At 43.9% G+C, this 144179-nt stretch overlaps 7 protein-coding genes across 8 annotated transcripts in view; 2 read left to right on the forward strand and 5 right to left on the reverse strand.

Annotated features, from left to right (window-relative positions):
- Positions 1 to 8470, reverse strand: part of snx27a (sorting nexin 27a) — a 16137-nt gene extending 7667 nt beyond the window's left edge. Inside the window, exons 1-7 of the mRNA XM_061092780.1 lie at positions 8041 to 8470; positions 3597 to 3822; positions 3240 to 3432; positions 2752 to 2816; positions 1980 to 2084; positions 1623 to 1701; positions 1139 to 1302 (exon numbers count right to left, since the gene is read on the reverse strand). Coding sequence (XP_060948763.1) covers positions 1139 to 1302; positions 1623 to 1701; positions 1980 to 2084; positions 2752 to 2816; positions 3240 to 3432; positions 3597 to 3822; positions 8041 to 8357 — 1149 coding nt within the window. The 5' untranslated portion in view covers positions 8358 to 8470. The remainder of the gene's footprint in view (positions 1 to 1138; positions 1303 to 1622; positions 1702 to 1979; positions 2085 to 2751; positions 2817 to 3239; positions 3433 to 3596; positions 3823 to 8040) is intronic.
- Positions 8471 to 13048: 4578 nt separating this feature from the next.
- LOC133026199 (ictacalcin-like) lies at positions 13049 to 14825 on the reverse strand. The gene is made up of 3 exons (XM_061093067.1): positions 14768 to 14825; positions 13509 to 13654; positions 13049 to 13381 (listed from the first exon to the last, which is right to left on the reverse strand). The coding sequence occupies exons 2-3, from the start codon at positions 13644 to 13646 to the stop codon at positions 13235 to 13237; spliced, it is 285 nt and encodes a 94-aa protein (XP_060949050.1). The 5' UTR covers positions 13647 to 13654; positions 14768 to 14825; the 3' UTR covers positions 13049 to 13234.
- Positions 14826 to 19214: 4389 nt separating this feature from the next.
- Positions 19215 to 20750, reverse strand: s100a10a (S100 calcium binding protein A10a). Its single transcript, XM_061092843.1, has 3 exons — positions 20661 to 20750; positions 19562 to 19723; positions 19215 to 19464 (listed from the first exon to the last, which is right to left on the reverse strand). Exons 2-3 carry the CDS (start codon positions 19700 to 19702, stop codon positions 19303 to 19305), a joined length of 303 nt encoding a protein of 100 aa, XP_060948826.1. The 5' UTR covers positions 19703 to 19723; positions 20661 to 20750; the 3' UTR covers positions 19215 to 19302.
- Positions 20751 to 23234: 2484 nt separating this feature from the next.
- On the forward strand, positions 23235 to 36989 carry trim46b (tripartite motif containing 46b). Its single transcript, XM_061093171.1, has 12 exons — positions 23235 to 23306; positions 25998 to 26259; positions 26457 to 26646; positions 27165 to 27363; positions 28217 to 28363; positions 28618 to 28713; positions 29548 to 29801; positions 30687 to 30808; positions 31491 to 31829; positions 35619 to 35848; positions 35981 to 36048; positions 36542 to 36989. Exons 1-12 carry the CDS (start codon positions 23247 to 23249, stop codon positions 36987 to 36989), a joined length of 2415 nt encoding a protein of 804 aa, XP_060949154.1. The 5' UTR covers positions 23235 to 23246.
- Positions 36990 to 51767: 14778 nt separating this feature from the next.
- On the forward strand, positions 51768 to 53333 carry dpm3 (dolichyl-phosphate mannosyltransferase subunit 3, regulatory). Of its 2 annotated transcripts, none has more exons than XM_061092711.1 (2): positions 51768 to 51804; positions 52035 to 53333. In XM_061092711.1, exon 2 carries the CDS (start codon positions 52060 to 52062, stop codon positions 52336 to 52338), a length of 279 nt encoding a protein of 92 aa, XP_060948694.1. In that variant the 5' UTR covers positions 51768 to 51804; positions 52035 to 52059; the 3' UTR covers positions 52339 to 53333. The 2 variants fall into 2 exon arrangements, with proteins under 2 accessions (XP_060948694.1, XP_060948695.1); XM_061092712.1 differs by having other exon boundaries at positions 51790 to 51859.
- Positions 53334 to 61341: 8008 nt separating this feature from the next.
- Positions 61342 to 75366, reverse strand: efna1a (ephrin-A1a). Its single transcript, XM_061093122.1, has 5 exons — positions 75262 to 75366; positions 64293 to 64588; positions 63306 to 63371; positions 63101 to 63196; positions 61342 to 62972 (listed from the first exon to the last, which is right to left on the reverse strand). The coding sequence occupies exons 1-5, from the start codon at positions 75357 to 75359 to the stop codon at positions 62845 to 62847; spliced, it is 684 nt and encodes a 227-aa protein (XP_060949105.1). The 5' UTR covers positions 75360 to 75366; the 3' UTR covers positions 61342 to 62844.
- A 40223-nt stretch (positions 75367 to 115589) lies between these two features.
- Positions 115590 to 144179, reverse strand: part of efna3a (ephrin-A3a) — a 65229-nt gene continuing 36639 nt past the window's right edge. Inside the window, exons 2-5 of the mRNA XM_061093011.1 lie at positions 126691 to 126992; positions 125303 to 125368; positions 122713 to 122790; positions 115590 to 115708 (exon numbers count right to left, since the gene is read on the reverse strand). Coding sequence (XP_060948994.1) covers positions 115590 to 115708; positions 122713 to 122790; positions 125303 to 125368; positions 126691 to 126992 — 565 coding nt within the window. The remainder of the gene's footprint in view (positions 115709 to 122712; positions 122791 to 125302; positions 125369 to 126690; positions 126993 to 144179) is intronic.

A 144179-nucleotide genomic window follows, 5' to 3' on the forward strand; every position in this document is an offset into this window, starting at 1 on the left:
TCTGAAATACTAAAATCGGACTGATCATGGAAAGCATGAGCAGAAATCCTGGCGTCTTTGTTGCCTTGTGGACTGACAGTGAACTGGGCTCATTAGCCAATCACAATAAGCCCCCCACCCCCCAGTTTGGCATCAATTATTACAGGTGGTAAACCCAATGCTGGTTAACACCACAATGCAACATTTAGTGGCATAAGAACCAGATATTTCCCTTTTGAGCTGGTGGAGGCCGACTGAATACTGTTACAATCACCAGGCGGCAGAACCCAGGTATCCATTACAGGTTTAAATATTCTAGTTGTCTCGTTTATCAGGAATGTAAGAACTGAGCTGACTTTCCTCAGACAAATATTCCTACCACATTACGTCTGGACCTCACGTGACTAACAGGCTCCAGGTAGTGACCTTTATTGGTCAGCGGCCAGCCTGAAGGCTGCTGCCACAGCTACGGCTATTTTTAGTGCATTTGCATTAGAGGATTACTTTTTCCACTTCACACTTATGCTTCAAAAATTGTGGCAACTGGCTTCAACTGGCTTTTAGAATATTATGTTACTCTGGCTTCCTGAATAAATCCACAGGAGGTGGCCTTTCAAAGCAATGGGCTCTTTGTTTTACGTTCATTATGTAATTCGTGGGACTTTGAGATAGTGGCTTAATATTTTGTTTAGGATGTGACTTGTTAGAATGTCAGTGGGAGATAAGGGTAAACCTTTGTGTCCATTGCTGACATCATATCAGGAAATAGCCTGACAAAATGGACATTGTTATTATGGGTGCTCTAATTATCTTTTTAGTCTCACGATAATATGATTATATTATGTTTTGACTGTATAAAATAACAGATATACAAAGATTCTGGATGACTGAACCTATATGTGTTTACACTGATTAAAATGCAAGAGCCATAGTAAAAGCAGAAATCTGTCCACTAGCCAGAGAACTGAAGACTGAGGCCAGCTTAGATGGTCAAAAGAGACTAAACTTATTCAGTACATTTCCATGATAATGGCAGAAATTATACATTAACATTCAGAAAGAAGTATACAAACTCTTTGAGGAGACAGAAGGTGTAATTGGAAAATTGTGCCCAGCTCCCATCAGGTTATAGCAAATGAGATTCAATGATCCTTATCACCTGGTGAAAGCAGTAGTGCAGTGCCAGCGGATTGTCTCTTAGTAACTCCTCCTCCTGGAAGCTGAACAACCACTTGCGGAGCGCCAAGCACGTCCCCGGCACCGCCGACGTGTAGTTCTGCACGTAGAGCTTGTGGGGAAACTCGTTGGGCGCCAGCTTCCGTACTGTGACAAAAAAAAAGAAAACAGGTGAGGGATATTGATGTGGACAGTGTGGGGGTGGTCTGTTTAGTCATTAAAAAGATAATTCATAATAACCTGCATTAAAATTACCCTCACTGTCCAAAACTGCAGACATACCCTGAGGCCCATGAATCAAACCAGTGGGATGATGCAGGTCTTTATTTAGACCTGTAGCATCCCATCTTTATTCAGTGGTCATGTGATGAAGTCGGAGTAGAGTTTTAAATGAAGCGTGTAAAACATGCTCAGTGAATTTTTGCTGTGAAAACATCATAAACATGAAATACACACAAGGTTCTTACCAAAGGAATGGTTGATGACCTCAAAAAGGGCGAAGTAGCTTGCCATAATACTGTCCATTCCAACCTTCAACACTAACGCCTAAAGGAAGAGCAACACAGTCAGTTATATAAGAAAAACATTGTTTGGAAATTTGTATTCACACTCAAACTGCAAATGTTGTTTTCTTCCAGTGTAAACATATGTTTGCATCGATGGAATATCAAGTATTTGGAGTAGATTGGACTTTGTAATCCTCTGTGCCACAACAAAGGCTAAAAACTGAATGCAAAGTCCAGTTTACACTTTCAAACTATGGAGGCAATAACGTGTAAAAGAAAGGTTAACGACTGGTTCCAGCAGATGTCATGTGATCTCACCTGGTACACCTGGTCCGTGGTGCTGTTTTTGCGGACTCTGACGGAGATGGTGGTCTTGTCAGGGAGGGCTATCCGCAGCTCGACATCTGTCACTCCATTGTAGTTCTGCACAGAGGAGCAAAACACTATGAGAACAAAAGTCATGCTGCACTGACTCATGTATGGATTAACGGATTAACTAAAGGTGAGTTCTGTGTTGTATGAGAGTGCAATGAATGCAATGTGTGTTTGGGGATTAAAAACATAAACATAACAAAACCAGAAAGTCCTTTTGGTAAGAAGTCCTAATCCTTTTTAAGTTTTTCTGTCAGTGCAAAATAATTTTAGTAGAACTTTACTGGTTTTGCTACAGTAAATTCTCCAAACACTTGTAAGCCTATGTAGTTAACTGATATCCAGATTGGTTAGCAGGGCGGCCATACAAAGAATGAAACTAAACTGCCTTAAGTGTTGTTGAAAGTAGACGGGAGAAGGTTAAATAAAGACATTTAAAAAGTAATTTAAGTCCCTAAGAGTCTCTTGAATGGCCCCATTAGAGTTTCTAAACTGAGCTCGACCATGGGAAAGGCACATCAGATAATGTAAATAACAACAAGTGCTAGGGAAGTTACACATCTGGGAAAGTTTTTGGAAAAATTTGCCGTAAAAAAACCATCTCAGAAAGAGATAGATCCAAATCTTGTATCGCTGTTCATTCAGTCGCCACAGTCTTTAGACAGGAATTAATGGGAAACAGTGATATACGAACAGTGTAATAATCAGAGAAGCATACCTCGTCTGATTCAGAGAGAAACTCCTGCATGATGTCACTCTCCCCGATCACCCGCACAGAGCAAACTGGAGACACACAACACAGACAAGGATGAAGAGAAAGAGAGTGGGGGGGTGGGGTGTTCACAATAAATAAGATAAACAAAAAAGACGGCTCATTCTGCTTGTATCCTGTGATCAGGTTCACAATATTCCACATTTAAAGGGGAAAAAACTGACCACAACCAGAGCTCTGAATATTGTCTTTCCTCACAAAATAATTCCAGCACTATGCAATTCATCATTCTTTCTTTTGTTATTATTGATATTAAAGATTTCGGTGGAGGGTCTAAATACATTCTCGTACTTTAACATCAACCTTTGACAATGGACCTGTAATTCCTCTCGATTGACGTATGGATCAGTAACAGAAAAGCCTTTTGTCTTTGCTCGAACTGAAGATGAACACAAGCCTTTCTCTACACTGGTGACATTTCCATATCAGCCTACCTCGCTCGAGATATTCCTCCAGGCCTCTACGCCGAGCATCCAGCTGCTGTTCAGAAAGGGAGAAGGGCCATTTCCCTGGAATCTTTGGGAAGTTGAAGTTGGCATACTCTCTCTTCAGGTTCTGGTTCAGGATGGCGAACTCCCGGTAGCGCTTTGAGCACAGCTGCCTACCCGACATGTACACATTGTACACCTACAGCCATTGAAGCAAGAGTAGAAAGGCTTTAGAGGGAAACATATTTTATTCACTCTGCGATCATGTATTTTCATCATATATGGGACAGGTTTTAGGAGCAGACGCGAGGCTATTTCCAGAATGAAAGATGTTTAGGGTCACCGTGTCAAATGAGCACTCACCACAAACCTCTCGGAGTGCTGCTCCACATGTTTGTACGTGGGAACGGAAATGGGCACAGCCTGCTTGTCGCTGTAGTCGTAGTTTAGTTGGACTTCCTCTCCTCCTTCCAACCCATCGCCCTCCTGAGGTGGAACGGAGAGCACAGCCAGAACCAGCTCCTTCTCCCCTGCTCGGATCAGGTCCACGACCTGCTTGTGGGTGGCCCCTTCCACGCTCACCCCATTACTGGAAGAAATGTGAGAGTAAGAACAACAAAGTGAGATAATGAAGTGAGATAGGACTTTTTAAGAGCCTTTTTTACATGATCAATTATCAAAAGATTTGACCCCAGCAGAACTTGACCGGATTTTACGATCAAATATGAAATTATTATATTGAATGGTAGCGTATCTATTTACTAATACCACTTCTTAGAAGAATTCAAATGGGTAATAACATACACTGTCCTGATAGCTGTACCCTTTATTCCCCACATTAAAATCCAGAGAGTAGTCTGCTTTATGTAAGGTAACCTGAGGCCAACCTGTGGCACTAAAAACTGAGTCATTGGCCTGATGTCACTGAAGGAATGAAACTGATAGCAGAGACACTTCCATTTTATAACGGCTCTGCTAAAGAAATGGCATTTGGGGCAGATTGGTGAAGCCACAGTCGATAAGAAATTCACTTAATAAATAATACAGACTTCAGCATCTGTAATAGTCATACAAATGGCACTTGAATCCCTTATCTTCAGCACAACAATATAATAGATAAGTATTAATGGTGCAAATATGTGTCCTGTTTGTGTCTTTTTATGTTGTGGCGGTGGTTCATATTATGTCATTCATTGACAAACACAATGTGGGGAGCGCTGAGTAACCAGGTCAGCTCTAATGTCTCCCTCTCCTTTGGTGCCGTGAGACACCTCCCTCCTCGGCTTTACCGAGGCCAGATGGCACGGGCATCAGGTGTCTCTGTTAATCTTCAAATGAGAAACAGCGGGACGGAAACATGAAAGGAGGGAGTGAGCAAGAGCAGAAGCAGAGGTCTGTCAACTCTACATGCCATGTCTCCATCCCTGTGTAAAATGTGGAGGACAAGTCTGTCGTGAAAAACAAAAGTAAACACCCGGAGATGAGAAGAGCTGGTTGCGTTGTGAGAAAAGGGATTAAAGTGACTGAGAGCTAAATTTGAGGTGTGAGACCGGGAAGATAAAGGTGTTTCAGTCACGCGACTGTTATCCAATCATCCTTGTGTCAGACAAAACAGAAGCTGCAATACCGACCAGACAGGTGTCTCAGCAGCTGATCTGCAAGTAGAGATGTTCAGATACTGATATCTGAACATCTCTAACAGCAAGAAAGAGGGTTGGTAGCAGGTGAATTTGGCTAAGATAAGAATTAAGCAACATTACACTAAAGTAGGACTGAAACCATTTGGTTATCAGCTAGTTCTCTCCTTGATTTCTAAGTGAATATACTGTGAATACAAAAAATAAACAAAATCTCAACAGGAGATAAACAAGCTGCTCTTCACAGGAGATAAGTTGTGTTTTCAAGGTCATCGAGTTTCAAGGCATCACATTTGGCTCAAAGTTGAAATTGTGAAAATCAATGAGGAAAAATGATTAACTGAAAGGTAATCAGGTTCACTGATTAATGGCCGACTGACTGATAACGGATCACTCATGTGAAGCGTTACAGGACCTTGTGGCATTACTGCCTCCTCTATATACATAGGGAGAGCACAGACTTTGAATATCTATTATTAATTTTAAGTTGACATATATGTAACATTCTACACAAACTGCACTCAGGCAGATGTCAGAGTCTAGAAATACAACCTGTTAGCAGCTGAACACAGATGAAGTCAACCCTTTCATTTGGTCATAAAACTTTGAAGCAAAACGCTGACACCTGACATACTTCAGCAGATGATGTTTTGGCTTTTTTTGCGAAATAGCCCAGCTGGTTTATACATCACATGATAACAACCAGTCCCGTCACATGACCCAGAGAGCCATTCAGCAGTAAAGTCTAGAGAATGCATAGGGTTGGTAGATTCCGCAGCAACTTAAAGTACGGCCATTGTTCCTTGTTTTCAGTTTCTATTCTCCATTAGTGCTGGGTTTAACAAAGTTCATTGTAATAAATGGACCATGTTTACCCTGCACACACTGGCACTGAGCCAGAAATACATATGGTCCTATGAGAAAGATATGTAACATGTATATAGGAACGGAACATATGTACTACGAACATGTTACTCATTTGCATTATTGAGCCCTTATTGGTCGGGGGAATGGTCAGGCCATGGTTTAATGGTGTATTATTAGAAGTCTGAATATATAATATGAGCTGATGGAGGCTCTATTGGGAAGTCATTTATCTTTTATATAACAATAATGATAACAAAAGTGTATTTATATATCACTTAACAATCCTCAGGATCCAATGTGACGAGGAGGCCACACAACAGGGTAGTGTTCAAACTAAATGAATAGATGTAGTCACAAGAAAACCTGAACACGTAAAAGCAGTAATAAGAATATAATGTAATAAAATGAATGGTGAAAAGAAATCAATAAAAACATGGTATCACATGGAAGCAAGTCTATAAAAATGGGTTTTAGGAAGTGATTTAAAAATAAGTCTCTCACTCTGGGAGCCTTATCTAAATATACCTGTCTCCTTGCACTGTGAACCCTGTACAACACTCCGCTCCATATACACTTACTTCACATCATATGTGATATGTGTTAATATAAACCATATTGATATTATATATAATTTTATACAATAATATTGTCTTTTGCACGCTCTGTCTACATATTCTTACACTCATAGTATATTTTATTATCTATTGTATAGTCAAATACTTATATTTATACCTCTACTATATATCATATCATACTCTCTGTATATTCTTTGTATATATAAGTCTATATACACATATTTATACATGTGTACATGTTATTATTATTATTATTATATTTACTATTATTATTATATATACTGTTGCTGCTGCCATTATTACTATATACTGCTATTATATTGGTATAATTACTATCATATATAAATATATATTATGTTATATTATATACTATATATACTGTACTATTTTTATATACTGTGTAACAATAACATTACCATCATATCATCAGTACTATTACCATCATCTTGCCACTGCACCTTATCTACCTATTTATCTTGTGTTTCTGTTTTTATTCTTTCTACCTCAATATTTTTTATTTTATTCTATTGTATTGTATTTTATTGTATTCAAATATACCGGCTGCTATGACGACTTAATTTCCCTTCGAGGATGAATAAAGTAATCTATCTATCTATCTATCTCCTCAGGTAGTTCCATTCCAAGCCGAGGGGCCGGGGGAGGATCTGATCAGTAGAATCTTAAAAATCAATTCTAAACCGGACATGGAGCCAATGGATAGAAGCAAAGGATCTGGGTGATGTGATGTTTTCCTTTTTCAGACCAGGGAGAAGCCAAAAGCTGCTGATAAGCGACTATTACACATCTATTACACATCTATTAACGGCGAGAGGAAGTGGGGAACAAGTTATTTCCATCCTGAACTCTTCTGTGGGAGAATGAGACTTGTCCTACTGCTGTGATGTCTGTCCAGGATCCAGCCATGTGTGTCACATCCACCCAGGGACACTGATAACGACATGTAAACAATGAGAGACATCTAAAAACTGTCCCATGTAAACAACACGGCTGATCAAGAGATGTCTCCTCCAGACACAGACACACACAGACACACACACACACACACACACACACACACACAGACAGACACACACCCTCCATATGATGTGGAATGTGAGTAGTAGAATCACACTCTTCTTGCTCCAGGCTCACAACACACACACATCTGCTCCATTAGACAACACAATGTCAACAATGAGAGACATCTAAAAACTGACCCATGTAAACAACACGGCTGATAGAGAGATGTCTCCTCCAGACACAGACACACACCCTCCATATGATGTGGAATGTGAGTAGTAGCATCACACTCTTCTTGCTCCAGGCTCACAACACACACATCTGCTCCATTAGACAACACAATGTCAACAAGGCTGTCAGCTAGCTTGTCTCCCCCGGCTCCACAGGACGTTAGCTACCTGGCTCCTCGGCTAGCTGAAGCTAATCAACATGCACAGGCTGTGCTGGAACTTATGTAAGCTGGTTAGCCTCCTGGTGAAGTCACTAGCGTTAGCATCCGTGAAGCTACATCCACACACACACACACACACACAACACAAACCCGGGTAAATAACTAGTTGTGCTGCGTACACGACCCATTTCGTTGTCATCATAACACACACACAAGTGACGTCGCCGTGTAGCCCCGGGGACGGCTAGCGGTACCACACGCCTGCCGGAGCGGGCTCCAGCTAGCCGCAGCATGCTAGCTCTCCCGGGCGGACTTACACTTCCAGGATCCGGTCCCCCTTCGCTATCCCGGCTCGGTCCGCGGCTCCCCCGGGCAGGACGGCGCTGACATGCTGCAGAGGAGCGTACAGTTCCCCGTTGATGCTCCGGAGCTGCCCCCCTTCGCTGACTTGACCGCGGACGTTGAACCCGTAGCCGGACTCCGACTTGACGATCCTCACGGAGCGGGGACCGGAGGTGACCGTGGTGGTGGTGGTGGTGGTCTGGCCCGCGGTGCTAGAGGAGCCGGCGGCCGGACCGCTGCGGGATGCCGAGGGCTGAGCCGACCGGGTTTCATCGCCTTCTTCATCCGCCATCTTATCCACAGACCGTACCCCCTCCTCCGCCTCCTGCTGTCGGTGTCTTGTGCTGAATTCAAAACAACACTCGGGCTCTGTGCCTCCTCGGTGCCTCGGTCACGTCAGCTCCACAGACCCGCTCTGTTGTGGATGACCCGCCCCCAGAAAGCGTCACAAGACCCGGCCACTCAACGTGACCTCGCGGGGGCGGCACCGGAGCGCAGGTCTTTTCATTTTTTAAAAAACCTTATTGTCTCTGATGAGTATTTATTTACTATTTATCAACTGTATCATCATCAGATCTGATCATGTGACAGTGGAGGAACAGGTTCATGGATCTGAGTGGGTTGTTAATCACTTTATTGTGGTTCTTTTTTATTTTTAATACTCTTAAAAAAACATTAAAAAAACAAAACAGGCAACAAAACAAAAAAAAAAAAAAGTCCCATCCCAAACTAACAATGAGCACTGCAATATATATCCTTACACACACACACATATATATATATATATATATACACATACACATATGGGTGGATGACATGACGCATGATTTTTATGTAATTAAGTGTGAATGTTTATTTAGATGCATTTAACCACTTAAACAACAAATGGATGTGATGCATATCATGGTACTTTGTTTTAAACTTATGATTTTGTTTGAAATATCTGTTATGTTTTGATTATATTTTAAGCTGAATACGCAAAATGTCCTGCGGTGTGACCGTAACATAGCTGAAGCATTAAACTTACATATTAACAAAATAAACCAGAAATATCTGGAGCAGGTAATAACTGCCTTGGCATTATATTGTATATAATGACTTTATTAATATTAGGTTTTAATATGCACAAAACTAGTATATTAGTATTTACAGTAAAATATATTTCGTAACACAAATAATGTCCTGTGGCGTGACATGGAAAATCTGATTTTTGAAACGGCAGTTACATGGACAACTATAGGGGCCCTTAGTTTATTCCACTACCATGAAGCCCCCCAGATGTTGGAATGTACCTTGTATGTTGAAAGGTGACTGTGTATAAAATAAATAGAATGAAACAAAATAAAATGAAAAGGCTGTCAGGCCTCCACTTCCAGAAAAAGATTATGACTTATGGTTTCTGTAAGAAGGAATGCACCGGTTCCCAGATCCTCCAAAACTTGACTGATTTGTGGTTAAGGTCATGAGTCAACTTCTCAATAGGAAAAAGAGCAGAAATCGGTGATATCCACATGTCGACTGTAGGGACCTGGGGAGTTGACCACCTCAGCAAAATACATTTTTTAGCCAAAAATAAAAGAATTATCAAGAGAGAATTGGTGTCCGCATCAAAGAGATTGTCTAGGGCAGTGGTTCTTAACCTGGGTTCGATCGAACCCCAGGGGTTCGGTGAGTCACTCTCGGGGGTTCGGCAGGGGTCAAGACACACACAGTATAGCCAGGTTCACACTGGCAATATCTGGACGTTTTTGTCGGCCGTCAAAAAATTGGCTGAAGACAATTTGGCAACACACAATTTTTCTTCGCCGTGTCAGATTACAAATATTTTGTTGCTTAGATAAAAATTGGTTACACAAAAGAAATTCAGCCCACTCGTATTATTCGTGAAGTCCCCCTCCGCTTGGCCGTCATTGGCTGCAGCTGATCACGCCACATTGCTTAGCTTTGATATCTGTGCTGCAGGGAACTTGATGCGCTCAGTAGTCGACTTGTGGCTGTTGTGATTGTACGTCATTCAGCAGAGCCAGCTTCAACAGCAACTCTTCAGAACAACAACGCTCTCAACGTTTTGGTGACCCTTGAGATACTCACAGTGTTTGTTACAACTTATTTTTGCGTGCAATACTTTTCGAGGATGGTAGACATGAAATTTAAGAAAAGGAACAGACTTTGTTGTGAAAATGATATGAGAGTCGCACTTGCCACAGCAAAAATCACATTGATTTGCAATAAATATTATTTATTATATTAGTTATGTTTTTGTGTGAAATTCCTGTTTGTTGGTTTTGTTCTTTGAACACCGTGATTTTGTGTGCACTTGATGCATGGTTAATTTTGTGCACTAACAAAATATATACCTATGTTTTGAAGAAATAATATTTTATTTGTCCAATGACGAAGGGTTCGGTGAATGCACTGATGAAGCTTGCAGGGTTCAGTACCTCCAATAAGGTTAAGAACCACTGGTCTAGGGTATGACTGAGGAGACAGAAAGAAGAAGTCAGCAAAAATATTTTACACGTGACCTCCTGAATTACAGAGTGTACCCCCTTCCAGAAAGTCTGGATACGGTTATTCTGGTTCTTTAATCTGAAAGCAACTTGTCACAAACACAGCAAAACAGGAGAAACTAAACACATGAGAAATAAGTACAGAAGTTTATAGAAAAATATTATGAGGAACAACAACAACAATAAAAATGATAATAAGGAGATTTATTTTAAAATGTGTAGGGAAATTATATATAATGGGTTTCAAGGGTTTTCTAATCATCCATTAGTCTTCTAAGGCGATTAGCAAACACAATGTACCATTAGAACACTGGAGTGATAGGCTAGTTGCTGGAAATGGGCCTCTATACACCTATGTAGATATTTCATTAAAAAGATTTCCACCTAGAATAGTAATTTACCACATTAACAATGTAAATAGTATATTTCTGATTAATTTAATGTTATCTTTTAGGGTTGCAAAATTCCGGGAATATTAAAAGTTTGAAACTTTCCATGGGAATTAACGGGAATTAACGGGAATATACGGGAATAAACGGGAATTAACAGGAATTAACGGCATAAACTGGAAATGTGTTGCGTAATTTATACTAACTATGGTTACCTTGTCATATACCGACATAAATATAAACATTTTGTTTTGTCATAGGCTGATTTGAGCCCTAAGGAAACTTTGGGCACTTGAATATATGCTTCTGCATCGTTGTGTCATTCTTAACATAGGTCTTTGCACAGTATTTGCAAATGAACACAGCCTTTCCTTCTACATTGGATGAGGTGAAATGTCTCCACACATGAGGTAGTGCACGTGGCATTGTTCTGTAGAATAAGATGAGAAAAAAGTTTGTAAAAAAACACTAATGCAATGCCAGAGATATAAATAGTTAGCCAAACAATTGGAATAGTCTTCCCATGGAAAGTTTCTGGAACTTTACCGGAAACTTTCCGCCCCTTTGCAACCCTTCTTCATTGAAAAAAACTGTGCTTTTCTTTGAAAAATAAGGACATTTCTAAGTGACCCCAAACTTTAGAACGATAGTGTATATATATATATATATATATTTGTATTCCACAATGAATGGAAGTCAATGCAAAGTCCTAATAAGATGCAAACCTGTGTGTGTGTAAACCAAGCTGATTTTTTTCAAACCTATATGTCAATACCAGAAAACGCTGTTTCTCTCAAACACTCACTTTCATCAAAGAAATTATTCATCACTGAGACACTTTAACACTTAAACTCCACGTGGAAAATTGCAAAATCCCTTCCCTGGTGCTCATAGTATATTTTTGTCCTATTTTCCTATTTTTACATTTATACTTGCACAAATACACCACAGCAAATTCCTTGTATCTGTAAACCTGCTTGGCTATAAAAGCCGATTCTGATATTTCACATCTACAGGTTCTCAAAGGTTTCAGCCACTTGTAGCTTAAGTTTATTTTTTTGCTTCCCCCAGTCTCTCAACCTACTATTGTCACACTTGCTGATTTGCTGCCCCGTGACAACATTTAAAGCTGATGCCAACCACTGATATTATTGTGCCTTGCGTCATGTTATCTCATGGAATTATGCAACAGGGGTGGTGAGTGTTGATGTTGATTAAAGTTGGATATCTGTGAAATAACCTCCACTGTATTCACTAAAAATGAAACTTGTAGGTTAGTTGTTAAAATAATCTTGGTGGTAAAGCTTATCACTGCTGCAGAACACAATGTTCCCATGGTGGATACTTCCAGAGAAATGAAATGAAAGCTTATATATATATATCTATAATACTTTATTTGTAAGACAGGAAGAGTTTTATTTGTTTTAAAAGCTGCCTGTGCTTTGATAAATGTATCATATCCTAAGACATGAGCCGCTATGGCCGGGCAATAAATCCATATCAATGATATGATTAATGCAATATCATTTTCATCAGTAGCAATGTAACAAAGGTTGAACATTGATATCCTGCTTGTGCATGGTGGAAGCTCAGTGATCCACCTCTTACTTGTTAAATCAAGTGTTTGCCATTCCCTGCTCATAAAGAAGAGTTTAAAACCACAACCTTTCGTGCAAAAATCAGTGTTTGAACTTAATAATTTGACATTTATCGTGATAATTATCGATATCGACTGAAGATAACAGGGGACATTCAGGCTAAAAACATCGTGTAAATGACGCTGTTTCGAGTTTTTCATGGTGGGTAGATAATGAGTGAATTCACATTTTTGGGTGAACTATCCCTGTAAACTGACTCACCATTGCACCCATTTGTCTTTGTAAATCCCTCCTGTCGTCTCCTACGCTTGTGTTGTTCCTACACTGAAGTAAATCCAGTTGTAGTTAAAGAGTTAAAGACTTGGAGACAAAATGACTGAAAGTGTTTAGTTCAGACCTCATAAAACCTGCTCAGATTGTGGCGCTGACCTGTTTGTGCAACCGTCCAATATAAGCACACGCAGTAACAAAGTTCACAACTCAGAGTTTCAAAGAAGAAAAAGAAACGTTTATTTAATTTTGCATTAAGACATACTTTTGAATTATTTTTTTTCACGTAAGTACCTTCAAGCAGTATTAAATATTTATTCTTTTATCAGAACAGCTTGCTAGAGAAACTTTTTTCACAGAAAGGGACCTCTCTGTGTTGGCCTCCAGGTGGCGCTCGGGTCCTTACTTCTTCCTGGTCACGAAGAACTCGTGGCACATCTGCGTGAGGCTGCACACCAGCGCCACATACTCTGCGAAGTCAACTTTGTTGTCCTTGTTTGCATCCAGTTCCTTGAAGATGCGATCGATTGCGGCCTGGTCATTGGATTTCTGCGGGTGAGAATAAACGTCAGGAAACATGTTGCTTCTGGAAGACATTAGCTGTAGTGAAATTCTCAGTATCGCCCCCTACTGGTCATAAAACAGGATTATCGCTGGACTCTCAGAAATCACTCACCCCCAGCATTTCTTTGAGTTCATTCTCAAGCAGATCTTTCAGCTCGCCCCTGTTCAGGGAGAGGTCGTCCCCCTCTTTGCCAGAGTATCTATGAAAGGCGCTGATGAGTAGGAGCATGGCTTGCTGGACTTCAGACATGATGACACCTGTTTTGAAAGGAAAGAAATACGTTATATCTGCGTGTTGATTGCACTGTCAGCTCAGATTATTATTATGTGTCCTCAGATCGGACCAAACAGGAGAACCCTGATCTCATTCAAAGCTCCTGTTGCTCCATCTAGAGGATGATGTTCTCTTTCACCCATGCAAATTAAACTGGATCATGAGATATTGTGATCAAATTTGGGTTGCAAACAGAGAGCGCTCTTTATTTCCATAGCTGGAGGGAGCGTTGGCAGAGGGGAGAGGAATGCAGGAAATGAACAGAACGTTTTAGTTAAGATACTTTTTCCAAAGTCTGCTTCACTATTATGCCAGTTCTCCCTTCTCCTCCTGCTACAACATTAGTGGCTATATATCTATATGTATAAATGATATGGAATGCATGCTAATTTACTTTGTTGACATCATTGTTTTTGTCTCTGCCAGTGTTTTTCCCCTGACTTTTCCATGGGGCTGGCTAAAAATAAACCCTGAGTTTCCACCAGGGGCCGAACCACACTTATTTGCCGATGTCACTGGTCTCTATCACAGAATCTGTGGCGAGTGACACAGGACATTGTTATGGCAACAGTTGATTCTCTGCGGATTACTACGCTGAACTGGGTAAAGAAGCAGGTTAAGACTTGATTAAAGTCCCTGTGGTGATGTGGGACATCTGTTTCCGAAAAGTGTTTTGTTTTTTTCCACAGACTCCATGAACCCAAGAGAATCGGTTCTGGTTGCAGGTCTGACTCACACTGTGCTGCTTTGTCTCCAGGGAAGGGCTTGTGGCATTAGAGGGTTTTTAAACAGATGGAAAGTGTGGAGGGAGACAAACTGCACCCCTGCTCAGATGTTTGATTTGGTTGCAACTAACATTTGCAACTGAAATGCAACAAGGTTCTGAATGTGCCATGCAACAGTTAAAGAACATTTGAAGCCAAGTTACTGCCACTGAAGCCAAAACGAGCCGTGTCTGTTGCATCGTTCCAAAGTAATGACGAGGAGTCAAAGCTCAAAAGTGTTCACGGAGCTGGTAGTTAATAGATTTTAGACATTTCACACAAATACCCAACAAAACAACAATCAGAAGATCTTTGTTTGGATTTTCTACTCACCGAGGTTGAGGTTTACGGAGATTGGAGAGTGAGGATCAGTCTGAGAGCAGCTGGAGTGATGAGGAAATGGAGGCAGAGGAGGCTTTATACATCATCACACCCATCGTCCCTCCCTCAGTGCTCCACAAGGTTCCTCTCCTCCTCAACCACACCTCCGCCCCTGGTGTCCTGTGACACGTCTTCTCTGTTAGAAACAAATGTTGCTTGGAAATCATCAACAGATGATTGTTTATGTCAATCGTTAGGGAAACTGATATGAATCATTTTTACTTATGTTAACAACAGATATGCCTATCATGTGTGCATTCAGGAAGGAAATGCCTAAATAAAAAGTATATTGTAGTTTATCACAGTAACTTCATCAATGTTCTGATCTCAACATCATTTGAATCTCAAATTAGTGCGGTTAGCACAGCTGACCGTGGAATAAAGAGCAGCAGTGTGATGCAACATAAAGGCTGACTCTCTTCAAAGCACGTATTTGTCAATGCTTATTACAGCTAAAATAAAACTTCATACAACAGTCTGAAAACGTTTTTTATATTCTTTAGTGGAATGCATTTGAGGAATTTTATTTTTATTTTATTTAAATAGATCTTATATCGATTTTCTAAAGCTTTTTCATATATTTTACTTTATGTATGTTTTTATAGCATTGTTCTTTCTGCTGCCGTGTGGTAACGTACATATGACAATAAACTTGAAACTTGAGTTATAGATTTAATATTAACTTTTCGTTACTGGGAACATTACAGCTTGCTGCTGTTCATTCTTTATTCATTCTTTTTATCCTTGACCTTTGAAAACACATATTTCTGAAGATTCCAGGGAGGTCAGGAGACAAAAAACACAAAAAATGAAAGAACATTTTCCTACAAAGAACCTATTATTTTTATATTTACTTATCAACAAAGCGCTTGAATCATGACCTCACCTGCACATATTCGTTTTTCAGTTTGCAGTGTTGTCCTAAACATTATCTCTGTGCAGAAAAGCCGATATAAAAGGTTCTTCCTTATTTTAAGACTGCTTTATGAAATAAGCAGTTGTGCAAGTTAGTTTTAAATCAAATGCATTGTTTTTCACAGTTTTGTTTTACAAGACATTTCAATTATATGTTGTTCCAACTAATTCCTGGTGTTTTGTGTGTATAACGACCTTTTCTGCTATTTCTTTATTGGATTGTTTGTGATAAACAGGATTCTGGAATAAAAACCGTCAGGCCTGGTGACTCAGTGAGCCTGGGTTGTTGCGAACGTTAGTGGGTCCAGTCCTCCTTGCAATTTTGTGGTCGAGGCCGTGACTCACAGTTATGTCCGTGACGCGAGTGAATCATGCTGCAGAGACCTGCAAGAAGAGAGCACAAAAATCAACACTGGCAACTCTGTGTGTATGTTTACTTCTGTGTGTGTGTGTGTGTGTGTGTGTGTGTGTATGTGTGTGTGTGTGTGTGTGTGTGTGTGTGTGTGTGTGTGTGTGTGTGTGTGTGTGTGTGTGTGTGTGTGTGTGTGTTTGTGTGTGTGTGTGTGTGTGTTTGTGTGTGTGTGTGTGTGTGTGTGTGTGTGTGTGTGTGTGTGTGTGTGTGTGTGTGTGTGTGTGTGTATGTGTGTGTGTGTGTGTGTGTGTGTGTGTGTGTGTGTGTGTGTGTGTGTGTGTTTGTGTGTGTGTGTGTGTGTGTTTGTGTGTGTGTGTGTGTGTGTGTGTGTGTGTGTGTGTGTGTGTGTGTGTGTGTGTGTGTGTGTGTGTGTGTGTGTGTGTGTGTGTGTGTGTGTTTGTGTGTGTGTGTGTGTGTGTTTGTGTGTGCTCTTCTCTTTGCACAGGGTGCTGTTACTCTGGTCTCTAATTAACAACTTTAAATTAAAGTACTTAGTTCATAGATGGCCACCATTCATATTTTCTACGAACAGACTTTGTAGCGCCAACACAATCTGAGGTTTGTCTTTCCATTGCACGACTTTTTTTCACTGTGTGGAAATGAAACAGTCAAACTTCTTCCTTCCGTCTTCCTCCCCCATCTTCCTCAATAACATAGAGAAGGCGTCTCCATGGACACCACAGACCTTATTATTTCCTGCTGTGATTCACATGAGACTGTTTACAGTATACAGCTGCAGCGGATTTAACAACGGATCAAATAGCCAAGGCCAATAATTAGGCACACAATTACACAATCTAGTGGTGGAGCAGACACACAGCAGTCTGCCCTCCCAGAAGATAATTCCTCTGAAGATTTTGACAAAAAAAAAACAATTGTTAGAGTTCGAATTTAAATATATACTGTATATATATAATATTTGTTTAAACATTTAGATATACTGTTTACATCTACTTGCAATTCATGAAACTGCCCTGTCTGAGTTTGTGCAATTATAATAATAATAACAACAACAATAACAATAATAATTCCATTATCTATACCACTTATCCTATAGGAGGTGGGGCCATATTGATAATATACCGTCATTATAATAATAATCCTCAAGGTTTTTCATATCCTTTCAGCTGTGAATATACTGTTTCTGTTATCTCACATCCAAGCAACGGCAAAAGAGAAACAGATAAACAGACGATGACGCACTCCAACAATTTTTTAAGCTACACCATCACAAAAGTCAGATGACAGATCCCATGGAAACAGCCACAAGCTTCACATTCAGGACTGATGTGTTCAGAGCCTTGGTGCAGAATGTCCACTGAGAGGCGCTGTTCCGTCCGTCTGCATAAATCCAACCAAGGTGTGGTATGGGTTGGTGAATGTGTGCTTATCTTGGAATTTAAATCAGTACACGTCTCCGCTAGTAACGACTTGAGAAACGGATGCAGCATTAATCATGAGGTGACAGAGGTCTTCATCACAGTGTTAGTAAGTGTCCTCCTCACTAAGGGAGCAAGTTTCACCCCGTTCATTGTCGTCACAGCTCAACACCTGGTCTCTTGCTTCATGCTTCGAGAAGTAATTTCATCTGATCAAATAATGCTTGTGTTGTTTTAGGCAACACGATAAACACGCAGCATATATATATATCTACTGTGTGAATCATACTTCTGTGAATGCTGTGAATAGAGAAGCTGCACAAGAGGGATATTGAGAAAACACTCAGCAAAAGTAGGAATTCCCGGCTCTGTGCTCACGGGTCACATGGGCGTGGTGCTTGTGTAAAGTGGGGGCTGAATACAAACTGCACACATACACACAGACACACACACACACACACACACACACACACACACACACACACACACACACACACACACACACACACACACACACATATTGGTTTGAAAAGCTCTCCATTTTAGGACTTTGCATTGATCTCTATTCATTGTAGACAGCCTAACCCTAACCTTAACCTACCAACAGTTCACATCTCACCCCTGACCTCAACCAGGACCATGGAAATTACCTTTTGCCTCATTGGGACCAGGCTGCAGGTCTGCTGGTCCCCACAAGAATAGTGTTTATACCGGGAAAAGGTCTCAAAGAGGTAGTGAAAACAAGTACAGTGTGTTGTAGCCTAGCAACGTGTCTGTTTGCCCTGTTACCATGAACATTGGTCGGCCACAAACTCAGACTCTGCCCAAGGATGTGTGCAGAAGGCTCATGAGACTCATGGGACTTTGTATGCCCTGAGCTTTGCCTCACAGGCAGGCCTTCCACAGGCAGTGGGAAGTCTGCCTACTTGACTGGCAGGTGATCAACTGGAATCCAGCCCCTTCACATCTGGCATGGAGGCATTTGATTGGTGGAGCTCAGTGGGCGTCAGCCTGAGGAGAAGTGCTGCCTGCAAGACTTTATTTCAGAGCAAACAGAGTCAGGGTGCAGCTCAGGGAGAGTGGGGGCGTGAAGGGGGGGGCTTTCTCCTGTTCCTCTCTCTGGTGTTATACAACTTTCAACATGGAACACAATGAAAAGAATTTGGTGGAAAAAATAACAGAGTGGTGATCCTGACGCCCTGTGACTCAGACGCTCCACTTTCATTTGTCCTGCTCGAATGGTACAAACTAGAACGCAGCAAACTTTTACTAAGTTATCACCAAGACACCTAATCTCTCTGTTTATGTGTCTTATCACGTTACGACATCACCTTCACAGAGAGGTGTGGGCACATCGAGAGCATTCTGCAGATTCCTCCGAGCGGTGATAAGCGGGGGCTTTATCGAACAGAGAGGGAGAGGTCTGTCTGCCCGTTCATACAGTGGGAGTCATAAAGTACAGGTGGGAATTTCATCATCTCACACAGTGTTGTCTATACACTGTGTAAGTACATGATGATCTCTGTCATGAGATTCGCCCGGGTGGGAAATCAACACAAAACAAAGGGTTGGGAAGGAGCTATAACGCAGCTTAGTGTCCATTTTTATATATTTATTTAAACTGAGAAGAGACACGTGGCTTCATATTCAGAGATCAAAGACAAACACATCAACACACAGGAGACACACGAGGTTTGAAATTCTTCAGCACATTTAATGGACAAAACTATCTTTACAAAAACTGAGATGCTCTTTGTGGCTTCTTCTCCTCTCGCCCCCTTTTACTTCTTGGTCTTCTTGCACATGTGCGACTGGTAGCACTGCTCGCAGGCGATGGAAAGTCCGACAACCAGAGACACAAACTCCTCAAAGTCCACCTGGCCGTCGCCGTTGGTGTCAAGGTCCTTCATGATCTTGTCGACAGCAGCCGGGTCCTTCTGACTCTGGAGGGGGGGGGATTCAACAAGAAAACAGCAATGAAGGGATATGACGAGAAAGGAATGCGTTAGAATCTAGGACACCGCAGGTCGTCTCTCTCACCTTGAGGAAGTTGGACAGCTCGTTTTCCATCAACTCTCTGAGCTCTCGCCGGTTCAGTGTGGTGGTGTTCTTTTCCTTTGAGGCGTAACGGTGGAACACTTTGATGAGTGACTCCATCGCGGTTTCCAGTTCGGAAGGCATGGTTGCTGAAGGGTCTTTAGGCTGAAAAAACAAGTTGAAATAAAGTGTGAGTGATGATCAGGTGATGTCACACAGTGAACCTTCAGTGGCCAATCTTAAAACAAGACCTCAGGGAACTTTGGGACTGACGGCTGAATGAAAAGTAAATAGTTTGAGCTTAAACTTTCTCAAATGACTCTCAGAGAGGAAAGTGAATTAAGTAAAATTTAAACTTGTCTAAGTGTGGATTTGTTGACTCTTTGTTTTTTGCTCTGTCCTGTGGAGAAAAAAAGGAGTGCTTCATTGGTTTTGATGCATGAAGGAGAAGCACAATACTTTGCCCTCTCCCTTCCCACTGCATGAGTAATGCTCATCAGAGATAAGACCTGTTATTAAGTTGTTAGAAAAATGCTCGGATAACCACAGCGGTGCTGACACAAGATTAAAAAGAAAGAAAACACAAATCACTGTGTCTCGTTTCTGGAGAGTTTCAACGGTTAAAAAGAAGCAAGAGAATGGGAGCGAAGAATTTTAGAAAAATCGAATTCACCAACTCCCCAAAAATGTGAAGTTTGATGCAGAAAATGATTCAGTCCAACCATGCCCTTAGGGTAGATGGACTAACGGAACCACAAGGAGTGTGTTCACTAGAGACAAATAAAGTCAAACTGGAGATAAATTTAGTGTGTTAGCCTCATGCAAGAATCTTATACATATCTTATAATATTCTTAGATAGCATTAGTCCTGAACGTAATAAAAACAAGTCAGTCCGAGTTGAAATCTGGATAAAAAAAAAGCTAAGCAAAAATTCCACAGACAGGAAATATTTCCCTTTAGAAAACTTGTGACTGGTGGATACGAAAAAACTAGTGCAACACATTCCTTCCACAAACTAACTGTCCCTGCAGGCGTTTCATTGTTGTTAAAACCCTCTGAAAGCGTCGGAGCTCAGAGAGGAGCAGCAGAGTCGGATCTTACCGTGCAGAGCTGGGACGTGGTCTCTCAAGAGGAGGTGGGAAGGTACAGAAGTTTGGAAAAAGTCAAGCAATGAATTTATAGTGAGGCGACGCCCAGACTGCGGTGTGTGAGTGTGTGTGTGTGTGAGTCTGGGGTTGAGTCAGACTCAGATATGAACAGTCCGCTCTGACTGTAACAGTGTTGGGCGGTGACAACACAAACAGCAAAGTCCTCACTTAAGAACAGTGTAGATTTACTCACTTTTACTTACTGCAACTTCTATTACTTCTTATACAAAAAGATTACTTTGAGAAATGCTTTAGGCATATGTGTTTGTTTTGGGGTGTCTAAGTATATATACTTAGAATATATACCATATACACATATATTCTAATAAAAATGTGTGATTTATAAAATTAGGTAATTGAGTAAACTTGGGGTTTTAGCTAATGAATAATCAAAGAAGTGGATTTATCATTAGAGAAGAGTGGGGGAGTGAGTGGGAGACAATGTGGGAAAGTCAATCAACAGCTTTTTAACACACAATACGAGAGGACGTCACTAAACTGAAGCTATTGTCCCTCAAGTGAGTGATTAATGACACATGTGATCAAAGGATTCACACCAAAACAGAACACAATACATTTATTATGAATGTTGCAATGAGAGATGTTAATATTGGACAATTATCGATATGATTTTAATTTTTAGGGCCCGAGCACTGATCAATGGTCAGGTGAGGCCCTATTGAAATTGTAAGGATTATTATTATTCAGGCAAATGAATTGGCTTTTTGAGGGCTTTACCATGCTCAAATTCTTACCAAAATTTGCAGATGTTATAAAGTGGTGAAAATTTACGTATTCTGATGGAATTTTCATTAATTTTATGTTTTCTGAATCGATGGAGGCTGCTTCGGTGCTTTAGTTATATTATATATACTTTATTGACACTGTCCCTAATAAAAGAGATGGAAATAAACCAATTACATTCCAGAACATTCTCCCCCATTTCGACAATAATTTAGAAATCGTCCAAAGATGTTGAAATAAAAGGATATTCGTTTTGAGGACTTCGTGTACAATTTCTTCTTTGTTTTACTCATTCTGTTCAACTCTCTGGTGGAGCGTCATCTTGTGGTGAAAATATGACATTACAACCTGACTGTGAGTCAACCTTGAGAAAAGACAAGAGCATATTTGAATATAAAAGCTACAAGTGTTCTTCATCTGCTTTGTTTTTTAATGTCAAGAGCACGTGTAGTGATAGTGGGGCAGATTTCTATTGGATTTGATGTGTGTAAACTGAAGTACTATTATTTGTGTGTTGTAGCTGTAATATAACAATATGTATATACTTGTACACAGAACCGTCCCATAATTTTCTTGTTAGAGCATTAGATTGTGATGCTGGGTCTTATATGCAATTATCGATACGTTTCTAATGTAATTGATTGAATTGGATTGAGCCCTATGTGCACCGCCATGTGGAATTGACCGGTATTACACTTGCTGGTCTGCATGCATAATAAACACAACTGGCTACACACACAGATTATTATTATTACCAGAACACAACAAAAATTAACTTGTTAACTTGTTGTTGTTACAGAGTTTGGAGTTTTCCTCATGTATTGTACTTAAATATTTAGGTACATTTGAAGCTTCATACTTCTACTAGAACATTTACTTTTTCCATTTACTGAATCTCAGAGTCTGACTTTTTGATGCATATGATCAGTTTATATAATATGACGCATTGTCAAAGATCAAACAATCCAAAAGTACATCAAGTTGTTGGAATAGCTTCTACCTGTCACTATTATACAATACATCAATAAAATCACAATGTGCTGTCCAGAGTCTTGTGCTTCTTCTCAACCCAGAACAGATTTCTTTCCAAAACCAGGTTTCTGGCTTTGAAACCTGAATAGCTTCAGGTAAGATCAATCAAACCAACCGTACAGCCAGGGCTCAGGTTCACCAGATAGAAGCAAAAATGTGAGTTACTATTGTTCCACATCACCTGGAACATGTTAGTGGAGCTGTAGCCTCTCTTCTGCCTCCATGCAGCCTGTGAATCACTAGAATCTGATGTCGGTTTGTGTTACATTCTGCCTGGAGATCCACGTTTCCTCTCTGATGAAGGACTCAGATCGCTTCTCCCATCCGATGACATCAATCTATCACCCTGCTGTGTGTGTGTGTGTGTGTGTGTGTCTCTGTGTGTGTGTGTGTGTGTGTGTGTGTGTGTGCCACATCATTTGAAGGCATCCGGTGCGGGATGCTAAGGGTGGGGGGCGGGATGTCTGGGTGAGGAACACAGCTACAGGCATCTGTTCATATTCAGCGTGGACTCACACTGACATTCACATCACAAATATCCATCTGCGCCTTTTCTCTATATTTTTTATTCCCAGAACTTGATGGTTTTTTTTACCCCGTGTGCGTAAAAATGGGTAAAGATGGATAAACCGACCGATCCGTATTATCTAGCGGATCAAAGCTGCACATTTCTGGAGTTATTAATATGTTCCTCATGGCCTGTGGCCTAGATACGACTCGGTTTGTATCCAGGTGATGAAAACGGGGGAGCTGTTTTCTTAAAATGGCAGAGATGGATTTAAAAACAGTCGCGTCGACGATGGAAGCTTTGGTTCGCATCAGTGTGAGTAAAAACGTGTTTTCTCTGTTGTGGCTGTTCATATACTACACATTGAAAATAGACCTTTATGGTTATAATGGCTTCTTCCTGTATTTTTCCACGGAGATCGGCTTTAACGGTGTGTGGATGCAACGTCTCCGGGTTTTACGTTCCGGAAAAAAGGGCCTATATTCCGGCTATTTCTTTTAATTCTGCACCCGGAACAAAGACATGGTAAACACAAACGGAATAGGCTTTGATAAATACCGACTTATATTCTGGCTATCCCATATTCTTGGTGTAGAAAATGAATGGTGGTGTTTCCTGGTGTAATGGAGGTCCTGCACGGAGCGTCTCTTTCAGTCTGCGAGCGACAATCCTCTGCTCTCTGTGATATACGATATACGAGGGGGATTTGATGTCATATTATTAATAAATAAGTTAAAAAAGCAGACTTGAAATCACAGGTTTTTAGTTTTTTTTCCCTTCTTTGCTTCTGGATGCTCGTTTCCATGGAGACGGGATGCAGGAGACTTTAGCTGCTGGTGCTGATGCAGGAAGGGAGGAGACGTGTGTGTGTGTGTGTGTGTGTGTGTGGATTAGTGCGTTAAGCATCGGTCGTTATTAGGTGAAGTGATATGAATAATTGGCAGAGGTGGTGTGTGCTGGGGTCGACTACAGGTTTCCACTCAGGCACATGCACCATAGCAGCTTCTCTTCCTGCCGCTGCTTTCACCGGGAGGGAGGGAGGGAGGCAGGAGGAGGAGGGGGAGGCTAAAAACCCCTCCCCTCCCCTATTTTCTCATCCAAGAGGCAGCGCTCTCTCTCTTGATGCTGGGGAAACGTGCACGTAGTCTCCTCCGCTGCCATGGCGCCCAGATTCCAGGTGAAGGTAAGGATGCTCTGGTCCCTGCGATGCGGTTTTAGCAGGTCCTCCATCACCCGGGTTCCAGACTCATGACTCGGGCCTGCGGTGCTCGGTGGTGTTCACAGTTTAGCTGGAGGTGCAGATGTCGCCTGAATGTGCGACAGGAGGAGGAAGAAGACAGGCCGGAGTTGACATTGGAGAATGACACAGAGGGAGCAGCCTCATGCAGCCCCACTGGGAAACTGGATTAGTGAATTGGGGGCCTATGTAAACTGGGAAGACATTGCTTGTTTGTTCAATTACCTTGTGTGTGTCAGTCTCATCGTTCTGCTGCATTAGGTGTGAGTTCTTCTCCTTCTAAAATGGACCTGCAGCGATTTTGCTGTGCATGATCCCGTGCACATTATCCTGATTCTGCAGAGCCAGTGGTGGTTTGTGTTGCTGATGCTGCATCACATCACTTCACTTCACATCACACCAGTGACAGAATCTCCAAATCCCCTCTGCAGCACAGTCTGTCACTTTGTCTCATCCCCGGTTGCTGAAGTCAACTCATTGTGTCAGAGGTGCTGCAACAGTTTTGGTTTCACGTTGAGGTTGTGTGTCACAAAATAAACCAATATGTCAAACCAACAAAAAATCGATAAGAAATATAACTTACTCCTCATGCTGCACTGGGGAAATACTGGCTCAACACAACATCTGAATGCACACTCTGAGAAATTTGAGTGGTTTCCCCATGTTGTTTCTCTGTGACATACAGAAGTTGTAGTTGTGGAGTCACAGGCTTCTGCAACAGCCACTGTGTCCTCTCCTGTCAAACCCGTGTCCTTGAGCGGGACAGGGACACGCTAGCTGCTCTGGAGTTGCAGCCTGTGACTCGTCCCATCAGCTCTGACCCCTGTGGTTACATAAAAGGAAGGCGCTGGTTCAGCATTGAGGTAAAGAAGAAACTATAACTCACCATCATCAAACTGTGCTAACTGATTAATGTCCTGTTTCATGATAATACATTGAATCATCTTTACAATCAACCGAGCATGAACAGAGCTGAGGATGAGATCTCTGTTTGTGTGTCTTTCAGTTGGAGAGGAGGACTTATCGATTCAGATTTTGTAATGCTGCTCAAATCCCCGTGCTTGCACTCACATGGCACCTGCTTGTGCTCAGATCTGCTCTGCTTGTGCTCAAACTGAGCGCTTGCACTCAGACGTTTTGTATTTTCAGAGGAAATCTAAGCACAAGCAGAGTGTAACTGAGGTTTTCAGTGAGAACTTTACAGAATCCGAAACGTGAAGTCAATAAATCCTGGTCTCAAACTGAAAGACCAAGCTCTTAAAGAAAGATAGGATAAAAAAAACAACTATACTGATGTTGAAATGGGGTGATGGAAGGGATGGACTGTGTGCAGTGGTTGAATAATTAACGACTTTATCTATATTTAAGAAGTCTGATGCCTGCTGTCAACTTGTCCGACACACGTTTTCCCTTTGCCCAGTCCCTCTCTCTCAATTTATCTCTTTCTTTGACCCTGAATCTGTAGTTCAGCTGTAAGTAGGCTGGATAGGGATCTCTGTACTTTTCTTGTTCTGTTGAGCTCAAAAACCTTCGAGTTCTTGGCTTTCAGTGCCTGAATATTCTTTAATTAGAGGGATTCAGATTAAAATCACCAATTTCCCAGGGCATATTGCTAGATAAAAAAAAACTGGCATATTAAAAGGACTGATATCTGTGTGTGCACTTTGGTGTAGCCTAATTTAATTTAAGGGGACTCTTATGGAGGTATGCACTCAACCGACATTTGCATAGGAGGTAGTCTAACTTTGTCTCCTCTTTTCCTCCCACAGTCTAACATGAGGAGCCTGGAGCACGAGCTGCACTGCTCCGTGTGTAAGAGCATCGTCAAGCAGCCCGTGGTCCTGCCATGCCAGCACAGCGTCTGCCTCATGTGTGCCTCCGAGGTCCTGGTGGCAAGTGGCTACCCGCCTCCAGAGCTTCCCCCAGAGCCCAACTCCCCGGCCTCCACACCCAACACCCGCTCGCCCCGCCAGGCACGCCGGCCTGCGCCTAAAGCTGAGCAGCGACCCATCGACCGCGTGCTGCGATCAGGTGAGGTCACAGAGAAATCTGAACCTTGGGGTAGATAAAACATTCTAACCCATGCTATTAAAAAGAATTTGTTGGTGTGAAGGCATTGATTTTTAAGCTGCATTAAGTGTTTGTTGGTCAAACCAGGGAAAACATCATTTTCTGTCATTTCCTGTCTGCCTCTGCTCATAACTTGCTTTCCCTATTCTTGGATTAAGGTCCCCACCCGCCGTCGCCCTCCATGCCTCGGTCTCCGGGATACGGGACGCCTGGGGGGCGTCGCCGCAAGGAGGGCCCGGCCCTGGTGATGATGTTCCCCTGTGTCCCCTGCGGCCGGGACGTGGAGCTGGGAGAGAAGGGTCTCACCGACTGTCTGCGCAACCTCACTTTGGAGCGTATAGTTGAGAGGTGGGTAGCACACACAGACACACACACACATACACACACGCACACACACACACACACACACACACACACACACACACACACAGGGGTGTTGACAGTGCTGATGATGTTCGGGCCAAATGAAAAGACGACTTGGTCCAAACACCAGAAGGTGTGAGATCAGTCCTGAGCTGAGTTGTTCATTGATCCTGCAGAGCATGCACTGCAACCCACTGTAGCTAAACCCGCTGACTGTGCATTTCCCCTGTCTTGTAGCTTTGTGATCACTTTATCACCCATTCAATACTCTCGTCTCGTTCTTTCACACTGGACATTTTGCCCTCTCGTGTTATACATTTTCACAACATTACATTTGGCTTTTCCCAAATCTTTCCTCATGCAACATTTCAATTTTATGCTCTTTTGCAGTTTTTGTTTCCAAAAATGTGTTTAGCAGTCCTCTCCTGATGAAATAAGTCATGTAATCACAGCTGCATGGCTAAAGATTCAAAGAATATGTGTGTTGTTTCTTCCTCCACCAGGTACCGACACACAGTGAGCCTGGGCAGCGTGGCCGTGATGTGCCAGTTCTGTAAACCTCCTCAGGCTCTGGAGGCCACCAAGGGCTGCGCAGACTGCAGGTCCAATTTCTGCAACGAGTGCTTCAAGCTGTATCACCCATGGGGGACGCCGCGGGCCCAGCACGAGCACATCCAGCCCACACTCAACTTCAGACCAAAGGTTAGACAGGGAGGGACTCGCTGTTCATCCCCATGAATAATGGGATGAGAGACATTTTATTTTACAATACAAAAAGCAATCTGAAATGGCCTCTTTACAAAGGTTAGAACTAGGGCTGGGCAAGTTAACTCGTTTTAATCGAGTAAACTCAAGTGATGAGTGACGACAGAACCAAAGTAATTTGTAGACACTGCCAAGGTGAATTTTCTTATCACCGGAGTACTTCCAGTCTAAAATATCACCTAAATACAAAACACACAGTTGATATCAGCAAATCATTCAACGAAACAGCGAGTGGAGCGAGGCTTCGGCAGACTATGTTAGATGCAGGGAGGAGTACACATTTTTCATAACGAAGAGGATAACATTAATGCCCTGGCAGTGGCATTGAGCTTTAATTTTGTATTTGCTTTGATAACATTGTTAAGTTGAGATTTACACTGAATATTTTATTTAACTGCTACTGTATTAAATGCTGATGTTAAAAGTGTTTGCACAACAAATGTTATGGCACTTTCGTTCAAATGGCAGAACATTGAAAATAAAATTGCGCTATACACTACTTTTTAATTCATTATTGGATTTTGCGTATACAAATGCGATTAATCGTGATTAATCAGGGAAATCATGCGATTAATCGCGATTAAAACTTTTAATCGTTGCCCAGCCCTAGTTAGAACTAATAACTTTATTCATTATAAAATGTCCCTATACTTAGGTTTTTATAGATGTAGACGACTGTGTAGTTGATAAAGTGTCATTATCATTATCAATATTATTATTATTAGGCAATTTAACATCAGCAAAGCATGCAGCATTCGTGCACGTTTAACTCGTCTCTCCTCCTCCTCAGGTTCTGACTTGTCCGGAGCACGACCAGGAGAAGCTGCACTTCTACTGTCGGACGTGTCAGCGGCTGCTCTGTCCTCTCTGCAAACTGCGCCGCGTCCACACCGGACACAAAGTGCTCCCCGTGGTCCAGGCCTACCAAGCCCTGAAGGTACCACTCTCAACCCCACTCGGTTTCACTCAATATCCTGCAACAATAAACAAAACAAAACGCATGAATAAAAGTAAGTAGAGTTTGTGATCATATGAATGAACCATAGGAAAATCTTTGCAGGTTTCAGTGTATCAGAGACAAACAGCAGAGATCAGAGATTGTAGATCAGTGAAGCACATAGTTCAATGCAGAGTTTTTGTAATGATGTTTGTGACAATTAAGCTGTCTGCTGTGTACTTGTCGTTTTACAGGAGAAGATTACAAAAGAGATGAACTACATTCTGTCCAACCAGGACACAGTTCTGGCTCAGATTACCCAGCTGGAGAGCGGCATCACCCAGACCGAGGTGATTAATACTTATCGGGCTGACCAAATGTTGATGAATGTGGACGTGACACCAGTCATCAGACAAATCTACACAAATTACAGAGGTTCCTGTCTGTTGATTTACACCAGTCACCCTTTAGTGTCAAACAAACTTTCAGTAACTTGGACAGATCATCACAAAATAAAAAAGCCTTGATCTTCAGGTTTTCTTTTAACCCACATGGACTCTTAATTTGATGCCTTCCTGATTTGGTTCAGTAGTTTTTGAGTAATCCCTTTAACTGACAAACAAGCAAACTAGATTATTTGTCACAAACCTCCCCCAAGGCCCAGCAGCCCCCTTAGATTCAATCAAGCTACATCAAATTACACACTCACATAAATCATACCAATCACCATAGTTCCCAAAACAGGCCTGATGATTTTCATTAAGATCCATGAAATATTCCCTTTGGAAAATGGGTGAAAATGTCAAAAACAACATCCTAACTTGCTCATGTCTGGTTGACCCATCAGTCCACATTTGTGCCAAACTTTCATGACGCAGATTTTCAATCTTTCCACCAAGTTTCGTGGGAATCCATTCAGCTGGTTTCATGTCATCGTGACAAACATAAAACTAAACAGCCATCAAACAAACTAACGTGGAGCGGTGGAAACACAACCCTCCTCGGCAGAGATAATTCATTTCATCTGTTCCTGTTCACTTCAAACACTGAATGTTTCGCCGAATCTTCTCACAGATAAAAGCCTCGAATGAATCAACATCACTCAAAGTGCATCAGTTATTATCCGCTGGCTGTTACCGTCCTCAGACGCTTGAGCTCCGTCCGTCTGTGTCATCCATCACCAGGTAAACAGCGTGTCGGCCCGAGAGCAGCTGGCTCAGAGCATCAGGGATCTGACCGCCGCCCTGGCTGAGCGCCACGCTTCCCTCACCCAGGCTCTGGAGACGGCCCGGCAGAAACGAGGCGAGGCGCTGTCGGCTCAAGTGGCGGAGAGGCGGGGTCTGATGGAACACGCCGGGCTCATGGCGTTCACCCAGGAGCTCCTGAAGGAGTCGGACCAGCCCTGCTTTGTGCAGGCTGCTCGCCAGACTCATAACAGGTCCTCCATTTGTTTATCTTTGGCGTTGCTCTCTGTCTTGATTGATCAGTCCTTGGATCATTTATGTCTTGTTTTGTGAAAGTGTTCCTGATAACGGAAAGTGCAGAGATACAGGAAATGTAGGAAAGAGGAGGGAAACAGGGGATTTTCTGCTTAAGGTGTTAATGCAACTATTTGCTACATTTTTGTCTTGTAAAATGTTTTCCACCGTCTTTTATTAAATTAATAAATAAGTAGAATAAAATTTAGCAAAATCAAAAACAACATAATAACTCTTCATAATTGACTATTTTAGTTACATGTATTATTTAGTAATACCAATTGTAATAAACTTAACTCCTAAACCAAAGACCTAAACCAAAATTGAATTGATGAAAATATTGCCAGTGTATCCAAAGTTTTTTTGCTACAACTATTAAAAGCCATGAACACAGGATATTATTAAGTGTCAATCCAACTTATGTTGTCCTGTTCCCTTTAAAACTCATAGTACACCAAGTATTTATCCGCAGCGGAAAATAGGACAATTTACTTTTGTTTGTTGTTTTGTTTTTTCTGAACCCGACAGTTCACCCGGTTTAAAGGAAACACTTTGTACTTTTACACAAACAAAACCATATTTCTATAACCTGTCTTCAGGAGAAATGAAGGTGCTGGAAGTTAGAAAGAACTGAGAGAAATATTTATGTGTTGGGTTATTTTATGAAATTTGATAATGTTGAGATAAATACAGAATGACGCCAGCCTTATCTTGTAAAAAGAATCCTACTCCACTGCCTCCTTATCAATCTGTCTCCCTCCCACACAGCCTGATGGAAGCATCATGTGAACATCCTCCTTTATTCTTCTAACACTGCCCCCCCCCCCTGTTTCCCTCTGCACCAGGTTGAGCAAAGCTATTGAGAATCTCCAGCATTTCAGCCTGGCTGCTGATCCGTCATTCAGACACTTCCAGCTGGACGTCTCCAAAGAACTCAAACTGCTGACGGAGCTGAACTTCATCCAGGGTGAGGAGGGGAGTGGGCCGGGAAGGAGACAAGATATAAAAGAAGCGAGTGAAGAGGCAGAGACGGAGGGAGAGACGAGCTTTTAATGACGTCCTGATGTTTGTGTTTGAAATAGCATCAGCTCTGCTACGAACACCCCTGGCGTCTGCACTTTGCAGTTTTAGAGATTGCAAAACCGAGACCTTTGGAAAAGCTGCTGGGCTCGTTTTAGTTTGAAAACACCAGGAAGCGTTTTAATCTGAACGGGCGGAAACGGAAAAGTTTGGAAACGATGACGTAGACGCTCACAACCACACGCTGATTGGGTCTTTTAGATTAGATTAGTCACATTTGACCTACATTCTGCATTTTACAATGTTACTGTTAAATGTTACGAGCTATTATTTGAGCATTTCCTCTGTACGCCGGTACACACATGCCCATTGGTCACGTGATATGCATGTTCAGGCGCTTTATTATTGATGTTAAATCATGTGGAGCCACAGCAGTCACTCTGATAGAGATCATTTTAGTTTTTCAAATTAAAAAAAGTAGTAGTATGGGTGTAGCCTCACTCTGTGTAATAAAGCTGGAATGCCGTAAAATATAGTGAGAGAATGTGATAAAAATGAAGCTGGTTGTACAACTCTGACACTTTTATTTGAGCGTTTTTACTAACAGAGACTCAATGTGCTTATCACAGCGCCCGTGGCTCCAGTGATTGACACCCAGCGCACCTTGGCCTACGACCAGCTCTTTCTGTGCTGGCGGCTGCCCCAAGACTCGGCGCCGGCCTGGCACTTCTCCGTGGAGTACCGGCGCCGGGGCGTGGTGCCGGGGGGGGCGTCCCGAGGCGGGATCAGAGGAGGGCTGTCCGCCGCCCGCTGGGGCTGGCAGCGAATGGACGAAGTGAGCGGGACCAGCGCCGTGATCGACAGGCTGGAGATGGACAGCGTGTACGTGCTGCGCGTGAGAGGCTGCAACAAGGCGGGATACGGGGAGTACAGCGAGGAGGTTTACCTGCACACCCCCCCTGCTCCAGGTGAGCGTGAACATTGATCCTCTCTGTCAGCCTCTTTAACAAGTTGACAGAAAGAGTTTGACTTTGCCACAGGGGAGGCCGCACCCAACGCACAGACGGGTACAACAAGAGGTCACACTCTGCCCTAGTTTCTCAGTTCCCCTGGTAACAAGATGTGAAGAGCACTTTTAGACATGAAATATTGATGGGAAAAGAAAAAGCAAAATAATAAAGAGTAGAAGGATTCGTACATTATGAAGTCGAATAATTACAATTACAACTTAAAAAGTCATGAATGTTGGGTGTGTATAGAGTAGCTTCTTTGTCATTTACGTGCTAGAAATCTTCCACACATGGGACAGGTTTCAGAAGCAGCAACACATGAGGCCAACAAACAGCCTGGTTCACCTGAATCCTCTCATTCCTCAAGGGAAATGTAGTCTCTGTTTCAAAAGAACTACAAACAAAAGTTTGGTAAGTTTAAGTAACTAAAACAACATAATAACTCTTCATAATTGACTCTTTTATTTAGTAATACCAATTATAATAAACTTAACTCCTAAACCAAAGACCTTAACCAAAATTGAACTGATACAAATATTGACAGTGTCTTTGCTTAAACTATTAAAAGCCATGATCACAGGATATTATAAAGTGTCAATCCAACTCACATTATGTTGTCCTGCTCCCTTTAAAACTCACAAGTTTACCAAGTATTCATCTGCAGCGGAAAATCGCACAATTTCATTTAGTTTTTTCTGAATCCGACAGTTCACCAGGTTTAAGGGTATCACTTTGCACTTTTACACAAATAAAACAATATTTCTATAACCTGTCTTCAGGAGAAATGAAGGTGCTGGAAGTTGGAAAGAACTTGAAAGAATGAAGTCGAATAATTACAATTACAACTTAAAAAGTTATGAATATTGTGGGTATAGAGTAGCTTCTTTGTCATTTACGTGCTAGAAATCTTCCACACATGGGACAGGTTTCAGAAGCAGCAACACATGAGGCCAACAAAGAGCCTGGTTCACCTGAATCCTCTCATTCCTCAAGGGAAATGTAGTCTCTGTTTGAAAAGAACTACAAACAAAAGTTTGGTAAGTTAAAGTCCATAAGTAAAATGTCATGGATGATTACAGCTTGGGTCTGTTAAATAATAACTTTGTTTTCATTAATTTCATTGCACTTGTTTATTACCTCAATGGATTTATTTTTAAGTAGTTTTGTATTTCATTTTGTGAACTTTTTTGAAAGATGGACCTAAAAAGTTGGTATGAACTATGATTTCCCCTCAACGTCAGAAGATTCACTCTTCACCTGCATCTTCCAAAACAAATATGGAGGAATCTTCTGTTATTTCCGGTTGATGACGTGAAACCACTCAAATCAAAGTGTATGAGAGCTCCGGAAAAAAAAAAGAGAGAGAGATATCCACACAGCGGAGCTTCAGTCGCTGTCATCCAGGAGCCATTCATCTCCTCACACCTGCAATTATTTACCAGTCACAATAAGAAGCATTGTGAAGCTCTTAATAATTCATAATTCTCTTTCTTTTCTACCCATCCCCATCTTCTTTTTCAGTTGTTCCCCCACCTGTCCTCACATCTCCTCACTTTCTTACTCTCTGTTCCCTCATCTCTCTCTCACGCTTCACTTCCATCTCACAGCTTTGTTCTTGTCATCTTCTTCTTCGCTACATCCACGCTGCCAACCTACACGCCTCCTATGGAACGTAAGAAGTGCATTCATGTCCCTCAACCCCCCCCCATGATTCTCTGCTCCTCTCCTCTCTGTTTGTGGTCATCCCATCATGCATCCTCCGCCCACTCACCCCTCTCTCTCCCGATAACGAGATCTGTGCGATCACTGATGATGAGGTTTGCACGTTGTTAAGATCCTGGGTCTTAACAACGTGGATCGGATTGAGATCCAGGGATTTTTTAAATGTTGAAGTTGTTGAATTCCTCCCGTCTCTGTGTTCCGAGGCCATGTGTTTCCTTCCTGCTGTTGCGAATGTTCCCTCCTTAAACTCCACCTCTCTGTTGAAGGAGAGTGCTGTTTCTTTGCGTTACCTTCTCTGTTTTATTTCCCTGAGTCATCAGTGTATAGGTCAGTGTGCTTGTCTCTTGCAGTGCTGGTGGGAGGACGTGCATGCCTGCTCCCAGTTTCCTCTCTCCTCTCCCATTGGCTGTAAATAGAGATGGACGACGCGCCTCTGTTTCCTCTCGTTGTACAGAAATCAAGATAATATATCCCGGATACAGTTTTGAAATCTTTTGTTTTTTTGCTTTCTCGGGAAAGTAAAAGTCTTTATATCATCCATTTTTATGTAGAAGCTCGTTCGCTGTAAGAAGTGTCATTTGAGCATTTCGGATTTCTTCTGAAAAACACACACTTCGGTTTGGATTTTTTTTTTCACGTACCCATGAATTTAAACAGATATATTTCTTACCCATTACACCACTTTTCTGTGGGTTAGATAGATAGATAGATAGATAGAGTACTTTATTCATCCCCGAAGCGAAATTAAGTTGTCATAGCAGCCGGTATATTTGAATACAATTAAATACAATACAATAGAATAAAATAAAAAATATTGAGGTAGAAAGAATAAAAAAAAAAAAAAAAGAGGGTTACTCCTAGGGTTGCAAAATTCCGGGAATATTCAAAGTCGGAAACTTTCCATGGGAATTAACGGGAATATACCGGAATTAACAGGAATTAACGGGAATAAACAGGAATATACGGGAATAAACTGGAAATGTTATGGGTAATTTATACTAACTGTATTTACCTTGTCATATACAGACATATGAATATAAACATTTTGTTTTGTCATAGGCTGATTTGAGCCCTGAGGAAACTTTGGCCACTTGACTATACGCTTCTGCATCTTTGTGTCATTCTTAACATAGGTCTTTGCACAGTATTTGCAAATGTACACAGCCTTTCCTTCTACATTGGATGGGATGAAATGTCTCCACACATGAGAGAGTGCATGTGGCATTGTTCTGTAGAATAAGATGAGAAAAAAGTTTGTAAAAAAACACTAATGCAATGCCAGAGATATAAATAGTTAGCCAAACAATTGGAATCGTCTGTGAAAATATTTTACAATTGATGGATAAATGAATGGAAATAGGCTAGATGAACAGATGAACAATCCTCAATCAGCATGCTAATATCTTTTCCCCAGTAATATCATTGAAACTTACCTGACTAGTCCTGCACACTACAGCAGGCCTCAATAGCCCTGCTGTAGAGTGAAGGATGCTGGGAACTATCTGTGCATGTGATGGAAGAATGCACAGTTGAGGGTTGAAACTCAACCTGCAGCGTGTGCTGCTTTCCATACATCTTTAAAATAGAGTTTTGAATGATGTTTTTATTGGTCAGCGTTTAATTAGCGTTTTTTTTTTTTTTTTTCAAAATTCCCAAAATTCCCGAGCTAAACTTCCCATGGAAAGTTTCTGGAAAGTTTCCGGGAATTTACCGGAAGTTTTCCACCCCTTTGCAACCCTAGTTATTCCACCCGGTGCAGGACTCTACATCCTGGAGTGATCTAGGTGACGTAGCTTTACTTTTGAGGATCGGTCGTGTCGTCTCTCTCTTTATTTACAGTCGATGTTCTTTCCTCTCAATCGTTTATTATTCTCCTCCTTTCTCCTCGCTGCTTCCTGACTGTGAATCCGCAGCACTTTCCCTCCACTGCCTCCTGAACCTCCTTTCTGAATGCACCTGTGTCTTCTCTTTGACCTCACGTCTTCTTCCCTTCTCTCCTGTTTCTGTGGCGTCCCCCCATCACAGTGCTCAACTTCTATCTGGATTCCCGTTGGGGTCTCCATGCCGACCGGCTGGTGGTCAGTAAAGAGCAGCGGGGGGCTCGGAGCGTCCCCGGCCTCTCTCTGCTGCAGGCCGCTGACCAAGCCCTCACTTCCTGTCACCTGACCTCGGACCTTCTGGTCGGGGATGTGGCGATCACGCAGGGGCGTCACTACTGGGCGTGCTCAGTGGAGCCGGGCTCTTACTTAGTGAAGGTTAGTAAATTCTAGTTGAATATTTGACATGTTCATGAATGTTTTAGTGATCAGTTATGTGAAAATGTCCCAAAAAACGAATAAATTATGAATATCCAATTGATTGATTGATTGATTTTCTCTCATGAACAGGTGGGAGTTGGTTTGGAATCCAAACTGCAGGAGTGGTTTCACCTCCCTCAAGACATGGCCAGTCCACGGTGAGTAAACCGTAATATGAAATGCTGAATAATGAACACAAGGAAAGGAAAGAGCAGAATGTTATAGTCCAGTCAATCCCAGTGGAGGTGTCGTCTCTTTTCTGTATCATGTGGAAAGTGAAGTGAGGAGTAGCTTGGATGATTTGGAGACATTAAAATTATAATTTGGTGTAAAGTAAAATCACATTTGTGTTTTAGTGGGAGATAAAGGAACAAATAGGATTATAAATTGGTTTGAAACTGATCTTTAGTTTATTAGATTGTCACAATAACTAATAATCCAGCTAGAGACTGCAAAGAACACTGCTCCCATCAACCCAGGTCACATAGTAAAAACAAATGACCAAAAAAATCAAAATACAAAGATCACAATACTTGATAAATGTTTGAATCATCCATCTTCTGCTCGACAAGTGGTACAGTGGTCATGTGAAAGCCAACCTGACAGAGATGTTTGTATAAAGGAGACCAAGTCTTATCTGTTCCTCTGCAGCTACGACCCGGACAGTGGTCATGACAGCGGAGCCGAGGACGCCTTGGACTCCGCCCCCCCCTTCTGCTTCCTCACCATGGGGATGGGTAAGATCTACCTGCCCCAGCACAGCTACCACCACCACAACAACCACGGCAGCGGTAACCGAGACCCCATCACCAACGGCAACAGCCCCTCTTCACCCACGGGCCTCACCTACCCGCTGCCCCCCCGGCTGGGCGTGTGCCTTGACTTTGAGAAGGGCCGCGTCACCTTCTACGACGCCCACTCCCTGCGCCCCCTGTGGGAGGGGCACGTGGACTGCTCCGGCCCGGTGTGTCCAGCGTTCTGTTTCATTGGGGGAGGGGCCTTGCAGCTGCAGGAGCTGGTGGCCAATCGCAGCGCAGATCAGACGCCGGTCAGAAGGGTGACCATCCAACCCCGCGTGCCCACCTTAAACAACAATTGATGCCTGATCTGAGGTCATATATGGTTATTTGGAATGTAATTGGTAATTGTGAAGTATTTACTCAGCTAGAGCGGAAGGTTAGACATCTCAGCGATTTTCTTTGGTATTTAATTTTCTTTTTACGAGAAAATGTTTCTATAGCAACAAATATGCAATGTAATTAAGTTTCTTACATTTTTGTTATGAGCGGTTTTGCAAGAAGTTTTGCTTAATAGGTGTTGGGATATCCAGCACTTGATATGTAATTATATCTTTGATGCTTGCACTTAGCGGCTATGTTGCGTATGTTTATAAAGCTAATGTAGATACAGCACCTCACTATCAGTTTATCTTTACTATAAAAGCTTTTACTCTCTCACTTCATGTCCTTAATGCTTAAAGCTTCACATATGTTCGATTTATATATATATATGATTCAATTGTGAGTATAAAAAAGGTCCTGAATATTTTATTGCAGCCGTGACTTAACTTTCACAGTCGTGAAACCAAAGTGGTATTGTCTTCATGAGATGTAAATGTGGTAAATTAGAGGTAGAGAGGAACAATGAGGCAATACTGTAATTAGAAGCAATTATACCTCTGCTGCATATAATCACTAGTTTCCACAGTCCTGTTTGTGCATCGCTATTTTGTTTTTAAAATTAATGAGTGCCTGCGTGCGTGTGTGTATGTGTGTGTGTGTGTGTGTGTTTGTGTGTGTGGTTGGACTGATTCATTGTCTGACAGCAAAAAGTTATTCCTTTGATTTTCTTTAAACTTGCTTGATTCTCAGTTAATGAGCAGCGCTTCTTTTGGTCAGCAGAATAAATCCATGTAAACTTCACCTGCTGGCAGAATGTTTGCAAAAGAAAGAACAGATCAAGGAATTAAACACTGAATAAATACAAACTGTTTAAATTACAAAAAACACCTCCGGTTTCTTTTTGTTGTTTGTTGAAATTCAATCTGCTTCATCCAGTGTTTCACCTGTTCAAAAGAAAAGGAATCATTGCTGTGGTTTCACCACTAGGGGGCAGCAACACATCGCCACAGCATCTCCAACTTCATCTTAACTCACTGCAGTTATTGTGATGCTCAGGATATGTGTTCAGACAGATTCATAATTGAGTCAATTTTACATCAAACACATTAATTTGTTAGAGGAAATTGACAAACATAGAGTTTTTGCTTTTAAAGATTTGAGCTGTGAAACATTTCCTAATCTCCCAGAATTCTTGAATAAAACGGTTACAGATTAGATTTGATGGATTTCTTGCTTTGATGCTTTTTTTTTGTTGCTGTTTTTTGTTTCCAAAAGTATATTCCGCTTGTTTTTACATACGTTTTTTTCATGCACTTTTCTTTAACGTCCTTGAACATACTATGATAAGTACAGTCCTTGAATACACACATACATATGTTAGATAAGTAAGTTAGATATACATATATTATTTAAATGTATAATATGAATACATATATGTGTGTGAGCATGTAGCCTATAAATACATATATACACAGATGCATATTTAGTATTATATATGTATATATAGTCGACTATACATACTCTTTTCCTTTTGTCCTACATGCCCCGATGGTTTAATGAAGTGCCCAGAGCCCCATCTGTCAGTTAAATACAACGTAATAATAACAATCATAATAATAAAACACATGATACAAACTACACATATGAAAAATCATGTCTGGTTATGAGATTCGTGCTCAATGAAACACCTTGGATGAGGGAATGATGAATAGTAACGACCATCTGCTTGTGATCGAGATGCTCACACCTCACACGTGTACTTACTTAGCATTCCTTATGTAAATGTAATGTAAATCGCCCGAGTTTACCTTTTATGAGCTTCGATATGAGAAAATCCACATATGTGTTTAATTGGACCCACATTCGGGGGGAGACTGCAGAGGGATTTGGGTTTGCCTCGACCACAGAGGGAAAATAAAAAAAAAAAAATGCTGAAAAAAAGAGTAGAGAATCAAGAGAAGAGAAATGGAGCTCGCGGCCTTGACACAAGCCAAGGTTCTTTTTTTAACGTCCTAATACGCACAGATAAAAATACTGTGTCCAAAGGGAGGTTTAGCTCTGATCCTTCATGATATAGATGCAGTGGAATGTACAGTAAAGCATGGACACCGCTCTGCACAGCACTCCCCCCCCGCCCTTGTGCTCGCTGCACCTCTCTTCTTTAGTCCAAATCTGTAACAGATTGGGTTTAGTCTGACTGGAGGTATGCAGCCACAACACCACATGTAGGGGTCTGCATAATCCCTCCGCCGAGCATTAAGCGCACAGCATGGGCATTCTTTAAAGACCTGGCAGGAATTACCAATGCATAATCTCCGTGGTCATCATTTAGTAGAGTTCAGAGGGAGAGGGATCGGGGAAGGGAGTCGTCCGAGCCTCGTGAAGCATCTCAGAGATATATGCATTCAATCTGGGAGAAGCAGTGTGTGGGGCCATCTGCAGAACCCATAGGACAGAGTCGTTCAGGACTCAACTGTCTTAAACAACATGAAGCTAAACCACATGTTTAAAAAAAAGCTGATTTGTCTGTTAAACGGCCTTTATAGCCTGAAGGGGAATATGCTTTTATTATGGGGAACCTGCTTCATCATATTTTCCTGAACTGAAACTATCATCATGGATCTGTGAGCTGGAGGCCGGCAGTGGGAATTATAAAAGGCAAGGGGTGAAATTAACATAGTGTTTGTACTGTAAAATTCAACGTCCGACAGATGCTCCCTGCACTTATATCATATCTGTGGAGCTTTTATTTGATTGAAGACTCCGACACATTATTAATCTTCATGAGAACAATCCTCGAGATCACGCTCGCAAGAAATGACAAGTCTAATTTCCCTGTAATCCGCTGCTCCTCCATGTGTAACAGGTTATTTGCTGAAGGGATTGAATCACATCCACATCCTTCTTTTCTTTTCCGCTCAGTTTGCTCTGCTTTTAAATGTAATAACGTCACGTTGATATCATTCCTCCGGAAACCGCTGAAACATTTATGCGTCTCTCTCTCTCTCTCGTCCATCCATCCAACCCACGAGCAACATCAATAATATACAACTTCCTGCTTTTATCGCATTGATAATCTGAATCGAGGTAGATAGAAGGCGGAAAAAAAAAATCAATCAGCTAAATGTTGACTAAGAGGATTTGAGGGGCATCGCACGGCCATCTTCCCTCAGGATAATAAATGAGGGGTGACAGTAATGCTAGGCTGAGCCCATATGGCCGCATACGTACAGTAACCCGGTGCACTGCATTGTGGGAAAAGACACAGGGATAATTCAGTTTCACATTTACTCTCCAGTGGCAGGTCCTCTTCTCCTGCTCTTTGTTTCTCTCTGTTCAATGATGTAATGACTGCAGCGCATTGATCGGCCGGTTAATCAATCTGGATCTACAGTTCATAATCAGACAAGTGTCTTGTCACATAAAAAGATAATTTCAAATACCTGCGTTTGCTTTCTTGCCAAGATAAGAAGATTTCCCCCACTCTACTGTCTGTTCATTAAATAGACCACACATACAGCCTGCTGCTAGGTAGCTTAGCTTAGCATAAAGACTTGAAATAATAGGTAACAGCTAGCTTACCCGCACCTCTGAAGCTTATTCATTTACAAACTATATCTCATTGATCTAATCTGTGCAAAAACAACGCAGAAATGTAGAATTTTAACATACAACCAAGAGAAATCCACGATTTTATTTACTGGACGTTTCATTTCGGTCGCTTTTTAATTGTGTCTTATTCTATTTACGCACGGCTTTGTCCGTCTCTGCTTTAACTTCAAGGGTTACCGACGTATCAGGATTATTTCTTTGCAATTTGCTGCGTAACGTGAATAAAACTTTAAAGAATCCGTGAACATAATCAGCATCTTCAGTTGCCTCAGGTTGGTTTTCATTGGCAATGATGGTGAAGACAACAACTTCCATGATCCCCCAAAAACTTCCCAATGACATCGAACGAGGTCCTTTCTTGTCGTCTCGATTTAGAGACCCCAAGTGGCCAAAGTTACATATTGTGCGTTTCATTAAAAGTTGTGATTATTTCCCGGCGGTTTCACATTTACTGAACAGTCAAGGGAGTGGTTTGGCAAGAGAGCAAATAAGCACAACTTCCAAAATGTCACAATACCACTTTAAAGCAGGCATAATTAATCATTTCGAAAACATTAAGGTAATTACTATTGTAAATCATCACCTGAATCTGTTGCCACCCACCGCTTTTATGATCTAATAGTGAGTAATCGTTTTTTAGTGCATGATGCAGCAGGTGGCTGTAAGATATGAACACAACCTGCTTTGCACTTAATGGCTAGTTATTAAAATGGAGCCTTTAGCAGCCAGGTCTTTGTGTCAGGAGTTGGCAGAGAATGAAAGCAGATCCAAAACAGGCTGGATGTTGCTCTTACATTTGACGAGTAGCAGAAACTCGACTCCCAATGAATGGATGTTGTACCGAATGTGTAAATATGCAACTGCAAGTTAACATGTTCGCATATTAACTTAAAAGGTGACGACTGTTTGTGTTGAAAACTTGATTCCACTGCTCCTAAGAGGCTGGAAACTGTTCAGGTTTAACGACAGTGGAAAAAAACCAAGAGCGTGGACATCCCATCGTTTGTGGAATGATTTCATTCTGAACCCAAAGGAACGATTCGCTGGTTCAAAACTATAAAATCCTTCTTGGAGTCGACAGAAAATGTATTACATAGCTTTCGGTCCTGAGGTGTAGCTTTAAAGCTGGCGTAACTTCAGATATACTGTATGTTTTACACTCTGCCTGTAACTTAACAACTAGGATATTATTGTTTCCATAAAACCGAGGAGTGGAATAGCATTTCAGCGAAACTAATGATAGAAAGTTCTTTGTACGGAGCACGGTTGAGCAGGTGTGGGGCGGCTGCATGTGTGGTCAGAATCCAGGATTTGTGATCGAGCTTCACGTCGTGTGTGACACATCCAGTCAGTCAGTCAGTCAGTCAGGAAGGCGGCGTGGTTTTGAGTGGTTTTCCGGCCCTGGTCAGACATGCTGAGTCAATAACCCCTGCACAGTTAAAATTCCAGGTCTCGGAGAGTGAAAGGAAAGTCAAATCAGAATGTCAACAGGGGATCCGTAAACCACACGTTTCCTGGACACCTCTGTCGGGCCCAGCTGTGCATACATCATGATATGTGTGTACAGTTAGAGAAAGAAATAAAGGACAGAACGAGTGAAGGCAAGACGTAAATTAAGACGAGTATGGACCTGCAACAACAGATACCAGCAGATGTACACATGGACTGGGGGGTTGGTATATGATCTATGACGAGAGAGAAACAGTCCAAACCGCCCTGTGAAGTCTGACGTGGCCGTGGTCCGATCTGTTACCGTGTCAGTGCTTCCCGACGGCCCACCCTGGCCCCCTCGCCCGTCTCTCCTCACCTTCCAGATGCTCGCCCAGTGAAGGGGTGAAAGGTTGGCAGGTGCCTGGGGGGAGCAACCAGGAGCCCTGGGGGTCAGATTTCTGAGAGGTCAAGCAGTGGCAGCCCTCGTGGTGGGAGGAGCAAGGAGGGGGGGGCACAATATGGCTTGTTGTCCACTCGGAGACAGACAGGACCACAGAGCGGCGGTCTCACCTAATCAACTTCATTTAAAAGGCAATGACAGCCTGTGTGAGGGGTCCACAATCAGCTTTCAGGGTATTACACACTGCCCACAACAAATCCATAATCCTTGAGTCCTTGACCTTTTTGCATTTTCAACGTAAAGTTGCCGACGATCGCAAAAGCATCAACAAATCTACACTGGATCTGAATTCAATCCCAGGACTGATCTGCAATCACACAACAGAAAGGTTGCTACACTTTCAACTGACAATATGTGACATCCAGCACAATCAGTTTAACTCCGTAGCTTGTTAGTGGAATGAAATTAATTTGTAGATTGAAATCATATGGATGTGTGTCTAGTTGACTGAACCTGCAACATGAGCCTGAAGTGCAAAATGAGGCATGAACTTCAAATGGAAACTAAAGATCCCTGCTTTGTGTTTCTTGATTTATTGTTGTGTAATATTTTTCGCTGTAGACTTTTATGGTTTATTGGTCGTTTGTAATTTGTTGGATTTTTTTTCTTATCCGTCGATGTTTTATTATTTCACATAGTAGTTTATTCTAACATATATTATGTTATATTCTATACTATATATACTGTACTATTTTTATATACTGTCTAACAATAACATTACCATCATATCATCAGTACTATTACCATCATCTTGCCACTGCACCTTATCTACCTATTTATCTTGTGTTTCTGTTTTTATTCTTTCTACCTCAATATTTTTTTATTTTATTCTATTGTATTGTATTTTATTGTATTCAAATTAATTTAATTAATTAACTTAATTTCCCTTCGGGGATGAATAAAGTAATCTATCTATCTATCTATCTATCTATCTACTCTTTCTATCTATCTACTCTATCTATCTATCTATCTATCTATCTATCTATCTATCTATCTATCTATCTATCTATCTATCTATCTATCTATCTATCTATCTATCTATCTATCTATCTATCTATCTATCTATCTATCTATCTATCTATCTATCTATCTATCTATCTATCTATCTATCTATCCATCTATCTATCTATCTATCTATCTATCTATCTATCTATCTATCTATCTATCTATCTATCTATCTATCTATCTATCTATCTATCTATCTATCTATCTATCTATCTATCTATCTATCTATCTATCTATCTATCTATCTATCTATCTATCTATCTATCTATCTATCTATCTATCTATCTATCTATCTATCTATCTATCTATCTATCTATCTATCTATCTATCTATCTATCTTATAACTGTTTTTATTTGCAGTTGTGTTTTGTGGTTTGTCATGTTATCTCATGTAGTGTTGCATTTTCAAATTTGCCCATGTGGTTTTTAATTGTCGTTGTCTCCTCTTCTTTGCCGTCTGATTGTGTTTTGTACTTCAGGGCCACTGTACTTCATCCCTCGAATGCCAAGTCTAATCTGGTGGAACAACAAAGCACGCTGTCTATATAATGAGCGACCGAAGGCAACATCTTGTATGGACCCAGTGATGCATCCACTGGTTGACCTAATGAGTTTATACATCTGACTCCATGTTCAGTTTGGCGTGTTTGGATTCCTAATGCATGTTCTCCATAACTCCCTCATTGCATCGCTGGCATGAATCAATTCATGTTTGCAATGTGGACGCTGAAATCAATGTGTCGTTGTCGTAGCGACGCTGTTTACAGCTCCAGTGATCAGATTTAATTCACTCGTCCTGTAGCTACCTCTCTCTACGACCTGTGTGCCAGACATCTATCAAAGCAAAATGATGCACTGAGCAGATATGATTACGAGACAGAATGTCCCATCTTCCCCTCCCATTACCATCCATTATGTACACACAGGATGAGGTCAGTTTGTTCTAGTCTAGACGAGCAGCGCTACATCATCACACGGCTGCTGACCCACATTAATACGTTTATAATCGATACCTCCCCGGGTCCCGGGCGAGGACTCGCTTATCAGATGTTGTAGGAAATTGTGCAGTCCAATTTAAAATGGCCCCCGGGGGAAACTTTCATAACCGTGTGCCAATTAGTTCCACTGTCAATAACGCTAATGCTAGAGGACATTGTGTTCTGGGGTGAGAGGAGCGGAGAGGGACAGATGGAGGAGGGAGACATCATCAAGCTCGTACCATTGTTCATGGCTGTTACACTGACAAGAAGCATTTGATCAGACACACACACACACACACAGTCATATACATTATGGCTCCGTGGTTATGAGGTGGGGGGAGGGCTGTTACGGGGGCAGCATTACACAACCCATGAGGATAATAAGTAATGACGTCTTCTAAAGGTCAACAAACAAAGCACTAGTGGGACAAATGCAGGCCGTGTGATGAGATTCATTAGGACAGCATGGAGAGCATGGAGAGGGAGGAAGGTGGGGGTGAGGAGGGGTGAGGAGGGGTGAGGAGGAGGGGGGCGCATTCCTCTGCTGTTGCACCGCGGCCGTCACAGCAGCACACGAAACAGGTGTGTGTCTGTACTCCGGGGCGCGGAGAGCAAGACAAGTGCTACTCTCACATGGTTCAGACCGGTCACACTCGACCACACTCCGACCTCCGGACCCCCAGTGAGTGGTCCGAGGCTTCATTAAGCAGCACAGGGGTCCCGGCAACTATTATCGTGGCAATTTAACACAGACGCTCGCCGTCCCGAGTTGATCTTGACTCGAGGATATTCATGAGCCGCGCCCACGTCAACGTCAAAAGCTTCAGGAGCCCTGCCTGGATGCTAGGGACCCCCCGTGGAGAAGCATCCACAGACTCCTCCGCCCTGATGCATTCACCTCACCTGTCGGAGGAGCGTCTTACCAAACTTACAAAGTCATCTCGCAAGCACAACACAACTCAGAGACGTCCATGTGAGCACAGAGAGCATTTTAAAAAGGGGCCGGTGACTTTTAAACTTGGAGGTGCAGTTGATTAATGAAAATGTGTTCGTTATTCTGATAACGCAACTTGCTGGGCACAGAAGTGAAATCAAAGTTACAAAGATCGACGCTTGAGACCCGACTTTGACTTGACTTCCCTCTAATTCAACAATTTATACTCAAGGTGCTTCCTCCTGCCTGATCCGCCCAGACGCCACCCCTCACCTATTTGTTGGCTGTGTCATTGTGTACCTGAATAACGTGTGCACCTTGTTTGTTGTCTTTGTAGAGTGCCAGTTCTAATCAGTAACTTTTTATTACCTCGGCCAAGGAGGCTGATTTCACCTCTTCACCGTTTGTTTGCAGCATTACACTGAAACTACTGAATGGCTTTCCACAAAACCTGCTAGAAGAAGATGGGACCGGCTAAGAGGAAACCTGTTCAATTGTAATTTGGATCTGGGAAAAGGGGCGGATCCAGACATTTATTTTAACTTTCTTTAAAATTGTGAGACAGGTCGAATCCTGAATGAACTTAAGAGGACTGATGGACCTTGGTGGAGTTGTGCGCTCTACTGAGTTCCATTGTAGTTATAGATAGATAGATAGATAGATAGATAGATAGATAGATAGATAGATAGATAGATAGATAGATAGATAGATAGATAGATAGATAGATAGATAGATAGATAGATAGATAGATAGATAGATAGATAGATAGATAGATAGATAGATAGATAGATAGATAGATAGATAGATAGATAGATAGATAGATAGATAGATAGATAGATAGATAGATAGATAGATAGATAGATAGATAGATAGATAGATAGATAGATAGATAGATAGATAGATAGATAGATAGATAGATAGATAGATAGATAGATAGATAGATAGATAGATAGATAGATAGATAGATAGATAGATAGATAGATAGATAGATAGATAGATAGATAGATAGATAGATAGATAGATAGATAGATAGATAGATAGATAGATAGATAGATAGATAGATAGATAGATAGATAGATAGATAGATAGATAGATAGATAGATAGATAGATAGATAGATAGATAGATAGATAGATAGATTACTTTATTCATCCCCGAAGGGAAATTAAGTCGTCATAGCAGCCGGTATACTTGAATACATTAAAATACAATACAATAGAATAAAATAAAAAATATTGAGGTAGAAAGAATAAAAACAGAAACACAAGATAAATAGGTAGATAAGGTGCAGTGGCAAGATGATGGTAATAGTACTGATGATATGATGGTAACGTTATTGTTAGACAGTATATAAAAATAGTACAGTATATATAGTATATAATATAACATAATATATATTTATATATGATAGAATAAACTGCTTTGTGAAATAATAAAACATCGACGGATAAGAAAAAAAAACCAACAAATTACAAACGACCAATAAACCATAAAAGTCTACAGCGAAAAATATTACACAACAATAAATAAAGAAACACAAAGCAGGGATCTTTAGTTTCCATTTGAAGTTCATGCCTCATTTTGCACTTCAGGGTCATGTTGCAGGTTCAGTCAACTAGACACACATCCATATGATTTCAATCTACAAATTAATTTCATTCCACTAACAAGCTACGGAGTTAAGTGATTGTGCTGGATGTCACATATTGTCAGTTGAAAGTGGAGCAACCTTTCTATCATAATATATATTTATATATGATAGTAATTAAACCAATATAATAGCAGTATATAATGGCAGCAACAGTATATATAATAATAATAGTAAATATTTATTTGTGCCTTGTTGTGAGGCTGTTGTTTTATCGCTCAAACTGAGACTTCCACAGGATTCTTCAAATTTTCAGAAAACCCAGGAAATTCTTATAGGCTACATTTTCAAATTTCTTCTGAATTCCCTGAAAATAGTTTCTGAATAACTTCAAGGTGAGCTCAGGTTGAGAAAGCTTGAAGGATTTGAGCAGTCGTTTCATCACCTGAAACCACTCCTCCCAGTAAACTTCCACACTGGTGCTTTTCCAGAACCCGACTCTCCAAACAAAGCCTGAGCGTGAAAGATCTCGAGCTGCAGACTCGTTCCTCTCAGACGAGTATCAGATCTTTCTCTTCCACCAGCGATATCCTGGAAGCTGTGGGACACGGTGACGCACTTCTAGTCACCCTTTCCTTTTCCCAAACACACACTCTCACACACATCTAACGACAACATTACACACAGCTCTGTTCTCCGGCTCAGGAAACAGAGGGTTCCTGTTTTTGAGTCCGAGCTCTATTGTTATCTCGAACATCGTTTTTACAGTACACGCTCTCTCTCTCTCTCCCTCCTTATGTCTGGCTCTATCCCTCTCTCACCCTCTTATGTTGTTACACAATAATTATCTCGTATAGCTCTTTAGTAGCACACACTCTTATCTGCCCTTTTTCACTCGGCTAATATTGACAAAGCCGGAGAGATAAGAGTCAACGCAACTGTCCATTACCACTTTTCCCTTGTTTTATCTCTGCCTCTTATCGGTGCTCTCTGGCCGGAGTCACACACAGTCACTCCCATCGCTGCACTCGAGGATGAAGCATCTTCTCTGCCATCGCTCTCTGTCTCTGTCAATCCCTCTCACACACACACACACACACACACACACACACACACACACACACACACACACACACACGGCCTTCGTGAGTTTGTTCTGTGGGAACCGAGGTGCTGAAGGTGCTGAGGTGGGGGGGGAGAGGGATTGAAGAAAAGTCTGGATAAGCAACAGCTGGATTTAACACACCATTAAGGTCATTGGTTGTTCAGGCTGCACCTGCAAATCCCTCGATTTCACCACCACCGACCCCCCCCCTGCGTAAACCTCTCTCTGCTCCCCTCCCCTCCTCTCCTCTTTTCTCTGTTGCCATCTCTTCTTTCGTCCACATACTCAATCACCCCTTCGTTTTTTATATTCCTGGTCCTCTCAGCTTTCTCTCTCTCTCTCGCTCTCTCGCCCTCAACCATGAACCACAGATTAAATGGTGTCAACATTTGAAATTACGACTTAGAGATCATAGTGACCAAATATTATCATGGTTTACGGCAGAATTCTTAAAATGTGAAATGCTCAAAACGTACGTTAAATCATATATTAATTTGAAATAAAACATTATGTGAAAGGTGAATATTATGAACAAAATCTTTTATAGATTTGTATTTTCTTGTCCACCTCATCCTGACCTGTCTGCTGCTGTAACAATTGAATTTTCCTGCTGTGTGGATCAATACAGTTTTATCTTATCTTATCTTAATATAGAAACATTATTATTGAGGAAGGAAGGGAAAAAAACAAGCTCCTTTACTGGCAATGGGAAGGAAGTCATCACTTTTTAGTGGCCCTTTTTTTATGGTTCTTTATGAAAAATAACTGTTCCCACCTCTTCCCTTATTCCCTCATTTCTAGTCACAACCTGCCCTCCTCTTTCTTTCTCTTTTACTCTCTCTCTCAGTCTGGTGGGCTCCCTCTCATTCTCTCCATTCCAGTGACCCCACCCGCTCGCAGGCTGTTGTGTTGTGTCTGCCAGGCCTTCTCGGGCTGGAGCGCAGGTTTCCTGAGTACTGGAACGGAACAGGTGCTGGCAGGGAGACGCACTGAGAAAAGCCAGCTCCCCTGTTCCCACTGAGTGTTTCTCACACACACACACACACACTACTGCTCATACCGATACAACACAGGCAGAACACGGCACACATGCTGAGCTTGCGATGCAGCGTGTCACGTGTGAGCTCACCTGGATTCGGTTTGTTTTATGGAGACGGTGGAGCGGCCTGACCTTGACAGTCTGATATGTATCACATCACATCTGATTAAGTTCAGAGCTGCATAGAAATGTATTAAAACCAGTACAGGTGGTTTTTGTTGTGTAGAAGGTTTACATATTGAAATGAATCAGTTTGAATCTGGACTTGGACGGAACGTTATAACGTAATGTTATGAGGAGCACCTGGATTTCAAGTCAAAATGTAATGTAAAGACAGCCTGTTATGATTCAAATGGATTTTTTTATTTAGTGGAATAATAATAGAGCTCCATGATAGAGTTTAGCACTGTCGCTTCACAGCAAGACAGGTTTTCCACAACTGAAAATGATCCAAACTACAGCTGATGTTTCAGGGAGTGAAAATGAAACGATATGATTGTAGGGCATTGTCTCATCTCAACAACCTGAAGGCACTTGGTTTGAATCCCTGTTTGGCCGGGGCCTTTCTGTGTGGAGTTGGCATGTGCTCCATGTGTCTGCATGGATTGTCTCCAGGTATTCATGCTTCCTCCTAAAATCCAAACACACGCAGATTGGGGTTAGGTTAACTGGAGCAAATGTTTTATGAATATGGGCAATACAAATCAAATTTGATTGATTGAAAAGGCCTATTGTGATTTGTTTAAAATAAATGTACCAAATTCCTTCCTAAAATGATATTAACAGAAAATGACCTGAGCACAAATATATCCTGGTTTCTGCTCAACAAATACTGTCTTTCTATTATGACAGTAGATTGAACATATGTTTCTCTGAATGTTAAAATGCAACGTAGAAGATGGACGTAGTTAACAAAATAAAAGATATTATCATAGCTGCATCAACCTGTCCGCTGCCTAATTCACGGCCCTTTTCCAAAATTACAAAGCCATTCACATAATGAAATAACCTCACATGACGCTGCAAAGATAAGATCAATTTTGATTTCAGGATTTAAATATTTACATTTTCCGCAAACAGACATAAACCATTCCTACATGAAGAGAAAACACATGCTGCAACGCTCCTGCAGGCACAGAGATCATCACTCGAACTATTAACACTTGTGCAGACGAACATAAACATCGCAGCTCTAAGAATAACTCTCCATTTTCCCACGAAGAATGATGTTTATCTCTCCGTGGCTCCTAAAGATGTCCCTCCTCCCAGTTAAGTGAATGGTGTTTACGTCCCAGCCCTCATGATTTCACCCTGGAGAGGTCTGTGCCCTCTGCACCTGGACAGTTCACTGCCCCGAGTGCAAGGACATGCACCACAACTCCTAAAGAGACATAAAGATCGAGCAACTGTCGGCTCCCAGGGGCCCCTAATGAAACTGTTGCTGGATTCCTCGCTTTCGGAACCACATTAGTGTTTATAGATAGCTTTCAGCCGGCGTTAATGGCAAGGTAATTTTCAAAATGGTTTCTCTAAATTAAGAGGATGACACAGAGAAACAGTTAGAGGTCTAATGTGTGTTAAAGTCAAAGTGGGGGCCTCTTAAAGACTCGGTGGAAACAAATCGTTTTCTCTCGCTCAGCTGACAGGCTGCTGGTGTTGTTAATACATCAGACAACAGTGTAGTGCATTCATGAAAAACAGAGTCAGCAACAACATTGAGATTTATTGAGAAGTGAAACCGACGAAGTGGCGTCAATTCATCTTCCTCACTGTCTTCTCGCTCCTCTCTAGATAGATGTAACGATAGATAGATACTTTATTGATCCACAGGGAAATCTAGAGGCTAATTACCACAAAACAACAGGAAATATAAACTTTAATATGATTTTAATGGCGACCTGTCCAGGCTGCATCCCGCTTCTCATCCGGTTATACTGGGATTGGCTCCAGCGTCCCCCACCCCACAAGCCTGGATGCCAGACGAACTTATCACCGCCCACAACACTTGAGGTCGGGAAGTTCATATTCCTTATTCATTATTATATTCATATTCTGACTAGAATTATGAGTATGACTACGTCAGGCTACCACCCCACGCCACCACCCTCAAAATAAATAAGCGGTATATGTTTTGGAAATATGGATGGAATAAGGATTTAATAAACAATTATGACAAGGGTGTATTATAAATAATAAAATAACATGTTAGAAGACAAGCATTAATACATTCATAAAGCACAAGGGTTTTCATATGAAAATAATCAAAAGATGTTTTCCATTCTGAGGTCTATTAAGAATGTGAATTTGATTAACAAGTAAAACAAGGATATCCTGTAAATAATTTAGTAACATACGGAAAAATAATAATAATGACAATTAAAAGTAATAAATACATTCAGAAATGATGGTTTGCATATAAAAATTATAAAAATATGTAAAAAGGTATACAAATGAATGTTATGGTCTCATTAGTATGACATTTTAAATAGTTATCATTGTGAATAAAGGGTTAAACATAATGTACACTCACCAACAATGCAGTTTTTCTGCTGTGACATAACTGCGACTACATTTCCCATGAGGCGTCGCGGTTTCCTGCGTCATTGCCGTGCGCAGAGCTGAGGTGTCCTTAGACAGAAGGTAAACACGCCGGGTTCGGGGGGATTACAGCTTCTCAACCAGAGGATTGGACCAAGTAATCTATAAAACATCGATTGATTTCATAGAATATGTTTATTTAGTGATTCTGTGACGTTGCCATGCTGTTTATCCGCTCCCAGTGGTGTAGAAGCAGAGCTAACTCGGTGTTGCTACTGCGCTAAGCTAATGCTAAGCTAATGCTAGGCTAACCCACTGCCTCTCTCCTCCAGCTCGGTTCCCGGCGGGCCTCCCATCATGACGAAGCTCCAGCAGTGGCTGCTCGGCGTGTCGCTGGTGGTCGTGGCCTGGGCGGTGGTCTCCTTCGACCTTCTGGACCTGAACCTGCCCTACACGTACCGGGAGGTGGCCTGGCCGATGCCCCTGTACCTGCTGGTGTCGTTCGGCTGCTACTCGCTGGCCACCGTAGGCTACAGGCTGACCACGTTCAATGACTGCGAGGAGGCGGCGCAGGAGCTGCAGGAGCAGATCCGAGAGGCCCGGGAGGACCTGAGGAGCAAGGGCCTGAAGATGTGAGGCTGGAGGAGGAGAACCGTGGAGGAACTTTGTGATTGATCCACGACTGTTGCACTCAACCTGGTGTCTGCACTCCAGAGGCTGGAGTCTGTAGAGGGAAAGATGCTGGAGGGACTTCCTGTTTACCATTCATTCATGCAGCCATGTTTGTTTTCTTTCATGTGTTCACTGACAATTTAGACAACTAGTCGCCCAGCTGACTGTTTCTTGTTTTTACTCATAGATGACAACTAACTGTTTGAAAACTGAATATTTTTATCCATTCAAATTTGTGTCTGAAGTAAAACAATGACATTTTTTTACAACATCAAGTTCTCATGACCAAATAAGTCACTTTATTGGAGAAACCACACACATGAATAACTGTCATATGTTCAAAATACTGGTGTGTTTCATTATCACCCTTTACCAGATGTTCATCACTGGTAGAATCCACCTTTCAGACATGCACTGAACTCCAGACATGTTCCTGAAATGTCTGATTCACTGGCTCCGGACATTTTCCAGAACTTGTGTCTCAGTGAATTCATGTAAGAAAACAGCAGGAAAATGTCCAGAACATTTACAGCTAACGCAGACGAAAATGTCAAATCAGAAACTCAATGGGATTGGAGATCTTTTGGTGATAAGGGCCGACGCTGGTGTTGATGTGCGGTAAACTTTTGCTTATGTCATGTCCTACATCCTCCATTTTCTCTTCCCCTTGCCTGAATGCTTCTGTTGTTTGGATCACTTCTGACCTGGACAATCTCCTGCTGCGTTTCCTCATATTTAAAAGTTCAAAGTTCATGTCTGAAAACAGGATTTTTTACATTCTTTCGATCTGCGTCAGCACCGCACAGTGTCGGCCTTGTCGTGCCTGTCTGGAGAGATTGTTGCTTGTCAGAATACGTGGAGTAGATTGTTATCTGTAGCGTACATTCCATTGTCCGGTTTCAGACTGGTTCCCTGTGGCTATTGCTGCGATGTAATTAAAATGGAGTCTATTTTCTTCAGATTTTCTGCCTATGAGTGTTTGTGTGTCATTGTTGGTTCAGAAGGTGTATGAGTATGTGCACATATGATGTATATAACCCACATGGCCCGAGGGCTTCACATCAACCTAGAGACAGATCTCCTTCTGCAGCTAACGAGGTGGAGTACACGTTAAACAGCGCTTCCTTTGTTCCGATCAGAACATGCAAGTGAAATATGAAGAAATCCGATGCTGGCAAGTGCAGGTCTTTTGTGTGAGCCTTAAAAGGCTGCCTCTGCTCATTTCCACCGAGTCCCTGCTGTGCATAAACAAAGCATAGCCCGGCTCAAGGCGTCATTATAGGGTTTCAAAAGCTCCCATAACTTCAGAACAAGGAGTTGGCAGTTCTCTGTGCGAGCTCTGCCTGTTGTGCCTTTTGGCTGCAGCCCCATCGTGCCTCCCAACGTCACCCCCCGTGAATGTCTGCAAGCTGTTGCTGGAGCAGACTGGATGAAAGGCAACCTGTTATTTACCAGAAAATCTTCCGACTCTGGCAATTACACCAAAGGCTCCCCCTCTGCAGGCAGTTATGTTCGTACCCGTAGCCACATGTGAAAGAGTTGATCACTTTCTCTTTGTCATCATTCTCCCCCCGAAGTTTAACTTTGAAGACGTCCATCTGTTGCCTTGTCTTTCTGCAGACGATCAGACAGAAGGATATGTCGGAGCAGCCCAGACGTTTTACAGCCCATTTACATTACATGTGAACAGGCTTTTTCCCTTTAATCCCTTATTCCAAACATAAAGCACATAAGCATTATCCCAGACATAGCTGCGAGCATTTACATTATAGAAAATGAGATGACGTTTTAATCTCACGCATAGACAGAAAAGCAAATCACCGTAAATACTAAAGCTTTTTGGTCTTTGCATTTCATTACCCCGGCCAAGGAGGTCATGTTTTCACTCCTGTCCATTTGTTTGTATATTTTTTATGTAGGATTGAGTAAAACTGCAGAACAGGTTCCCACGGAACTTGGTGGAGGATGTGGTTTGACTCAGAGAAGAACCCATAAAATGTTGGTGCGGCTGTGGATCAGATGGTGGAGCCGGGGTTTTTATTCATTTTCTTCAACATAAGGTGTTTCTCAACATTTTTCTTGATTCTTTCAAGATTCGAAATCGGGGAAAATGCTGGATCTGCACCAAAATACATTGGGTTCTCCCCTGATCTATACCACATCATTCCACCACAGTAATCAACCCTGTAGTTATTGTGTAACACTGCTAAATATGATACAAACAAACACTGATAGAACCAAATTTCCTTGTCAATAGCAACAATGATTCACAAGAGAGGAATCACCTGATAGAGTCGCTGCAGTAACTTGAAACACTGAGGAAAATCCATAATAACGACTGGAGAGTAACTTTGTATCTCTGGCTGCTCTCTTGGCTCGGAGGTGAGAGTTCTGCTCCTCCGATGAGAACGCTGCAGAGAGCTGGCTTTGCATCTCAATGGACGTCTTGAAGATTCAGTGTCGGCGACTTTGGGAGCTGTTATTAGGGTGCATCCATTTAGCAGTGCAGCACTAACGGGCCCTGATTCGCTGCTCGGTCCTTTCAGCTGCCGGCTGATTATCCTCTGTTGTTGGTTTGAAGATACTTCAACAGTCCAGGTCCCTTTATCTCTGTTCTTCTTTATTGGGGAATTAATCAGTGAGAACTTACAGGCAGTTGGATGCTTCATTTTCTTTCAAAACAAACTAAAAGGACGTTTCGTTCTCTGCTAAATTGCTTCGCTGTGCTTCACGTGCTTGGTGAGACCATTTCTACCAGGACAATAATAAGATAGATCAAAAGTTTTGCAAGGGAGAAAATGAAAACACTCATAGTGAGTCCAAATTACGACATAAGTCCGCATTCAGATTCACTAAATCACAATAATGAGACATTTACTTAGTCGCAATCCACCAGGAATGTAGGTTTATGCTTTCATATCTGCTGTTCGCCAACTCAGCGTCTTGCCAGAAGACATCATGTTCCTCTGTGGCAAAAGTTGAGTCAGGTTCAATTTTGTTCCTGTCGACCTGTCGTTTTTCTGTGTGTGTGTGTGATTGTGTATGTGTGTGTGTGTGTGTGTGTTTGTTGGCACGATTGCTGCTCTGTCAGACTGAATTAGGGAGCTGTATTTTTTTTAATTATGGCCCAAAGTTGGTCTGAATGTTGCTGTAATGCGATTTTTGGCTTACAGTCAGTGTTTTTTTTTATTCTACAATAAAACACAATGGCACTGTACTTTATTTCACTGTACCTAATATATTTCAGCCTTTTACTGGTGATTGTGAGCTTTTATACATAACTTCATTATATCATTGAATGTAGAATGTCAATTTGCCTTGACCTGAAACTAGAAGTGACATAGTCGAAAGAAATATTACTATACACAGTAACTAAATAAAGCTCAACCTCTTAAACATGTTTATTTTGAGTCACTAAATCCAGTCCATCATTATCCAGTTACACAGAAATGCGTTGAGAAATGCACAGAAATGTCAAAAAAGTGCAGAATCCCACGATTGTCAAGGAAAGTGAAAAAAAGAAGAAGTCTGGAACCACACCCTGATCCGGATCTGCACCAACATGTCATGGGTTCTTCTCTGACCCAAACCACAACCTAACTTCTGCGTAATCCTGCTAAATAACAGGCAAATTAACTAAAAGGAAACTTAACCTCGTTGGTGAAAAATAACACAAAAGCAGAGTTGAGTTTCAGTGTTTTTTTTATATTAAAATAAGAAAATTATTTATTGATTCTTGTATCACAAAGTGATATGTTCTGCACAGATGTCAGTGTGATCTGAAATCTCTTGGCGATGGAACACGTCTTTATGGTGATTTCAAAACACTCTTCAGTTTTCTTCTTTGTGAGTGGTTCTCAGGGGGTGACAGCCACTTCCCGGCTTCTCAAAATTGCTCTTCTCTCGACACTGAGGGAGGCTGAGCAAGAACGATAAACGTGCACAGAATGTTCTTCACCTTCTTGTCCCAAAGTGTCACGGTGAGAAGCGTCACTTAAATTGGGGAAAGAGCCGGGGAAACAGGAGGAAATGGAATGGGTGTTGAGCGGACATCGGGGTTGTGCCCGCAGCATGGCCCCACTCAGACCTTGAGACACTATAAAAAACATTTCTAGAGACACTAAAGTGACACTGCTGGGAGCAAATCCATCCAGACAGGCTGAGAACCAAGACTGCAAAATGATAGGTTATCATTTCTGTGCACAGAAAATACTTCTCTTTTCTCCCACCCACACGTTTCACAGCAAAACCTCAAACCCGTCCAGAGCCGGGCAGAAGGAGAGAGAGATGGGGAGCTGGTAATCGAGGCCCAGGGCAGAAGGACATGGAGGTCAGATGCATCTGATACAGAGAGAGAGGGAGAGGGTGAACCACGCTGGCAGGTTGAAAGAGCGACGTGAGCTGGAAACAGACAGATGCAGAGAGAGAGAGGGAAAGGAAAAGAAAAACAGTGGAAGTGAGAGTGAAGGAAAAGGTTTGAGTGACTAAGTGACACCAACAGGAAACCAGAAGCATGAGCTGGAACAAGTCAGATGAGCCAGGCAGCAGCCAAGAGTGTATGACAGGACTTCTTCAGGAAGAGAAGACCACACCCTGACCGCCGGCGATGGCAGCCGACCAGAATGTGTGGGGATTGAACCCTGCGACTCTCCCTGTATTACCGAGGTGTTTCCTACCCACCCCCCCCCCCCCCCCTCACTGGCCCTCACTTACAGCTTTTAAAGGCAGAAGAGGGAATAGAGGAGCTTCGGAACAGGCTGGAACAAGTTTTAATCCCAGCATGCAGTGCATCATCACTGCATAAAACAACGATGTGAAGAGTCACTCAGGGGTCAGCCGATTGTTCTTTCCTGGCTCATAAACAGCTGCTGTGATACTTACAGGACACCGGGTTCCCATTCCGAGGCGGCGACGAGGCTTATAAACGCCACAAATAGCAACACTAACATTAGGTAACCTCCCCGAGGCCCAGTGAGGCAGCTCCACTCCCGGCTCCTCTGAGGAGGAACATACGCTCGCAGGCAGACAGGGACCGGTCGTCACGCGTCCCGCTGATAGCGATGGCGCGACCCCGGAGTGGAGATGCGGAGACGGACCAGCTGCCCACGCCAAACCCGCTCTGGATCACGGATCCTTCTCGCTGCGTCTCGTGGCCTCCTCCCAGTTTGTGGTGTCTGTTAAAAACGTGTTCTTTTATCCTTTAAGAGAAGTAGAGCCGAACTCGGTTTGCTCAAATCAAGTATTTATTTAGAAAGCAATGAACAGGTCACGGCAAAACAATGGGCTTCCAGTACATTAGTTGTATCAGAGCGCGCTGAACATCCGGTATCTGTCTATTTTATAGCAGCAGGTCTTCGTTCCTCCTCTTCGGAAGTGCGCAGGCGTAATCCATCCTCCTGGCTTTTGGTATACGGAAGTAGAACAGGGAGACACTCCCAATGACGCTATAGTTGCTAGGCAACCTTTTTACTTCAAGAAAGTCCTTGAACCACAGATGCAATGTGGGGCAAAATTGTTGTCCAGCGAAGCAAAGAATATTATGTTTCAGCTATATCAAAACAAACCTGACTGTGTAAACATTCGGATCCTCGAAACCAAACAATGTCACAAAATGAAATCAACAAAGTCTCTCTGTCCGACCTCGAGAACTTTATCAGACAGCTCCTGGAACTCTATGTGAGTTTAATGAATCTGAGGGAATAAGCCTTTAATATCAGAAGTTAGAAATGAGTGAAGAAGTGAAAGATTCATTATTGGTACAGTTATTAAAATAATTTGTATGAAGCATAATATCTAGCTAAAACTACTTCTATCTATATTTGGTAAGAGTACAATCAGACACAACCCATAGTTAAAAAGTTTGAAATTCCAACATGTCACACACTGTTAGCTCACTCCTCGCTCTGTTTAACACCGATGACTGATCAATTGATAAAAGCCCAGGTACTTTTTTTGAGAGCTAGTTGGTAAATGTTTGATTTAATTTAGCTCCAGTCGTGTTGACTTTAAATCACACGTTTGTTTTTCAGGAAAAATGAGAATACTCAGCTGTTTTTAAAAGAAGAAAATCTTTTCCCAGTCCCGAATGACTCTTCTCACCATCGGGATGACAAACATTTCAACTGAAATGTAAAAGTCGACATTGTTACGTCTGCCAACGAGGTTTTGGTTTCACCCACGTCCGTTTGTTTGTAAGGAAGATTACATAGAAACTACTGGACGGATTTCTACGAAAGAATGTGACATGGGTCAGAGAAGAAGTCATTCATTTTTTTTTGGTGTGGATCCAGGAATTTTATTCTCTTGCACGATAGGGACGTATTTCAACCTTTACGATTTTCCCAGGGAACAATTTCTGGATCCAGATGAAAATAAGTTTGTGCAATTCAGTGAAGTTTGATTGAATTCAAGAGGATTGATGGGTCTTGGTGGGGGGGGGTTAGCTCCACTGAGAGACATTCTAGAGCACATACCTCCTCCAAGCCCAACAGTCTCCCTATGAAACTGCATTTAAAATCAGAAGATCCAGATTTTTATTCTGATCTGAACCAAATGTCACACATTCATAAACATCAGTAGATTGTTTTCATCAAGATCAATTAATTATTCTCTCATTCATCAAAGGAAATGTCAAAAAACAATTCCTGGATCGTCCCTCTGATCTGGATCCAGGGCTAAATGTAATAGGCTCCTTCCTCATTTCCAGCCTCCTGGGCAGAAGTCTCAGCTTCTTTTTTAATTATCTTGCAAAAAACAAAATCAACAAGTGTCTTAAAAGCAGTTTGTGCAAACTGAATCTCTGAAGATCAACTGCTGTGACTCAAAAGTAAAGAGTTATACATGAGAGGCACAAGCTCAGGCTACATCCACTGAACTGAGAACTTTGATCAACAGCCAGGCAGAGAGTTTGATTCATGATCACTTTCCATCTATGAAATGAGGCTTTAAAATCTGATGCTAACATTTTATCTGTTTTTGTCCCTCTTGCTAAGATTGTGTTCACAGGGTGTTTCTAGATTTCCACGTTTGCTTCGTGTTTATCTCCTGACTGCCCTTTACATTTATTACCGCGTTAAAGGTTTCACACTTGCCAGTCACGTTTACTCAAGCTGGTCCGTCAAACGAGCGAGTAAATAAAAAGAATTGTCTCTTCTTGACGAGCGGCTACTCAGCGGAGCCTCTTCTTGGGGTCGGGCGGTTAAGGGGCCTGTCCGCCGGTCTTAATTTATGGCCGTCTCTTTGAAAACACTGGGGAGTTGTGAGGCTGCGGCACCAGTTTTTGGTGCTACAGCTGTTTTTACTGTCACGGCCGTAAAGCTCCCCTGGGAAGGGAGAGACAGGAGAAGGAGAGATGAGAACCATGGTGTGTCATGCAACTTGCACATGAGCAAAGTATCCAAGGAGGTGTGTGTGTGCTTGTTCTTAGATATTTGTGAGGACCATTTTGAGAATAGACCTAAGGAGTTAGGGCTTTTGGCCGGGCCTCACTTTTTTAAAGGTTTGTTCGAGGGGGGAAGACTTGCTTTTAGGGTTAGAGTTAGAATTTGGGTTAGGCATTAAGTTTTGATGGTTAAGTTAAGGGGCTGGCAAATGCATCACACCAATGAGTGTCCTCACTTAGATAGAAGCACAAGAATGTGTAAAGACTGGTGTTCAGGTCACGGTACAAGATTTACAGAAGCGTGAGATAAAAGAAGAAGCGTCACACCTGGGTTTTCATGCCAAAAGGCAAACCTGATGGTAACTTGGCAATAAAGAGAGCTCTACTTGTTTTTTCTTTCATCTCTACGCTTGAGCCTTTCCCCGTCTTGGCCATGATTTGGTTCACCTCTGTCACATTAGTGTGCCTGAGCCATTATCTGTGTTATTGGCTCCTCTGATGAGATCTTCCTGTTGTAAATGGGAAGGGAAACGGTTTGGATATCTTCCAAAAATCCTTATTGCACCAAAATCCCCTTATAGCACCAAAATCCCCTTATAGTCGGGTTCCAGAGGGAACAATTGATCTTTCATTTGTAGGAGGATGATTGTGTTACGAAGCTGGATTATTGGGTTATATTCAGGGCAGATAATTACACATTTATCCCAAAACATGTGTAGTGAAGACCAAGAACCTACAGTTGTTGCTTTGAGCTAAATGCTAAAGCCAGCATGGTTAAATGTTTACCATTGTCATGTTATGTCATGCTGACATATGCTAATTACTGAACACAGCACTGCAGGAGTTGATCAGATAAGGTATCACACAAGTTAACATTATGACCTCATCATGACACCAGATGAAAAGATAAAGGATGAGTCATAGACTGTTTATAAAAAGAGAACGACATGACTTTAAGTCAAAGCCTCCTGATTGCCCCCTAGTGGCTGGCTGCAGTATGAAGCCTGCCTCCTCCATGTTAGAGGATTGGGCAACTTCTTTTGTTTTGAGATCATTTGAAGCCATAATATAATTATTACAGTTACAACATTGAAGGTACATTATTATGCTAAATTAAACGTTTGCATTGGCCTTACATCATAGTACCTCACATCATGACATTGAAATATAAGGGTATAAACCCTGTGTGAGAAGAAATGGCCGGAACAAACTTTATAACTGTTGCTGCTGGTTGAAAGCTGCATTTAAACTTTTTTTATTTTGTTGATGCTGGAGAGGCAGTCTCACTCTGATTCAAACCCTCTGACACAACAGATCAATAGGCCTTCAGACAAATTACTTCAGGACAGGCCACAGAATGCAGGAAACCACCTTGAAAACTTTCACCGCTTGCAAGAATACAACAAAACAAGAAATAATACAAAATGTGCTCTTGGTCACACAGGAAGCTTTGCCTCACACTATGCTCCAATAATCACGCCTCATTTCTCAGTAAAGTAATCACAAGAAAGCTGATCTGGTTTTCCAAAAATATCTTTTTTTATTTCACATGAAATGTTCACATTTAGAATATTTATCAAACAGGTCTTTCATATACTCTTCTATATATATATTTATATATGTACATATCATACACGTCTTTTTACTTACAGATGTACAAAAATCAGGTAACAAGGATTCGGATAAAAAAAGACTTGACTTCAATGGTAGTCATACACTGTTGTGCTTCGTTGATCAAGCTGGCCTGTCAGGTGAAGATGTGCTCGGCGTCTCGTTTGAGGCCTTGTCTTGTCTTCTGCGAACTGGTGACTCCAACATTTTTAAACCATACAAAAAGATTGTGATGTTATTACAAAAGTCTAAATAGCCGATTGCCTCACCCTGTGTGTGTTTTTTTAAGTTTGCCTATTTTTTGCTTGGTGTTGGTAACATGAAGGGCAGCACCGTGATAGACAGGTAAAAAAAAAGAAAATGAAACCAGCTCTTCGTGTCAGACGGTTGAACCAACACAGGAGCAGGATCCAGCGCACAGAGAAGTCCGGCCTCTCTGGGATACGCACAACATCTCAGTGTTTGCTTTTGGCAGAAAAACATTTTGTCTCGTCACGCTTACGATCGATCGCTCCTCAGCTCGCACACAATCTCTTCCTCTCACCTCAACACGCACGTCTTTTTTCCTTTCACACAAGTACAAACTCCACCAGGAGAAAGAGAGAGAGAGAAGACGCCTCGCCCCCCCTCTCCGGCGACGGTAAACATTTCCTTTCATAAGCTCACGGTATTTACAGTAAAAAACGTCCCAGCTGCAAATGCTATAAATTATCTTCACAGAATGTACAAGTAACACAGCTCAATGTTGTGTGTTTCCATGTGTTACAGAGCGTCAGTGTGTGGTGTGTGTCAGTACTGTGCAGAATTAGTGCTACAGTATAGAAGCACATGGTCGAGTGTACAAAAAAAGAGGATGGTTGTGATGAGAGCAGCCCCCGTGTGTCAATGCTACATTTAGAGAAAGTAATCACCCGGGACGTCAATGCAACTCCATACCGCTACGAGAACAATACAACAAAGAGTACACGACACTAAAGGGTGGAATAGTGTACAAGTTGGAGAGATGACTGATCTTTGGCTCAAAAAGGTAAGAGATTACTTTTCCGTTAAATGTTCCATCTGAAGTTTGATCTAACGGGTTGTTGTCTTTGTGCTTGATTGTTTTTCGGCCTCTCCTCCACTTCTTCATATTTTCTTCTGGGATTATCATCCAAAGAGGTGCATGTGACCAAAAGTACAAATCAAGGAGAGCTTGGTTTTTCCCAAGAAAAAACAAAAAAACATACTGTCACCTCTTAAAAAATATGACAAAGCACATTGTACTTTGTCTCAAATGCTTTAGAGTTTCTCGGCACATGTTGCGCAAATCTGCGATGTCCGTGCTTTGCCAGCACAAAAAAGAAAATACCCCTGTGGCCAGCACTGGGCATGAAAAACTGTCTTTTTGAGTCAGTGGTTTCATCCCCACGGACTTTCTTCATTGTAGTCCCTGAAAGAAAAAAAAAAAGGTCCGCCCACAGCAGTCGTCTCATGTCCCCTCAGTGCAACAATAGCAGTAATGAAAATGGGACGAGCAGTGAGAGGATTGAGAGGGATGAAGCCGCCGCTGCAGAGTTCGTCCGTTTGCTCTCCCGGACATCTGGCAGGATTACCACCGGTTCATCTGCTTCAAGATGGGAGATAAAGAAGACACATTACTACCACATATTTTACACCCCGACGTTAATCCTGAATGTACCTGCATTGTTCTGAGGTCAGGTGTAATTAGAAAGGAGGCCGGCCTGGTCAACATACCTAAAGGCAATCTGTTGGAGGGGTTGTGAACCCCACCCCCGGCTCCAGCTCCGGCTCCACCTGTGCCTCCTTTAGCAACTCTGGCCTCCTGGGAGCCTGGAAGACAAGAGGAATGCCATCAGTTATCATGCTTGTAAAGGCCGGACACGACTCTCGGAGGTGACAGTGCAGTTCGCCTCACGGCCAGGGGGTTGGTTCCACTCACCATCAGCAGCTATGACGTCCACACGGAGCCTGAGGCACTCTTGTCCGTGGTGATGCAAAGGCTTGGCTGCAGGGACGGGAAACAAACAACACAAGTGTTAACATCCTAACTTATGCACTTACCCTAGCCTGGCCCCTTAATCCACCTTCATGCACAGACAGACACACAAACACACACACACACTTGGCAGCAGACACGGGCACAAAGCTTCAGGACGCCATCTGTGACCGGGCGAAGTGTGTCTTGTCCTGCCGTTTAGCTAATTACAGCCACGGTCAGGGTGACAGCATTGCTGACTCTCTGTGGTCACAATCTCAGCAAGATGAGTGTTGCATAAAGTTGGCAAACGGTTTATGTCCGTGAAAAGCTTCAAAGAGACGACCGAGGAAATCGAGAATACAAAAACCACCCAACTCTGCCGTGCTTCAGACTTGTTCAGAGTGGAGATTTTCAGAACTATGGATGTAAGGCTGGTAATTTCCTAAAGGTCGCCGATCGGTCAGACTCAAGCCCCTATTCCACTGTCAAACTACCACTAACATCTGGATTTGGGGAATGGATACAATCGGCATTCACTCCAGGGACAAATTCCCAAATTATGAATTGTTGTCACCTTTTCCTCTTATGCCACCATTGAGTTGTGGTTTAGTTTGAAATGTCTTGGATTGATTGCCGTTAAATTTAGTATTTGGCTGAATTGTAATGATTTGGTCTTTTTATCAAGTCATCATAAGGACAAACCTTTTATTTGTTCAACACTTTGGTTCATGACCAACCTCCAAAACTAATGACATTGCCTTCAGCTCTAAATATAGTTTCTTCTAGGTCCAAATGAGCAAATGCGATCGTTCTAAACTAAAATGTTGAATGTGGGAAACTTTGGAAACATTAGCATTTATCTCAGAGCTGCAACTGGGGCTGCAGACTCTCGTGCAAACATTGGAAAACCGTGAAGGCAGTGAGGATCTGAGTGAAAGCTATACTTACAGATATAATAGTAGCTTTCTCCTTGGCGAAACTCTTTTCCCAGAGTGAAAGGAGTAAAACGCTGGAACTTTTCAGAGAACTTCTCCGGGGCGTGAGGGGCAAACGGGTGGCCGCACTCCCAGCGCATCTGGTCGTAGGATTGGGGTTTGCAGGATTCGTAGTCCTCGAGCTCCACCATGTAGAGCACGTAGCGCTCGGCGTCCAGCGACAGCACCTCGCCCTCGGGGTAATGGGGGCACACGATGTCCAGGTAGTCATTGAGCTTCACCTCCACAGCGTAGTCGTCGAATAGGAACCTGGAGGGAGGAGGCAGAGCCGGGTTACGCAGGTGGCACAGGAGACTGATAACCATGGTTATAGCATTGGAGCGGTAATAAATATAAGCCTCAAAACCTGTGATTATATATCGATCGGCTGCACGCCGGTGTACGACAGGGAAATCAGAGGAAAGACTCAGAGGTCTGGGAATGTGAGATAGAGAACAAGATATAGAGAGAGAGAGAGGTTGTGTGTGAGGTACACGTGTGTCGGAGAGGAATAAAGAGGGAAAAGGCAATAAGGCGAAGAGTGAGCTGAAGAGAACATGTGCATAAATATGGATGAACGTGAGACCAGTGGAGCTGCTGCTGTTGTGAGTTAGCGGTGAGTGCACATTGATCCCATGTCCCACAGGAGTTGATTGATGTTTACAGAGAAACATTAGCAGTCAGTTAGCCCGGCAAGACAGGAGATGAGTATCGACAACTGCAGGGCTACACACACACACACACACACACACACACACACACACACACACACACACACACATCCACCATTACCCACACCCTACCAAAGAGAGGGAGGCCGACTCCTTAATGACAACTGCGTCTCCAGAGAAGCACTAACACACCTGAGTTTTTTCGACACAGGGTTAAAAATAAAAAAGGTCATATAAACGTTTTAACCCATTCATTAGGGTTAGAGTGACACGCAGACAAACACAACACGGGTGTGCAACCGCCTCCTCCCAAACTCCCTCTCATTACAAATACAGAGAGACAGTCAGACTGTCTGCCTCCCCTCCGTCCCTCCCTCCCTCCCTCCAGCCCTCCCTTTGCTCCTCCACCCTCTTTACGATAGTCTTTAAGTAAACTACATTTCCTCCCTCTCGTCTTCAGACCCGAGTGCAAAGAGTCACTCACAGAAAAGCGTTGATGCGGCCGAGTTAACCCGCACTCGAGGCAGGTTAAATTGGCTGTATCTCAACGGCCCATAATTCCTTTTTTCTCCCCCTTTGGATTTTTCTTTCAGCGATATTATGAGTTTATCTCCAGGGAATCGTCACTTAAAGGTATTTCAAGCTTTGTCCCCTTCCTCCGGACTGAGGGACCGCTCCGAGGGCGGCTCACAGCTAATGCTCTCCTCTCAGCCGAAGCCATCTATCACGGGCTTGGAGCTCTAGCCGGCCTCTAGCAACACACACACAAAATTCCCAGTAATTCCCATCTATCAACAACCAAGAGACACACACACCTCCTCCTCCTCTGGTGCTGGGCTCCCATGCGAGGACTATCACTTTACTGTCTCCTACTGTTTTGGATCACCAGGGGTTCCCTGAGAACGGATGACGTTTTGACAGACTAAAGTATTTTCACAACACACCGGGAGAATGTGTGTCTAATATAAGGTTTTGTTGCTTTTGCAATCAATACATCCACGATGCAGCAAAGCTTTTAGCGGTTCAACAAGAAAAAAGGGAGAGGCGGCCAGAACAGTGCGAGTTAAGTTACCGGCTGCTCTTTAATCAGAGCTACAGATCTCACAGAGTTAGTTTCTGTGTTGGGCTCAACGGACATTTCTTTCTCTTTTCTGAGAGGAAGCGGGTTTTTCCTCATAAAATCCAACAAGGAAGCATTTGGGGGAGTTTGAGTTTGTTTGACAAGGTCCATGTGTGTGTGACCAACGATCAAAGTGAACAGGCGCAGGCCCCCGTCTCTCGTTAGCCGCTGTTGTTGTTTGTTGCCAGGGGTCTCCCTGGTACCCCCCCGGTGAAAGGACAGACGCTGTGGCTCCAAACCACCGGGCCCTGACTCCTGCTCCCCCCTTCCCCTTCCCCTTTACCCCTGTCCGCCTGGCTGCATTCCCTCAATACTGATGACCAGATTAGCCGGGACACCGTTACAACAGCACCGCGGCCCTGTCGGAAAACAAGCGGCCTATTTTATTGCACCGATGAAACTTCCATCTAAACTGTGCTGATAGCAGCGGAGCTCCAGCAAACTTTATGGGGGCCGAGAGCAATAATTATAATTTCGCAGAGGTCTAGACGGCCTAGTGCTTATCTGCCGTTTGCCTGCCACGCTCGGTTTACCAGAATGGTGCTGAAGTGTTTTTGTAGTCAAATCGACAACACTATTGAACAAACACTGTTGTCTGCCTTTTGCCCGACACAGTTATCATCCCCCTGCAAACCCCCGACCCCCTGGTCCCCTCCCTCCCTCCCTCGACCTGAGCCCTGATTACAAACTGGTCGTGGTATGGCCCCAATGTGTTCATCAAACGGGGGTCGAAGGGGGGCCCAATTAAAACACAAAAAAGGGTATTAAAGTTGCCCTGGAGGGGGGTAATTATGTTCTCCTGCTCACCACTTCCCAGCCCCTTTAGGCCGGGAGTTTGGGAGGGGTGCAGAGGGCATGAATAGGTGTGGGAGGGGTGGGTGGGTTTGTTGGGGAGGGGGGGTCAAAGGGCCTTGAGTTGGGGAATGGCTTTTGAAGTTTCTCTCAGTGAGTGTGTTTCTGTTGGAGTGCTACAGTTGCTTCATCAATGCCACCGTTTCATACAGCGTCCCTATTCACGGCGCTGATGGAATACCTCACTTAGCGGAGAGAGAGGAACGGCGCCTGAACACTAGCCCCTTTTTTTTTTTTTTATTAATGGCAAATAGTTTTAATTATCCCGCTGCCTTTTGTTCCCCTCTAACGCCTCGCCATTGAAACGCTCCACATCATCGGCTTAATTAACTGATTGCAGCGCCGCGGTTTCAAAGAGACGCTCCGACCCTCGGTGTGAGAAGGTTCAGCTAACAAAGTCAAATCATGCCGTTGCCACTTTAGCGGACGGAATCCTCTCTGTCTCCCTCAGTGTGCGTCCTTTGTCATTTCCCCTCACCGCAAACTGTTTCTCTCTCTGAGTCAATAGGCTGTGTTGATTTACGCCCGTCGTTTATCCCACAATGCTCTATTTCGGTGACAGTGACGCAGCGTGAAGTAACAGCGTTGAGGAGTTGTCGTATTCTCTTGTCGGAGGATGATTTGTGGAGCTATGGCAGGTATGCGGAGAGGATTGTGTGTCTGTGTCTCTGAGATACTCAAATTGTTTATGTATGAGTGCGTGTGTTGTGTCTGTAGAGCTCTGAGGAATCTGGGAGTGTGCTTCGGTTGTGATAAGGTAGATAATGAATGTCAATAATGAACTGTGTGTGTGTGTGAGAGTACACAATCTGGTGAAAACTCGCCTACAGTCTGTTCCCGGTCCCTCCTCCTCCTCTCCTGAGAAGGAATTCCTGATTTATTGAAGCCTCTTCAGGAGCAAAAGTCTAATCTCCCTTCTTTAATCTCTCCGGCCAGCGCTTTGCTTTCTTCTCCACCTCTGCCCCCTCCTTTCATCCATCCATCATCCTCTCATCTCTGCACTCTATCGCCCTGTGGAATGCTGGACCTCAGAAGCGAAAGGGGCCGCGATGTGGATCAAAAGGTCGGACTAGCGCCAAGTCAGCACCGGAGAATATTTGCCCGACGGCTGTGAGCCAGAAGCGGCCTTGTGAATTTTTAATTATATAGACGGGAATGATTCTCTCTAAAGATCCATAAAGGCCGTCGCAGGACAACCTGCACATGTCTGACCACTGCATCTAAAACCAGACTCACCTGGAGGCCACACAGTCACCATGAGCACATGATCATGTTCCTCCTGTTTCACACATGCTACTAATGTGACCCACAAGGTGACCGGGCATCGTCACGGACGGGTGAACGGGAATGTGGGGACCACCTAATCGGTTGGTTCAAGCCCGGGATTATTGGGTTGACCAGAAGCTGAGCTCGGGTCCATTCATCAGCACCAGACCCTGCTTAATACAGGGGGGGCTTAGAGGGGACAGCGAGGCCCAGAGCAGGGGCCGGGACCCTGGGTACAGAGTGAGGGGTGAGACAGGCCGGGTGGTGCTGTTTTTGCTCTTTTGTTCTGGGGTATTACTCCTTTACACTGGAGGTTTCGGAGTTGAAAGAGACACACTGACTCTGACTTTGTGTGTGTGTTGGTGTGTGTGTAAGTGTGTCCATTGTGGCAGAGGGGAAAGTGAGATGTGTTGACAGAATAATTAACGACGCTGGACGTAAAGGAGCTGTTTCTTTTTGGACATGTGTCTGGTGAAAGCTACGTGACTCCACGAGGGCGTCGGCACATCAGAGCTCGTCCGCGGCGCATCGCCGGCGCTGTTTAACGATACTGCTCCAACTCGCTTTGTTTCATCCGTCCCTCCATTCATCCATCAATGTCGCCCGCCCCCCCTCCCACTCTCTGTCCGTCTTTCATCGCTCAATAAGCAAACCAGATCCTCATGTCAACTCAGTCCCTCCCTCCCCCCTCATCCCAAACCTGCTGAACCAATCGGAACCTTTCCCGGGTGGTATGCCAAATATGCAACTTTCTGACCCACTGTTTGCAGATCCGAGCACAAAGCGCCGTGGGTATGCCGGGGGGTCGCCATAGAAACAAATATGGTCCAACTCTTTTAGCTCCTCCCTTTTTACACAATATTCCAGCCTTTTCATTCATCGCACCGTGTGACTTTTCGTCATCCGTCTCAATCAGCTTTCCCCCTCTCCGCCCCGCCATTCAACCTTTGTCTCTCTGGATCATTGGTCATTCCGCTAGCAATCCTGACTGAACTCGGTAGGCTTCTTTTTTTTTTTTTTTTGCCAAAATGACAAAGCTCTCAGTCCAGCAGAGAAATAATTGGCTGAGTCCCCTGCACTAAGGAGGCTTAGATGAATACATATGCTCTTTCCAACTGTCCCACACCGTCCCCTGAGCCATTTGTATCTTATAAGGGCCGGAGCAGAAAGGTCACCAATGACATCACATTCCTCAGAAGGTAAATTTCTCTGCACAAAAATCAATTTCTCTGGATATGGCTGTAGTGCTCCGTGTTCTTCTCACCCCCCCGACAAACACAGTCCGAGTTTGTCGCCTAATGAATCCCACGGGGAATTTACTCTACGCCGGGGCCGGCCTCGGTTAAATTAAATTGATTTCCAAATGTAGGAAGAAGTAGCAGCAGCAGCTCTTGCTCACAGATATCTGGTCCTCAAAATGGTTTAAATAAAACCGGCCTCTAGGGGGAAGCAGTATTTGCTGTGCACACTTTCAACAAAAAAGGCCAGAGCCAAAACAAATGTTACACAATGACCCTTATTCAAACAACACAACAAACACAATGCTTCGTTTTCAGAGATACTATCTGACTTTGCTGGCTGATTCTTCCTCATCTAAACACATGACATTGAATGTCACCAGGACTCGACAAACAAGTCTGGAGGACACACACACACTCTGTATGTCTCCCCTCACACACACACACACACACACACACTCTGTACGTCTCCTCTCACACACACACACTATGAGAACGATTGTGCAGGCTCTCCTCGTAATTGTAGTGTGATCTTAAATCTGTGTGCTTTTCCTTTCTGCTTTTACGTGTGATTGAAGCAGAGAAGAGAGGAGGGGAAGAGTGGGAAGGAGCAGGGGAAGTCTGCAGCGTAGATAAGGAAGAGGCACGAGGATGGGCAGGGGTCAGAGAAACGCTGGCGGGGGGGTTGACACTGATCGGAGGGGAATCTGAAATAGAGACTTTGATGGAATGGCATGTGTGATCCCAAATCCTCCTCCGGGCTCGACGGTTCAGCACATCCCTCAAAAGAAAACCCTCTTCTCACTAATACTGACTCCTAATCCACTCACTTCAAGTTCTTCACTCCTCAAAACGAAATCTGGGAAATTCAATCAACCTCTGCGGGAGTCCAGGCAGTTACGGCCTCGCGTGTGTTGGTGTGTGAGAACTGTATTGTTTACTGTGCAGACAGGATACGCTGTTTTCCCGGGAAAAGCCGTAGCCAGGAAGAGCCGCGCTTCACAGGGAAACACACAGCAGACAGCGTGCAGACTCTGCTAACACCACCAGCACGCCTTCGGGAAGTTAAGACCTTTGGCCTGGATTCACTGTCTAGTGCAGTCGATAAGTCCTGCGGCGCTACAACACCTCCCGGGGATATTGAACCAGGTGAAGATATCCTCTGGATCAATACTGTCCCCAAGGTAAAGTCTCCTGACAGACACAAGACAGATCATAAACACACTGCAGTGATCATTGAGCCTGAGAGGCGATTACTATCCGTTTGGAAATCGGGTATTTTTCCCCCCAGATTGAATTCACCAGACAGATTACAAAACAGATTAAGGGTGGTGGGTTGAGAGGGGGCATAGATGATGGGAGAGAAAGATGGAAACAGATTTAAAGAGTTCACTGAAGAGAAGGATGAGCAGGCGGAGGAGGAGGGGGAAGGGGCTGCGGTGGGTTTAGAGCGAAGGCTGGATTAATAGGTGAAGTGGGGAACCTGGATGCTTTTCCCAGGAAAGTAGCTTCGGGTTCAGATTACTCGTGGATCACAGTGAGACGACCCGGTCTTATCTCTCATCTCTCCAGCATCCACACACACGCTCAAAGACGTGGAATGCAAACAGACATTTGAACCTACTCCTACACGTTTGTTTTTCCTTCATTTAATCCCTATCCCGTGTGTTTTTTTTTCACACCGGCTCGACCTCTTTTCACTGCTTCGGCGATGGCACTCCAGGCTGGAGAAGAATACGCTGGACGACAGGCGGACAAGTGAAAGGACCAGGAAGAGGGGAAAAGGTTTGCTGAGAAGACTGGAGTGTCTTTTCACGGGGATGGAGGAGAAGAAAGCTTTCGGCGAGGGAGAGAAAGCGTGAAGGAAAGGGCAAAGTGCCTTGTGACGGATTGCCATGGGTGCCAAGGACGATAAAAAAATTCCACACCTCTTAGCCTGCTTCCCTTCCATTCCCAAGAGCCAGAGTTGGAGGTGAGGAAATAATAGACTGAAAAGGGACGGCTTGTAAAGTTGAGATAAAAGCCGGTGAAGGAGGGAAGAGGGAAAGACAGTTTCCCAGAGGCAGAGCCACAGCCGTGTGAAGAGAGGCCGGCCTGAGTGGCAGCCGGTATTCAGGCAGCGCCGGCGTGACAGAATGACTGACAGACTGATAGAGGCTGTGCCACTTCATCACATAGTGAACTCCGACCCCCAATCAGTCACACCAGTTACCATTCTCTTTCTGTGGCTCGCTGTAAAGGCCCTTCCCCAATTTGTATAGGAAGTATCCTAAAAACACCCATACTGGTTGGATAAAGACCGAGAAAATGCTCCATGTGGGTGAAACACAGCTTCAATAACTCCCCCGATTTGAGCCAGAACAGCACAAATCGAGCTGCAGTGAATTGCACACACGCACCAGTCTCATAAATATGTCTGATTTGTTTTTCATCGAGATCCATGAATCATTATTCCGCTGGGAAATCTGTAAAAATGTCGAAAAAGATGCCTTATCTAGCAATGTTAGAAAAAGGGATTAAAAAAATTCCTGGATCCGCCCTGAACTTCAGTTGGTTCCTCCCTGACGCATAAGGCATTCTTTCAGCAAGATTTGCGCTAATTAGTCCAGATGTTCTTCAGTAATATTAATCAAAAACAAACACAAAGGGGGAAAATATAACCTCTTTGGAAAAGGTAATCAAATAAAATCACAAATTCCAGAAATCTGCAAGTGAATGCTGGATTTTTATCAGAATCAAAGAGCTCCTTGAAAAAAACAACAAAGTTAAGACTTGGGAATTAGACTGGATTAGTTTAAAAAAAAATGTGTTACCATAACAGAGACGGTGGTTAGGAAGACGAAGAGATAAAGAAGTGAAAATAATCAAACGTTCTATCAGATGTGCGTGTGTGTGTGTGTGTGTGTGTGTGAGCATGAGCCATGAAACAGTTAAACAGATTCACCGAGCTGCAGACCACGGAACCAAGTTGAGAAAAGGGAACCTGGCCAAGAGGAGGGGGAGGGAGGTGCTGGAGAGAGGGAGAGACAGGTACAAAGAGGAGGAGGAGGAGGAGGAGGTGGAGGAGCAGGAAGAGGAGGGGGCGGTGGTGGTGGTCGACTCATGCTCTGTCAGCCAGGGGAGAAGAGGGAGGGAGAGGAGTGAGAGAGCAGATTATTTCCTCACGTTAGAGTTGTAGAGTCCATAGGGCTCCTGGGACGATGTTAACATCAATCACAACTGTGTGGCCCATGTGTGTGTGGGTGGGTGTGTGTCTGTGTGTGTGGGTTAATGTGTATCCGAGCGTGTGAGTCACTTGGATGCATTGTTGCACATGTGAGCGAGCTCCGGCACAGTCACTCCCTTCACAACAAGACACGTACGCACACTGGCACGCCGGGACCCCAGCTGACTGGGCAGCGCCGGTGAGCCTCCTCTCTTTCTGGGAATCAATCGGTGCTCGCGGTTAATCAGACACTAAAGGTTACAAACACAACAGCCACGCAAAAGGTCAGGAAGCACTGAAACACACACACACACACTGTTGGGAATATATTCCACTCGCGCTGAAACAAAGCAGTCGTTAAAGTGCAGGCAGATACGACCTTGGGAGTCAGCAGGCCCCAAGGCGAGCGAGCACACACACACACACACACACAGACACACACACAGACACACACACTGAAGTGAGTGGGGAGCAGTGCAGCCGCGCATGTGTCGACACAATGAGGGAAAAGGAAATGAGCCTGCACCACAAGTGATCAATCTGTGATCGATTTGATTAACGGCAGCTTCCTGACCAGTGGGATGGAAGAGGCTGAAGAAACAAAAGGGAGGGAGAGAGAGAGAGAGAGAGATCCTCGGGAGGGACGTCTGTCGAGTAACAGGTCCAAGGGGTGGGTGGGATGGGTGGGGGGAGCAGCTTGCCGGGAAAGATGAAAAGTACCGAATTAGAAAGAGAAAAAACAACATCTCAGAATCTCGGTGCTTTTTCTAGGAATACAGGATTAAGAGTTGCCAAAGGGAGAGATTTAGCACAGTCATCCGGAAAAAAAAAAATAGCAAGTGCAAAGGGAGCGGATTACAAGTGTATATATACAGGAATGATTACTGTCGTTCCGCAGCAGGGACACAGCAAAACGCCTTTTTCCATCTGGGGGACTTTGACTTCATTCTGATTTTCAGTGAAAGGCTTTGTCGCGCTGTAATTACGGCCTTTCTGAGAACAGTGACTGCTGCAGTTTCGAGCTCGGGAGAGGAGAGAGAGAATCCTTCTGAGTATCTAGGTGTTTCAAAACCAAGACCAGACATGTGTTTGCGCACACTGATTGATTTGGACGGTGTCAGTTCAGTGTGTGTGTGTGTGTGTGATTGAGCGTCTTGGCTGGTGATTGTGTGTCAGGAGTCTCTGTTTGTGCATGCCCGTCTGTTAGTGGGTGCGTGTAGAAGTTCATCTGTGGTGTGTAAACCTAACCCTTCCACCTCGCCCGAGCCTGTTCGCCCCAGCCATCATCAACCATAATTCTAATTGACCCCCACTTATGCCGAATGGCCCCTAACCCCGACAATTTCAGCTCCAATTTCTCCTCCCTGAGCAATCCATCTCTCTCCCACAGCGTGACCTACTGGGCAGCTCTCGAGTTACCTCCTCTGTCTCTGTCAAACGCCATTATTACTCGTCTTACCACCTGAAATATGAACGCTCTACGTCTCCCCGACAGCCACGTTAGAACCCCCCCGATGCCATATCTCTTGATTTAGGGGGATGCGGCAACCTCCCACCTCTCCTCTCCACACAGAGGTTTCAGGCCTCTCAGTCAGATGCGGAGGATATTGCAACAGATATTTCAACATGTTGTGCAGTGATTCAGGCCTTTAAAAATCCACACACATTGCCAATAAGAAATGTCAGCCCTCCCCTGTTGAAATCCATCTCATGAATGGAGAAGGCACAACTGCAGCAAAAGAGCACAAATTCACAGACTTGTAGCAAATGAGGAGAAATGATTACATGCCGTACGTGAGTCAGGAGGAGGAAATAGAAATCATAGATCATACCCCCACCCCCCACCTTCCAATGAACAAGTGAGCTCCACAGAAAAAATCACCCAAATTAAAGTCACTGCATTTCTCTTCCTTTCCTCCAGAGAGTCACTGTCACTTCACTAAGATAAACAGATCACAAAAAAACTAATGTAACTCATCCTGTAGTGTACACACACACACACACACACACACACACACACACACACACACACACACACACGCACACACACACAGGCACACACACACACACACACACACACACACACACACACACACACACACACACACACACACACACACACACACACACACACACACACACACACACACACACAGAGAAAGATTGCGAAATTGATAACATCTGAACAGGTTAGACAAAGTATTGCAGGTAGACAGAAGCATAATAACAGGTTCGAGCCCTGAGAGGCAGGGATGAGGAGGTGGGGGAGGGAGAGAGAGAGAGAGAGAGAGAGAGAGAGAGAGAGAGAGAGAGAGAGAGAGAGAGAGAGAGAGAGAGAGAGAGAGACTCCCATGCAACTATTCTGAATTATCATCACAACAACAGGCAGTTGCCTCCATCACAAATTTATCAGCACCACATCCTTGCATATGCATGAAGCTGCAGCCCGGACACACGCATCTGAATAGTGTGATCCTCACCGGTTATATTAGATGTGTTCGTTTTTTGCAGCGATGCGTAACGAAGAGTCTGCAGAGCTGGGTTCGAATGCATTGGGATTAACAATCGGGTAAAATTCAACAGATGCTTACTTTTGGTTGGTGCTGTTCCAGTAGACGCTGTGCCGCTCCGAGGACGCGCACCACGCGAACGCGCTCACTGCGAAGCCCACAATCCAAACCAAATCCATGGTGGAGGAGAGGAAGCGTGTGCACGACAGGAACCGCAACTCAGGTGGTGGGGGGGGGGGGGTTGTATTATAAGCAAAGAAAACTTGAAAAGTTGAATAAAGAAGAGGTTGATCCGCGCGCCTGGAGCCGTGCACGCACTTTACGCAAAGGACGTATCGCAGAACGCACCCCCCAAAAAAATAATAATAATGTAAAAAAGCAAGTCAGCTCTTTGGAGAAGTGGAAACTGCAGAAGAGGTCGCGACCACTCAGTCAAATCCGTAGTGAATGGAGCTGGAGGTGCGAGGAGCCTGGTTTTGTGAAACGCCCACAGCCAAGAGCCCCGCCCCCTGGGCCGGAGAGGACCAATCAGAGGGCTGTCCGAGAGACCCGAAGCTCCTCTTCACAACATTACGGCGTCGCGTATTCATGAGCCTCGAACAAAGATTTAATACGTGTTTACCGTGATTTACAGAATTTAGAAATATTACATCAGAGGCACTTGTTGAAGGAGTTTACAGTCAACTCATCACACTTTTTAAATTTAATAAAGATGAAGCAGATCCCTATGTATGAATGTTGTCCTATAAGAAGCTATACTGTATTACACGTTTTCTACAAATAAATCTAGAAGCAGCTTTCATTTTAAAATAAAGTGTTGATCAATAATTTCTGTATGCAATTGTATTGTATTGTAATAATCTAATTACATTAAATTCTAAAGTGTCTCTATTGTATGTTCTTCTGCTGCATGGGGTAGACTGGCCGGGGGTAGGTGGGTATTATTGTGGGTAGGGGTATATCCATCAGATTTGTGATTATAATTGTATAATTGTATTGAGTACCCAAAGAAAACCAATAAAACGTGTTAAACAGAAAAAAAATAGTAATAATAATAATTTCCTCATATTATTAATTTTGTATCTTGTTTGCTTACATGTGAATCAAACTCCCACAGGAAGTAAAAGCATATAAACCAGGTAAAACCATATACTGCAATCCAAAAAATATAAAAAAAACAATTACAAACTCTTTCTATCTTGCACTTTTCTAAACAAAGTTATAAAATGCTGTAAAAAGAACACAGGGAATGAAACAAAACAAGAAATCAGGCATTGAAACCCTTCCCTATAATATGCTTGAAGCAATTATCAACACAAAACCCAGACTAAATGCATATAGAGTTTATAAAACAGCTCACTGATACTTTACAAATGAGACCTGACCATTCATCAGTCATCTCATCACACTTTTTAAATTGAATAAAGATTAAGCAGATCCCTAAGTATGAATGTTGTCCTATAATAAGCTATAATTCATTACACGTTTTCTACAAATAACTCCAGAAGCAGCTTTAATTTTAAAATAAAGTGTTGATCAATCATTTCCTCAAATTATCAATTTTTAACTTGTTTGCTTACATGTAAATCAAACTCCCAAAGGAAGTAAAAAAAACTGTTTAACCATATACTGCAATCAAAAAAACATAAAAAACAAAATTAGAAGCTATTTCAATCTTGCACTTTTCGAAACAAAGTTATAAAATGCTGTAAAAGGAACACAGGGAATGAAATGGCATTAAAACCCTTCCCTATAATATGCTTAAAGTAATTATCAACAAAAAAAAAACAGACTAAATACATATAGAGTTTATAAAACAGCTCCCTGATACTTTACAAATGAGACCTGACCATTATAAGCCGCAAAAAACGTCCCAGTATTTGCAAAGCGATAACATTATGCAGTTTCTCCAGGTTCTGTCATGCGCCCATGAGCGAGTTAAGTTTTTCTCCACACTCCTTATCTATCACTCAAGTGCACCAGCCTCCCTGGAGTACTGGTTGGGCAACTTCCTGTGTGTTTGCACAGGGATTTCTTGCACTGAAGGTGGTGTTTTTATCCAACAGGTTTTTTTCAATGGCTCCTTTGTGTGAGTGCAGGCATTTAACGGCCCCTGTCCCAGGATGCAAATCTTTGCGTTTAATCAAAGGGTTTTACACAGTTAAAAAAACTGTAGAGAAAAGATGATCACACATGTAAAGATTGTGCATTCAACTAGGAGCATGTTAGCTTCTGAAACACAAACCCTGATTCTCATTTTCTCTTCCACTGACATGAGTAATCTGGACCCCGAGCCGCCCGTGCAGCCTGGTGAGCCGTTCTGCCGGAGGGCGTTTTCAGGCCTGCTTCTGCTTGACATGGCACTTCATTTGCTATGCCTGCTTAGCAGTGCAACGGCTCCGAAGGTATCACGGTGAATGAAGAAAAAAAACAAGCAGGAAGAAGGAAAAGCTTTCTGCGTATTGAATGTCTGTGGGCATGTGGATGCAGGGACGTGATCAGGTGAACGCTGCAGGGACAATAAGGTTGGTCCGTGTGGAAGAAAAGACATTGATGGATTGCAGATGGTGCCAGTTTCTCCTGATGTAAGACTTCATCTGAAAAGTGAAAGTGGAGTGAAATGCATTTAGCGGTGAACTCAATCAATCACGATTCACCTTTCAACAGAACACATGTCGATTGGATTAAACCACAGGAACATGGATGAAACTTTAGAAGGTCAAGGCTTTCACAGTCGGCCTGGCAGATTCACCGGATAATTAAAGTGTCAGGTGAGGCTGCTGATTGTGCATCAACACACGTTATCTGACAATTTAATTGTCACGGCGCCGTCACTCCCACTCGCCCGGTGCTGCTGGCAGATAAAGCAACGAATAATGTCTGTTTGCAATGCTTGTTAACCCGGGGTCTGCCGCTGCGCTGCTCTGTTGTCCTTATCTTTGAATAATCACCTGGAGTGAGACGCCCACACGAGCGTTTCACCGAGCTCTTTATGTACCAACTCTTTATTTTGGTTATCTGCTGCAGGAGAACCAGACTCAAGAGGACTTACGTGCCTTTCAGTATTGACCGTATTACGCAATCTGCATTTAAGAATTCTCTCCAAACTGACAAACCATTACAGATCCAACAGTGCAGATACAGAAAGGCACATATACATGGTAATTGTGTGCTATTCGGTGTCAAGCAGGTCACTCCAAATGATGTGCTCTGTATTCATGAAGAGTGCTCGTCCCGGTGGATCCAGTTTTTCTCTTTTTCTCGTTCAGTTTCCGATTGTTTTCTCTGGTTCTGTGGGAAGATAAGAAGGTGAAAGGGACGGAGAACACATAATTGTCATTTGCATCGCAATTGAAAATTTGTTGTGGAAAAGCTTTCCACCGCACGGCAGACGTTTATGTCAAAACTCCATCAGGAAACGCCCAGACCTTTAATTTCATACCAACCTGAAATAATGCATGAGTAAATAGAAAGATAGAGTGAATCCGCCCTGATGTGTGTATTTTTTTATACATGGATCTCTGTTGGCTTGGACGACTGCAGAGACGCAAATATAGACACACACACATGCACATAAACACAACCCTATTCACCTCAAACCCTGACGGAATTTGCACCGAGTCTGTTCCGCGGCACGAAAATACGATATAGGAAAATGATAGGGAAAACCATCTAATCTCTGCATGGGAACTCGAGCGTCCATAATTTGTTTTCTTCGACCATCTCAACCAGAGTAATTAGATGATGTCATGGATTTGCACTTTCCGTGATCCCGAAAGGAGAAAATCACAACACAGGATTTTGTTTCCCAGTCAAATCCACGAAAAAAATATCCGCCTCTGTTCAGGAACAACCTGCCCACAACTTGCAAAACAATAACTGTGTTTAACACGTTCTCAGACCAAGTGTAATCTGCTCTTTCCACTTCGCCTCCACCTGAGCAGGTTTTCACAGAGGCAGCGAGTCGCCCACTTATCTTCGGCTGAAGCCTTTTGCCACTTTCTTCCTCCTTCCTCTCGAATGTGGCCATCACAGGAGAAGTGCTTGGGCCCTTTGCTGTGAATACAAATGAGAGGTTTAATGACAGACTGTCATAATGTTCCCATCCCCAAACAGAATCCCCCAACCCACCGGTGCTCGGTGCAGTGCGTCACTCACTGCGCTGGCCTCCCCACTTTGTGTCCTCTATTGTGAGTCAATGCACCTCCTCTGCAGGAGTCGTTCCTGAACCTATGAGCTCTTTCTTTGCAAACAATGGAAGTGAAGTGTTTCCTGTAATTAGCATTGCACAGGTCTACCTCCGCTTATGAAATAGAGCGACTCTGTAAAGGCGGCATAACCCTCCTTCCCTCAGTTTCCTGCCAGTGAAGAACAAGTTTGTTCATGGTCTTGTTTTTGCCTTCATGCGCTGGTGCAACTGTTGATTCTTTTTTTTTCTTCTTTGCCTTTCCCAAGGCGACAGAAAGCACAGTTAATGATTAGGTGGAGCAATTTTAAAGCAAAACAAAGCTAATTAGTGGGTAGCTCTAGCGTTGCTGTGAAGAGATGAAGTGGTAAGTGCCAGTTCCTAATTAGCTGTGGTTAATTATCAGAGGTAAACAAAGAGGTGGTTGATTACGCATGGCCACATTCACCGATCAGTGTGACACCGGAGAGATCGGAGTTCAGAGTCTGAATTCTGTGACATGTCACGCTGGGAGTCAGGCAGCCGCAGTGCTTAGACATTTGGGAAAGCACACACACACACACACACACACACACACACAGAGACGCACCCACACACACAGACACAAATACGTTCGCCTGCTTAACCACCATACACGCCAAACTGGGAGACAAAGAGCAGCTGAAAAGGAGGCGGATGAGGAAGAGGAGGCTCGAGGAGAAATGCAAACACGATGTTAGATAACAGGAGTGTAAGAAGCAAGAATGAAAGCAAAAGTGAGGAGGCGTGCGAGATGAGAGTGAGGGGCTTAAAAAAAAAGATGTTCTTAAGAGGGACAATATGCAAAGTAGCAGGATGCAGGAGAAAAGAGGAAAGAGGAGGTATAACACAACAACATATAACATAACATCGCACAACACAACATGACAAAACAAAACATAACATCGCACAACATAGCATAGCATCGCATAGCATAGCACAACACAACATAGCACAATACAATAAAACATAGCATGACATAGCATTGCATAGCACAACATAACAAAATACCAAAAAAATCATAGCATAGCATAGCATAGCACAACATAAAAAAATAAAACATAGCACAACCTAACATAACATAACGTAACAGCAAAACACAACATAACATAACAGCACATAGCATAGCACAAAATAACATAGCATAGCATAGCATAGCATAGCATAGCATAGCATAGCATAGCATAGCATAGCACAATATAATATAATACACATCTACCCTTATCCATAACCCAACATTTGAATTTGAAATTGAATTTAGTAGTGATAATGTTTTAGTTTAAAGCACATCGATATCGGTGTCTGTTCCCATCGTCAAAAGTTCTTTAATCTCGTTTTCTTTCCAAGTTTACATGTTCATCAGCGCTTCTTTCATTCTGCCATTTAGTTTTCTTTTTGGTAAGTTAGCAACTTTTTGTCACACAGCCACTCCTGAAAACTTCAGGAAAATGTCCGGCCTTCAGTGCCTGTCGGTAAGTAGCTACAGTCACAATAAACCCGTTTTCACGGATTTAATATGCATGGAAACCTCTGGGCCAGTAATTAGAAAAACATGGCACATTTACTGACCTGTAAACGTGGCTCCCTCCCTAGAGCAAACTGAAATGTTCTGAGGTGTGATGCATCATTTCCCCCTCACACACAGTTACAGTCTAGTTAGTGCTGGCAGAGAAAGTATATTGCAGGTGACTGGCAAACAGCAGAAACATGCAGAGTTTCCTCTCTGGGGAAATGCAGGGAAAGGTCGGAAAGAGGGAGTCCACCTCACACATCGAGACGGAAATCCACAGGAAGTTTAATAACGAGGAGGAGATGTGAAGGAGGAGAAGAGGTGTAAAAAAAATAAAGGTGAAAAGAGACTCGGTGTGTAAACATAAATATACTTGAGGCGAGAATGAGTGCAGAGGAGAAAACGGAAGGATGCCAAATGAATAAGAGGGAGAGTGAGAACGATAGAAATAGACAGGAAACAAACAAGAAGGACGGAGGAAGCGCAGAGAGGCACAAGATGTAATAAGATGTTAAGATGAGGAGAAACTTGCAAACACAAAGATCAGGGAGCAGGACAGGAGAGCAAGGCCGGAGGAGACGAAGAGCCAAAGTAATAAAGAAGAAGGACAGATGTGAGGGAAAGTATGATCAGAACGGCAGAAATAGATTATTACTGTATTTACTGGAGCGAAATTTGGAGCAGGAGTGACAGTCTGAGGGAAAAATAGCTGAGCGTTCAGAAAGAAGAGGTTTGAAAAATTCATTAAAGGTATAATTTGAGGCAAGGAGACGGTGAGAAAAACAGAAACGCACCAAAATAAACATTTGGAGTGCGGGAGAAAAAGACCGAGGAGTTTGAGTTGAGGTGGGAAAGCTTTGAGAGATGAGAGGCCTTTTTTCATCTACAAAACAAAAGCTAAAAAACATGCAGAGTAAAAAATTTGGAGCTAAGTGGTGTGAGAACGCGAGAGAAAGGGAGGGGGGCTAACACCGAAGTGGGCAGGTGGAAGCGAGTGAGAAAGACGGAAATTGAATAGCGGAATGAAAAAGTACAGATGGACGCGAGGAGAATGAGAGCGAGGGAGTGACACTCAAATTTAAATAGGGAGAGGAGGAGGAGGAGGAGGAGGAAAAAAAAAGAGCTGCACACTGGTGGATTCCTCAAAAAAGCTCCTTCAATATGTATGAGGCGCAGCTCTATAGAGCCGCCGCACACAAGCCACAGAAGGAGAGCGGCGACGCAACGGTTGTTGCTGAGAAGAAAGAGCTCTTCCCTCCTGTCAGCAGACTTTACAGCGGGTCCGGGGGTCCTGACGGGACGGGACCACCCAGTCGCTCTGTTTACCGTCCCCTGCCTTTCCCCTGACACGACAACACAAGCCGCCCGGGGAGAGGCGGCCAAGGCTCGGCGTGAATAACCTGCTCGCTAGATTACCACGTAGGCACAGGGGCACGATTATACCATCATGATGAGGTACAAGGCCGCAACTGAAAGGGAAACCAGAACCGTATCGCTCGGTAAACAACACGTTCCACTCGCACAATGGAGTTTTAAACAGGGAGAGCAAACCACTTGTATTACTATGTATGCAGACGACCTAGCTTTAATACCCCCTAGTAGCAGTGGGTTTCAACAGCTGCTTAACATCTGCACCGATTATGGGGTTGATTTCGATGTTAAATATAATGCCAATAAGAGTTCTGTATTGGTCTGTAGAATTAAGGATGACATGGATATTAAAGTTCCCTGCCTTTCATCTTTCTGGGCAAACTCTGGGGGAGTCCAATAGTTCCAAATACTTAGGGAACATTATTACAGACCCGTTGGAGGAGGATGCCGACATGTGCAGACAGAGGGGATTGCTCTATGTCCAAGCTAACATGTTGGTCAGAAGATTCCACCACTGTACAGATGATGTTAAGATTCATTTGTTTAGAGCCGACTGCACCCCTCTCTATATAGCTCCACTCTGGCTGAACTACAAGAAGGAGGTAGGTTGAAAGTAGCCTATAATGACTGTCTTAGGATACTCCTGAAGAAACCCAGGAGTACTAGAGCCAGTGAGTTGTTTTGTAATATGGGTCTAACCACCTTCATGGCCTTGCTGAGGAACCTAACTTTTAAGTTTATGAGTCGGCTGGACCGCTCGACAAATTTAATAATTGATCTTTTGACAGACCCTGGCCGCAGCTCTGTCAAATACACATCCAAGATCTGGGAACACTGGCATGAGTGCCTGTTTTAGCCCTTCTCTCCCTGTATATTTTTATGTAATGTATTGATTGTATGTATTGTTGTTGTTTTTCTCTGTGGGCCCTGAGCCTGTATTAAGTTTATATATATATATAATCTCACGGAGCCCAGCTGAGCACCTTCCTCCAGAGGAAATGGGTGAGAGGAGAGCGGAATAGTGATGATGCTGGGTTTTTATTTGGGAGAAGCAGTAGGCGGGATGCACCTGATCCCACTGGGGAGTCAACACCACCAGATTAGACAGAGAGATCTCGCGCTGTCGAGGGATGCCGAAGAGGTTCACACCGGCTCATTACCAACGTGAAATATGTTGAAATGAATGTGACACGCTCTGCCTCACCCCCGAAGAGCAGCGATCTGTCCACAGCGCCCGGACCCTTCCTAGATCTCAGGCCACCGGGGCGCCTCGGGGGAGGAGGCTGGCATATACCCAGAATAGTGCCATCCAGGCTGTCCCGGTGACGGCTCCAGCAGGTGACACCACTAACAAGAGGTTATACTCCACATGCGTGTGCAGGCGACAGATACAGAGACATCGCTGCCTCCTGCCAACACATGAGGAGGTGGCACTGGTGCAACCCTCCAACTGCATTCTTCTGATTTTACTGATACTAGTGCCAGGGCCATTTTAAACATGCCTGTGTATGGTTTGGTCTGTCACACATAGGGTTGCAAAGGGGCGGAAAGTGTCCGGTAAATTTCCGGAAACTTTCCAGAAACTTTCAACGGGAATATTAAGCTTGGGAATTTTGTGAATTTTGAAAAAAAAAAATAATATGCAAATTAAACGCTGAGCAATAAAAACATCATTCAAAACACTATTTTAAAGATGTATAGAATGCAGCACAGTCTGCACGTTGAGTTTCAACCCTCCACTGAGCATTCTTCCATCACATGCACAGATAACTCCCAGCATCCTTCACTCTACAGCAGGGCTACTGAGGCCTGCTGTAGTGTGCAGGACTAGTCAGGTAAGTTTCAATGATATTACTGGGGAAAATATATTAGCATGCTGATTGAGGATTGTTCATCTGTTCATCTAGCCTATTTCCATTCATTTATCCATCAATTGTAAAATATTTTTACAGACTATTCCAATTGTTTGGGTAACTATTTATATCTCTGGCATTGCATTAGTGTTTTTTTACAAACTTTTTTCTCATCTTATTCTACAGAACAATGCCACGTGCACTATCTCATGTGTGGAGGCATTTCACCCCATCCAATGTAGAAGGAAAGGCTGTGTACATTTGCAAATACTGTGCAAAGACCTATGTTAAGAATGACACAACGATGCAGAAGCATATAGTCAAGTGCCCAAAGTTTCCCCAGGGCTCAAATCAGCCTATAACAAAACAAAATGTTTATATTTATGTCTGTATATGACAAGGTAAATACAGTTAGTATAAATTACCCACAACATTTCCAGTTTATTCCCATTTATTCCCATGGAAAGTTTCCAACTTTGAATATTCCCGGAATTTCGCAACCCTAGTCACACATGAAGAAAGTTAGCCTGGGTGCCAGACGAACTTTGCCCCGCCCACAACATTCGAGGTCGGGAAGTTCGGTCCGGCATGTCTCCGCTGGGGAGAAACTATGCCCGAACAGAAGCTGTTTGGACCAATCAGATTGTCAGGGCGGGCTTTATACGATGATGGGCAGATGATCAACAGTCACGTAATCAACCACGTCACTAAAGAGCGCTGCCTGCCGCTGGAGAACTGAGATGTGTCGATGCTGCCATTGAGTAAGTTCTCCGTGTATCCTTGAATTCTTTTTACAACACCGGCAAAAATCGTTCTTCATCTTCTTCTTCTACTTCTTCCAGCGTGCGTGCAGTTGAGTTCTGTTGACAACAACTATGCGTCGCTCAAAATACGTCACATACTACGTTGCTCTGATTGGTTGTAGGTCTATCCAAATGAGCGAAGAGGCATTTTTTTTCCCTGGTTCGGTTGAAACACCCCCCATAATCACAGCCCAATGGAGCAGGATCATATTCTGACTAGAATTATGAGTATGACAACATCAGGCTAGAAGAAAGTAGCAGGAAATCACAGATCTACAACAGGACATTGTGTTTTTTCTTTACAGCACATCGGCAAAATCTCTCTTCACTTCTTTGTCTGTGTCTTCTACACGTTTAGCATCGCATTTTTTTATCCCGAGATCTTTGTTTTCTTTGCTTCTTTCACGTGTTGGAAACATCATTAACGTGCCCCAAGGTGAATTCTCTGCAGGAAACACTTGCTGAGTTTCTCACACCAGTTTCTCACTCGGACATTGCGTTCTCCGCAGATTGTCGGGAGATTATCTGGAGTTCAGTGAATGTCATCTGTGAAGTCAAAGTTGATGGATGTGTCACTTGTCCAGATAGTATCAAATCAGCCACTGCACTTCCTTGGGCTCCAAACAAAAAAGAAACTGGCCAAGTGTGAAGCTGATAAGAAGCAGATATGTGAGCCACATACAGACAGAGATTTGGATGTGTTATATAATTCAACACGGTTCAGGGGCTTTGCAGCTGATGGTGTGAAAAATATGCAGTGCAGAGGTCTGGATGTATACGCTCACTGAGAGACGGCGTGGTAAAGAGATGGCTCGGGGCTCTTTTCGGGCTAAAACAAGATAGTGCGTGAAAAAAAAAAAAAAAAAAAAATCTGCCGCTCCGAAGTCTGGAGGAGCGCGGAGATGGCGGTAAAAATCCATCTGACACGAGCTGACTCTGTGTGCTGCATGCTGAGGACGTGTTTACATAAGCCTGTTTGTGAATGAGCAGAGAGGATGCATGTGTGGTCCACGGCCGGCGAAGAGGAGGAGGAGCAGCTTCCTCTTTCTCTCTCCGTGTGTGCAAGAAGTGTGCCAGGCTCAAAATCAGCTTAATAGCAATTACTCCTCCCTCCATTCAGCCAGGCACATGCTACCACTCTTCCTCTTATGACTCCAGGCAATAAGAGGAAGAGACTTTTACAGCCGCTGACCCGGCTTCCGTTTTTTCCATATGAACAGACGTCCCTCTGCCACGGCACACTCCACCAGTCTCTTCCTTTCAGAAAATAGGGAATAAGGGCAGAGGAAATGAATTTTATGGGCCCTGTCTTCTTTCCCTTCTGCTTATTGACAAAGGCACGACGCCCCCCCCTCCTCATCCTCCTCCTCAATGACTCCTAGTCTCCTTTTACCTAAAGAGAAGGAAGGGAAGATGAATTTTACAGCCTCTGTCTCCTCAAAGTGAAGTGGCTCACTCTCCTTCTCATTACTTAACACAAAGATTGGAAATGAATTTTACCGCCCGTGCCCTTTCTTCTCCTTCTCCCCCCCCCCACCACAGAACAACCCTATAGTGACTAATCTGCATTGCTCTTGTTGTTTCTCTCCTTTGCCGCCTTAAAGAAGGAGAAAATCAATTTTACAGCTTCTTCTCCTCCTGTAAAGTGGCAGACTTCTACTTGTTTCTTCTCTTTTCTAGTTCACAAAACAAGAGGGTCCAAGGAATCAATGTCTGCCCTCTGCTTCCATTTTACAGCCCCCCCCCGGCTCAAAGGAACCGGCACACTTCATCCTCCTGCTCCTGCCGCCCCGTCGCCCCTGAAAGCCTGACGATGCATTAGCATACAGGTGGTGTGTCTTTTGTCCCCCCCCCTCACCCCCCCCCGGGACACACTTCTGCTCCCATGTGTCCACTCTGAACGCCTGCCAGCAGGGGCGTGGTGAAAAGGGCCGAGGGTATTAAAAGGTCACTTAAGATAACTGGCCCTTCTGTTGCCACACCTCCTCCAACACCTCCCACAGATAAGATGGAGTCATTAGTCTGTGGCCGAGCTGCTGATCAAGTGTTTTATTTAGATACAATGAAGAGTTATTCATAGCTATGGACAATTATCACAGCCTATGCTAATTAAGTTAGCAGTAGGAAGTTAACAATGGCCTAATATCTAGCTGAAACTCTACCTATCTTTATTTGGTTGGAATTCTGTCAGCACAGACTATAGTTAAAAGTTTGAAATCCTCACACAACACAACGTTAAACATCGGAGTTTAAAATGTGAGCACTCACGATCGACCTTTTTATTTTCCCTTTTTTTTAACAAGGAAACATGATTATGATTATTGGGCGTTATTTTCATTTGCTTCACTCAAACAGGTCACAGAATCAGAGCACTGGCTTCCAAATTCCTCCCCCCTCAGATGTGCACTCTCACCACAACTTCTTTTACATGACTACACACATATCTGCCGCCCAGATGCTACCCCCCCCCCCTCCACCCACCCCCACCCTCCTCCACGCTCCACTTGTGGCTGCTGCTCCTGCACCCTATTCATTAACAGCTTCTTAATGCTCCCAGATGGGATGACTGTAATTTTATGGTGGCCTCAATGTGTTTATGCTTGTGTGTGTTTGTGTGTGTGTGTGTGCGTGTGCATGGGTAGGTGTGTTTCTCCATAAAATCTATGCATAGCAAGCAGATTTGTTTATATGTGTAACTGATTAGAACCCCGCTGAAAAAAAAACCAGACCGTTATCTTAATTAGACTGCACCGATACGATTATTTGGATCCATTTCCCAACACAGCGTTTGCACTCGCTCATGAGCAAACTGTGAGCGTATGCAAATATGTTTGTGCTGATTCCCCCTCCGCGTCCTCTGCTTGACTCCGGCGGGAGCACGTAGCGCTGGAGGGCAGAGGGAGGACGGCCATTAAGGCACATTGTTTCAGGTTTTCACTTTGCTCACTCGATGTGGGTTTCGACTGCAAAAACTGACCTCAGCTGGAGCCGTGGAGTTTTTTCCGTTCCGTTTTTTCCCTCCGCTCTCCACCACTTTGCACTCGCTGCTGCAGAATTAAGATGTCATGAGCTCGTGTGGGAAGTCCCCGCGTCCACGCAAACATTAACATGTGTGCGCAGTGTGTGTGTCTGTGCGTGTGTTTACGTGTAATTGTTTGTATGCACACGTGCGAGTGCATCCGACTGATGTTCCCTTGCCCAAAACCTCAGGTTTACGGATGCTGGCACGCTCACTCCCCCAGATTGTGCAGTATCGATTCCCAGCTTCTCTCCTGGAGGGTGAGGAAGGGTGGAGGTGGTGGAGGATGGTGGTGCTGGTGCTGCTGGTGGTGGTGGCGGTGGTGGTGGGTGGGTGGGGGTTACAGAGGTTACAGCAGATTTGTTGGCCGCCTGCTTTGCCAAGGAAAGCCTGTTTCCTAGGAATGGGGAGACAAACACACAACATTCGTACAAACAAGACACACACGGACGGTTCTCTTTGTCCAAACACACTGAACAAGCCCACCCGCATTTGGTTACAGTGTAACGTCCACACACACACACACACACCCACTCTGAGTGATACACAGACATGACAAACTGCTGCGTTCGGAGGGAACTTTCCCCTCCTCGACTCTTTGACCATGCTGCATTTCCTCTCTCCTCTGCCAGTCCGACGGAACTACTACACACACACACACATGGTAAAAATACTCCTTGCGAGGGCCAGTCAGCACATGGGGCCCACTCTGAAAACACAGGGTGCCCACATCGCCTGTTAGCAGCACCGGTTCTATTTGCGGAGACGTGTGTGTTGGGCAACAGTCGGGCTCCGGCAGTGGGAACGGGCGGCCTCACAATGCGGGCAAAGCATTGTGGGAAAGGCATCTCTGGGAGGTTTTTCGGGGTCCAACGGTTGCACCTTTGAGCACTTATTCCTAATTACTCCGTTTGTGTTCGGCCGTCGCTAATGGTTGGCAGACGCGACACACACATGTGCAGACAGGGAGCGGAGGCTGGGATGATGGAGTGCTACACGGGGACGCACTGCACTCCGATACCCTGCCCAAGGAAAACAGATGGAAATGAGCAGCAGCACACTCCAGCAGACGTGTAAATATATACGGTGTACACACACGCGGACAGATGTGCACACAGGTTCAGGGATAGGAACACAAAGGCTCAAAGGCTGCAAGGGAAAACAAACACAGACGGGAGGATTTTTGGTAGCGTTCGCACTCTCTTCAACACGCATGGACGGGCTGTCACATCCAAACACTAATTCAAACGCACACACATGCGTACGGGCCAAGTATGTCCTCATCGACCAGCATGCGTAGATAAGTATATGTGTGTGTGCGAGTGCGTCCTCTGCGAGTCGACCACAATGCACAGCTGGCAGGGAGAGAGAGACCCGAGTGTGTGAGTGTGGTCAGGTCAGGGGCCCCGGCTCTCTCTCTCTCCGCTTTCTCCATCTCCCAGCTCTCTCCTCCTCTCGTCCTCCCTTGTTTTCGAGCGTCGCCTTCCTCTCTCTCTCTCGGTCACATCTTGGCAGGTTGGTCCGTCTGTCCAGACACCGGCCCTTCCCAGGTTTCTCCCCAATGCAAATATACAAACACAGGCAGAAGGAAAAAAACGGCGAGAATTCCAAGAACTGCCGAGACACATGTTTTTAGAAATGAGGAGACATATGTTTTTTTGACAATGCTAAACACGTATTGCAGATATTTCCATTCAGTACTTTTTTTGCGTAGTGCACAGTTTCAGCCCAGCGATGTTCACACGCTCGCACAGATCGCACATCCGCCCTGCGCTGGACATGACTGTCGTGTGAGTCCTGACCACATTAGAAATGTTTAAACAAAACAGTCGCGGTGTAATACCAAACACAGAAGACCACAAAAAGGCTGGAAACCATCGTATTTAAATACAATCATGGGTCAGGACTGGGCGGCTCGGTTTATCTTCGACAACAAAGACCTGCGGGTGTCTCCAAGAGGCAAAAACACAAACTGATTCATCACTGGAGAGTCCGGGTTCAGTTTTCTCAGGAAAAATACTGGAAATTCTGGACATATTTTAAGAACGAGGCATCAGCTAAAAGCTTTTTTTGGGGCGATTGAATCTCTAGTTTTTGCCCCGAGGGGGAAAAAAACAGGATGTTATTTATTCTTTAAAACTTTATTGATGTGACACAGAATAAAGTCAATCACATTAAAAGAACTCAGCAGGGAGTCAGCCAAAGTGAAATCGATGGAAATGAGTGTCCCCAAAAAAGCGGCTCAATTCATCGGTTGATTCACCAACTTTGATTTGATTTGAGGGTTGTGAGGTGAAGGACACGAATCACCGACAGTTTAGAAACGATGCATCGGGATCTGCTCTGTGGAAGCTTCACTGTTTTGTGTTTGATTTCACGATGGTTTCAAATTTCCACCAGCGAAGCAGTTTGGTCCAAAAGTGACACATTTGAAAATGAAAAGTTAAAACTTATCGGTACGATCACCAGATAAATCATCTGCTCTCGTGTAATGAATACAAAGAGAGAGAGTGTGTGTGTGTAGAGCTATGTGTGTGTGTATGATTAAACGTTCCTCTGAAGACGGGTGTGTGAACGGCCCGCGGCGGCTGCGCAGGCAGAACAAACACACCTGAGCACATTCAGCCTCGGTGATAACAATCTCTCCATCAAACCCTGGTTCCCGTTTCTTAAGGAGCACAGAGGAACGTGTGATGAGGAGATCCCGGGATCAAATACAATTATCCCGAGCTCAAAGCTGCACAAAGCCACTAAAAGATACTAACTGTCATGTGTGCACTAGCGGAATGATTTATTTGCATCCATGCGTGGATCTGGGGCTTGCCAGGAAAGTCTTTATATATCTGAACTGAAGAGTTAAAAGACTTTGGGAACACAAAGATTTGCTCGTCAGTGGGAAAGGAGTTGGGGTGGGTGGGGGGGGGGACTTGTATTAGAGCTGTCGCTGAATTCACAGACAGTAAAACGATGTGGTCAAATCTGCAAGAACAGAAAAATGTCCCACATGGAAACAGAGTCCCCAGTAACAATGAGGCTACATGTCAACATCTATTTTACTCGCTGCACTGAACTGAAGGAGAATTCTTCGTGGAAATTCAGAACCCAAACGGAGGATTAGAATAACCGCGTATTGTTTTTCTTCCTGCCAACATTTGCGCTGATGATGGCCCGATGCAACGAGCAGAACAATGCCATCAAACCCATCGCCATGACTCGTCCTGACAGCCAAAGTTTTTTTCCTCCCGTCTCCCTCCAGATGTCAAGTGTGCCCTCCAGCTTGTTTACTGCTCATAAGAAATCCAATCGCAAATCAAATCAGACCAAACAGTCGAAGCCATATCTGGCTCATCTTTGCGGTTTCAGCCCGGGTGCTCCACTTCGGCTTTATTTGCTTTAGCTAATGGAGAATGAAAATCACAGATGTGTCGAGTGTCTTTTCGGAAATCTGGAAACAGCACGAGGACAGCTGCCGAGCTGCGACAGGGAGGTTCAGGGAATATTTAATGACACATGCCTGGTGGTGATACTGGTTTTCCTCTGATGGGTTGGATCGTCTCTGCAGCGACTTCAGCTCCCGAGGCTGCTTTTACAGAAACCATAGAGAAGAACACTGTGGTAATAACACACACACACGGAGCCAATAAAATCACAACTGCGTTTCAGCAAGTGAGCTCAATCCCACAGGAAGGAAGGTTTTCCTCTGCGGCTGAATTAATGAAGTAGGACGTCTGAACAACGACCTGCACCGCGGAGAAAATATTGAGCTGTTAGAGTCCGGATTCTTTACACGCATTCTTTCAGCGTTAGGGGTTGAAAGTTAAGCATTTTATGAAACGTGTGTATTCACTGGGGGATTCTGAGGCCGTTACACACAGTGACACCTCAGCAGCACATGACCTCACTCACTCAACGGACAGCTACAGGTCAGTGAGGAGCAACAGGCCACGCTTACGCAAACGCCCAGTAACCATAGCAGCCGTTCATCCCTCATTCATCATCCAACCAACCATCCATCCATCCATCGGTAAATATAAAGCTATTGAATCCAGTTTATTAGCTAAATTAAGCTAACTGGAGGAAATGAGGACATTAGCTGTGTAGCGAATAAGACAGGAAACAGATAGAATACGTTTTTGAGCTTTGTCCAAGATCAAATATAATTTGTTCCATATTAACACAGACATGAAAATAGCAATTTAAGTGAAGTTGGCTTCAAAACTATATTTCTTGAACATATTGTCAGTACCAGATAAAAGATATTTGTATTTCAGCACAATCCTTTTGTCAGACCAGAGATAATTTCATTGGATTTGAAGTTTTACAGAGCTGTAAGTGGAGTTAAATGAAAATCCACATATCGGGATGCATTCAAAGTGATTTTATATAGACATGAATTCAATTTAAAGCAAAAACAAGCGAAACAACGAAGAAAAAGATGATTCCAGCGATTCTCTCTTCTGAGATCTCCTGTTTAAAATCTAAACCTCTAAATGAATTTGAATCTCTCTCTATCCGTGAGCGAGTCGTCACTTTTCACACTCTAAATAAAAATCCACATATCGGGATGCATTCAAAGTGATTTTATATAGACATGAATTCATTTTAAAGCGAAAACAAGCAAAACTAAGAAGAAGAAGGCGATTCTCTCTTCTGAGATCTCCTGTTTAAAATCTAAAACTCTAAATGAAACTGAATCTCTCTCTCTCCGTGAGCGAGTCGTCAGTTTTCACACTCTAAGCGACACTTTAAGCAGAATCAGAGGGTGATACTGCAGCAGGGAAAATTATTGTTAATGTTAATGAGGGCAGTGTATACACTTAATACCCACACTGCCTCGGCCTCCAGGGCCATCAGCAATACGCCGCTGTGACCCAGTTTAAATCAACAGCTGACCTACTTCTTCCGCTTGACCTGCTGTAACAGGACGGAGCGCGAACGGCCGATGGCGTCGCCGCGGTCGCCACGAGCTTCGTTCGCTGTTTTCATTCCCCCCATCCAAACTGGTGATTCGATGTTAATGCACAATAAGGCAGACAAGGTGAAAATACATAAAAGGTTGTGTTCCAGTGGAGTGAGAGCACAGCACGGACTGGGTAAATGTTTTCACCACAGTACGTGAAGCCAACACAAACAGAGGATATAGATAAGAAGCATTTCTCTAAATGAATGTCTGGGATAATATTTATGGTACGAATGTAGAGCTCAAGATAACATCGCATTTAAGGTTTTACTCAGGAAATGGAATCTTCAGGGTTTGGCATGATACGTTTTTCACTACAACTAATTCAAACTGACTTTGGTTTGGAAAAATGTATTTAATTATAATATAATTATAATAATCATAGAAATTGTTTCAAATTGTTTTGATGTGAACATGTTCCAAATGAAGGTTACAGGAATCATTCTCATTGTCTTGGTTTCGCTGATGCAGAATCAATACTTTAAACAATACTGTTAAATTGGATGAATTACTCAAGAATAATAAGAAATCAAAGAGTGGCCTCATTCATTCATTCATTTAAACACTGATGACATGTGTTGTTTCCCTTATTTTATATATGCCTTCTCTTACCTTTCATTCTCTCAATCTTTTGTATTTGGCCATTAAATTAGTTTTCCATTTTCTTCTTCCTGCAGTATGTACATTTTGGAATAAAAACAAATCTAAAAATCAAACTGTATTCACAGTCATAATGGTTTTTGTTTGACCCCTTTATCTGTGTGAGCACTGATAAACCTTGCCACTGTTTTTTTCTGCCCTACTTTAAGTACTGAGCTGCAATTCACCCTCAATACACAACTGTTAAGTGTTAGTAAAGTCAACAATACCTTGCTCAAGGGCACTTTAGCAACAGATACTGGCATAACGTTGAGCAATTTTGATCATGATATGTTTTTGCTTATTAAACTTCCAGAGCAGGGCCAAGACTGAAAGCAGTTATCTTCCAGTCTGAGCCATCGTAACCTCCGCTCCCTACACGCTAATCAAACAAAGCTGCTTTTAAAACATACAAGGGAAAACTTGATATATTAGAAGTGATTCTGAAATGTTTTTTCAGTTCCCTGCGATGAAGGACACTGTGTTTATACTCCTCTGCGATCCACGCTGTCTCAGACAACATGTCAGATCCTGCAGAGATTTTCACAACATCTGGGTCCAGTTATGCCGAATGCCTGTGTATCTAAAACTATCTGCACGTCTGATAGACAGCCGCTGCAAGCCACGCATGTCTGTGCATTGTCTGGGCGGCTGACGTGCAGCTGAGAGTGTTCTGACGAGGACACAACCTCCACACAGATGGATATCTAGATCTCACTGTGCGGTGCGGAGAAGTGTTAAATGCAAAGTCATAAATCTGCCGTGACACTACTGCTGCTGATGAGAATATTGCTTTCAGATGTTTTGGGATGCATCAGAAGAATTACTTGCTCGCAGGAATGTGCAGATACGGGGACTGATTTGTGTAAGAAAAGAAAACAAGAGCAGAAAATGCAGGAAAAGTGAGGAATTGAAGATTGTGATCGAGAGTGCTGTTAGCATTCAAACAACCGTCAGTGGAAACTCTGAGGCTGGGATTACGGTTCTCTGAAGAAACATGCAGATGTCTCTAGGGTTCTTCGCGGAGAGGAGTGATACGGGTTTAACTGTATCAGGTTGCCGGGGAGAAACTGAAGAAAGAAAAACACCTAAGTGTTAAAGGAATTGACATTTAAAAAAAACATGCTTCATCATTTTCTTGACAGGAAAATGATGAAGTCGCTCTAATATCTTCACAGAAACTGAAGCGATTCCAGGAGCTTGTTGTAATGAGTGGAAATGGAGTTTGTTCTTGTTGATTTACATGTGAACATTACTTTCTGATGGGGGGTTGAGTGAAGGGATATTTCATCGAATGGAAAACTAATATAATCTTACATTTAAACATATACATATATATAACATCTATTTAATTGCATGCATTTTGTACTTTAGCTTAGCAGAAAGACTTAAAACATGGAAAAGCTGCTCTTGCCCAATCGGAATCTTAAAAACTCATCAATGATACATATATGTTGTATGTTTAATCTGTGCAAAAGGTAAAGTTTCAAGTTGTCGTAATCCTTATGATTTATACTGCAGTTTTTGCACAAATGCACAAATGCATTAACACTGAGTCGGGCTAGGTGTTTCCACTTGTTTCCAGTCTTTATGCTAAGCTAAGCTAACCAACTGATGGCCGATGAGAGTGAAGTCGATCTTCTCATCAAACGTTCTGCAAGAAACATTTCTAAAACACAATCGATAGATTTAAAGTTTTCAACCCGTTACCGATTATGTTCTATTTGGTCTCAGCACATGCAGCCTACATATAACTCTGCGATGCTTGTCCATGTGTGTGTGTGTGTGTATACATCTAAGTACAGTGTGTGTGTGCCTGGTGTGTGTTGGTGAGATGTGATGACTGTCCCGTGCAGTCGGTTGTTGTGTGTGTGTTGCGTGCTGCTGCAGAGTTTATGTTATTCTGTCCCTCCTCTCTCCCTCGTTTACTGGCTATTCTGGGAAAATCCAAATTACAGTGTTTCAGCGTGTGGTTGGCTTGTGTGGTTCCAAATTTGTACTTAACCCTCCTGCTCCGTCCCTCCGCCTTCCACAACCTCCCCCCATCTCCCTATATACCTCCCTCACACTCCAATGACACTAATCCCTCTGTGTCTTTGCTTTTGTTAATGGAATGTTTGAAATGGTTTAATTCGGGTTGAACATAATTTGATTTGAATCCACACGGGACCTTAAATATCAGGATGACATGTTCAAAGTCACATGAGTTCCCTCCAAACTCTTCTTTGTCTTTTTTCCCTCTTTTCACTCTCACTCTGACTTTCTTTCCTCTCCTCCTCCTCCTCCTCCTCCTCCTCCCTTCATATTTTCTTGTTTTCTCTCCTTGTTGTTTTGTCCCGCTGCCTGTTGCTGTGCGGATGGAAGTCCTGAAAACATCCATGTCTCCTCTAAAAACATGTCCTCCTTGCGGCTTTGCTCGCCGCTCGGTTTCTCCGCTTCCTGTCACCCCCACTCGCCCGCCTGTAATTACCGCCTTAACCTATAGGATCTGCACCAACCTCCCCCCCCTCCCTCCTCCATTCACAAAATGGGTATTTTTATCCGAGTCTGAGCGACAGAGTTTTTCTTCCCCCCCCTTTTTTTTTTTATTATACATCATGTCTATTTGTGTAAGGATTTATGCAAATGCTCATTTAGTGAGTCTCTTTGCTTACATAATTGCTCAGCTCTATTCCTGATACCTGTTAAATCTATTCCGTCCCTCGGAGTGACCCTGCACGCGCACGCCGGGCCGTGAGAGATCGGACGTGTAACGGGCACAGTCGCCGGATTATAATGACAAAATTAAAATGAGAACTCCACGGACACTGCACCTCTGTAATGGCTCATTGCGTCGGCTTACTAATGTGCCCTCGGCGGCTCTTTGACAGCGCTTATAATCACTGCTGAATATTTCTTCCCTTTTCGAAAGTTCACTTTTTTTTAAATTTGACCCGAAATGCCGCAGCGCACCGAGCGAGTTCCCACTTCCCTCTGATGCAGATCTGCAAAGCAATTTGTTAGTTTTCTCTCACAGATGTGGGGAACGTTTAAGGTTTTTTTGGAGACCCAATGAGATTGCGGGAGTTGTCAAACTGAGTCGCCACCGCTTTTTGATTTATCTTTCACTCGATTCGCAATTGCGTCTTTATCTCGTGTGTCAGAACTAGGGTTGCAAAATTCCGGGAATATGCCAAGTTGGAAATTTTCCATGGGAATTAACGGGAATATACGGGAATTAACGGGAATAAACGGGAATAAACTGGAAATGTTGTGGATAATTTATACTAGCTGTATTTACCTTGTCATATACAGACATAAATATAAACATTTTGTTGTGTCATAGGCTGATTTGAGCCCTGAGGAAACTTTGGGCACTTGACTATATGCTTCTGCATCGTTGTGTCATTCTTAACATAGGTCTTTGCACAGTATTTGCAAATGTACACAGCCTTTCCTTCTACATTGGATGGGGTGAAATGTCTCCACACATGAGAGAGTGCACGTGGCATTGTTCTGTAGAATAAGATGAGAAAAAAGTTTGTAAAAAAACACTAATGCAATGCCAGAGATATAAATAGTTAGCCAAACTATTGCAATTGTCTGTAAACATATTTTACAATTGATGGATAAATGAATGGAAATAGGCTAGATGAACAGATGAACAATCCTCAATCAGCATGCTAATATATTTTCCCCAGTAATATCATCGAAACTTACCTGACTAGTCCTGCACTCTACAGCAAGCCTCAATAGACCTGCTGTAGAGTGAAGGATGCTGGGAGTTATCTGTGCATGTGATGTAAGAATCAGAACCAGACCTGCTCGCTCCCAGCCGACTCCTCCACCGCTCCTGTTTTGCATTTGGCACAGAGGGTGTGTTTATGCAGCCAGACACATGCACTAATGCGTGAAGCTGCGATTCGAGCCATTGCACTTTGATACGGAGCACTCTGGATGGGCTCAGTGCAGATTATGTTATGATGACCACCTCCGCTGAAGTGCATCACGTCAAAAGGCTTTAACCGCAAATAGAACGCCGAATGTGTCGGACGTGTTCTGGAGGTCGCGGGCTATTTTGGGATTATTGCTTTTCACTGCAGATTAATGAACTTCTTGATGAGGGAAAGATCTCATTAAATCTTCGGGACAAATCTGCTTTAATATCTCTCTCAGCGCAAATCTGTTATTTCTGCTCCCTTGCTCTTCAGCCGGCGAGCGAACGGCAACCGGATCATTAACCATCTGAGGTGACCAGCTGCCTCGCTCGGTCCTTGTCCTTCCACGGCCTGTGCCGCCCCAATCCATGTCTTCCTGTGTCGCTTAGCTACTGTTGACCACTTTTGGCTGCTTTCTGCTTTTGGCTGCTTTCTGCTTGTGCGTTCTTCCCCAGTGGAAAGACAACACTTGACCACGATGAGTGCTCCTCTCGGCCTGCGGAGGAGAGAGAGGAGAGGCCGAGCCCTGTTGGTTGGACCGGACGCTCTGTGACATTCTCAGCAGCGTCCCCTCCGGCTCTCGCATTAAGATTTAAGATTTAAGATACATTTTATTATCCCACACACATGCACAGACATGCACAGGCACACTCATGCAAGGGGAAATTTAACCTCTGCTTTTAACCCATCTGGTGCAGGACACACAGAGCAGTGAGCATCCAGATGCCCGGGGAGCAGATGTTGGGGGAGTAAGGTGCCTTGCTCAGGGGCACTAGACAGGGTAGGGAGAATCCTCTTGGATTTTTGGACAGATCAATCCAGGTTCGTCTTTTTGTTGTTTCTCCGTGGAGTCGAACCAGAGACGAACCAGAGACCTTTTCTGCCCATAGTCCAAGTTTCTGCCACTAGTCCACCGCCTCTCCTATGACAGCAACGGCGGTCATTTTTGTTGTTTGTTTGCCTTCTCTTCCAACTCCTTCCCTCCCTTTGTGGGTAACAAAAAGAAGTGTCCCGTCGCATGGTTACACAATAAATAAACAAATCTGCATAATTACGTAAGCAGTGTTTTGCTGAACCGCAGAGAGAGAGTTTTGTGAGTCAAGCGGCCGTGTTTGCTCTCAACCCGGGCGGCTGCTCAAAGTTAAGAAAAAAAGGTGCTATCGTCATCAAATGCTGTTGTTTTTCCTCTGGGGAGCTTTTTTTGGTTTTCATGCAATGATGGGAAAACCTTTGGGGTCACGAATGCTCGCTGGAGGTGTGCTGGTTGAGACTGTGTGTGATCAAGCAGCCTGGAAAACAAGCGGAGAGACGAGAGCTCCTGTTCCACTGATGGCTCATCTCAGATCAGCAGATGAGGAGCCGCTGAGGGAAGTGAGCGAAACCGTCTTTTATCCACCTTGAAACACCCCAACTTCAATCCTGTTACTCTTTTGTTCTTTTCTTCTTCTAACTTTGATTCTTTTTTCTCTCTCTCCACCCTCCAAAAAATCTCACCAGTCTCGCCCAAACTCCCTCTTCCATCCCAGGCGCCTTTCTCTTCTACACCTTTTAAACCTATCTGCTTCTTGTTAAAACTTTGTCCACCCCATCTCCTTTGCCTTTCCACACTTCCATCACTGCCTTTCTCTCCCTCTTTCCCACCTTCTTCCCCTGCTTTGGTTTTGTGAAAGGGGGCTTTATCAGCGGGCCTGAATGGTGCAGGTCCACTGGAAGCAGCGGACAATGGGCCCATCATCAGAGGGAAGCAGAGCCTATGAAAGAGGAACAAAGACCCTGAGCCCAAGAGGGGCCCCACTCTGCACCTCACACCACCACAGCAACAGCCTCCACTGGCCCTGCTCGCTGTGTGTGTGAGTGCTGGGGGAAAAGAAAAAACGTGTGTGTTCTTGCCTGTATAAGAAGGCAGGTGCTGCCCCTTGGGATTTCTACATTATGGATCTGCCCCTGTAAATAGCTGTGGCTTTCAGCTATCATTCTTAAACAGGCTGCATTCTCCTGCTGGCACCCTGCATCCATTATCGTCCAAATCTATCTTGCTGCATGTGCACTCTCCCCACTATGCATCGTGCACTTGTGTCTGTGAGCATGTGGGAGTTAGTGGATACGAGTTTTCCTGTCGCTGTAACATGACAATGTGTGCAGCCGTCATGAATATGCATTCTCACCTACGTGCTGTCTCCTCAGGGGAGTTGGAGACTCTTTAAGCAGAAACATGTTTGCACAGGGAAAGTTGTTTTTCGGAGCCAAGTGCGAGACAAGTCCTGTCTGTCGAGCCGGTTTTACAGCACAAAGTGACCGGACAGGACAGAGTCGACAAAGAACTGTGTCTGCATGTGTCATCGCTGTTGACGCGGTGAGGTCTCTTATGTTGTGAAACCTTTCAGGAAACAAATAGTCTTTTTTTTTGTCCAACAGCTACTCCCATAGTCAGAATGAACTCGATATTTGACTTTTAAGCCAACGAGGACAAAGTGCTGCTGGAGAAATCATGTCAACAAATCCATCACCACTGAATTCCAGTAAACTCCTCCTGTTTAGACTGAAACAAGGCTTGTTTGGGCCCATTTCTTTCTAATGAAATGATGAAGAGTTTGTATCAGTAACAGAAAATCAACTCAGGCTGAACTGCAGCTCTGTAAAGTTGTGGGACCATAAATGGTGATGTGATTTTATCAAGTTTTATCATTAGGCTAAAAGTGAGAATACACTTCTTATGTATATGTGCATCCGTGATAAAAAGGCACAATAAACGTGTGTGTTTCTTTACTAGTTTCACTTAAATTATCATCAGAGGTCAATTGATTGTGGGGCTTCGTGTTTTCAGTCTGTGCTCACTTGCTTCAGCCAGATATTGTAGCGAACGTGGGAATTGCAGCAAAAGTCAGTCAGAGATAAGTGATGTTCAGATCTCAGATGAAAAGCCTGCCACTATGAATCATCATAATGACATATTTGAATGTGATGCACTTAGCTTAATAACAGTGATATCTTATTTCTACCGCTACAGCATTCGTTCTTAAGTTATTTGTCATGCTACCTTTACTTATGATTTGTCCATTTCTGGACCGTCACTGCCCATACATGGCAATGCAAAGGATGCATGTTGGTTGGTTGTCAAGCAATACATCCACTAGAGGGCAGCGCAGAGCCGAGAGTTTCTGATAACAACAAACATCGCAACAGTAAACGTTAAAGTAAACGTTTGTTATCATATAGACTCCTGCAGTTTTCTTACCAACAACCACCGACTTAAACGAAAAAGTTCCACAAAAAGTTGTCGCTTGAACGCTAGGCTACACTGCCCTCCTGCAATTTGTCTGTTTTGTCCGTATCCGGAAAAAATTCAGAAGCCGTGAGCCTTAAGATGCTTCTCGTGTATTTGAACTGGGACAAAAACTTTTTTTTTTCCTGCTAGAACTCATAACACTGAGATGACATTAGTAGTTGGGATAGCTTGGTATCCCTTAGTGCAGATTCTGTCTTTAAACTGTGAAGATGTGGTCAAATAACAGTTTTATTATCATGTGAAGCAAAACCTCTAAGATTCTGTAAGTTTTTGAATATATATAATATGATATTAGGTTTCATTCATGCCTTTCTAACATCTGCAGCTCCAAAGGTTCATTATATACTTATATGGATTTCTTCGAGCTCATAACCGATAGAATTTCACTGTGAATATATCCAATAACTACGGCTCATGCTGCCACAGCAGTGTATTCTTTCGGCTGTGTTAATACACTGCAATCAGATTTAATATTTGAGGCGAGTTAAGGTCATATTCATCAGTTGACCTTAATGGGTTCAGCTGATCGGGGCCCTCATTAATGTCTATTATGCAAGTTGAGACCTCTCGTGACCCTGTGTGAATTGTCGACTTCATCCAGAGGCTCAGAGTCTTCCTGAGGTCACTCGGAGACTCTCTCTCTCTCAGCATAACACGGTGAAATGTGCAAATTATGTGCATATGCAGTTTAGTGTGAGTGCTTGATTGCTTGTGCGTGCAACCTGCACCAGACGTATTCGTTTTCCAGCTCCGCATCTCGAAAACGTCCAAATGAGGCCGGAAGTTGCGGCGTGACGGCGAGAGGCTCGGAAGCCCAACCCCGACCACAGGTCTTTCTATTCCTGAGAACAGACAGGATACATGGAGCATATTATTCCGCCCGCAGAACAGGAAACGTGCAATCGACCTCTGACCCCAGACCATTTCGAATCATTATCTCCGAGCTTAAGAGCGTGGGGCTAATCCTTGCTGTGTTTACCACAACAGCTGGATGGTCTGTTTGCAGCCTCCCCTGGACCTCGTGGTGGGCCGATGCATATGTGATGCTCACCGGGATGATGTGTCCTCATTTGGATTTCCACCAATAGGCTTCAAGGAGGCATTAGTGCACATACAGTAAGCCATGGTCATCTTAAGAGATATGAGGGGGCTCAGCCCAGTCTGGTGCTCTAAATCACCACATAGCCATTGGCAAATTTCACTGTTCCACCGAAAAATCGTATTAGTGCAGGATTAGTCGTTGTCCAGCGGAGTAGCGAGTTCCAGTGGTGCTGGGGATCTGCTATTAACGGACTGGTGATCGCTCTGTTCAGCAGGGACTGTTGTCTGGAGCTCTGGGTTAAAGGCACGTAGGGAGCAGAGAAACTTCCAAGTGAGATTTAAAAAGGGCCTGTCACGAAATGGATTCGCGTGTGCTCATGAAACAGGCAGCGCTGGAAGCCTGGTGATGTAGTGACGTCTTGTGGGTCAACGGACACAACATGGTGGCTTCTCTTCAACTCGCTGCGTTCCCTGTATGAGCAGTGAGAAGTAAAATGTGGTTGTAGCTGCGCAGAGTCCGCTCACCAGACTCTAAGTGATAGCTGGCCTTTGCTTTCTTGTTGAGAGTTGGATGAGAAGGTCGATACCATACTCGTATCTGAACGATAAATACAAGGCTACCACTTGCAGTTGGTTTGCTTAGCTTGGCATAGAAGCCATAGTGTAAAACTGTGATGGAAGCAGCAGGCACTTTATAAATACTGGTACAACTGAGATCTGAAGCTACAGGACCAGAGCGCCTGTCCTCCTCTGGATGGGTCATGAATATTGTTTTGTAGTTAAAGCCAATCTTACTGCCTTTGAACGAGATGGAGATGGGAAGTCAAATTAATATGCTTGTGTCCATGTGGTCTGAGTCATGAAAAGCCTCCAGTTGAAGGAGATTTGGTTAAAAAGTTATTTTTTAACATCATGTTCAGGAGCAATAAACGTGTGTAAATAGAATCCAAAAAGAGGATTGAACTCCAGCTCCGATGGAAAAACACTGATCGTGAAATTGGAGCTATCGGAAATTTTCCAGTTGACGAGATTGCAAAATGCCACGACAGTGAGTCGTCTCAATGTGAAGTGATATCATGTGAGTGATCTTGTAAACACAACAAACTCCACATGACAAACCCTGATGACCCTGTGGGCGGGGGGGCGGGGGGGGTTCAACGGTATGACACATTCACTTCAAAAAGAAAAACAATCTATGACAGGGCGCAGGCAAGGCATTTGTTATGTAAGGCTTAAACACAGTTGTAGTTACAGCTGCTAACTCTAATTAATATTAATTACCTGAACGCAACAGAGCTAATAATTAGAGCTGAATATCAGCAGAAAGTCGGGGGGGTTGTTTCTTTTCTGTTTCTCCGAGGTGCGCCTTGAGCTGAGCAGGGATTGTGTAACAGCGCTGCCAGAACAGGTGAACCATGTAACTATGTTCTGACTTGTTTTCCTTCTGTTGAATAAGTTCTGCCCTGAGCATGTTTCCACACGCACACACGCACACACACACGCACAAACACACACACACATGCACAACGGCACTCAGCTCCCTCAGACGAGTCCTCGCTGACACAGACGCTCCACACGCGTCATTCTCTTCTCACTCATCCTGCATCTGCTGCATTTATCATTTGCAATCACCTCCCATAGATTTTCATGCAACGCACAGTGAGTGTTTTACCTCCATTTGAAACCACTCAGTGCAATCAATGCTCTTCCATAACACGTCAGGATGGCCTAAGAGGGCTTAGCCTTATGCATGTCTGGTTATAGGTCCGGACTGTTTACTTCCATCCTACGGGCCATTTGAATATGGATAGAAGGCCAGCTGAGGTCTTTTAACTACTCTACTACATCTAGGTTTCCATTTGAAACTCTCGTTAATAGGGTGTATCTGAGGACATGAGCATTAGCAGTGGAGGGATAAACTGAGGTTGTGCGTCCAAGTCATTACTGTGTGTCACTACTGGGACCTCACGTCCACACTGGGACCTCGATGCCACAGCGGGACTGAGGAATGTTCCAGGTCATTTAAAGAGGAAATGAACAGGGAAACTCAATTTTTTGTGTGAGCTGCGTCTTTTATTGAAATCGCATTGAAATATTATGAAGGAGAAAACACTTGGAAATCATTATCATCCTTCATAAAAAACGAAATAAGAAGTTGGACCCATTAGAGAATGCCAGCGTTGTAATTAGAAGTGCAAAGTAGCATTTTAACACAAATTCATCTTTAAAATAGCTTTTCAAGATGACAGCTTTCCATTGTTAGGGGAAGAGTTGCCTCAATTTGAACCATTTCAATAAGACACACCCTGGGATCACCTCCTCCATGAACTCAGATTCAAGATTCTTATCATCCTACTGGTTATAACAAGTACAACAATGTGAAAAACAATAGTTAGGTAAGTATAACAGATATTAATAATGATAAGATACATCTACAGAATAGAGTAAAATGAGTTTTAACTTAATAAATATACAGTGATAAAATACTAATAAAATGAAAAAGCCATTTTAAGAACAAACAATATGTAATCAAATGAAGGTGTTGCAATTAATGTTAATTTAAATCAATATTTTGAGAGCACAGTCACAATAAAGCATTATTGCTTACGAGTGGTTGGATATACAGAAAGAAAATCCATTGAGCGTGAAGGAGAGAAATATCTGGTGCAGCTGTATCAATGCTCACTGGAGGGGATTGGGAATACGACCCATTTCAACGACTATTAATATGGATCTGACACTAAAACACGCTGGGACCTGCAGCCAAGCAGAGGAACCGGGCCAAGAAAGCAGGTTTTTCTGATAAGCTGGTTGATCAGTGTGTGTGTGTGTGTGTGTGTGTGTGTGTGTACGTGTGTGTGTGTGTGTACGTGTGTGTGTGCATGGAGCGTTCAAAATCACAGTGTTACACACTCCAATGAACTTGCACTGTGATATGTGGCATTAATCCACAGCAGCTCATTGTTTTTGGATCCCTGGCCTGTAACTTCACTGTTTTCATTCTCTCTTACAAATCACAAAGTGCAGGTTGTGGCTGCGGGCAGATGTTTGCATAGAAAGAGCTCAGATAAACCGTCTGTTTGCTGTGCGCCCACAAGACACTGAACTTCATGAGCATGCTTCTCAGAAAAGTGCTTACCTTCAGATCTGGTGAATCGGGATTTTTATTGCTGCACAAAATTTGACATACTCATAACTAGGGTTGCAAAATTCCGGGAATATTCAAAGTTGCAAACTTTCCATGGGAATTAACGGGAAATATACGGGAATATACTTCTACATTGTTTGGGGTGAAATGTCTCCACACATGAGAGAGTGCACGTGGCATTGTTCTGTAGAATAAGATGAGAAAAAAGTTTGTAAAAAAACACTAATGCAATGCCAGAGATATAAATAGTTAGCCAAACAATTGGAATCGTCTGTAAACATATTTTACAATTAATGGATACATGAATGGAAATAGGCTAGATGAACAGATGAACAATCCTCAATCAGCATGCTAATATATTTTCCCCAGTAATATATCATATATCATCGATAGCCCTGCTGTAGTGTGCAGGAATCTGGGAATTATCTGTGCATGTGATGGAAGAATGCACAGTGGAGGGTTGAAATTCAACGTGCAGCGTGTGCTGCATTCCATACATCTTTAAAATAGAGTCTTGAATGATGTTTTTATTGCTCAGCGTTTAATTTGCGTAGTTTTGTTTTTTTTCAAAATTCCCAAAATTCCCAAGCTTAACTTCAAATGGAAAGTTTCCGGAAAGTTTCCAGAAATTTACCGGAAACTTTCCTCCCCTTTGCAACCCTACTCATAACTCTCAGTCCCCCTAATCATGCCCCACACAACATCTCATGGAAATTGATCGAGCACTTTTTGTGTTATCCTGCCAACAAACAAACAAACAATCGCAAACAAATACACAACCTCAGGCAGGGGTCAAAGTTCACCGAAGTTAAACTAAGCATGAAGCCAAATCTCCCACTGAAAGAGGATGTTGAAGAAGATCAGTCTTCAGAAACTATAAATCAGTAGGATATCAGTTACAGGGTTGGATCATACGATGTGAAAGTTAAATGTCAGCCATGATTTGACAGTTTTTTATTTTAAATTTACGCTCTCTGCTGCACAGTGGCTGTGTTTGGACGGTTTTACAATAAAATCCACATGTGGTAGATATAAAGGCAGATCAGACGCAGGTGAGGCTTCTTAATAGTTGGACCTCTGCTGGTTTCCTACCAACAGTCAAGCTGCGACCATGTCACGTTGGCAGCTGTGGAAGAATTACATTTCTTTTAAAGTACGCAACACGGCCTGTAAACACTGCAAACCCTGCAAACAGTTTACACTCAGTCCAGATGTTGGCAGTCCCACTTTATACTGTGAAGAAAAAAACAGCCCGACCGACGAAAGGACTGTTAATTTTACGGCTGATTAATAAAGAAAAAAGAAAAATCCAGTTTGAGCATTTCCAACACTTCACGAGTTCCTGCAGTGAGATGTCCCAGTCTGTGTTAACGTCCCATCTATCACCGGGGCTGTTAACACTTGGCTGGCCGCTGGTGTCGTGTGGCACTCACACAAGTCTCATGTGCTGCCAATGCGGCTTCAGCCCGACCAGATTATTTATGCTCCGGAATGAGAAATAGCTTTGTGTTGAAGTCAACGCACAACTGTCAGTGAAACACAATGAAAACAAGGACTTTTCATAAACACTGAAGTCACGACTGTTGTCATGACGTGGGCTCTCGTGTTTCGGTTTCAGTTGGAATGTGTATTTTTAACGTCAAACAACACGTCCGTCCGACTTTGCATCAAAGTCTGTGAAAAAAGCCCGAAAAAAAACTGAAACTGAAAGACATTTGCAAAATTAGTTTGTCAATATGACATTTGGGAAAAACATTCCCCGAGGGGACGTGAGTCACGATACCTTGTGACATCCGAGGCAGTCAGCTGGAGTAAGTGGATCTGACACATGCTCGCACAAGGTACAAAATAGAGTTTGAAGTACAACAAGATTGACTTTGAATCAGGCATGAATCAGTTTCACAGATGAAATGTGTCATGCAGCCAAAGAGTTCTCAGGAAATAGACATGTATGAGACATGATCTGAGAGAGGTTCAGTCTCATCTGTGAACTCATAACACATCACTAGACAGATTTTAGTTGGTCACATTATTAGTGTGGCTCACGGGATGAACCCAACACTCACACTATCCATCTATCCATCTATCTATCATCCATCTATCTATCTATCTATCTATCTATCTATCTATCTATCTATCTATCTATCTATCTATCTATCTATCTATCTATCTATCTATCTATCTATCTATCTATCTATCTATCTATCTATCTATCTATCTATCTATCTATCTATCTATCTATCTATCTATCTATCTATCTATCTATCTATCTATCTATCTATCTATCTATCTATCTATCTATCTATCTATCTATCTATCTATCTATCTATCTATCTATCTATCTATCTATCTATCTATCTATCTATCTATCTATCTATCTAACTTTCTATCGATCAATCGATCTATCCTTCCCTCCTTCCCTCCTGCTCTCTTTCCCTCCCTCCGTCCCTCCATCCATCCATCCCTCCCTCCCTCCCTCCCTCCCTCCCTCCCTCCCTCCCTCGTTCGTCTGTCTCCTTATCCATCCATCCCTCCCTCCACCGATCCATCCATCCTCTATACTGCATATCCTTTACGGGCTACATCGGACTGGAACCAATGTATTGAAATATTTCCTCAGCTATTCGATAAATTGTCATAAAATCGGACACAAATCTCTGTGATGCTCAGAGGATGAATCCTATTGGCTTTGGTGAGAGACTTTCTCTCTGGTGTCACCATGACTGGCACCAGTTTAGCATTTGGCTTAGCAACTGGACTGGCATGAAATTTGCTCCTGGCATTCATGACCATCCCTTGATTTCCATCGTTGCCCCATCATCAGGCAGAAATTTAGATTTGTGCAATACTTTGATGACTCACGATTGGTCGAGCATGTGTCTGACTTAGAGACCGCAGCTCCACTTCCTAATGACGTCATCGGTGGTGACGGGTCATCCCTCTTTATTATGCAGTCTCGGATGCTAATGCACTCATCGTTTTTCAGAGGATGATTCTATCAGACTTTAGCTCAAAGCACTGTTGCTAATCGCACCCTCACAGAGCTGCTAGCATGTCTGCAGACTCCGACTTGATTTGTTTTTTTATGGACTTTTATGCTGGATTTAATTTGGTAAAACAAAGTGTGTAATTGACATCAAACCCTTTGGCAACTCCCATCTAATCTACATAGTCTCTCATGTGTTATCTGTGAGTGGAGAAGCTCCAGAATGTGTCTTTTGAAAGCATTAGGAGCCGCTATCAGCTCTTCTATTTTCAACTTTAAAAGAGCAATTTAATGACGCAGATCAGAGAGAGAAAAAATCCAAATTCCGGCTTATAAAAGTTATTCCCTTCTTTAGGGCTGGGTGTCCTTTTTAAAAATGTGTTTACAAACTACACAAGATTTCTTTCTTGCCTGTATGTCTTTATAGGATTATTTATTTCCTTTGATAGTTATTTGTGTAAATCTGCAACATACTGAATCCTTCCTCTTCACTAAAACACTTCCTTTTTGGAGACAAGCATTAGCTGTTCCTGGGCTTAAGTTCTGATCCAGTGCCCAAAGTGTGGGCACATGTACATAGATGCACAAACAAGCACACACACACACACACACACACACACACACACACACACACACACCACATAAGGTCCATGCCTGTTTATGTGAGTAGGTCCCCAGCTGTTGAGTGCTGTGCAGATGTGGCAACCAGAAATGAGGGATTACAGCTAAATCTGGAGGGAAAGAGGAAGAGAAGGAGGGTTTGGGGGGTGAAGGGTGGGGGGTGATTGGGCGAATAGTACGGAGACCGGAGCGATTGACTTAAATGAAGACAGAGGGTTAAGAGGGGTTAGAGGAAATACAACCTGATGATAGAAAGATTAGACTCCGACGACGAGAGTGCCGGGCGAGACGTCGGAGAAAATGTGAGAATATGCTAAAAGGCGAAAGAAAGCGTGAAGGAATAAGATGGTAGAGAAGAGAGGCATGTTTTTTAACAAGCTAAAGCTGGAGGGAAGAAGGAAAAAAAAAAGAGAAAAGAGAGACTTCTGTTTGAAAAACCCATCCCGTTGTGGGAATTGCTGAGGCTGTCACACAGTCCATTTCTTTCTCCCACCATTTGATTACAAATTCACTGATTTCTTCGACTCCACACAGAGTCTGAGGAGAAGGCTGAGCCACTGCAGGCGAGAAGAAGCTGCAGCTCCAGCATCCTAAGACTCACATTCATTAAAGCGCTCACACTTGGGAAAGGGCCAGGATGTTGTTTTTTGTGCAAACAGCTTTCAGCAGAGTTCACATGTGTTTTTCTATAATTCATAAGAGCGGTTAGCCTCCTTAAATGGAGAAAACAGAATGGTCTACATTAGTAGATTAAGGCGGGTTGCACAAGTGTGAATCCACTTATCTGTTTGTGAATGTAAACATGTGGTGAACACCTCGATTTGGGGAATGAAATTGTTGTCATTGTGCAGTGTGACAACACTTCCACCGTTTCTTCTAGCCGAGGGTTACAGTCAAATCGTGCCCTCTTTAATATTCACCATGTTTTCACACACACGCTGTTGCTGCCGGTACTAGAGGCTGCCGCAGATGGCAAATGTGGTCTGCTTGATATTCCGCGATAACTTTCCCTTCACTTGTCAACACATTAGCCGACTGATCTGCAGAGGATTGGCAAGAGCCCAAATTAATGTGCGCAAAAGCAAAGCCCTCTAGGAAGCTTAACTCCTTTCTAATTAAAATGCACATTCACATTTTCCTGCCTCTTAACAACATGTCCAAGAAAGTCTGTCTCATCAAACCCCTGAATTAGTGGGCTGTCGTTTTTAAAATCGGAAGTTTTCATTCAGGGTCGTTGCAATGTGGATATTCAGTCATTTAGAATCTGCATTGTTCTCTCTGTCAGATTTCTCATCCAGGTCTGTTTGAGATCATTTGATGAAGGGAATAAATACAATGGTGAAATATAAGGTACATTTACTCAAGTGCTGAGCTTAAAGGGATAGTTTGACATTATTTGCAAATTTATTTGAGCAGAAGGTTGATATAGATCCATCTCTCTGAGTGACAAGGAAAACTGATGATTCAGAAGTCTGCAGACCGAGTGCTGACATGGAAAAGAAAAAGAAGAAACAGTTGGCCTGAAAATGAAAATTAGAATGAAAATAATGTAAAGTTCAGAGATATACACAGGGAGGGGTACATAAGTATAAGGAAAGAGGATTGGTTTATTGGTTTCAGGGGAAATAGTGTTGCAGATAAGAACAAAAACAAAATCCTCAGAAAAAACACAAAGGTCACAACCTCAGTGTCCTCAGTCATGAGTGCTGAACTGAACGATGAATCAGAGAGAGAGAGAGAGAGAGAGAGAGAGAGAGAGAGAGAGAGAGAGAGAGAGAGAGAAACATGTGAAGTGTGAAAACAACCTTATGTTTGTCAGAGGAGCAAAACATCAACATGACCCGAATGATCCACGGTTAAGATTAGGATAAAGTTAGATTTCTGGGCAAAGCAGAAATAGTTGACCTTATAATACGGTCGAGAAATAAATGTCGTTACCGTCGGTCAGCTCATCCTTTCAACTCTTACGTAAGATACAATTTTCTATCAAGCTATTTTTATTTTGTTTCCTTGTGGACGCAGATGTTCTTATTAAATCCTGATTTATTTTACTTAATTTTTTTCCCCACTGGTTCCTCCTGCTGATGTTAATACTGAATGTTCCGGCCCGGCCTCGATGTCTCCAATTTTAACCACGATTCAAACCAGGGTTGTCATGATGTCACGCTAAACTTCCCTGAATGAGTTTTGGGGGAGATATTAAATTTCGGTCCCACTGAACTTCAGCAGCTTAACCCATAATTCGGTTCTGCTTAGATGAGCAAATACAGCTAAATCCATCCAGACTGCACAGACCACATATATTATATAAATCAACTCTGTGTTGCCGAATTCAATCTTTATCTTATGGGCAGATATACTTCGTAAATCTCGTGCATAATGTTTTTCACATGTCCTGTCTCTGTCTGTTTCATTCTGTTTCACCAGCACAATCACAGAGGGGAAGGAAGCTTTGGCGACACCTATGGGAGGAGAGCAGAATATTTGGTTACACGTCTCTGAGTGAAATATTCTATCTGCTATTTGACAGCATGTAACCTGGTAGAGATGTTTCCCATGCTACCATATTTTTCATGAAAAATCCATGAAAAAAGTGTGGAAAGAGGTTTCCAACAACAGGTCAGAGATAATTCAAAGAGAAAGACTTAACCGGGCTTGTCTCTGCAGGCGACTCTGGGTTTCAAGCTTTCCAAGAAATACATATATCACAAATACAATCTGAGTGAGGATTGTAAAGTGAGGAGCATTTAGTGTCAATCTTGACATCTGTTTTCAAGCAATTGTCATAAATGTACAACTTCTGCCACGAAGGGGTTGCACAGGTTGGTCATCAATCAGAGGGGGGGTGGGGGGGGGGGGGGGTGGTTCCGCTCCTCCTGCCTCCGAGTATTCACTGTTGAGCAATCCCTGATTAGAAGGCATGTGAAGGCAAAGAAGTTGCTTCTGGACAAAAACAACTCACATTTCTTTGGGGATTATTCTTCCAAAAGTAAAAAACACAAAAGACAAAATAAACAAACAGGTTTTGATTTGAATATCACTTTTCCGGCCAGAGGCGTTTTTAATGAGCCACAACTCATTTTTTGAAAACTCCCAACCTGGAATTGGAAGTTCCCAAGGAGCACTCGAAGGCAGCACTTGTCTCGGTGATTGTCTCGTTGATGTCGTGAGCTGTAACAAGTTCTCCGAGGAGAAAGCATCTGTTTCATTGTTTGGGCCAGACGCTGCGGCTTGTCAGGGGAATTCTTCTCAGCGGCGGCGGGCCTGCTCATGCTACAGATGGCTTATCTCACAGTGAATGATTCAGAAAATGATAATATGTCTCCAAACGTAGAAGAGGTCATCTCCTTTGCCTAATGGAATGTCTTCCTCGGTTAGAGCGCTGGACGCGGCACTTGGGTAGAATCTCTCTCCCGGTGGAATCCGTGTGTCAGCGGCTCGGGGAGCAACTCTCCGGTGCCTTCATTTGAATAACAAGCAAACCAATTAATGATTCATTTAGGCACAAGCAAAACGTGAACTTTCCCAGACAGGGAGTTTTTCGGTATAATGTTGTTTAATCCCTTGCATAACATCCTCACTGCCAAAAACTCAGCAGGCCCCCTTTTGCTGCAGGAAAAACAAATTTAAAAAGCCTGTTTAAGTTGTCAACTCAGGCCCGGGAGCAGAAGCGTAAAAACCCTTCCACTGTTTCCCGGTGTCAGAACACTGAAACGTTTAAGTGCAAGTCCAAACCTATAAGTTGGCAGAGGGACTGTAAGCCAAGACCGAATGTAAAACTCAGCAATTATCAGACTGTCAGAGAGAATCAGGAGCTGCTGCCTCACACAGGAGCCAAACAGCTGTGAAACTGGCATTCACCGACGTTATCAATTCGCTGGTGAAGTGCGACTCACATTATGTCAAGTAAGTCGTCAATCAGGGAATAATACATTTAATTAACTCAGAAAGTTTCTTGGCACTAGCCCTCTGCATACACACACAGACACACACACACGTTTCCTGATATAATTTGACCCGGGTCTGGAAGTGAAAAACCTCCGGCCCAAAGCCGAATCACCTCGACCGTTCTTTGAGATTTCAGGCCTGATCATCAAAGGCATCAAAGACTAAATCTTATCTGGCCCCTGTGTCTCCTCCTGACGTGGACTTTAGTTCATCTGAGACCCGTGTCCCTCCCTGTTGTCAGCTTCTTTCTGTTCCGCCTTCAGAGATCAGAAAGAGGCCGACAGGGGCGAAGGGAGAGCAGAGCGACTTCGGGAGACAGATTTGTGGAGACATGAATGGCTCGCAGGTGTTTTCTCTTCTCTTTAGCCCCCCAAAGAAAGAGAAGGATAGAATATGTGATGCGGAGCAGCGACTTTACCCCCCGAGCTGTCATTAGGTTTTACGGCGGAGGAGGTGTTTTGTGACTCCGAAGCCAGGGGCCTTGAGGATGGGCTGTGTACGAAAGGGTGACAGTTTTTACTCTGAGAATATGTGCAGCACGATTACTGTCTGTTTGCATGTCTGCTCACAACCGCCGTGTCTAAAAGTGGAGCGGTAGAGAAGGAGGGAGAGAGAGAGAGAGCTGCTCTCAAGTGGTGTTCAGGAAAAACAAACAACAGTTGCAGGGCGAGTGAAGGTGAAGGAGTCGGTGTTGAGATAAAGAAAGGGCAGACGGAGGAAAGGGAAAAGGAAAACCGTGCAGAGAAACACTTTGTCGTGCAAATAATAAATAAACTCACACAATTAAATTTGCAAAAACATTTTAATTGGCATCGTTTTTAATCATTCTTGGTTCAATTTACAGTTTTTTTTTAGTTTTTTTGAATTCATTCTTGTCGAAGGTAAACACATTTCTAGTGGTTGTCTCCAACGTCAGTAAATGCTTTTCATCCGCTTCCCGCCCCCCCCGCCCGACCCCCCCGTGAACTAACATTACAGCAGAGCACATCCTCTCATACACACTTGCATATTCAGATCCTACAGACGACGCCTTGACGGGTCCAACATGTCTAAATGCCACATACTTGAAAAAGCGCGGACAAACACATTCTACATACATACGCACACGACTGTGCACACATATGTTTTTTTCCTTTTTTGTTGCTTGCACTCCTACACACACACACACACACACTCATTCACACTTGTGCACACACACACACACGCACATTCCACAACCGGCATGTTTTATAAATGTACATTTCAATGCAGACTCCTTCGTTTCACAAGAGCAGCACTCGAGCTAACGCCTCCCTCCCATCACCAATCGTCTGTCTGGTGCGTTCACATGTTGGGTTGTGACATGGTCTTCAGCAACATGATGTGGTTTGCAGTATCTGTTACATGAGAGTAGTGTAACTGAGTGTATGTCCCCTCTGATTCGTCAAAACCAATAACCCTCCTCTCTCCGTCAGGCTGAATTACATCCGACTATTTATCTACACAAGCAAAAAAATGCTGCAGTAAAAATTCCACCGTTTAAAAAATTAAATAAAAAAAAAAAAAGAATAAAAAAATGGCACAAGAGCTTATTGAGCAAAGGCCTACAAATGCACACTAATAAATTAGGTAGATAAATAATATATATTAATGTTAAAATAAATACATTTGTCAAAGGAAATCAATTTAAAAAGCACAACGTTGTAATCTGATTACTGCCAGCCTACGTTGTCCTGTATTACAATATAAAAAAGTGAAACTCTATTTGCACATTCACACGTGTTTGTTTTGTTTTTTTTTGCTTTGTTTTTTTTTTCCCCGTTATATTATTATAAAATGGCGGCAGCGTTACTTTGAGACTCAAAGCACTATGTCTCCTCAGGCACCTGCCGCACTCTGGCGACTGTATGGGGTCGTTTCCATGGTGACCGCGACTGCTGTAATGGTCATCAGCGCCAACTATGGCTGGGAACCTCCGGTGTGGAAAAGGACTGGATGGGGGGGGGGGGGGGGGTTGTCTGCGGATTGAAAGGGAACTTGCTACCTAGAGAGGTTTTTTTAAGGATTGTAAATTAGCGGCGAGTTCTGGGCGTCTGGCTGCGAGGAGGAAACGTCTGACATCGGGAGAATCTACGGCGAGTGCGGAGGGTAAATGCGTCCGAAACAAAACACACGTCTAATACAGCTACCACGTCCGAGTGCCTTCGAATCACTAGTCCAGGGTCTGCATTTTTCATCGGGGTTGTGTGAAGGCAGGAAACGCAGACCAAGGACTAGTTCTCGGAGGGAACTCGCTATCTTCTAAGAAACGCAGGCTTTGCATCGGCACCTATCGCAAAGCCGGGGGGGTATTTCTGGCGTCTGGAGAAAATGGATTCTTGAAAGGCCTGTGGAAATCCTCGCAAAGTCTCTCCCTTTTCCCATTTTTTTTTATTTTGTATTTTAAGAAACACCTCGGGCTCTTATTACCGACGCCTCCCTCGCTCCGGTGTGAAAACATTCCTCTGTGTCCGGGGACGGTGGCGGCGGTTCTCATCACTCACTGATTATATGAATATCCTGTAAAGTCCAGGTGAGATCAGCACAGTTCCACAGAGTCCAGCTCGCTCCTCGCCACATCAAAGCAGAGTTTAATCCGTTTGGCGCAAAAGATCCACCGCAAAGTTCAGCTCCTGTTACATGTGCCACCTTCTTTAAGTTCCTCAGGTGGTTTGATATCCACGCTACATTAAGAGAGTGTCTTCTACATCCAACTCATTACAAGTCCAATTTCTCTCCCTCGCCTGTCGGGCACAACAGCAGCAGCAGAGAAGTCCTGTTTCTGAATCTCCAAAAGTTGTGGCACCTGCATGGAAAATGCTGTGGTATTCACATGATAATAACGTCCAACAACACACGGAGAGTAAAATACGACAGCGAAAAAAAAGGCCTCTCCTGTCTCCTTTGAGTTCCGTTAAGTTAAATTCAAGGGTTGATTTCATTTTTTTTGTGTCTGTTCTTTCAATTGTGGTTCTGTTCTAAGATTCACGTCGGTGATTCCGTGGAAAAACTCGCGGTAGAGGTGGATACGAAAGCCCTTTTGGACAAGGCTATGCGTGAAGCGTCGCTCCGGGGTCGACGGTCGCTAGGACAAGAGCGCCGACGACAGGAGCAGCATCGCCATCGTGAGAAGAAGGCGGTCACGTGATTGGCTGCTGCCGCTGACACTTTTCTCCAGCTTGGGAACTTCAGGATTGAATTCATCTGCAGAGAAGGAAAGAGAGAGAGAGAGAGAGAGAGAGAGAGAGAGAGACACAGATGGAGGGGGAAAAAACAAGACGAAAGTGAGAAAACGAAGTGAGCGTGAAAGAGCCAGAGAGAAAGTGAGTGCGCGCCAGACAGAAGGAAACCAACCATTACTCCATTATTAATTCATCAGTCTAAAAGGCAGCGTGTGATGCATGCAAATCCTCTTCTAACATATGCAGAGAAAGAGACATGATGCAATTATCAACAAACCACCAATTATCATCAGCACTGCCACATATGGCCATTTCCCCCCCCCGTGGGAAGGGAAATTATAAATGTTTCTCCCCTCCCACCCCCCCCACTCATGTACTCCTCTATTCACACCAGCAATGTTTTTATCCTAGAGGGATTTCAATCAAACCGAATTACTGCGGCCGTGCCATTGATTAGACACAACAGAACATTAGCTGTGAGGGGGAAGATGGAGAAAGAGCTGCGAGGACACATTTAGTAATATTGGGTGGGGGAAGAAAAAAAAGTGGATTAAACAGAGTCATTATGTTCTGTTTGGACGTAATGTTTCCCATTATATCTAGAGGGTTATTACAGCGCCAAAATAAAACACAAAAACAACCACTCTTTGCCGTGTCGCTTACAAACACATCAGAGTTTCTAGGACAGGCTGCAGCGAGACGTTAAGAGCAAAACCTGTTTTCTTTCCTCCATCAAGTAATCGAACTAAGTGCAGAAGAAAGCTGCAATTTTTCCTTCTGATGCCAGACACTCACAAAAGAGATGGAAGTGAAAGGCTCGGATGATGGAGGAGTTTTAAGCCTCGAGATGCGACACAGTGATTTTAAAAAAATTGTGTTTTTGGGGAGTGGTTTCGTTTTAACATCTTAAAATGACACCGGAGAGAGGAGAAAATACTTTTTGAGAGAGGAAAGGATATATATCTCCTGAGAAAAACTTTTACTGCAATGTTTTCATTGGGAATCCTGAATTGACCAGGGTCTTGCATGTTCTCCCAGCTCCTCCTGGCTCTGTTAACCTCCAGCTCTCTTTCTGAAGTGTCCCTGGCAACATACTGAACGCCACCGAATGGTGTGTGACAGAAAAGGTTCTGCAGGAATGAATGGGCGAATACAACTTGTACTGTAGAGAGCTTCGAGTGGTCGATGGCGCTAGAAAAGTGCTACATAATTACTGCGCATTTATTTAAATACAGTCCATTTAGAGTCCAAAGACATGCAGATTGGGTTAATTGGAGACTTTAAATTGTCGCTCCCTTGACCCTGGGATACGCGGGCAGCCGGTGCTGGGAGTACCGGTATATTATATATGAATTAATGGCTGTTATTAAAACTCTAGCCACAGTTTTGTCAACAACAAAATCACCGGGAAGTTTTATTCTTCGGCCCTTTATTTGTGAGCTGCTGCCGTGGAGGACGCACCATCACCATTCAGCCACCGGGCTCTCGAGAGAACACATCAAATTAAGGCAGCAGGGTGTTTATAAGATTCGATTTTTTTAATATGATGTTAAAGCCTTGTTTGTAATTTGCAGAATATAATGAGACTAAGAGGCGACAAGAAAATACAAGGACGGTGATGAAAGATAACAGACAGGGACGGCAACCGCATGACAGCTGATGTTTGCTGAATGTACGGAATTTTGTTTTTCCTCCGTCTCGCAGTGAACCGTCTGGTCCGGCTGGTTTGTCCCGGTCGCGTGAGACTGGAGACCGCGTCACTGTCGCTCTGAAGGAACACAAGGCGTCTGCCTGTCAGCCGTCACACGACACTGACACTCACACCGGCCCGGTGACCTCGAACAGAAAACACTGAGTGAAGGCAGGAGGGATGAGACAAAGCAGCACTGTCTCACGTGGCACCTACAGGTCGCTCGGTGCATTTCTCCGAGAGGTCGCGTCAGATGTGAGATGTACAGACTCGGACCAGACTCTGTCCCTGCAGAGGAAGCTGCCTCCTCTTTATCTTTGCACAAACAACTCCACAGCTCCGTGCACAGACTCTTCCACGCTTGTTTTTGTCAGCGCCCACAGCTTTGACAATCACGAAGCTGCACAATGTGCACCTCTCCAAGGCCCTTGTTATTCAGGGAGGCCGCCCTTGCAAGATGAATATGGAGGACGTCAGGCGCCTCAGGCCATAACGAGCTATCAGAAGGTCCTCGCCACCACACTTAACATCACAGCACAATCGTGGGATACGGCAATCAATTTCCGAACACGCTCTGTATAGCGCACAACAACAGACGAGCATGCGAGGGCAGCCCTCCTGTCCACGGTGAAACCGCCCGAGGCGTTTACAGCGAGATAAAAAAAAACACCGGCACTAGACTGTCGATGAGAGGGAGAAGAGTGTCTGGTCGGATAAACACTTGTGCCAACCAGCGCCGCAATGATGGCCGACTCTGCAGTGAGGTGTAAACAACACGAGGCGAAGGACCCATCATGAACCATTACAGCTCCACAGGTCAGTGGGAGAGATGGGAGGATTTTCAGCCCAGCTTACTTTCTGTCCCTTAATGCCTGCGGATGGATAACGTAATGCCAGAGCAAACCGTTACATCGCACGTCCACGACCATCGAGCACAGAGGAGGGAACGAGAAGATGGTCTCAGCTACAGTGGGAGATTTGTACAGGAGTGGTTTAGGAAACATTGAGGCAAAGTCACAATTCACTGGTATTTTATTCCATTACAACCTGAGGAGTTAAAGCCCAGTGTGTCTAGAAAGAGGTGGTGGGCTGGGGGCGGTGTGGCCTAGGGGGTAAAGTGGTCGTTCTTCCCCATCTGCATGCCAAAGTGTCCTTGGCAAGATTCTGAACCCCTAACTGGCCCCTCATAAATGTTGAGTGTACTAAAAATGTAAGAAGCTTTAGACAAAAGAATCAGCTAAATGACATGTAATGTAATGTAAAAAGAAACATCCACTGGTAAAATAAGTTTTATTTGTCATATATGAGTCAAACGTGTGGGACAAGAAGAACAGGTCAGCTCATTGAAACATATAAAATAAGAAAAAGCTTGAATAAAATATAGCTTATTATAATGTAAATCCTAAATCAAACACAATACTATATATATTACAACTGGGAGGATGCAAAAGTGAAAGCCAAAGTGACAAGTGTGCTTTGTTCTGAATCTAGTGACTGACGAAGCCGGTTTTAACAATACGAGGCGACTAGACTGGTTTCAGGCGTCTGACTCAACGCCCACATCTACAATATGTTCAGAAACATAAATAGATCAAAGCTCAGTGGTGCTGAGTTCCACCAGTAAGAGAAACAGTTCATCAGAACTGGTTCGTTGGGTCAAAAATCAAGATCCCATGGATACGTCATTTTCTATTGAGTGGTCCAAACAAAACAAGATGAAATAACCTCCCTCATCTGAAAAATAACTTTAACATGAACACAATTTATTGAATTAAGTGAAAATGTAGATAAGCAGAGACTAGATTCTGTATTATTTTGGAAACTGTTTTGTTTTTCCAAAATATTTAAGTTCTTGACCTTATGTGAAGTGCTATACTTATAATATTGAAATTAAAATTTTAATAATAATCAGCACCTAGTATCTTTTTGTCTTTTAGATTATTGGGTACTGCCTTTATTGCTGGAACACTCTCCAGTCAGTCGAGTCAGAATCGAACCTGTGGCCCCTACAGGACGGCTCCAGCCTCTGCGTGCACTTCAGTTCCTCTGGTCACTGAATATTTCAGCTGCACATATTGAAATAATATCACCTTGTCTTTGGTTTTCTTGCTGAATTATGACGGATTCTGATAAAATCTTCTCATAACAAGCCACCAATCATGCTAATGTCTGTTTCTGTTTCTGCATCTTAAATCTGTTTCCAGTTGTGTTTGCTGGTCCGAAGCCTGATTTACGTTTCAAAGCTTCGACCTGAACACGGCTGCAGCGGACATTCAATATAGGAGGCCGGTGTCTGAGGGCGAATGTGTCACAGATGGAAAAACGTGCAGTCTACTAAGCTTTGCTGCAGGAAACAATCAAGCCATGATTAATTCAAGCAGGAAGCAGCAGGACACATTCTGAATCCCCATTTGTGGATCTACGCTGAGAGCAGTTTGCTAGAAGATGCTCAGCCGTAACTAATCTCTGCTTTTCGTAATTTATGTTGAAAACAGCCACAAGCACAATAGAGTTGTGTGGTAAAAAGAAAGTAGAAAAGTCAAGTCACACTTAAACTTTGACTCCAGTTCAGTACGACTCCACGCCGCTGACACCCGGTGGCAGCCGACATGTTTTCGAGCCGCCTGTCTCTCCCACTCTTGGGAACACGATATCTTGAGAACCCCAAAAGGGAATTTCTTCCAGTTTGATACAAACCTTCAGTTGGACTCGAGGATGAAGCGATTCGATTTTAGTGGACAAAGGTCAAAGGTTAAGGCTGCTGTAGACTTCCAAATCACAACTAGTTCCACTTCTCAGGAGCTCCGATGATTTACAATTAAGTGCACATGTTCACATCTTCTGGCCTCTGGAACATGATATCTCAAATCTGCCTTTAGGGAATTTCTCCAAAGTTTGGCTTGAAGATGAACTGATTAGATCTCAAAACGTCAAAGGTCACAGTGAGCTCCAATGCATCTGTATCTGACTCAGGAGGAGAATATCTGAGGACATTTAGGCTGAAAACATGTGTTTTGGTGTAAGTGATGCTGTCTCAAGTCGAATTTGAATGTCGGGGCTTAAGGACATTTTTTTTTAAGTTTGAAGAAGTGGTCCCCAGTTACTTCAATTTTATTAGTTTTGTCCGCAACAACGTATACCCCTGAAACTCCAAAATTGTTTCCATCGGCATAGTGATGGGTATATAATGACAGAATTTTCCTTTTTACGTGAACTATCCCTTTAACTCAGTGAGAAAACATGTAGGAATCATCCTCAACGCTGTGGTGAGGTGAAATGTGAAGTAGGTGCAAAGCTAATAATAAAGTTACGAGGACGACAGCGAGTCCAAACAGGCGCGGAGAGAGAGAGAGAGAGAGAGAGGGAGAGAGAGAGAGAGAAAGAGAGAGAGAGGGGGGGAAGCTTTGTTGACGCTCAGCCAGTCTGTGGGCTGGTCTGGTCCTGAGGGTGAGTCAGAGAGTGGGTGTCCAGCGGTCAGTGGGGCCATCAGGTTCCTTGTGTGTGTGGGTGTGTGTGTGTGTGTGTGTGTATGAGTGTGTGTGTGTGTCCTGATTTTATTATCCCTCCAAATGTATTCAGCAAAATGCATCACAACGCTGGAGGCTATCCTCTTTTATGATTCCCTGCCTGTGTGTGTGGTTTTTAAGTTCTACGTATAAGCTCCAGCCTGAGTTAGTGCTGAGCAACTCGCCCACCACCGAGCTCCTCTTTCTTCCTCTGCCTCCTCTCTCCCCTCTTCTCTGCCCCCACTCTCACTTTTATATCTGTTTTTTCCGGCCCGTCTCTCCTCTTTCTCTCGGCCTTATCTGTCCCTCTTCCTGTCAGACTGTCTCCCGCCGCATTTCTCTTTCACGGCCCCCTTCCTCTCTTTTATCTCTCCGACTCTCTTTATCTCACTTTCTCTATCTCGTCCTGCCTACGTCTGCCTCTCCCCCCCTTTTCAGTCCCTCTCTTCTATTTCCTCACTTTCCTGCTCTCTCTCTCTCTCTGCAGGTACTCGTGGCTGACGGCTCGAGAGCTCCCCCCCCCCCCCCTCTGACTCGGCCGGCCTCAGTTTCCATCTCAGACGGGTCACACTCTCTTAGCCCTCGTCACACGCTGCCTACAGCTCCCGCAAACAAGCGTGCTAAATGATTCCCGGCAAAGAGGCTTTTGTTTGAGACGAGGACGGAGGAAGAGAAAGAGAAATAGAGGGTTTACATAACCACTCAGCTGCACAATTGCCTCTCTGGCTGACATGCTTTCTCTCCTTAGGTAAACACGGACCATTCATTCCTGAAAAGACCTCTGCTGACCTTGTGGCATGTGTGTGGAGGAACAGGAATGTATGTGTGTGTGTAAGTGTGCTGCACTTTGGAGAAGATCGCATTTAAAAGGATCATTCTGGTTTGTTATTGCTTATCTACTTAGTTGGACTGTAGTTTTGCATCCTCCTTATCACTAATGAGACTCACTTCAGGTTAATATCTGAGATCAGGGATGGTAGTTACATCACTAAAGTCTGATGGGGTAATACAAGATGTTAGATAGAGGTCTTAAAAGAACCCACAGGACGTTTAAGAGAAAACAAAGGTGAGCAACATGCTGATGATCCTGATCGTTTACAGATCATAGTCTTTGTTCGACTGCCTCACCCTGTGCAACTCATTAAAAACAGCTAGAAAAATGCATTTCCTGCTGAAAGTACAGAGTGAACGCTGAGATGCTGAAATGCTTTTTGCTGAATCGAGCAGAAAATGCATGATGTGACATTGTCAGAGCGCCGGGATCGTGATGATGTGTTCTCCACGTCCTGGTGGGACGTCCTGGTGTTATGTCCCCACTCTATGTCCCCACGTGAATTAAATAATGCAACTCACAGAGGAAACAGTGAATTTTATGGTGAAACTGACTAAACTGCATGAAAACGTTGGTATCAGAACCAAAACTGCTTTAGAGTTAATATGAAAATAGGACCCAAGTTGTAATAAACTGAAATTAGACTTTAATGTTGCACAATGGACGTTTTATCTATTGTGTTTAGTTCATTTGAGGATGTAAGTGTAGGTCTGTGCTGCTGAATCACTACATTTGCAGCGTTCATGATTCCTCCTCCTTATTGCACAACTCACAGAGCCGAAAATAACGGCTCTGCTCATCAATCAGCTATGGCCTGAGGATTTTTCTTTTTTTCCGGTCATACAAAAAATAGAAAACTAACAAATGGTTGGTTCCCTTTCCACAATGATTGGTGCACAAATCAAGCTTTTGCAGCCACAGCCAAATATTGACCGGCATCCGGGAATTGGCGGCGGCTCCTTTTGCAGCAGCACAGAAACAAACGTCCAGTCACTCACCGAGGTTGTGTATTTTGATGTTCGGCCTGACCGTGTAGTCGGGAGAAGTCTGACTGGAGTCGTCATCTGCCTGGGAGACTGAGAGAGGCATCACATATATACACAGGGAGACAGAGAGAGAGATAAAGAAGAACAAAGAGGAGGGAGAAATAAAGCAAAGGAGAGAAATAAAGTCAGCGAAAAACCCCATTTAAATAAAAAAGTATATTTCAGGCAGAGTTAAATAATGTACAGTTATAGCAGAACACAGGAGTGAGTGTGTCCCTGCCACTCAGAGTCTGGACTGTGAATCCAGGCCTCCAGCTGAAGATAGAAACCATTGTTACATTTACTGTTGGTCTAGTCTAGCGCTGCCACATTACACATGAATGAAAGACGCGTGGGTTTGCTGATGGGCATGTGTCTCCGCCTTTTGGGAACTAAATATGTCTGCCTGTGATTCTGCTGCAGAGAGAGAGACGACATTCAAAGAGATTTTACATTGTCAGCGATTAATTAACGCCGCAAGAGAGGTTCGGGTTTCATCCTTCAAAACGGTTGTGTTAACATCTGTTTGTTTTGACTAGGGCTGGGCAAGTTAACTCCTTTCAATGGAGTTAACTCGAGTTAACTCAAGTGATGAGTTAACTCGATTAATTATTTTATCTCGCATTCACTCAGGTTTGATTATTTATTGTTTTATTGTGAAAGTCAGGCTTTTATTTTGTGAAAGTCTGTTGCTGACTGCTGCAGAACAGGAAAAAAGAAAATAATTGGCGGATAAACAATCGAGTTAACTCATCACTTGAGTTAACTTGCCCAGCCCTAGTTTTGACTGTTAGGGACAATTTCAGACATGAATACTAGAGAATATACATCAAATCGGGTCTGGACTTTTTCCAGAGTTCGTCTTCTACGTATGAATCAATTAGGAGTTTCTCTGGTCAGGAACATTGAAAAAAAAGGAAAATCTCCAGAGCGTTCAGGCAGGAGAATCTCCAGAAAACATTTAAGTTCTGACATGCAGCCCCTACGAAGAAGGTGAGGAGATTTTCCGGAGTTCTGTGCATGTCTTAAATCAGCTTTAGCTTCCAGGATTACACAAAAACTACTGGGCATACGAAATATTGAGGACGGAGGACGATCAGGTCAGGAAAGAACCTGTTATTTCACTGCACTTTCTTTAGCTTTTCAACACTTCGGTTAATTTCTCAGATTATAATTCAGGACATCAGACCACTTCAGGGGACAGATATTCATGAGCGTCTGCAATTTGTTGCACATCCACATAAAAAAAAAAACCTCTGGATCCAGTGAATGTAAATGTGGTTTCTTGAGGAGACTGTTGGGCCTTGGCGGCGGCGGAAGGATGAGGACTGAGGGATGAAAAGCATGTGTCATGAATATTCACATCTCTTTCTTATCTTGTGAGGTTCGAGGTGCGAGACGCGCGGAGAGAGAGAATGAAAAAAAGGTTTTTCCGGGGGCGGCAGAGATCCACAGCGCGCCTGACGGCAAACTGTTAACCTGACCTCGCCGGGCAGAGGCTGGGAGCGGTGAACCGACTGAATGCACACGCGGCCGTTCATGCACGTACACATGCACGCTTTGAATCTACAGCTGACAAAGTAACACACACACACGGCGATTGCACACAAACACACACGAAAGCAAAAAACGTGGCAGACACATCAATAGATTAGCCGTGACACTGGCATGGGGGGGGGGTTGTGTTGGTGTTAAGGTGATGTGTACACAGGGGCTGACACTCGCCTAAGTGTGGGATGTATTAGTGCTGACAAGGTTAGAGGAGAGGGGGAGGCTTTCAGCGCCGAGCTCGCCCGATCAAAGGGCTGCAGGGGAGAGAGAGAGCCGGCTATACCGGGGTAAAAATAACACACACTCTACACAGAGCAGCAGGCATCAGGAGAGAGAGAACAAGAGGAGAGGAGGAGATAGACAGCGAGGGAGGAGGAGGAGGAGGAGGAGAAGGAGGAGGGGGGAGATGGTCAAGAGAGCAGAGGAAGAGGAGGATGGAGAGTGACAGAGGGAGAGAGATAAAGGGGAAGGTGGGCCGAAAGGAGCTGCATCTCTCAGGCTCCACCTGTTGTTGTCTTTTTTTTTTCTACGTCTTCACGAGAGAGTGTCACTCACAGAGAGAGAGAGATAGAGCATTACTGTAATAACCCCCGAGACAGAGAGAGAGAGAGAGAGAGAGAGGGAGAGATAGAGCATTACTGTAATAACCCCCGAGACAGAGCGACATTAAGGCATCACGCTCAAAGCGCCGCTGCCAGGGAGAAGATGCCATCATCAGAGAGAGAGAGAGAGAGAGAGAGAGAGAGAGAGAGAGAGAGAGAGAGAGAGAGAGAGAGAGAGAGACAGAAAGAGAGAGAGAGAGAGAGAGACACACGACTGTCAGATCTTGGTTCTTTCTCTCTCTACCTCTTTGTCTTTGTTTCTCTGTGTGTTTTGTGCGCTTGGGAGACACAAAGAGAGCAGGTGGGGGGGGGGGGATGGAGATAAAGTGACACAGAAAGAAGAGGAAATTGTGCTAAATGAGTGGGAGAAACAAGGGGGGGGGGGGGGGGGTAGAGTTATCAGGTCTCACCGGTGGAGCAGCAGACGTAGACCCTCAGTCTCAGGCAGCTGTGGCCATGGTGGTGGGTGGGCGTGGCTGCAACACACACACAGATACACACACAGGTCAACCTTGTGACCTCTGCAGGAAACAACGCCCTGGACGATCAGCTGTGAGAACTGCAGCGCTTGCAAATCAGCAGCAGCCCGTCCTCAGCTGAACTCTCAGAATCCATTAGAAACACTCACACTCTGACAGCAGCTGATGAGACATTATCCTCATTATAATCTCAGATGTAAAGGCCCAGTGTGCAGGAATCAGCTATTTATGTTCAAAATAATGTTCATAATCATGTTTTCATTAGTGTATAGTCACCTGTAATTAAGAATTAACTTGTTTGCTACTTTAGAATGAGGATTAGAAAGGTTATTTTACGCAAAGTCATGGTTTCAGGGTTGGATTCAGAACAGTCACTGGTTCACCTGAGGGCCAGTGAAGTTGAATGAAGCTGCAGGAGTTTCCAAGTCAGGCGTGTGATTACAACAACAGGGAAATGTCCAGAAGATTCAGGAGAGCAGTGACTTCTGCATTTTTCAAAACACCAACACTGGCTTTGGCCCTTAGCACCAAAGTTTTTCGAAATTTCATTGGGATTTCATTGTGTTCTCAGAAACAGCCCTTACGTCTTCGGAAAGGGAGGGCGAAAGGAGAGGTATTATTAGGGTTGCAAAGGGGCGGAAAGTTTGCGGTAAATTTCCGGAAACTTTCCATGGGAAGTTTGCTTATATATTTGATATATCATAAAATATATTAGCATGCTGATTGAGGATTGTTCATCTGTTCATCTAGCCTATTTCCATTGATTTATCCATCAATTGTAAAAAATGTTTACAGACGATTCCAATTGTTTGGCTAACTATTTATATCTCTGGCATTGCATTAGTGTTTTTTCACAATCTTTTTTCTCATCTTATTCTACAGAACAATGCCACGTGCACTCTCTCATGTGTGGAGACATTTCACCCCATCCAATGTAGAAGGAAAGGCTGTGTACATTTGCAAATACTGTGCAAAGACCTATGTTAAGAACGACACAACGATGCAGAAGCATATAGTCAAGTGCCCAAAGTTTCCTCAGGGCTCAAATCAGCCTATGACAAAACAAAATGTTCATATTTATGTCTGTATATGATAAGGTTAATACAGTTAGTATAAATTACCCACAACATTTCCAGTTTATTCATTCCCGTATATTCCCGTTAATTCCCGTTAATTCCCATGGAAAGTTTCCAACTTTGAATATTCCCGGAATTTTGCAACCCTAGGTATTATATACCAATAAATCCCACACACTGAACCTTTAAGACATTAAATGTGCAGCACCCTCTTCTATGCATCATCCCAGCCGGCTGACTCACAGATGTAGTAGTACTCCTGGCCCACGGTGAACTCGTAGCCCAGCGAGAAGGCGCTGTAGCGCTGGAACTTCTCAGAGAACTTGATGGGTGCGTGAGGCGCGTGGGGCCGGTTGCACTCCCAGCGCTTGAAGCCCAGCTGGGGGTCACAGGTGCGGTAGCCGCGGTAGCTGACCATGTAGAGGATGTACTGCTCGGCTGTGACGCGCTCCAGCGTCCCTCGCTGGCTGGTGTTGTAGTGAGGGCAGTAGATGTCCAGGTAGTCGTTAACGCTGACCTGCACCGTGAAGCCCTCCCTTCGTAGCCTGGTTGGAAAATACACAGAGAATATAGAGAATTAAGTAAATGGAACAAAAGGATAGTAAGGGATGCAAATAATCAATTGTTTTATTCAAAGGAATCCGTTGTTTTCAATCTTTCAGTTTCATCATCAGCATGAGATTAGTTCAGCCACCAGAGTAAATTAAACTGGTAACTCCGATACTTGACAAACAAACAGGGTGTAATATATAAACTAAGCTGAAGAGACGTTCACAGGTAAATCTTCGGAAGCCATCGAACTGGAATCTATCTCCAGTTCCAGCTCTCTCACGACAGTGTGTTGTGATGATTGGACCAAGAACAGAATCTCACATACAGGAATCAGGCCAAAACCCAAGAGTTCAAATCAACAATGTCAGTTTTAATGCAGACAGACGTCACACACTGGAATCCATAGGCAAAAAAAAGTATGTTATTGTCATATACAAGGGAGGGCTTCATGAGGAGTGAATGCTGGAAAGTACAGAGATGACTGTAGTCTCAATTCAGGGAGGCGCTGGGAGGAAGTGGTCATCGTGGGCCGCATGGACCGAACCGAAATGAGTCCGTCTGGTCTACAGAGGCTTCAGAGCTGAAGTGAAAGTTTCAGTGCCCCTTGGTTTTGGACTACTAGCTGTTGGGTTTGGTTGAAACATGGCGCTGAAGCATTGGATGTCTCGCCACTTGCCTCCTTTGAAACTCGTCATCAAGGCGCAATAAAAAGGATCCACCCGTTAGAGCCCTGGCTTCACTGCGATGGAAAGACTCCACTACATTTAAAGCCTTTGAAACGGGACGGGACAGTTTCACCGCTGTGACACAATCGGTCTCCAACTGGAGGATCCCGCCCCTGGATGGAGACACGCCTCCTCTGACAGAGAGCGCTGTGTGAGCAGGTGTATTTATACTGGGTGAGCGATGACGGGCAGGTGTGGGTGAGAGAAGTGGCGAGAAGCTGGACAATGGGAGGAAGTGAAGCTGGAGAGGGAGTGAAAAACAAAATAAAACCAGAAGTGGGAGTTCAGTCCGTCCAGACAAATCATCACATGTATATTCAAATTAAAATATGTCTTTAAATACATCTTTATGATTGGAAAAACAATTGGTCCATCAGTATAATATCAACATGGACATAAGTAGCAAATGAAGCTGTATTTACTTTATAATGCTGTGCAAATCAAAAAGTCATACATTAATAAAACACAAATAGACCAGCTGATCGATGACGTGACCTTTTCACCCCGACAGGAATCACAACAGCTACACAACGAGGCCAGAGAGCTGTAATCCTTTCTCTTCAAGCGATAAACTCCTACACCTTCACCCCCCCCCCCCAATTCTATATAAAAAAACACACACAGTCTCACTCGAGCCTGCGGCGCTGAGAGCGATAATCTGCACTCTTGTCTCCCCCCCCCCCCCCCGAGCCCGCTGCAGGCCGGGTCACTGAGGCGGAAAGAGAACCTGTCATGTGGCGATGTATGCCAGGGGCCTAGGGGCGCACATGAGGATGGACCAGCCCACCCCACCCCCCCCACTTCCTCCTGGAAAACCACCACTGATGGATGAGGAGGCCGTGAGTATTAACAGGTACAGGCCAAGTCGAGTGTGTGTGTGTGTGTGTGTGTGAGACGTACATGAGGGCCCAGTGTAACCCTGAGACGATGATGTGGTATGATTTCCCTTCCAAGCCCCCCCCCCCCTGCTGTGATCCTCACTGTTTTCAATGCTGAGTATACTTATTATGTTCATTACACAATCAGTAATTAGACAGAGTAGAAGTCATTAGAAGGGCTCCTGCAGGTGAGCTGATGAGATGGGAATTGTCCTTGGCTGCAGTGATGCGTAACCTGCACCAACCAGCCTGTAATGACTCATATGCGCCAGTAGGTGGAGGTATTATGCTGTAGTGAGTTTAAGGAGCAAATCTCCCTCCTCTTTCCTCTGCACTCATTTTTGTTCCTCCTCTTCCTGGTTGTCTCTTCTCTCTTACACATTTTACTGTTACACACATACAAAGGGGAACACACACACACACTCACACAAACAACCCTCACTGTGTACACACTGTGCCAGCACACACACACACCTACACACACAGCTCACACAAACGTATACTTAACAATACGTTACTAGGTCAGGCCTCCAGAGGGATTACTATTCAATTACAAAATGAGGATCATAAATGTCATAACACCTCTCCGGCTTTCTCTCGCTCTCTCGCCCTCTCTCTCTCTCCGTCTCGCCATCTTTATCTCTGTAGCGTTACAACTGCTCCTCTTTCTGTGTGGATCCTCTCCTCCGCTCCCCTCCTCCTTTTCATCTGCACCTCTTCCCTTCATTTACACACACATGCTGAGGCAGATGAATATCACTTCTCTTAACCAGGGTCTCTCTTTTTTTTTCTGGGCCATCAATCTTATCGGCGCTCTCTCTCTCTCTCCCGGCTGCTCAGATGTGAGATGACAGACTTTTGTCTTGCAGTGTTGCGAAGAAGAGACAACACAGCCACCGCTTCAAAGGGACTATATTTAGAGAGGGGGGGGGGGGTGGGTTGGTTGGTTGGTGGTAGGGAAGGGGAGGAAGTTTGAGATCGGGGAGGAGAGGTAGGGCTAGATAAAGAGGTACAATGGCTGTGGAATGGTAAATAGATAGGAGATGAAATACGAAAACGTGAGACCTGGAGAAGGCTGGATGTGGAAAGTCGGAGAGTGACACAGTCAATGAGGAATGGGGAAGCAGTGTGTGTGTGTGTGTGTGTGTGTGTGTGTGCGTGTAGTGTAATTTATGGAAGAAACGCACTGAGACAGTAAAACAAATGCAGCTAATCCACCATCACTGCATCTGTTCTCAAGATTTATTGGCTGCCGAGACAGGAACATGTAACAGTGAACTGTACACGAGGCCTCTGTAATGGGCAATCATGGATTATTTGGTGCATCCACGTGCCTGGAATGTAAAAGCAGGAAGTGAGTGCAGGTCTGCAAACAATTATATATATATATTCCTCAGGTTTATTTATTCATCAGTGAGTCAAAGGATGTTTTTCAGACATGACCTGAGGGTAAAGTCCAGAGAACCGGCTACTTTTCACACAGAGGGTTTCTGCACAGACCCGTTCACAACAGCAACAAATCCTCTTCATTATTCAGGCGGGAGGCGGAGCCGCCGGGAGCAGGAGGCGGAGGCAGGAAGTGACGTATTAACTCATTAGATCATGTGATTTCTTTTGACAACACACAGACACCAGCGTCGGCTCTTATCAACACAAACTCCCTCGACATCTTCGTCTGTGTCTTCTACGTGTGTGACACCGCTTTTTGTTTTTGTTTTTGTCATTTTTGCATCTGTTGCAAGTTTCAAGCGTCATCAAATCCCCCCCACTCACTCACTATGCCCTGTTCTCTTATCGACTTCTCCTTCATTTCTACAGAATGTTTTTATTATAGGAGGAGAAAGGAGCAAGTCTGGCGCTTCTCACTCTGACATTTGAGTTCACACCCTCTGGAGAAGAAGAGTATCTGCAGAGTTCAGTGAATGTCTGAACGCAGCTTGAAATGTGAAAAAGAGGTAGTTCACAGCTCTCACTCTTCAGTTTGCTTCTTGTATTGAATCCACTGTCCAAAAATCGACCAAATTCAATCTACAACATTATATTTGGACACATGTTCATGTTTCAGTCATGTAATTCAGATTAATTGAAGACTATTTTCAGTAGGTGTGAATGTGAATGGCTGTTTGTCTCTGTGTGTCGACCCTGTGATACACTGGCGACCTCTGCAGGGTGTACGCCTCCTCACGCCCAATGTCTGCCTGGGTCGGCTCCGGCTGACTCCCTCTATCCTCTAAAGATTATGGATGGGTGGAAACAACCTGAATAATAAGGTAAATGTCAGCGCTAGGGGAAGCAGGAGAGACAATTTTATTCTGCAGGAAAAAGAGGAGGTAAGATGGTGCAGGAGGAAAGAAGACGACTAATAGGGTGGAGTGAGGAGAACAGGCTGTTAGGGTGAGAAGAGGGGGGGGTGGGGGGTCCCGCTAGGTGTATACTGTTATATAAGCAGTCCACTTAGTGGGACAAGACAGAGAGGTTGCAGGGCAGATGGGAACGGAAGGAGAGTATAGAGGAGAAGAGAAACAGAGGAAGGGGGTGAGAGGAGATTTAATAAGTGACGGTGGAGGGAGGAGGGGAGGAGAGGAGAATGCACTGAATGATGACAATGAAGAAAGGGATGGAAAGGGAGGCAGAGGGCGAGACAGAGACATAGTGCTCCCCCAGGGATGAACACACATGTGGTAAAAGTGCATAAAAAAAGACTGATGGCTCTCATTCTCCTGTTGTCTCTCTCTCTCTCTTTTCCTGCAGCCTCCGACTCGCTCGCCCCCCCCCCAACCACACTCTTTCCTCCGTGCATTGTCTCTGTGGTGTTTTTTTTTTGCTGTCTCATCATCATTTTCCTATGAGTGGGAGTGCACAGCTAGTTAGCAAAGGCTGCACAAGCTGTCGAAGGCTGCCAGGGGAGGCCGAGAGAACGAGGGGGGGAGAGAGGGAGAGCGAGTGAGGGAGAGCGAGACAAAGATAGCACCGCTGCACCTTTCACATCAGCGCTAAAAAGAGTCTTTGGAGAATACTGCCGGTATCAATAAATAACAATGGCAACGTAGCACTACAGCTAAAAACACTTAGAAACATGCAGTGGACGGAAACAGAGCGTTTTCTACAACCTGCGGTAAATCTATAAAAAGTAAAAACATCGTTTGAAACCCACGAAAATGAGAAAGTTTCCCTCACTTTGCCCACGAGTGATGTCAATCAAAGCCTAGAATGAAACCAAACCAATGTCCTTTGTAGAATAAGAATCCATGTCCTGTGTAATAGGTTCTGTTTGCTTTAAAGTGAAATCAGACACATGGGCTGACTTATAAGGAAAAATAAAAGTAGTACAAGTGTATTTGTTTTATTTTTTTTCCTCCCGACATGAATGGGTACGAGGAGTCTGAATCCACAGAGGTATCCCTCAGTCTGAAGTCAGTGCTGTTTCTTCTGCTGTGGGTTCGACTCACATTACTGCCACAGGCTCCAACTGTTCTCAAGAGAAAAATCCATTAAAAGCAGCTGAGAGAGACAAGCGGTTGCTTTTTGACGAACATCGTCCAAAAACCCAGAAATAACTTCTGACTGCGGAGAATCAGACACTTGTGGCTTTCAGCTCTTCATGGGTCTTGGTGCTGATGTGAATCTATATATCAGCAGCTGTCAGTGGCTCACTTGTACAGAATAACATCAGCGGGAAATGAAAATGTTATCTTCTGACGGTCTCTGCTTTATTTGAGCAGATTTTCTTTTCCCGATTTAATTTCTTGCAAAGATTTCCTGAGCTTTTTCTTCCCTCCCACTTGGTTTATGTGCTCAAATATCTACAAAGCAATTTTGAACAGAGCTTTTCAGTGTCAAAAATAGCAGCGCGGAGTCAGGATAATTTAATTGAAAGAATCGACTTCTGCATAAACGCTCTTGTAGCTGCTCAGACTCTCTCACTCCCTACACCCACAGTAAGTAATCTCGGTCTAATTGACGGTACAATGTTGTTTTTTTGTGCGTGTGCATTGTTTATTATTTTTTTGATCCTCAATGGCTCAGATGAAAACATAATGTGTTGAACTTTTAATCGAATTACCTCCTGTACAGGTTCCTCGGTTGCCGGGTTTGTATTGTTGTCTCTCATTAGAGATGAGGTCAGCATGGCTTTGTCATTGATGGCCCTTAAAAAAACACTCTCTCTGGGGTAATCAACATCAGCCTCATCAGGACGATAAGCCAGCGGTGCGTGAAATGGCGTGACTTAAAATGCTATTTACCCGTCGTCTGTTTACCATCGACAAGACTCATCCTCTCGGGTCCTCTGGCAGGGGACAAGCTAAGCTACGCTGTTTTTCTCTTTACCTCAGCACCTAAACTCATTACTCGTGGATGCACGCATGCACACAAAAGACAACGGCACCCATTACACACACACTTACACACACACACACACACACACACACTATCTCCTGCGAGTCGCCACTGATTGAGTTAACGCCGCAATCAACGGCCCGATTTACAGCGTTTCGATCCAAAATGGAGGATCGAGGGTGAAACAAGTGCTGAGCCAGTTTGTGTGAAGAGGCCGACACTGCAACTCTCCTCCATCGCTATTACACCAGCGGGACTCATCCACCGGTTTCCTCCTCCACCTCTGTCCTCCCCGGCCGCAGACAAATTGAAGAGGATCACCTTTTTCATATTTACCCATTTCTCTATAAACCTCTCCACGGTTTATCCCCAGACCTTCCACCTTTACTCCCATCACTTGAAAACTTCTGCCATGTTTCTTCCCCCTTGCTTTTATGAATGTGGGAAAATGCTTTGCGGACGTCTGCACCTTGAATCCGTCCTGTAAATCCAAAGTGCTGTCTCCTGACCCCTGCATCACCCACAGAATACACTCTACTGCTGATGCAATTACAAGTCTTGCTTAAGGACACCTTGAGGCAATCACCTTCTCCAACCAATCACGGTAACGGCAGGTTATCAATTCAAACCAATCACAGGTCAGCTTCTCCGTGGCCTGCAGTGAGGACAGGGTGTGTTTCTTACAGCTTCTGCTCAATGCACAGAATATGAAGCTGAGGCTCATCAAACTTCAACGCAACGATAAAAGACGATGTTTTCTAATGAATATTGATCGTCATTATGTGCGTTACGATTAAATGCTGATTAATTACCGAGTACACAAACTCCACTGTGCTGCTGCAGAGAAACACCAAATGAATTAATCACTTTGGTAATTAATACATTTTTGTTGATGTTGCCCGGTCGTGGCATTTACACAACAGCATCGATGAGTTCAAACAACCTCATGAGCGAAACACTAAATGATTGCTGCTGTAGTTTGAATATGAAGAAAGTTCAAAGTGATATTTTGGTGATTTCCTATAAACCAATCTCCCCGGTCTCCCCCTCCTCTCTCAGTAGGAGGTCACAGAGCAGTTTTAGGATGAGGAACAGCTTCCAGCAGCTTGTGAGGCCGATTCCTGCCGACACAGGGGCTGGGAAATGGAGCTTTCACTTAATGGATGGTCTCCGTGCTCGCTGTTCCACCCTGCGTCTGGCCCCCCCGGTGTCTTTGTCTCTCGCTGCCTCGCTCCCAGCGTCTCTTTAGTAAAGTGGGCGGCGCTGGAGAGAGCTGCATCAGAATTATAAAGCACTAACTGAGGCAAATGTCCCTTTGTGACAAACATGCAGTGTCACATATTGACTCGGGATTTCTGGTTGCACCACTGGATGTATTAGCCGGTGGAGGAAGTGATGCAGGGATGAGTCAGGAGCCGGGAGGAGCCATTCAAGAGGAAAAAATGAAAATGTCTGCTACAAGGGCTGCCTGTCAGTTATTCTGATGAATCCCTTTGTGTACGGAACACCAGAATGTGGTGAGAGATCCCGATCACTATTCCTCACAGCCCCAGGGAAGAGCTTCAGATGGCTTTGTCTAACCAGCCGACCAAATAAACTCAATTTACAGTGATGCACAACAGGGGAAAAAACTTCACACACTTCAGAAGCTGCTGCAAATGTCAGATTGTTGTGCACAAAAAAAGCTGTTACACTACATCTCACATGACTGCTAGACGAGGCGTTTCAGGTGCTTCAGTGTTTTTTTCTTTGAGTTTCTTTGGACTTTGAGCTTTTTAACAATGCAGACTTAGAGAAAAGACAAAAACTGACAACAGTAACATTTAAAAGTCATTAAATAAAACAAGTCACAAAGATAAAACTTCCCCCTTTGGTTGAACTGCTCACATTTGCATCGTTGTAAAGAAATAGATCCATCGTAAGTAGGGTTGCAAAGGGGCGGAAAGTTTACGGTAAATTTCCGGAAACTTTCCGGAGACTTTCCATGGGAAGTTTGGCTCGGGAATTTTGAAAAAAAAAAAGAAAATACGCAAATTAAACGCTGAGCAATAAAAACATCATTCAAAACTCTATTTTAAAGATGTATGGAATGCAGCACACACTGCACGTTGAGTTTCAACCCTCCACTGAGCATTCTTCCATCACATGCAGATAATTCCCAGCATCCTTCACTCTACAGCAGGGCTATTGAGGCCTGCTGTAGTGTGCAGGACTAGTCAGGTAAGTTTCCATGATATAACTGGGGAAAATATATTAGCATGCTGATTGAGGATTGTTCATCTGTTCATCTAGCCTATTTCCATTCATTTATCCATCAATTGTAAAATATTTTCACAGACGATTCCAATTGTTTGGCTAACTATTTATATCTCTGGCATTGCATTAGTGTTTTTTTACAAACTTTTTTCTCATCTTATTCTACAGAACAATGCCACGTGCACTCTCTCATGTGTGGAGACATTTCACCCCATCCAATGTAGAAGGAAAGGCTGTGTACATTTGCAAATACTGTGCAAAGACCTATGTTAAGAATGACACAACGATGCAGAAGCATATAGTCCTAAAGTGCCCAAAGTTTCCTCAGGGCTCAAATCAGCCTATGACAAAACAAAATATTTATATTTATGTCTGTATATGACAAGGTAAATACAGTTAGTATAAATGACCCACAACATTTCCAGTTTATTCCCGTTAATTCCTGTATATTGCTGTTAATTCCCGTTAATTCATGGAAAGTTTCCAACTTTGAATACTCCCGGAATTTTGCAATCCTAATCGTAAGAAGTCAAGCAGAAACTTGATCGTCATCCTCGGTGGTCGTGTGTATTTGAGCAGCGGCACGGAGGGAAACAAAACCGATCACGCTCGGCATCATAACGCCATTTCCACAGCTCTGACCTATGATTAAATCTCCAGCAAAGCATTATGGGTTTGCCGCCGGCGCGTTCGGAAGAAACATGAACAGGCGTAAATTTCCCTGATTAATCTATGTGACTTAAGCTGCTCTTTACTTTCTAGACATTCAAAGAGGAAGTTTAAATATCAAACAGAAATATGGATGACACAGTTGAATATTAAACGGTGCCTCTCCTCCAACTAGACTCTTTGCATAAAATAAATATAAGAGAGGCCACTGGGCATCTTTTCTACTTTTATTACAGTGGAATCTTTCCAAGGGCCTCTTGGGAAGGCTTCTCTGGATTTAATTGGCCCCTCGGCTTGGGGCTTTGCATCGGCGAGGCAACTCAGACTGGCAGCACCATGACTTACACTTTAGTGAGCACTCAAATCCCGCTATAAAACTCCAAGTTTTAATGAGCAGGATTTAGTTTAATGCAACTGAGATTTTTAAAAAACATATCAAAGCTACGGTCTCAGCGATGTCCCCAAAAAATCTGGTGATAATTAAAATGTCAGAATGGAGGAAGAAAAATTGGGAATTCCTTCCATGAGACCCCCCGGAGGTCTCACGAGGTGATGCCTGTCCCCGAATACTCATCCGAACCGGGGCCTCTGCTGTCTTGTTGTATCCTTCGACACGCCGCAATAACAAGAGTCCATCTCTCTCAAGGTGACGCTCTAATTGTGCCTCACTGTTAAAGGCTTGATCACCCACATCTGCTCTCTGCACGAGCCCACTCCTCAGCTAATGTCACTAACATTGAACCTTCTGCCGCTCGCTCGCCACTTGTCGGCTCCGCGGAGTCGTGCTGTCGAATAATGAGGAGCACAACTCATTCTCCCGTGTCGCCTGTTCTCACTCAAAGGTCACACATTCGTACGTGAAGATGACTGTCCAACTCGGAGCTAAATAATTACGTGTGTTTTTGTGTCTATGTTCAGGTGAGGATGCAGTATAATCAAAACTATTAGTTTAATATGGTCTCAGGTTGTTGAATGTGGCAGAATGATTGTGTATTTATTTATTTATCTTACCTTTAGTTAAATAGGAATCCTATACTATAATTTAGTGGAGGAAATAATATAGGGGATCTGAATGAAATGAATAGAGGGGAATAGTAGATGATGCTTTACAGAGATTTCCTATACTCAACAGTTTATTACATTCCGTAAAACTTCTTGGTTCCTAAAAATGACATATTCAAAAGGTTTGTCGTGCCTCTAAGATCTACATCCTCCTTCTTTTTGTGACTGCGATCTATGAATATGTTAATCAGACCCCGCCCATATTCATAGTCTCCCCCCCCCTCACAGCTCACCTGCAGCCGAGGAGCCCTTTGAGCTCCACCCACAAGCTGACAGGATCGGTTTCTTAAGTTTGTGACATCCTCTGCTTTTGGCATTTGTGGAGAAACTCAGCCCCGGCACAGACTGTTGCTTATTTCACACTAAATATGTCCTTTATCCATCTAAACTCTTGGCATGTTTCTAATGTGGTTCGATTTGGACACGAGATATTCAGTATTTATAAAAAGGTTTTAAAACAGAAGACCAGAGCTCTGTGACAGCGGCGGCTAGGACTCGATCACGACAACTGAATCTCCAGTTTTTGGTTCTGCTTCACTGACCTTTGAATAAACAGGTAAACAGCTCTTTGTGCAGCAGCTTCAGAGTTCAAGCTACACGTCTTTATTTTTGCCGCAGCACAATTACTGCAGATCACTTTTTCACAGTTTCAGAAAGAATCGCTTCGACCAGAATCACCACAGGCCGAACAAACAGGCCGCTCCCATTCCAACGCTCAGCAGCTTAGCGTTCACGCGTTCCAAAGAATAAACTGAAAAAAACGCCACATGTGAGAAAATATGAGTCAAATATGACGCAAGGGTGAAACCGCAGAGAGCCTCATGAGCTTCTAGGCTACAGCAGCGCCTGTGTTATCTTTATAAAGTGCAATATGCAAAGCTTTGAAGCTCAGTGTGCGAGGGACCCGGCTCCTCTCACAGGAAGTCAACCGCAGTAGGGTGTTCACTTTCAAAAAAAATAAATTAAAAAAAAAACCTCTGTCTTTAAGCCACGACTCTGGGCTGGCACACGGAGGAGAGGAACAAAGAACAGGAGAGAGGGAGAGAGGGAGTCGGGGAGAGGTGGAAAAGAAAGAAAGAAAGAAAGAAAGAAAGAAAGAAAGATGAAGGAAAGTGGTTCTGGGTCAGATTAACACAGGATGATATTCAGGCAGTGCCAGCCCAAAGGATGCCAAGAAGAATAATCTGCTCTTTTATCTGCGAGCCATGGCAACTGCATGGTCTCATGTAGGTACGTAACCCCCCCATAGAGACCACCACACACACACACACACACACACACACACACACACACACAAACACACTAAACAAACACACGCCTGTACGCACACATTTTTTAAAACCATAAACCAAATCTCTAAGCAAAGCGACCCTGCTCCCTGGTTGCAGCGGCCTAACATAATTAACTTAAACAGATAAACATCCTCGTATGATGTCATTTAGCGTTTCATATCCCCGGTAACACAACGAAACATTAAGAGGCACAAACACTTCCTCACAGGGCCCCCCATAAATAATTCACCCATTTTCTTAAAATAACCCATAGCCCCCTTTTTTAAAATATATTCTCCTTTCTTTGTGCAAACAAGCCTCCAGCTCGCACAGCAGAGTGGTCATGGAGTAATTATTTACACGTTCTGGCAGAGAGCGCTGATAAGAGCCTGTGCAGGAGGAGGGAGGAGGGAGGAGGGAGGAGGGAGAGGTGGGAGGAGGGAGGAGGGAGGAGGGAGGAGGGAGGAGGGGAGTCTGCTCAGGTATAGCATGTCAATCTGCGGCCCATTAGCAGGTGATGCCAGCCGGGTATTTTCAAAGCATCATCTGAGCCACGCCGGTCATTTCTCTTTGGAATAATTGACAGTGCGTGTTTTTTCCGGTTCCCCTTCATCCTTCTCCCTCTCCTCTGCGTCACCTGCACGGTTCCTCCCCTTCTTTTGTTCTGTTTTTCCCTTCCATCCACCTTCTATCTCTCTGGCCTTTTGCGTCTTCTTTCATACATTCCTCGCCTACCGCTCTATCTGGCCTCTCCCTTCCATCACTCTTCTTCTCCCAAGGCTGTGAATTGTGAAGGTTGCAGCCGGTACATATAGGCACTTATGTAAGCGAGGAGATAAAGAGAGGAGCATTCTGAAAGCAGTTGGTGTGAGACATCCTCGGAGAGGCGATGCATCTCTCAGCGTGTTTACTTCTTCGGGACAGTTTCTAACAGCACAGCTGCTGCTTGATGATGCAAGCAGACAGGGGAGGAAGAGCAGGGAACTGGGAGGACTGGGTGCAGGAGGACTGGGAGGACTGGGTGCAGGAGGCCGGGAGGACTTGGTGCAGGAGACTGGGAGGACTGGGTGCAGGAGGATGGGAGGACTGGGTGCAGGAGACTGGGAGGACTGGGTGCAGGAGGCTGGGAGGACTGGGTGCAGGAGGATGGGAGGACTGGGTGCAGGAGACTGGGAGGACTGGGTGCAGGAGACTGGGAGGACTGGGTGCAGGAGGATGGGAGGACTGGGTGCAGGAGACTGGGAGGACTGGGTGCAGGAGGACTGGGAGGACTGGATGCAGGAGGACTGGGTGCAGGAGACTGGGAGGACTGGGTGCAGGAGACTGGGAGGACTGGGTGCAGGAGACTGGGAGGACTGGGTGCAGGAGACTGGGAGGACTGGGTGCAGGAGACTGGGAGGACTGGGTGCAGGAGGATGGGAGGACTGGGTGCAGGAGGATTGGAGGACTGGGTGCAGGAGGATGGGAGGACTGGGTGCAGGAGGACTGGGTGCAGGAGACTGGGAGGACTGGGTGCAGGAGGATTGGAGGACTGGGTGCAGGAGGCTGGGAGGACTGGGTGCAGGAGGACTGGGTGCAGGAGACTGGGAGGACTGGGTGCAGGAGGATTGGAGGACTGGGTGCAGGAGGATGGGAGGACTGGGTGCAGGAGGACTGGGTGCAGGAGACTGGGAGGACTGGGTGCAGGAGGATTGGAGGACTGGGTGCAGGAGGCTGGGAGGACTGGGTGCAGGAGGCTGGGAGGACTGGGTGCAGGAGGACTGGGTGCAGGAGACTGGGAGGACTGGGTGCAGGAGGATTGGAGGACTGGGTGCAGGAGGATGGGAGGACTGGGTGCAGGAGGACTGGGTGCAGGAGACTGGGAGGACTGGGTGCAGGAGGATGGGAGGACTGGGTGCAGGAGGCTGGGAGGACTGGGTGCAGGAGGCTGGGTGCAGGAGGCTAAAGGCCGGCGCATGCTTCTGCGTCGTCAGGGCCCCGCAGGCACGCAGCTGTAACGCAGGACTCGTTCTCATTCATGGTTTCCAACCGTTGCGCGGGTTGCCATGCAATTCCCCGCCAGAACACTAGGCGGAGTAATGTTTTTTGTCGAAGTCAGCACTTCTTCGTGTGTGGCACGAAGAAGAGCGATTTATATACATCGCCACGGCAGCTCCTCAGAGCCTTTTTCTGGCGGTTAGTGACGGGTTATACTAGTGGACATAGCGTCGGATCTCTTCTGCCAAGTTCTCTTCTATCTGGTCCATATTCGTTCTTCTAAATCTTCCGTGGTTTCCGGGCATGAACCGGAAATGCGACTCCGGAAATGATGTAGTCAGCAGACCAATCACAGCCCTCGCGGCCGGGTGACGCTTGCGGGGCTTTGCCGTCTAGTTAGAAAAATTGGCCGACGCACGTAAGGACGTACGGAGGGCCGTGAGGGGCCCGGGAAAACGCAGAAGCATGCGCCGGCCTTAAGGCTTCCTGTTAAATCAGCTCCAGGAGATGGAGAGATTTGAGTGGACGATGGAGAGCCTTGAATACTGAGCAGGCTCAGGTGAGGCTCCACAGAGAGAGAGAGCTGGAACAGAGCGAGGTTGTTACACTGCACAAAAATACTCCTGCTCCTCTCAATAGTCACAATACCTCCTCCCCCCCCCCCCCCTTTCTGGAACAACTCTGTGATGAGGCACAATACATTATCCTGAGGAATCAAATTCAATCACCCCTCCCCGGCCCACACACACACACACACACACACACACGCACTTGCTTCCCTTCAGTGCAGTGCAGCATCTGGCCCGGGCCACTAATGAATGCCGCCTCATGCCATCTCCTAATGGAATTGCCTTGTCTTGGAGTTCACTGCTGTGACACCGGCTCAGCGGCGGCAGAGAGATTACTGGAAAGATTAAAAGACAGAATAAAACCGAGCGACTGCGTGTGACAGGCAGCCAGGCGCCAATATCACACATTAGATAATTGGCGTAAAAAGGGACAAAAAAGGGAATCGTCCCCCTTGTTTTTCGCTGGGTGTATTCCTCTGGGGGTCTGGTGACGGTGGGCAGCGGACCCCCGCCTGGCGAGCTGCTTCCACCTCTGCAGTGTAAACTGTTTGAAGAGGCTGGAACAAAGCCTGCGTGGCGCTCGTCACGTCTGTGTGAAAACGTTGCGTCTGTGGACCCAGTGATGAGCGTAAATCCAATTGCATGGATAACAATTCGTCACGCAGCTGGTTGGATTTGGGGACGATGCAGCGTCGACACACACACACACACACACAATCAGTCACAAACACACACACACACTTTCTTCCCCACTCCATAACAAACACCCTCTCACTCCACTACACGCGTTATCTCCCTCTCTCTCTCTCTCATTGTGCCATCTCTCCCTCCTCCTCCTTTATTTTCCCCCCCACTTTGCTTCGCTCGGCACTATCTCTCCGGCCATCTCCGATCCTCACTTATCTCTGCCTCCATCTCCTCCTCCTCCTCTCTCAGAGCGGCCCGGCGAAGGGCTTGTGCCCCTTCATAATTCATGGAGTTGTTCTTATGGCTCAGGCAGCCATGTCGGATGTGAATCTGTGCGCCTCAAAGGCTCAGTCAGAGGGTTAGTGCTCGGGCCGCTGTGCTCAGGTACCGTACCAGACTGCATCAACACGCTCAATCACACACGGGGTCACGTGGCGTATGCAGATTCTTCGGCTTTTGTTTCGACGTGCACACACAACATCACCGTGCAGGGAAATCAATTTGTGTTGTTTTTATGATGCCGAAAACCCCTGCAGGGCTCAAATTGAATATCAGATAAAGATATGATGCTGTGATGATTTCAACCAATCAAACTTTATTCATTCAACACTTTTCAAACTCGTAAAAATACAAATCAAACTTTGATGTTTGTATTTAGAGACCGATGGAAAGGGGAACAATAAAATAAAAGTTGATGTAAGATAATAATATAAATATGAAGTACTGCATAAAATAAATTATACTAAGATAGTAAAAGGTCAATAAAGTTAAACACAGGAAAATAAATAATAAGGATCAACTCTAAAATGTTACTAAAAGATTTGAATGTGTGGCGTTATTGTTTTCTCAGTTTTATTAGGTCATAAAAACTGTAATTAGAATAAAGAATACGAGTCTGAATGTATTTCGAACATATAAAGAGTTTGACGATTCATCTGAGTTTTGCTTGTTCCACATCTGATTGTATTTTCATGCTTTTTATATATTGTGATCTGCATAATGTGTTGTTCTTTTGTGAATCAAATATATAATACATGAGAGTCAAACAAAGCCACATAAGCACTGAACATCTGTGTAGTTACCAAAGTGGCCCACATACTGTTATAAAGAAAAAAAAATAGACAGATTGCTCACATAATGAAACATCACGAAGCACATGCTGCTCTCGAGGTAAAATTATGGATTTGATTGGTCACCTGGGGCGGGTTTGGTTCTCGTCATTTCAAACGTGGCAAGAAAACAACGGTTGAGTCTCTGCTCGACAGGCAACTGAATCTGTATGTGCATGTAAGATGTACACTACACACACACACACACACACACACACACACACACACACACACACACACACACACACACACACACACATTTGCCTGTGCACGATCCCATTAAATACACAGGTCCCTCCACTGCTAAGCACTCACAGCTGGGCTTTTCTTTCTCCACGCCGCCAGCCCAGATGAGTGACAGCTTTATGGACACAAAAAAACACACTCACAGAAGCGCATACACTTAACACACACACTCTCACACCAACGATCACACACACACACACACACACACACACACACACACACACACACATACAGAACCCACGCCAACAGAATGAAAAGGAGACTCGTTAGCTGCTTTAATCGATGTTAATCACTGCAGGCTCGCCTCACTGTCAAGACTGAGACAACGTCTGTCTGAGGAAGAAGGGAAGGGAAAGAAAGAGAGAGGGGGGGGGGGGGGGCTCACACACAGGCTGGGAGGAGCCGGGCGGGGAGAGTGTAAAAATGTGAAAATGGTATCCAAAAATATACACTGCCCATGGAGCGGTGAACCCACTGCAGTTTTGATGTACTTTATCTTGTTTTTTCAAGGTCTGTTTCTCGGGCCCGGGCGGCGGAGCCTCGGTGGGAGACGTGGTCGGGCCGGGCCTCACGCCGACAGGGTTTAATTTCAGCCGAGGGGCCGGGAGGACGGGAGAGAGAGAGAGGGCGAGAGGGCGCGGAGAGGGAGGATGCAAAGAGGTATAGCTGGGCCGAGAGATAGAGAACGAGGATCGGGGGAAAGAGGAGATGAAGGAATATAGAGCAGGAGATAAGAATTGAGTCGAATGGAGGATGGTGTGCCCGGGCATGCAGATAGTGGAGAGGTGAAATGCTTTAAGCGAAGGCAGAAGAAAGGGATGCAGGAGCAAAAGAGGGAAAATTGAAAGATGAGAGGAGAGATTGTTAAGAAAAGATGTGTAGTGCGTAAATAACTGGTGACAAAGGGAAGGAATCCGCTGAAAGCGCCGTGAATGTGGAGAATGAAAAAAGAGGAAAACAGTGTTTTGAAGTTGTAACGGGGACCGGGGGGGGGGGACCAAGGTGAAGAGAGAGGAGGGAGAGAGGGAGGGAGGGAGGGAGGCGGCAGATTGGGGGCAGAAAGCAACAGACAGATAGTGTTTATCAATATGTAATACAAATGTGGGTGTTACGAAATGGGCTTTGGCCTTCACGGGTTTAACCAAAACTTTCGTGCAAAGCTGAGGCGGCGTGCAGGCGGCCGGCGGGAGCACGGGAGGAATAGTAATGTCTGCGAGCGGCGATTAGAATTTCAGATAGAGAGACGAGCGAGCTGCTTTGCCATGAATCCCGGGCCTAATGCGGCCGGCCTGTGTAGCCAGGCATTCAGGAGCGCTGCCTGTGACCTTACAGGCGGAGAGATAGAAGAGTCTAACTGCCCTATGTACCTGTGTGTGTGTGTGTGTGTGTGTGT

Source organism: Limanda limanda, chromosome 19 (assembly GCF_963576545.1).
Source record: "Limanda limanda chromosome 19, fLimLim1.1, whole genome shotgun sequence".
NCBI lineage: Eukaryota > Metazoa > Chordata > Actinopteri > Pleuronectiformes > Pleuronectidae > Limanda > Limanda limanda.

What these genes read in the sequence shown, in the direction of transcription:
- efna1a (XM_061093122.1), bottom strand. Translation starts at nt 75,359, where the DNA reads ATGGATTTGGTTTGGATTGTGGGCTTCGCAGTGAGCGCGTTCGCGTGG. An exon ending in GGACGTCATAGCTGCTGATG is followed by an intron (nt 63,197 to 63,305) that starts GTGAGTGGAACC and finishes CTTGTCTTCCAG; the next exon opens with GCTCCCAGGAGGCCAGAGTT. An exon ending in CTCCAACAGATTGCCTTTAG is followed by an intron (nt 62,973 to 63,100) that starts GTATGTTGACCA and finishes CCCATCTTGAAG; the next exon opens with CAGATGAACCGGTGGTAATC.
- dpm3 (XM_061092711.1), top strand. Translation starts at nt 52,060, where the DNA reads ATGACGAAGCTCCAGCAGTGGCTGCTCGGCGTGTCGCTGGTGGTCGTG.
- trim46b (XM_061093171.1), top strand. Translation starts at nt 23,247, where the DNA reads ATGGCAGAGATGGATTTAAAAACAGTCGCGTCGACGATGGAAGCTTTG. An exon ending in GCTCGCCAGACTCATAACAG is followed by an intron (nt 29,802 to 30,686) that starts GTCCTCCATTTG and finishes CCTCTGCACCAG; the next exon opens with GTTGAGCAAAGCTATTGAGA. An exon ending in GCACACCCCCCCTGCTCCAG is followed by an intron (nt 31,830 to 35,618) that starts GTGAGCGTGAAC and finishes CCCCCATCACAG; the next exon opens with TGCTCAACTTCTATCTGGAT.
- LOC133026199 (XM_061093067.1), bottom strand. Translation starts at nt 13,646, where the DNA reads ATGTCTGAAGTCCAGCAAGCCATGCTCCTACTCATCAGCGCCTTTCAT. An exon ending in AACTCAAAGAAATGCTGGGG is followed by an intron (nt 13,382 to 13,508) that starts GTGAGTGATTTC and finishes TCTCACCCGCAG; the next exon opens with AAATCCAATGACCAGGCCGC.
- s100a10a (XM_061092843.1), bottom strand. Translation starts at nt 19,702, where the DNA reads ATGCCTTCCGAACTGGAAACCGCGATGGAGTCACTCATCAAAGTGTTC. An exon ending in AGCTGTCCAACTTCCTCAAG is followed by an intron (nt 19,465 to 19,561) that starts GTGAGAGAGACG and finishes CCCCCCCTCCAG; the next exon opens with AGTCAGAAGGACCCGGCTGC.